The sequence below is a fragment of the Periplaneta americana genome, chromosome 2 (genome assembly GCF_040183065.1).
Source record: "Periplaneta americana isolate PAMFEO1 chromosome 2, P.americana_PAMFEO1_priV1, whole genome shotgun sequence".
Taxonomy (NCBI): domain Eukaryota; kingdom Metazoa; phylum Arthropoda; class Insecta; order Blattodea; family Blattidae; genus Periplaneta; species Periplaneta americana.
Genome location: NC_091118.1, coordinates 91,508,347 through 91,652,525, shown reverse-complemented (window position 1 = coordinate 91,652,525; position 144,179 = coordinate 91,508,347). Strand labels below are relative to the sequence as shown.

The following is a 144,179-nucleotide window of genomic DNA, read 5'->3' as shown; positions in this document are numbered from 1 at the left end:
TTAAATCTGGACACTATTACCCGTCTCTGGAATGTGGATCGAACCGACAGCCTCCCACGCCTAAATATTGTACAACGCCGCAAGGACAGTAATGGAAGTATCTTCAAACGGAACATCAAAGCGGCGATGGATAGTCTGTAGGTCAGAGATCAACTACAGAACCTCTTGTCTGTGGTTTTCTTTTAGAAGCAATCAACAGAAGCAGTGCTAAAACAGTGTAGGTGTTCCCACCACTTCAGAACAGTTTCTCAATGCCATGAGAAGTCCAACTCTCTATTTTTTTCTTGATAAACATTCTGAAGTTCAACTGTTCACTTAGTATGTGTGAGAAGAATCCTCTAATTTGAAAGATGAATTGCATAACTATACGTCTTATTCTACCATAATTATGTTTAAAAACATAGATAATTATCAATGAATTTAAGTTTTGAAGAAAGGATTTAAATATTCGAGGTCAAAAGTGCACAAGAATAATTTTGAAAGAATGTTAAAGGCCAATAAATTCAGTTAAGAGGTCATTCTCCTACTGTTTTTCACATTATTTATATAGACAATTATAGAGCGCGTAATATTAAATAAAGTACTCGATACGAAGAATACTTTCAATAAAATGTGAGAATTTATAACTGTTTCACTATTTTTAAATAAACTCTCAGCTTCACATACTTTCAACATTTTACAGCTGATAAGTAGTTTCCTAAATATGGCAAAATCATCGTCGTTGATCACCTTTTCGAATGGTTGGCCAAATGAATATTTGAAGAACTCCATACACTACTATTTTCTCTTAGTCACTTATTGTCCACACCTGTGGAGTAACGGTCAGGGCGTCTGGCCGCGAAACCAGGTGGCTCGGGTTCGCATCCCGGTCGGGGCAAGTTACCTGGTTGAGGTTTTTTCCGGGGTTTTCCCTCAACCCAATACGAGCAAATGCTGGGTAACTTTCGGTGCTGGACCCCGGACTCATTTCACCGGCATTATCACCTTCATCTCATTCAGACGCTAAATAACCTAGTTGTTGATACAGCGTCGTAAAATAACCCAATAAAATAAAAATAAATTAGTCACTTATTTTACATTTCAACATCTCGAACTGTGGAGTAGTAGAAGTTCGAGTTTCTTTAAATTTAAAAAGAAATAAAAGTATCATCACACTTTCAAAACTGTAATATTCTCTTGCATGAGGAATTTCGAAACTTTGCGGACTTCTGAAAAAAGAACTAAGGAAGAGACTAGTGAAATGCTTTGTGTGGTGTATGGCATTGTATGGGGCAGAAACATGGACATTACTACGAAGTGAAGAGAAACGCCTAGAAGCTTAAAAATGTGCATATGGAGAAGAAATTGTGTGTTTGAAATGGATAGACGTAATAAGAAATGAAACTGTGCAAGAAAGAGTGGGTGAAGAAAGAATAATGTTGAAACTGATCATGAAGATAAAATGGAATTGGCTGGTCACTGGTTGAGAAGAAACTGTCTAATGAAGGCTGTACCTACTGGAAGGAACAGTGGACAGTAGAAAAGTTCGGGACAGAAGATATCAGATGATAGACATTAAGATATATGGATCGTGTGCGGAGAGTAAGAGAAAGGAAGAAAATAGGAACGATTGAAGAATGCTAGGTTTGCAGTGAAAGACCTGCCTTTAGGCCGGAAATTATGAACTATGAATACCTATTTCATATTCCATACTAAATTCATAGTACTGTATGTCTGGAAATAGAATACAGAAAGGTGCAATTTAATACATGACAAGGCAATATCTCTTAAACAATTAAGATAATATGATAATATTACCAATACTAAATTCTCATGCTATGATAACTCAGGACACAAAACCGCATTTCATATTTCAGTACACAACGCACTGACACTGCAATTATTTGCGACGAAGGTTTTTAATATTTTATTATCCTCTTATTGCGAAAGTTAAGGTTCAGGTCTTTAATTTCTAGTAGGCAATGATATAACTAGAAAGGTTCCCACAACATGGCTAAATTGAAGGAAGTAGGCGACCAGGTAATTCAGCCAAGAGCTTAAAAATAATGATCCTACTACACACTTATATTACACACGCAGAAACTCTTTAATGGAGAATTCTCACCCTACCTAGAAAATGATATATCAACCAAAGAAGAGTCATGAAATATTCGACATCCCGAGCTAGCGGAATGGAATTTTTTGTTTCAACTTTCCACTTGAGCGTTCAATATAACTAAGCAAACATCTGCAGCGAATAAATTAGCCTCGTAGCGAACCATTTTGTTCGCTACATAAACGATTATAAATTATGAAAGAAAGCCATTTGCTTGCACGTATAGTCTTATCTAGGAATACTGAGAGAGAACGAAATCAGACAGTTAAAAGCTCAGATGAATAGACGAAGTGTAGTTCAGTATACCCGCCAATTTAAGCAAAACTATTTGACTTAACATTAAACAGTAACATCTTTTCTATGAATATACACAAAAAGGTGAACACGAAATACATAAATAAAATCTGATCGTAACATTCCAACATAATTATCAATATGTCATAAAAATTCTTCACACAGTAAAATAAAAAGTATGAATTATATGTCATATAAGTCCATATGCTGCAAATATTATTTGAAAACATAAAATATATTATTTAAACCAACCACATTGTAAAGAGATAAGCATTTCTATCGCAGTAACCATAAAAAGAAAATATATGTTACACATTATTTTCGTAACTGTTAGTATAGAAATAAAATGATTTCTTATAAAATTCAATAGGTAGAAGCAACGTATTGTTTTTACGGACCTACTGTGCCTTAAAATGGTGAAATTTGAACCATAACTTATTTTTATAATATCTTTAAAATTATGCTATATTCGCATACCTCTAATCCATGCAGTTTTTCTCATGCGCTACTGGACGAAATTTGTTCACACACAAAGCTTTCCAAACAATAAAATCCCAAAATTATGTGTACCCCTGCATGAAACAAAAATTCTTGTAAATTCAACATGATACAAATTTGAATACGAATTTATTTCAAAATTTTATGAAACGTCTTACTCTAAATTAGTTGTAATGTTGTTCGGAATTGCTGAGAAGGCCGTATGGCCTTAACTCTGCCAGATTAAATAAATTATTATTATTATTATTATTATTATTATTATTATAAATAAAAAATTACTGACATTCACACATAATAAAATTAAATTACTTTAAATACTAAATTGAAATAATGCTTAAAACAGTTCTGAACTCTAAAACAATGCCAATTAATAGGCTCAGAAACTATGGATTTAGGACGGAACAGCTATAAAATTATAAAAAAATGTCAGAATAAAAAGAGCAACTAATCATCTACAAAATTACGCAACTTCATTCCATACAGCTGTTAACTCTCCCGGCTTCTCAATAATTACCAAGCAAAAAAAGGGAAGCATGAAGTTCCGACATGATGATGACGTCATTTCTTGCAGTGTTTTTTTAGTTGGTTATTTAACGACGCTGTATCAACTACTGTTATTTAACGTCGATGAAATTAGTGATAGCGAGATGTACTTGGCGAGGTGAGGCGAGAATTCGTGTAACCAGCCCAAACGCAACTCCGGATCGTCAGGCAAGTGCCTCAGTCGACTGAGCTACGTCGGTGACTCTTCCAGTGTAAATGCTGTACGCCTACTCGTAACTATGTGGAGTATAAGCGAGTTAAAGTACAAATGGATAATTCTACAATTAGGGGACAGTTTCATGTCTCAACTTCGTAAAACTGTTTACTGTGCTGGCAGAGAAATGTCAAAAAATGTTTAATAAAGAAGGCCTACACTCCTTCAGTTTTCCCTAAGTTCTCTTGGAAAATTATTGAAAAATAGGAAGAAAAAATATTATAGGCCTAGGCCTACATGCAATTTACCATTAGCATGGATGACCCTAAAATGGCCTGTTGAAGATCAAATTAATTATTTTCCCAAATATGTTATTTTTCTACAGTAAACATTTGTTTACTTCAATATAGATATAATTAATATTTGTTATTTTTTTATTTTAGTATGTTATTTTACGACGCTTTATCAGCATCTCAGGTTATTTAGCGTCTGAATGAGATGAAGGTGATAATGCCGGCGAAATGAGACCAGGGTCCAGCACCGAAAGTTACCCAGCATTTGCTCATATTGGGTTGAGGGAAAACCCCGGAAAAAACCTCAACCAGGTAACTTGTCCCGACCGGGAATCGAACCCGGGCCACCTGGTTTCACGGCCAGATGCGCTAACCGTTACTCCACAGGTGTGGACGATATTTGTTATAAAGAATAATTTTTCCATTAATGAAAGAGCAATGAGAGACTATTAAGCTTTGTCCCCCAAGTTCTTTGTCATTAGCATGAATGAATTTAATTTGACCATAGAAAGGTAGGATTTTTTTCTTTCGTTTAATAGTGTGTGTGGTAGCACTGATCCAAGCTACAGTGAGTGGCAGTGTGTTGTGGATGAAAATTGTGAGACTGATATTCTACAAATATTTTTCTCCAGAAACTGAGGTTAGTAAGCAAATTGATTGTCATTAGCACGGACTACTCGTATGTATAATTCAGTGTAATAATAGTAAAATTATGATAACATAATACATTTACTTATTGAATGTTCAATGTCAAGAGACCCAACTTGAGAGCAGCCTTATAATAATGCGCCACATCGGACGGTCCGAGACAAAATCGTCCTGTCCGAGACAGAATGTCCGATACGGTATGCTGCCGGCCTAAGGGCGCTCTAGCGGGACTTAACCGGACCTTGAGCGAACATCGCTGAATCAACAGATGATACCACATAGCTAGTTCGACTAGTTCACGATATCTATGACAAAACGGTCGTTCCGACTCAGCCAATATCATACAAAGGAGTGCTAAGGTGTAATAAGTCTCGGAATACAGTGCTAGCCTTCGAAAATTTCTCCATATCAAGGAAAAACTTTTAAAATAGGATAAATTTCATTTCTTAAATTATCTAGTTTGTTATTTCTACTTTTCTACTGTCTTTTAACTCGTTGTAAGAGTTTCCATTCAGTAAATTTCATGTCCGTTTATTTCTTTTAGAATCTATGACAAACTCATATAGAAATATGTGGTATTGCTAAAGCTTTATATAATTTTGTAGTTAAATTCTTGTTTTACACATAGGCTATACTAAAACTTAGAAATTTCGTCGCCATTCCATTATGTTAAGCTACGAAAATTTCAAGATTAGCAAACGCTATAAAAAAGGAGCCACTACTTCCTTAGTCGAGCAATGCTGGTTTACTAAGGCCATCAGATGTGTTGCAAGAGCGACTGCTGTACCTGAGGATGTAACAATAATTACTGTTTATCGTATTTACAAAAAGAAAAAAAGAGGTCACTTGCGGTTGAGCGATCCTTGGCTTGTATAATTTCCGCTCATTTATTGGGAGTATGTCAAAGTTGAACTATTGTTTTCTGTTTGGCTGTATCCACGTGATTTAATTTTACATATACCTCCTCTCTCACATTAAGTCGTAGCCTCTCTCAGTCTCGACTGTATGCGAGAGACAAAAGAAAAAATAAATGTACAAATTATGTTTTATTTAACAACGCTCGCAACTGTCGAGGTTATATCAGCATCGCCCATGTGCCGGAATTTTGTCCCGTAGGAGTTCTTTTATATCCCAGTAAATTTACTGGCATGAGGCTGTCGCATTTAAGCACACTTAAATGCCATTGAATTGCGCCTGCATGAAAAGAACTTCAATACATTATTATTATTATTATTATTATTATTATTATTATTATTATTATTATTAGTAAGAGTTGGAATAAGCAATAGCAGTAGTCTTTTAGTATTGTCAATATGAATTTATCTTAACATTTCACCACAAAAGAAATTTTGGAATGCATAGTAGTGCTCACTACAGTTTTCTTTTTCTTATTAGCTTTAATTGCTTCTTTACTTGTAACTTTTTTATTCTGTAAACTGCCATTGCTTGTTTGTTTACTTGTTTACCTTTTTTCTTACTCTGCAATCTTTCATCATCCATTTGTTCTTGTATTGTTTTGTATGCTTCGTCTAATGGCAGCCTCTAATTTGAGGAAGCTCTAGTAAATAAATAAATTAACAGCCTAATAATAATAATAATAATAATAATAATAATAATAATAATAACAATAATATTACTTACAAATGGCTTTTAGAAAACCCAGAGGTTAATTTCCGCTCTCACATAAGCCCGCCTTCGGTCCCTATCCTAGGCAAGATTAATCCAGTCTGTACCATCATAACCTACCTCCTTCAAATCAATTTTAATATTATCGTCCCATCTACGTCTCGGCCTCCCCAAAGGTCCTTTTCCCTCTGGTTTCCCAAAAAACACTATGCACCCATACGTGCTACATGCCCTGCTCATCACAAACATCTGGATTTAATGTAACTAATTATGTCAGATGAATACAATGCAGTCCACACCTGTGGAGTAACGGTCAACGCGTCTGGCTGCGAAACCAGGTGGCCCGGATTCGAATCCCGGTTGGGGCAAGTTACCTGGTTGAGGTTTTTACCGGGGTTTCCCCTCAACCCAATACGAGCAAATGCTGGGTAACTTTCGGTGCTGGACCCCGGACTCATTTCACCGGCATTATCACCTTCATATCATTCCGACGCTAAATAACCTAGATGTTGATACAGCGTCGTAAAATAACCTAATAAAATAAAAAAATACAATGCGTGCAGTTTTGCTTTATCTAAGTTTCTTCTTTTTTCTGTAACTTCATCCTTCTTAGCCCCAAACATTTTCCTAAGCACTTTATCATCGAACTCACTTAGCCTCTGTTCCTCTCTCAAAGTGACAGTCCAAGTTTCACAATCATACAGAACAACCGGTAATATAAGTATATTACAAATTCTAACTTTCAGATTTTTGAGAGCAGACTGGATGACAAGAGCTTCTCAAGCGAATAATGACAGGCATTTCCCATATTTATTTTACGTTTAATTTCTTGCCGAGTGTCATTTATATTTGTTACTGTTGTTCAAAGATATTTGAATTTTTCCACCTCTTCAAAGGACCTCAATTTTTATATTTCCTTTTCGTAATAAGTTCTGGTCACGAAACAATAATATACTTTGTCTTTTCGGGATTTTAGTTCCAAACCTATCTCCTTACATGCTTCAGTAAAATTCCTGTGTTTTCCCTATTACTTTGTGGATATTCTTCTAACATATATTCTTATCATCCGCATAAACAAGCAGCTAATGTAACCCGTTGAATTCCAAACCCCCTCTCTGTTATCTTAGACTTTCCTAAATACATAAAAAATAAAGGTGATAGCGCAGCTCCTTGATTTAGCCCGCAGTGAAATGGAAAAGCATTGGACAGATACTGACCTATACGGACTCTGCTATACGTTTCATTGAGACACATTTTAATTAATCGAACTACTTGCTTGGGAATACCAAATTCAATAAGGATATTATATAAAACTTCTCCTTTAACCTAGTCACATTCTTTTTTTAAATCTATGAATAACTGATGTACTGTGCCCTCATACTGCCATATTTCTCCAATATCTGTCGAATACCGGTACAAAAAATTCTTATTAATAGTCGATCTATTACGCCTAAAACCACATTGATGATCCCCAGTAATTTTTTCTACATATGAAGTTAATCTTCTCAAAAGAATATTGGACAAAATTTTATACGACGTCAATAAAAGTGATATTCCTCTAAAGTTATTGCAGTTAATCTTTTTCCCCTTCTTAAAGATAGGTACAATTGTGAACTCCTTCCATTGTTCTGATACGATTTCCTTTTCCCAAATAGCAAGTACAAACTTTTAATTTCCCTAGATAGTGCGCTTCCACCCTCTTGTATTAATTCTGCTGGAATTTGATCGATACTTGGAGTACTGTACTTTTTCAAATTTTCTATCGCAATTTCGACTTCAGAAAGTATGAGTTATTATTATTATTATTATTATTATTATTATTATTATTATTATTATTATTATTATTATTATTATTATTATTATTATTATTATTTTCTTTTCACGTGAAAGGAACCAGATTATTACAAGGAATATGTATAGCAGATAGAATCTGAATTTGTTAATAAATGAAAGCATGGATGAAGGAATGAATTATTGGGCGATGTATTGTTGAATATTTGATGAGTGAGTTGATACTCGTAGATTCCTGGATAGTGAGTGTAAGTGTGATTTGACGGGTTGGTGGAATCAATCATGCAGACACCATGATTTCTATCCCCGATTACTCATGTGAGGCCCATAATGGATAAAATATATCTCAGGGACAAGTTTTCTCCGAAGTACTTCTGTTGCTTCTGCTATTCTCATTCCACTTTCCAGCTGGGTAACTATCGGTGCTGGACCCAGGACTCATTTCATCGGCATTATCACCTTCATCTCAATCTGACGCTAAATAACCTAAGATGTTGATAAAGCGTCGTAAAATAGCCTACTAAAATAAATAAAAATAATCCATCATCATCGGAACACCATCTCATTAGTTCAAAACTGATTATGAAGTTGATAACAGTTGTTTACGTCTTTCCTAGAAGTGATGAAGAGAATTACATTATGACGTTTCGTTTCTCAAGTCGCTACCCCGTGGTGCTTCTTATTGTTAGTAAATATCGCCTCCGCTCACAAATGTTTTGGTTAAAATAGAGGCTTTCATGCATGCTGTGTAATCAAGCTACTGTGATGAGAATAGGGCACCGTTCGCCACGTCAGTGATTCGCTTGTTCTACAGGACTTCAATTTCTTATCCGACTTCGATATAAGTTTCACTCTTTGCTCTAATGAAGAGAATGCAGTATAGAATCGTCAAAATTACAATCACATTTACCTGTCATACGTAAGAATGTATTTGTGCTGACAGCAATATTGTACAGTACTACTAAACAGTATTGTCTATATTTCCATCTCCAGATAAAGAGAATCTTTTACGGTTAAAATTGAAAGAACAAGGAATTATAATTTTAGTATAAAACTATGTTTTACTCAATATAGAATAAAGAATATTCTTAACTATTGTTGTTAAATTCGGTGAAATCCGGAGGGCCTAATTATTCAAATCCACTCTCCTCACCTCCACGTTGGGACCTCCTGGGATCTTTTAACATGAGAACGAGAGAGTGGTGCGTGGAAAACGGGAAGCTACCGCATTTACTTTTCCGAAAAAAAATGAGGCTGTGTTGGAAAGAGTGGGTGAAAAAAGAATGGTGCTGAAACTGACCAGAAAGAGGAAAAGGAATTGGTTGGGTCACTGGCTGAGAAGAAACTATCTACTGAAGGATGCACTGGAAGTAATGGTGAACGTGAGAAGAGTTCGGAGCAAAAAAAGGTATCAGATGATAGACGGTATTGAGATATAGGGATCATATGCGGAGATAAAGTGGAAGCCAGAAAATAGAAAAGATTGGAGAAAGCTGCGTTTTCAGTGAAAGATCTGTCCTTGGGCAGAACACTATGAATGAAGAATATTCTTTCACATTTTAAGTAATTAAGTTGAAATTATAAAGTGTCGTGCCTTTCAAATAATTGTTTTTAACAAATGTCAAGCGCAGAAAAATAATAATGATATACTGTATTATGAAAAATATGAGAAATATAAAATTTTGAATTGTGAATAATTCTGACCTGATACACGAAAACTAATTTCATTTTTGCAATCCGCATGAAATTTTGATTCAGAAACGCTATTTTCTTTTTCAAAACAACAAAATCTTTGCAGACCAGTGATCTATTGTATAATTTTATTATTTGTCCCTGTATTATGCCACTTACCAGAAAATAAGCGAGTTCGAAATAACACAACTGGGAATATACTTCTTAGTTCGAGAACTGAATATATTAAATTGTTAACTGCCTCCCATTAGAGGTAGCCCAGAAGGACTCAGTATTCTCTCCTAGATGAATTTCACAATATTAAATGTTTACATAAATTTTGTTGACAGAAAATTAAAATAAACATATATGAATTATAAAGTGAAGAAAAAATATATATCAGTCTGTTGAAGACATTAATTCCGCCCATAAATTTAACCCTTAAATTGGCAAAACTTCATTTCTCACACTAGTTTATTAAACCTTGTCGGACTGTAAAGAAAACAACTATCACAATATTCCATATTTGATATGTTGTACAACATTGTAGTATTGTGAAATTTTAATTTTCCTACCAACTTTTTTCTATTGTTCTATTAAAATTATAGCATATAGCCTATTTACCTGTAGTATCCTATAGTAAAGCAACAATAAAGACTAAAATATGACAAACAAAACAGTCATGCACTTTTGTATATCGATATGACGCAATATTAATTTATTATATCAGTATTTTTATTAATTTTGTATGAAATATTCACTTAAGACACCTATTAATCGCAGTATACGAATACTGTGACAAATTTTAGTACCCATCTAAAAATAGCATTAAATTTAACTACATATCACTCATTCATCTTTAGTTTCGACTATATCAAGTTTAGTATGCTTAGGGATCTGTTGTAATCCTACCTTATGGCACATTTGTTATCAGTTTTCGCTTTACTCAGGAGTTACTGTAATGATATACAGTCTATGTCCATCTTGGAGATCTAATCTTTCTAATGGTGAAAGAATTATTCATATCGATTAAGTAGTTTCTGAGATTACCTCATACAAAACCACAAACACTTTTCGTTTATATATTAGTATAGATAGAGGATACTGTAGATAAACATTTATATGTATATCTGATATTATAGAATACAATGGCATCCGTATAAAAAAGGATGTTACACGCGATATGATCACAAATTTTGAAGCATGTGTTAAATGCGTATCTTCCGATTAATGCACAAGCCCGCCTTAAATAAATGCAGTCATTTATTTTCATTTCATTGTATCAGTCTGACAGATGGTACTGACATAAAACACATTGTTATTTTTGAACACATATCTCGTTAAACATACTGCAAGTCCTATCAAAATTTTGTGCAGAATAAAACTTAACGAAAAAATATTTTGAAGCAACTTGATTTCCTAAAAATCAATGATAGACTAAGCGATGTATTTCGATTTATTTACTTCAAGTCCCCCTTATAATCCCCTTTTAAATAAAGTATTTTGGATGCCATATAGCCTAATATATATATAGCCTAAAATATAAGTAAAATATATGTAACTTTTATTACATACCCATTTTCATACACATCTGTTGAACCATTACAGAGTGAAAAGGTACCAAACATCAGACACATAAACAAAAATTAAAAAAAATGCGATTTTCGGTCACAGGACAGTTCATTATGCATGTTAACACCAATTCTTTTTTTAAAAGCAAAACTTAGCAGAAAAATTTGAGCTAGAGTTTTATTATTGATATTGAAGCAGTAATTAGGAGAGGGAGAGACCGATTTAATAGCAAAGTGATATCTCCATATTTTAGTTACTTGTATTCGCGGGGATGTTCTGGTGACTTGGTTATAATTAGTTTCCCACGCAGGTTTCACCTCCTTCAGTCACTTGTCAGAATCGGACAGATTTACGGCCACCTTGGGCAGGGTTTTGCATAGAGACTCGTTGAAGCATAAAATCCTAAAGTCGGACTGGACCCGTGGGAAAGCTATTGCAAAGCTCGGATTTTCCAAAAGGACGGGGATTCTCGAAAGATCTACTAACTAATTTGATGTTGTGGGAAGTCCAAAGTCTAAATTTAGAGATGACGTATTTCGCGCCCAATGAGAAGAGATCTTGGTTCAGCTTATGAGGTCACTGTGGACCAATAGAGAATAGATTTTAGGCCGGTTACATGACGTAGTTTTTAGCCAATAGGGTAGTTAGTTTTAGCGTAGGATAGGTTTTTATAAATAAGGGTGACGGGGCGCGGAGAGCATCACTACTCCTTTTCGTGTCGACGGCCCTACATACAGGGCATAACTACTTCTTTTCGTGTCGACGGCCCTACATACAGGGCATAACGACTTCTTATCGTGTCGACGGCCCTACATACGGAGCATATCTTTTTCGTGTCGACGGCCCCACACACTGAGCTTTTTGGTGTCGGCGGCCCAACTTAATAGTCTTTCTTCCGGCGAAGACTCGATAGGTAGAACTTTGTCATCGACGAGACTACTCATCAACGTTTAAGAGCTTCGATTGTAGTGTATTGAACAAAGGATTGAAGTTATAGCATTGGACAGAGCATATTCAGCGCTGCCGTAGAGTCGATACAGAAGTGCGACCAACGATTGAATTACAAGTTCAGCCGGGAATACATACTCAAGGGTTTACCAAGTGAAAACGACAAACTTATAGTTTTGGAATCAACACTGTCTTTTATATAAGTAGCCGGCTTGGTATTATTCCCGACATCATCCTACGCCACAACTGTACCTCGGCTACCCTGAGTGGACCTCACGCTACACCGAGCGTCAAAATAGGGTGGGCTGGCGCCCACTACTTAAAACAATAATAAATTCGCCTGCCCTATTTGCGCTTCTCGAAGTACGAGTGTTGACAGCCGTGGACCAGCAGGCTGATACGAGTGAGGGACGTCAGCCGTACCTCATCTCCGATTGAGGACCACAACCGAGACGAACCACCCACAAATGGTCTCCAACGTGGGGCAATAACAAACCACCCTCAAATGGCGCCCAACGGACGTGCCTCAATAACAAACCACCCTCAATATCTGCTTACAAGAAACACTCATGTTAGGAATAAATACAGCTTCGCTTTCACAAAGCAGCAGTAGCAGTATTATAACATTCTATATTTGCGTGGAAAAATAGCTTAGCTTGGTTTGGCTTGGCTCGGCTTTTCGAATGCTAGACCCGAAACAGGATCTTGTACTATGACATAAAAATCGGCTCCTATGTTGGCAGCAGTACAGTTGGTTCAAGAGAAATAACTCATTATGTAGAGTTCGATTATTATGTACGTAGCGTCGCGGTTAAGGTGTAACCACAGTCTACTATATACAGTCACGAAGTTTGAGTTTTGAGGGTGCTAGAAACAATAGACAGTGACGGTTCTATTTTGCATTGCCTGTAATGAGGCGATATTAGCGATCCTAGTGGTGAGCAACTATCTAATGTTTGCATATTTACTACGTATTGAGCTTCGCGACTGTATATACTAAGACTGTGGTATAACGCTGCAAGCTAAAGGGCGAGGATTCGATTCCTGATGGGATCATGGATTTTTCTATTGATCTAATCTTTCCAGCCGCGCTATAGCCCTGAGTTCTAATAAGTCTCAAACAGAAATTACTACCAGGGACATTTCCTTTGGGGTAAAGGCGACGGGCATATAGGGTAGATGTCCCTACTACCATTAAATGTCGATTGTAACCTCTCGCCACCTTCTGGGCAAATTTCGACTGTCATGACTCATGGGGTTGATTTTATTTTATTTTTTATTTTGTGTTGATTAGCTGTACTAATTGAAGTTATGTTTCTAAACTATGATTTAATTAATAAGGATTGTCAATTTACCTATTAGTTATTTTTATACAGTATAATGATAAGTTACAATAGGCTAAACAAACATAACCCTTCCCAAATTTGTGAAAGGAAAACTTTATTATCTGACATCATTGTTTCATACGTAAAAAAGATACTTTCCACATCTGATCATACAGAAAGAGCATATTTAACAGTATATTACGATACAAGATTTTGTAATACACTTTACAAACTTGTATTGCACCGTTTCTTTTTCTTTTGCATGATACTCTTAGTATATTCTGAAAATAATCTTTTTAGAAATCTTAGTATACAATACATACGTTACACTATGAATAGCTGACTGAAGGTTAGCAGTCTGGCAAACGTATAAAGTTCACCATCAACTTCAATGTGAAGGAGTAAAAATGATTCAGGTACTTGTAATATTTCGTGTTCAATTGGAATAATTTTTATTTATTTTTTGTTAAATGAAGTTTGAATTGTTTAAATAAATTTCACTATATTTGAAATGCAGTGATTTGTTTCGTATGTTGTATATTAATTAACACTATCTTTTGCGTATGAATTTTACATGCATTGCAGCATACATAGAAGGCAGTGGTTTCCATTTGAACCCTAGAGCAGTTATTTGTAGTATTTCAACATAATTATCTACGTTGGCAACTCTGAATTCAGTAAAATCAACTTTCGATCGTGGCGGACATTTGCTGTAAAGACGAGAGTACACACTTTTCATTCATTTACAGTGTTATGCCCAAGGGAAGGTCTTTCACTGCAAACCCAACATTCTCCGGTCTTTCCTATTTTCTGCTTTCCTCTTTGCCTCCGCATATGATCCATATGTCTTAATCTTATCATCTGATAACTTCTTCGTACAAAAAATAATATTACAACCAGTAATCAGGACTAATTTTAAGCAATGCTCTTCTGAGTCCTAATTATGAAATTTATGATTAATTATAGCCTACAAATTAATAAGCTTAAAACATTGATAAGAGCTCTACTTGCGAATATTCACTCTATCTCCTTTTCCATATTTGAAACAGATGTTGGACATAGTATGAAACAGTTCTCACTGAATAATTCTTTTGTGTACCTTGTAGTACATTTTGTTGAATTAGTGTCCATGTTGAGCAGCTAATACCTCTATCAGGGGTTAGATGTCTTCGGTCATAATAAATTTCAAACAAGAAGTCATTACTTCACCATAAGTTTAAGTTTAGTGTTATCTGATTTTATAAAATAGCTCAAAGTGCAAGGAAAGTATTTAAAAAATCAAAATGAAAATCTTTTTTGGAAAGTGGGGAAAAAATTAACTTCGATGAGATCTGCTCAGAATAGACATTTACACCTGCAAAAGTTGGTAAGTGGCAAACTTTATTTTTCACGTTAAATGGGAGCCAAAACGAGAGAAAAGTTGAGAAAGAATGGAAATTACTTTTAAAAATGGTCGCTACTCTAAATCTTTACTGGTTTCCGAGTAACGGCGAGTTAAACAAAGAAGACCTTTCACTTGGCGGAGTACTCCCTCCTGAACCTTTTGTCTGTTACAATCTCAACGAATAATTCTTTCCTGAGCTTTCCTGTACTTGGCCAGAATAATTTATCCATCTTGAACTGTTCTAAGTAGATGAATATCATGCACAGTGGTAAACCTCAAACGACGTGCCATGTTTTTAACACTGAATTAGGCCTACGGTAAACTTCATTCACTCCCACGTTATACGTATAGAGATAGCGGGTCCGCTATTGAAATAACGTAAGGTGAATGGCTCTGATTGGCTCTTTCATCAATTACGTCAACATAGCGTTAATCGTTTAGCGACCAGTCGGGTGCGAAAACTCTCTTTTGAATAGCCTCTCCGCTTATTTGGCCTACAATAGTGTGAAAATCTCGATTCTGATTGACTCTGCGATTAATGACGTCACGATAGCGTTAACGAATTGCGGACGGGTAGAATGCGAAATCTGTCTAATATCTGCAACTCTTTTTACCCCTCAATATTTATCCAATTCAGACATTTGTGCAAAAAATCTGTCCATATAATAATACATCTTGTTGCTTGCCTAATTATTTACAGTAATTTTCAACCTTGATGTTTCATGTTGCTTTGATGGATATGTAATAGAGATATCTTATGCGACGTCTTATCGGTAGATGTCAGGAGCGTTCCATGCGGCACATATTGTAGGGCTACGTTATGCCATATGCTACAGTTACTTTCATACTCTCGCTTATTGGTTTTCCGTGCGTGTCAAAATTATATTCATAATTATTTTGTATAACCTAGTAAATTTCAGTATTTTCTTACCTCAGAATTCTTTTGCAATAAATAATATAGTAAACGTGTATAATACTGAGCAATTCCCATTAAGAGATGAATGAAGAAATCTGTAGTATGCAGAATTGAAGGTTCAAAAACCTAAAGGAAAACTTTGAAAACGAGGTGCACGAATAAAAATATATAGAACTTTGTCGAAGGTGAATATTGCGTCTTTAATCATTCGTACTGTATGCGCCTTACGCGAAAAGCATGATGTGCAGCATCTACGGTACTTTTTGTGGGTGAGAGAGACTAATGTACTTTAGTTCCTCATATTTCTCTAGCTGCAGGAAGATCAAATGCAAGTTTTAATAGGATGAAATAATACGATGATCGCAGTAGTCTCACGATTATTCGAGCATTTTGTAGGTTAAGGACACACAATTTTGAATATGTAAGATGATTTTGAAAATTTTAAGGTGAAATATGGTTTTAATAATCAGTCTACATTAAAATCATTACTCACAAAATAAATTTTTAAATCAAGTTTCCCCTACTTTCTTATTTCATATATAGACTATATTATTTATAGGACTATATATTTTTTTTCCGCTACGAATCGTCCCGGATGATCAACATCCATGTTAATTGAGAGTTTACTGTACGCCTAGTATTATCCCATTATAATATGAAGGGGGTAAACTTCGGAAGCTCCTACAAGTATGGAATATAATCTAACATTGCTTGTAGAGGTTGCATATGTTTGTTACAATTTTTCGTTCTCTCTCCCAAAATGAAACTATAGCCAGCAACTCCTTATCTGAAATAATTATTTTTGTTTAAAAGCTAACACTTTTGAAGACCTATGTAATTAGTTGTATTTTTTAAGGTTGAAGCACATATTCAGACGGGAATAATGATGCATCACTCAATGGTTTCGGAGAAACCACAGGAGGCCAAGTCATTTCCTAATAATGATGGATGTTTCAAAATCTCTCTGCTTCATTTCAGCCATTTGTGAAACTACACACACAACCCCATGGACTATTGTGTGTTTAGGAAGTGTGAAATGATGGAATTTAATTACAAATTTACAACTCATTATACGATTCAGTGCATGCTTCAAATTTCTTGAAAAACTATTTGTTATACAGTATATATAAAATGTGTTTTTCCTACGGGTTATGATTTGTGCTGTCTACTGTGAATCAGAATAGTCGAAGAGCAAGCAATATCTTCAATGTTGTCGAAGTGACACTGAGCGACCACGGGATAGATGCAGCAGCACGGGAATGTGTGGCGGAACAGGTCAGAGCTAGCTGTAAGCATCTTTCGGAAACTGACTGAAGACAAAAAGCTTTCCTTGGTTTTTGAATAGAGGAACACAACAAAAACTTGGCATCTTAAGTCGTTTTTAAGAGTATTTATTATACTCATACGCTACGTAAATCTTTAATGATTGTATGCAGGAAAACAAATGCACACACAAAGCTCATCCCTCAAAGCACACGCGCGCTATCTGTTAGTGCTAGTTCAAGATATCCCTATTGTCTAGACTTTCCAGTTAGTTCCGAAGTAAATGTGTTACGTAACAAGTCTAGAAGAAGCTGCAAAAACAATTTATATTGCGAAATATTCGCAATGTTTACGCTATGTTGGTTGCGTGCTTAGTTTCCACATGTTTAATTTTGAAAAATATTTCCAAAGAGCAGAGAATTTAACATAGGCCTGAAGAGGCATCGGTAGAGAATTACCGTATTTACTCGCATTTAATGCGCACTTTTTTCAGCTGAATTTAGTCTCCAAAATCGAGGTGCGCATTACAATCGATGGCGCACTAGATTCATATGCAAACTCGAAAATTCTGCTTAGGTCCTGCGTGTGTTTGGTCTCTGTTCGGGTTACCTCGTTCCTTGCCGCTCCTCTGCGTTCCTCGCTTCGTGCGTTTCCGTATTTTTGTGGACATTATTAATGCCTGTAAAAACTTCAAAGTGAGTTGTACGTGATCAGGAGCTGGAAGACAAAAAACGAAGGGTGTCGTATGAAGCAAGCTTCAAACGAAAGGTTATACCTTATGCCAGCGGTGACCAAAACTCGAGCTGCAGTGACTACATACGACAGACATCCTATGAAGTAAAGAGACGGAGGAAAGGTACTTTGCATGAAAACTACAACCAGTGGTGGTTCCTGTACTAACATCTTGATCAATCCCGCGGCTAAAATCTCAAGCTTTGCTGTATCAGTAATGTCACTGCTGTCATCAAGAGCCAGTGAATAATATAGACCTACGATTTTTGTTGCTTCTTTTTTTAACCTTCCTCTTGAATGTAATCAGGAATTTTCTAAATTCTTCTCTCGATACTTTGTCGAGAAATTCGTAGTTTTTCAAAATTAAAAACTTATTATGGACAAGTTATTTAAGCTATTTTAATCATTACTCTTTTGAGAAATTCTGTTCTATTAAAAGGCTTTAGAGCACCCCATTAGGAAGCTGACTTCCTTACATTTATATATCTCATCTTTCTCTTCCTGGCTATGATTTAAGACATGTCAATTCCTGGCGTTTAACAGTTCGTTGGCACATAAAATTGAAAACTTTTTTCTACAATATGATTATTAAATCAATAACTAGTAAATAGTTACCCTCATCTAAAGATTAAGAAGATTAAAATTGAGATAAAACCTAATAATTTTATTCCTCTGGGAAGAAGACCTAAAAATATCAATATTCATGCACGTGCAGAAGAATTATAGAAACACATACTTAGTAGTCAGTAATAATAATAATAATAATAATAATAATAATAATAATACATTATTCAGCGTGGTAATTAATTTTTCTATATACTTCTAACTGAACTGTTGAGCAAAGTAAACATATTACATTTTGTCCGACAGAACTACAAAAAAAGTTTTCCTCCTCATTCTTTACGAAACCACCTCTTACTGCTTGTAGAGATAGAGTTTGTAGAGCAACACGATGTAATCACGACACCCTCTTTGGTCACCGCTGCCTTATGCTGAAAACCATGGAAACAGACAGGCTGCAAGAAAATTCTAGTAGCAGAGGGCAACATACGCTCATGGCGTCAACACAGAATGGTGATATTTGCTGCTAAAGCGATGAAGAAGTTCACCGGCCACGAAAAGAAAGACATCCTGAGGTAGACGTAGAGGTTTTCAAATTCATACAGGAAAGGAGGGAAAATGGACTGCTTGTGACTAGTGATATAATTAGAAGTAAAGCTACAACCTGTGATATATCAAGGCAAGTGTACATTGGTGGACAGGTAAAGTAAAATTAAATTTTGCACATGCTTTGCAGCTGCGCATTATATTCGCCGTAAACTTTTTTTTTTATTTTAAGCCTTTAAAAAATTAGATGCACATTACATTCGAATGAATATGGTATTTGGAAGGGATGAAAAGTATGTGCGATTGGAAGTTTAACGAGATCACCAAGGCTGTAGTAGAAGAACGAAATCGCCTTGGAAAGGAGATGGAGAGTCAGTATCAGAGCCAGAACAATAAGAATAAAACTAGAGGAAGAAGACCTCATATCTAAAATTAGTAAAATATCTCCAGTTGATATATGAACATTGGCAGATAAATTGTAAACTTTCATATTGTGAATGGTTACTGACCTAACTTAAATTATCTCCATTGCACTAATAGGAAAAAGCGCACCATCATATTAAATATCAACATAACCTATAGGCCTATAATATATCACATATATAACCGCTGTTGCAACATACTTTTCCGTTGAGAGCAATGTCTTCGTCATCATCACGACTTGTTTCATAAGTAAAGTATATCGAATTGCCCAATGTGTCAACAAAATGATACGTTTTTTATCTACGTTTTATACGTTTCGTAATATAATTCCGTTCATTTGTGAATAATGTTTCCGTTTCGGTTTATTTCCTTTAAGTATCATTCATTAGACATAAAATTATATCATTCAGTATTAACTCAAATAAGAAAAACTTTCGCTTTCTGAATTTTACACAAAAAAAATAAATATGTTTTATCATTCCGAAAATTAAGAGCTTTGATTGTTTATAATTGTACAGTTTGACTCTATGCGTGTAATTTTCTTTTTCACAAATTTATGTCAATTAAATGTTCATATATTGCAATTAGGTCTACTGACGATTAAAAGTAACACAATATTGAAATAATATGTTACTAGTTCATAACGAAATTCAGAATATGTTATAAAATAACCATCACTGCTATAAAATAAAATCGTTCAATGGAAGTTGGGAAACTAATTTATGTTTTGGAGATTCTCTCCTGCGTAATTTAAGCACATTTAGTGATGGCTAAATCCTTAAAAAAGGACTACTACAATTTTTTATGCCGTACTACTTGGCTTTTACACTCTTTATAGAAGATATTATGTATTTATCAGAGCAAAATGTTTCATTTTATGTATAAAAATAAACTTTCTGGGAAAGTAATACAATCCCTTTTCTTTTTTTGTATATCTATAATGTCTAGGATTACACTAATTTCAAGAAATAATAATAATTCGTATACATAACATCAAACGCAAAATTTTTCTCAAATGACTTTCAATTCCAGGCCTAATTCTGATGACAATTTATACAGTACATACATATATATATATATATATATATATATATATATATATATATATATATATATAGACACACACACACATGTAATTGAATACTAATAATTTGTCTGAAGAATTTTTTGGTTGGAAACCTAATTATGTAAACAATTTCTTTTAAAAGAATTCTTCAGAGACGTACCATATACCATTTCATTCATTATGCCTACATACTTTTATGCTGTTGTTTAGTCAGCTGTCCGAAGACAGGTCTGAACCTCAACAAGTGATACCAAGAAGGCATCACTTATGACGCAACTAGGCTAGAAGATAATGGGGTACGGTGGCCAGTTCCTTTCCCCCTTTTATTGCATACATCGCCGACTAGCTACAAATTACAGTACTCAGACTTCAGATGCACATAAACAATTGTTCTTCCTCTGACACATATCGTCAAGTGAGATGTACTGCCTGATAATAGATTTACTTATCAGATAAAACCTCAATCAGAAAAATACTTTTATGTGAGGATCAAAATTATAAAAAATTGTTGGAGCTTGCAGCCGGTTTTGCGTAAATTGCTATTTGTATTACAAAGCATTTTTAATAATAAATGCTAATTTCCTATTTAGTAATGCTTTACAATATTTCTTGTTCATAATTTTTAGGCTAGTCGACTCGAAGATTCTGAATATGAACAGATTGTATTCAATAATTTAAGAAAGAGAAATAATTGTTCATAGAGACAGCGGCGTGCCGAAAGCCAATTTTTCTGTCTACAATGCTGAAAATATGTCTCAAACTCTTAACGCAGACGTTTTATAGTAGCATAAAATATTTATATTTGTATTTCTTATAAGCGTATTGAAAAAGTAAAGTGGAAGAAAGATACACAGAATTCTGTGAAGTTATGAGTGCCCAATTTATATGATTGCTAGTCAAACTTGAATGCTAAAACCAGGACAAAAATAGATCAGGCAACAGAACCGTTAACAAGATTATTAAAAAAAATGTAAATACGAAAAAAAAAACTCAAATGTATATTCAATTATTAAAATCGGAATTACAAAAATTAAAAATGAATAAATTCAAGAGAGAATAAAAATGTTCATATTAAAGTAATGAGAAAATTTGCAGAACATACAAGCGGCGCGGCGGAGAGAACTTTCAGTTTGAAACATGAGAGTAATTTTCCAAACCAGAAGTAAAATTTAAAAAAAAACTCCATACCCTCCTCTGTAAAAGTACGTAAATACAGTTCTAATTTTTCAAAGTCATTCCGTACAAATAATAATAAGGTATAAGAAAGTAAGTGAAAATCCTGTCACTGAATTTAATTTTTCGGTTTGCGGATCCGAATTTAAAATAATTTCTCTGTGTAATTATGACTGGTATATCTGAATTCTCACTGGCATTTCACTGCGATTTTCTCTCGAATTACTTACAGCAGTACGATAACTTAATTGTTGGAAGGGTGGGTTTTTATTACCTTCTTCATATATTAGTGACCAGTCGATGAGTTTTCTCTTCCTGGATGTCCAACAAAGGCGGTGCCTTTTTCCCATCCTTTCAAGAAGCTTTTCACTTTTTAAATAATTACCGCGGTGTTTCTTGGCGTGTCTTGTGCCCTTCCCAGTCGTGTGGATTTATATTGTAGCAGGGGGACACTCCCAAATCACGAGACAAGTGGGATGTGTTCGCTTCAAGATATCCGCTATCCATCTCTGTGACCTAAGAGATGCTGCTGGAAGTTTCGTCTTGCGCAAGGGAGAGAAGAGGATGCAATGTGGCAAACACAAAGAAATAGGTACAAAATAAGTTACTTAGCGTCAAAGGAATAAAATTGATTACGCTCATCACTGAATCAAATGGCATGCGGTATACATTGCTATGTCGCTACGATGAATAGACCATCCATTGTCTTCCGTTGCTATTTTATTTCGTTGGTCGTTGTGTACGCAACATTGAGGAAACTTTAATACTGTGTGAAATATGATGGCGAATTCGAATCTTGCCTCGGTCAAGCATGTTCCTCCATTGTCACTGTGCTAAGTTTTGTTTCTTAAGACGACAGTATCATGCTTTCAATAATGGAAATTGTATCGCATCCCTCGTGTCATCATTATCGCCACAATTATCATCGTCATCATTATCATCATCATAATCATCATCGCTGGCAGTTTTCGACCAAAGTAGTGTTTTTAGGTTAGACATTGCCGGTATGTTGTTCTGACAACACACACAAGCAAAGTCGTGTTAAGTGGTTATGGAAATTATTCAAATCAACTTTACAGGGAGTTATACCTGAAATCTTAATTTGCATAATACACGTCATTGTTCGTTAACAGAAAACCACAATTTAAGTCACACGGAGTTAGTGTGCACTCGAAGTTGGTTGCTTGACGGTTGTCAGCCCACTTTGAGGTCTGTGGATATAGAGGGAACAATTGGATCGGTGTCGGGTAGAGTTCCCGAGTAGTTCAGTTGGTAGAACGTTGGTCCGTTAAACCAAAAGTCCCGGGTTCGATGTCCGGCCCCGGAACAATTTTTTCCTCGAAATTATTCAAATCAACTTTATAGGGAATTATACCTGAAATCTTGATATGCAACCCTAATCTTCACCACCATCATCACCACCACTAACACCACCATCAAAATAAACTACAAGACTTCGACTCACTAATGTGTTTAGAATTCACAAATCTTGAATTTGGTTGAAACTGGTCTCCTCGATATTCTTATGTCTCCTAACTCTCTTAATATTTATTTGTACCTCTGACTGAGGTTCTGGATGATATGTGACATGTACAGTCTGATCCGTTCGGGTATGGACAATATTAATTATTATAAAGCTATTATGATAGTAGGAAAAATTTCTTGCTGGTTATATTATGATTAAAAGATTGGAGTTTCCATATAAATGACAATCAATAATGCATAATCTGAAAGGACAAGTGAAAATCGTAGATTATTAAAATGGCTACTACAAATCAATAACGGGTACAAGTGTTCTATGGTATGCTAAATTTGAGTGTGTTAAAAGAATTCAAAGGGAATTTCGACGTAAATATGGTGTGCGTAATGTACCTAAATACGATTCCATAATGTTATGGTATCGAGCATTTGTAGAAACAGGTTCTGTGTTAAAAAAACATGGAGGAGGTCGCAGGCGAAACCGAGTACGAGAATCAACTATCTCTTGGCTTGGTCCCCAAACTCCCCAGATCTAACTCCTCCTGACTTCTTCGTGTAGGGTTTTGTTAAAGACATCGTCTATTCACAGAAACTCAGGAACATTGATGTTCTGAGAGTAAAAATTACTCAACCTTTTCAACAAATCACCCCTCTTATGTTACAACGGACATGGGCTGAATTGTATCACTGTTATGAGTTGTGCAGGGTGCGCAATGGGAGTCATGTTGAGCTCTGAGGAATCTCCCATCTTTCAGTGTTGAATGCACAAAGTTTCAACAAATAACGTTCATACCCAAACGGATCAGCCTGTATTATCAGGCAGTACATCTCACTTGACGATATGTGTCGGAGAAAGAACAATTTATTGTTTTTATACATCTGAGATCTGATTGGTGTAATATGTTACTAGTCAGCGATGTATGTAATGGAGGGGGGAAAGAAAGTGGCCACCCTACCCATTATCTCCTGGCTTTGTTTCCTCATAAACAATGTCTTATTGATGTCACGAAGTTTCAACTTGTCTTCGGACAGTTGACTAAACAATAATATTTAATTCAATTCATATTTCTCAATTCTTTTAACAATGCAGATAGTGCTTATCGTAGCAATAGTAAAGTATTCAGTAAACAGAATGGAATGAGACTTTATTCCTTTGTTTATAACGGTTTATAAAGCAAATCGTTACGATCAAAATAGCACAATAAAAATCTTTCTAGTAGCTATAATGTTGTGGATATTCTAATTTTATCGTAAAAATAAATTAATGCAGTACTGCCGAACAATGTCCTGTGCTTCACACATCTCAACATGAATTGACATTATCATCAAAACTTCGTACCTAACTACACTGTATACATTTTATCTTTCCACAGTGTGTATTTAGTGATGGTGGTGGTAGGGATGATGATGATGATGATGATGATGATGATGATTATGGTTTTCGACTCTGAACTCTTTCTGAAATGTTGCTACTTCTTTATCTATAAAAGATCTAGTCTAAGTTCATATTTTAATATACAGTAAATAACAGCCAACGCAAGAAAAACATGTTAGTCCTCATTTAAACCAAATATATATATATATATATATATATATATATATATATATATATATATACACACACACACACACAGTATAATCTTGCAATATGGATAAATAATGGAATATTCATAAACATGAAATGAAAAACGATTGTGTAAAATGAACTTCTAGAATAAATAATGACGCTGAATGTTAAAATACGGTTAAAAATTTCAGCAGTGCATAATTCATCAAAATAATTAAACGACTCCCAATAAATATAACACTCTACAGTATATCAACATTACGCAGTGAAAAGGCTTTATTGTAAGTGTTAAAATTGCTCTATGTACGCCCTGCAAAATGATTGAAATTGAGAAACCACCACCCATGTTCTCCCTTCCTGAAGGGCTTCATACAGGCACAGACTTACCTGGAGGAAAGTCTGTGCAAACCCAAATCTAGGGGCAAGTCTCCTCATATATTGGCGAAAAGTATCAAGGCTTTTTGCCTTGAGACAAGTCTCCAGACTTCTAGGACTGCTTGAAATTTTCCGACTGCAACGCTTTCCAAATTAAGCGGCAGAAAAAGTAAACACAGAAAGAAACTACACTGCAAGCATCTGGTCTAGATTTTGTTACGTTTTGCAGTTCTCTGTAGCAAAATGGCAGCAAGCTATGAAAGCTAAGATTCAAGAACTATTACCATGCATGTTAGTTAGAATTATCGTCGCTGCGCCTCCAAAATTCGCTATGTGTTTTTTAAAAGATTTTGCAGGACAAAGAAAGAAGCATTGCCACTTTTAATTCCCTTGATTTTCGAAGCTACTTTCGGCATAATTTCATAATTTTTCTTGTAATGATTGAAATTATACCGAAAGTAGCTTTGAAAATCAAGATAATTAATAGTGGAAATGGTTTTTTTATTTGTCCTCAAAAATATTTTTAAAACACACAGCAGATTTTGGAAGCGCACTGACAATATAGAATTGTATAACTTAAATCTTTTCCATGCTTATAGAAAATAATAAAAAAGTTATGACACTTATAAAGCCAAACTATAGATATACTGTTTAAAAATATCTTTAAGGAATCGCGAAGAAACGAACGCAGAACCATGGAAGAATTGTATTTCTCGAGTGATCGCATTTCTCCATGGGAAATAATTTACTTCAACGACGTCTTACGTCCTGCTGAAGAACTATGAGTCTAGGAGGTAATTCTGAGAATGTGTGGACAATCATCTAATTCAGACATATCCCCCCGGAGATAAGCCTGTACAGAATTCGTTTGGTACTTTGCATCGATAAGAACAAACACGTAGCTTAAAAGATATTTCATTTTATTCATTTCTGGCATAGATAACTCTCTTGAATAGCCCTGGAGTCTAACAAGCCGAAAAGGGAAGTAATTTCCTCCTTTCTTTGCTCTCATTTTCAGAGCAAAACACTGTCACGCATGGCGGATGTCTAAATTTAATAAATCACAATTTATGTCCATATTTCAAGGAAGAAAACCGTGACTACAAAATATACGTATGCTTTTCACGTTTTTTGTAACTAGGAGTACTTTATCTCCTCAGGTTGCGGATAGAGGAGACGGCCTCCAGATATGGAGGGTAGCTGCGAATATATTGAATAAGCAGTCGTGGACAGCCGATAAGGGGTGGTCCTCCAGTTTGGTGGTTGGGCGAAGGGCTAACAACCCATCACCGTAAAAAAACAGCTTGTTACGAAACCTAACAATAAGCCTCGGGATGGGACTGATTCTCCAGCACGACCACAGCAAAAGAATAAGGTTATGGATTAATCTTGCTCAGGATAGGGACCTATGGCGGGCTTATGTAAGGGCGGCAATGAACCTCCGGGTTCCTTAAAAGCCATAAGTAAGTAAGGAGTACTTTATCCCATTTTAATAAAAGCTAAACAAAATTAATAACAAAATTATTCTCTTAAGCTACAGATGGCAAACTCGAAAGTACTGAAACTGAAAATACTTCAGCTCTGATTAAATCTGTATTATTCAACGTTACTCAATCTGAAATGAAAATGGATGACATTTTCTGTTTGTTAAAAATTGATCCACTTGGTTCATGTCAGTGAAAGTCTGAGAAGTCAAACTAGATAAAAATCTGTCAGGTTTGAACGAATGTCACAAGATCGGACAGTTATTAATGGATGTTAAAATTATAATCAACTCCACTAATAAATACGATTAATTGTTGCGAAGTGTTGCTAATATCAGTGCTTTCATCTAATGCAAACAAAAACCACAAAGAAAAATTGTACTGTATATACGTTTCTAATTGACTCAATATCAAATTCCATTTCTTCTATTCTACTCGTCACTGTCGAGTTCCTATGTAGACCGGTCCCTCTCCAACCTCTGCCTAACAATCTGTTGTCGGGCGGTGAGCGATCGCACGCCGGTGTACGGACAGATCTAAGAACGCTTCCCTACGCAAACCAGTCCCACTCCACCCCTACCGCTTACAAGCAAACATTCCGATGGGGCAGATAGTTTTTTTTTTCTTCCACCATGTTAATAATGTCAAAAGAAGTGCTTATACAAATTTTGACCGCAATTATAAGGCCGTCCAGAAAGTTATTTTCCCTGGGGCCGTTTACAGAAAAAGAACAAATTGTATGGAAAGATTTATTGAAACAGATACAGCATTTTTGCGCTATTTGTCAACATATGCCCCACTTGAATTGAGACATTTATCATGCAATGGGATCAATTTTTGTATCCTTGTGCCGTAGAAGTCAGACTCCTGGGATCGGAACAAGCTTATGACAGCCTTCTGCACCACTCTGTCGATTCCATTAGATGACAAATGTCTCAATTCCAGTGAGGAATAAGTTGAAAAATAGCTCAACAATAATTGATATGTTTGTCCGAATAAATTTTTCCAATGAAATTGTGTTTTCTTTCTATTAACGGTGTCGATAAAGCGTCGTAAAATAACCTGCTAAAATTTAAAAAAAATCTATTAACGGCTCCTGGCAAACATAATTTTTACTACCCTCGTAATTGCGATCAAGTAGCTAAAATTTTTATAAGCACTTCTTTTAACATTATTAACATGGTGGAGGAAAAAAAATTAATTTCTTTTATCTGCCTCCATCAGAATGTTTGCTTCTTAGATTCCTCGGGCCAGGCGTTTCGAACTACTGTGGATAAGCCGACGGAACATTACTACTTGGGTCCAGTCTTCATTAGAACTCTGTGTCGAGAAATATTTTAAATGTTTAACAAATTGTCAGGGCGTATTTTGTGGCTGCTACAATGTTTTTTTTTTTTTTTTTTTTTTTTTAACAAAACCACCGCTAACATTAGGGCTTCATAATTGGTAGAATTTGCTGTAAAATTCGATAACTCTTACAATGTTTTTAATATTTACTATATATGTTTCAGCTCTTCTAACTTCGTTATTCTGGTCTTCCCTAAATAAAATCATGATAACATTATTGTACAATATTCATATGGGCAGCCTAAACTGTCCTCTTGTACTTAAATTTGTTAGAGATTTAGTTATAGATTTGTATATCGCATATCCGGCGCTACGGTGTCCTTCCTGAACCCAAAAATTATTGTAGTTCTTAATGCATTTTGGATACTGAAGCGCGATCAACTGGGAGCTTGCCTTAGCCTATATTATAGTCCGTCACTGACGAAGTGAAGTACCCACCATTAGCGATATATTATATTATGTATTAGTTTATTTTATTTATTGGCAACTGCACTGCTCTGCAGATTCAGATAACATTTTTCCCCTGAGGATTCCATACTGTTATTATTCACCTTGTACACAAACTTCCAAAACAAAATAACCAGGATTTTATCTTAATATCACTATACAAGTGAAAGCAATGGTAAAGGGTTCTATTTCATCGTTCTTACCATGTATTCGAATTCTCCTTGCTTTACGCACTGTCTGTTGGACCACATACAGTACGTTACGATGAGTCCATTACAAGATGAAGGGGAAGTGGTCACTCTACTGTTGCCGACGCAATGTTATGTTTAAGCACAATGTATCTACGAGTAACGGAATATGTTTCTACAGAGTTAAATTTCACAGCATAAATTTCACCATGGTGTAATTTATATAAAATATTCACTATTGTTCGAAGTTAATTTGTTTTATTTATTTTTACGGCAGTTAATTCAAATACAATCTTACTAAATATTTGGTCTATTATTATTCTGCTAGTGCTAACTGCTAGTAATATTAGGAACACATGGCAAATATGAGAATAGGAAACGATATCGCAAAGACTGGGAGAATTTTTCTGAATTTAGAAGTAATGTAAAAATATTCATGTATAATTATAGTGCGAGTGTTACCGATACAGGATAGTTTTATTGGAGTATTACCAATTGCGTTGCATTCAATTTCAAAACCGTAAAATTAAAGGCAATACAATTTATTCGTAAATATTGGTTACATCTATCAAGTAGCCTATATCTTCGAAATTTTTTCCTCTCATTTTTCCTAAGAGTTTTAATTTTCAGAGCAAAAATCGGTGTTTTGGGAATGTTTTTTGTCGAAAGGACAGAACTAGTACTTATAGAGATTTACCGTTTATTATTATTATTATTATTATTATTATTATTATTATTATTATTATTACTACTACTACTACTACTACTACTACTACTATTAGTTTGTTATTCAACTGCAATTAATCGGTAATTTGATAGAAGAAGGGCAAAATCCAAGATGGCGGACGAAAACTACAAAAACATATTGCCAACTATGAACCTTTAAATGACACCAAACAATTTAAAATCAAGGCGGACAAAATCCAAGATGGCGAACGAAAACTACCAAAAGAAATTCTACCACAATGAACCTTTAAAATACACCAAACAATCTAAAATCGAAGATAAAAATTATAAACACTGTCATTACTTACCTAGCCAAAGAAAATTCAATCGTCCCTGATGTCTTCAACAACACTCATTTCACTCTCAGTATATGATACAGGCTACAAACCAGTCTTCCCGTATCCAGGATAAACTTTTCCAATGTCCCGTAAAAACACTGGCAAAATAGCATTAGGAGTGGTATATCCTTCAGAGAATTCACATAAATAAATTGAAAAATGTACATTTCGTCCTTACACCCAGGTCTACCTTCTCGTTTAATACTGCTCTTCAATGATTTCCACAATCTTTCAACATTCTGAATGTGTACACTCTTATCATCTCCTCTCACAAATTCTAAAGAATGATTTACAACCTCGTGCACATAACCCTCCTTCATCAGTTCTCTGTAAGCCATCCAACCATCACTTACTATCTTCGTCCCTGGCAAAATGAAAGATTTTATCAGTGGAATCGAAGTATCTTTATGTCGATTACCTACTCTCGTGATGAAACCGTTCCTAGTCTCTCTCTTAATTCCTCCAAAAACCCATATCTGACGTACATTCAATTTCGCAAAACTGAATCACGTATTCACACAAAATGAAGTTCTTTTAGAGCACTTATGACATCTTAGTCTATAAGGGAAATTTACCAGAACATTCCTTGAAACCACACAGTTTTCTTCACCACAATCCACACAATCCTTATTCTCGAACGACGGAATTAAACCGAAATAAATACAAAACTTTACACTCTTTTCTATATTAACACATCTCTAAAAAATATCATAAAAAGACAGAGTTTCAAATCCTTCGGCCATCAGACACAACATACAACCTCTAACATCAAATCCCACAACGTACAACCTCTAACTTTAAACCCCAAAAAAAAAAAAAAAAAAAAAAAAAAAAAAAAAAAAAAAAAAAAAAAAAAAACATCACGGTGGCACCTAGTATAAAAACCTACAACTAACATACGAAAATCACTAAAAATCACTAACATTTAACTCTAACTATACAAAGTTGGTATTACTACATCCAACCAAGTGCCCGTCTTCTATCAAAATACCAATTAATCTATATAGGCCTACACTGAATTTGTGAGTTGAATAAAATACAAAATGCTTAAATTAACATAAAAGCCTTGTTTAATTCGTATTAAAATAAATTTACCGAAATATATATTATATATAATATTATATATAATAATATTACATTATAATATTTTATATAATATGTTTCCAAGATATCACATACTCAATCGCCTTCCCAGCCTGAGAAAAACATCCTGTGGAAACACCACTCACTGTCGTCCAATGTCTTTCACTTCTGTTAAAATGAGCGCACGCACACATACAACACACAACATATTATATACCTAAACGTAGTACATAACATACAGCGTAGCGATAAAACCGTACCAGAGTGTGCCCACAAAAGCAGCATCATGGGAAATATTGACTACTTTCTATTACAGCTGAAATTAAGAGGCATCAATCGTGTTAATCCGTTATAATAAATTAAATTTATTCAGCTGATAGCTAATATAAAATTGTGAAAACAGCAAAATCGCTATTAATATTACGCAAAGATCTCTAGTAGGGCAATAACGCTTAAAACGTGCTTGTTACCACAGAAGGTAATGGCTTCCCCTTCAGACGCCATGGAGATGCATGGGCGCATGCAGATAGAAATCTATGCTTTCACGACGAATGTGGTGGTGTGGCAGCTAATGTACCAGACCCGGCCGTAGTTTGTTCCATTCTATACTATATCTAAAACAATCAGCTCTTTACTAAAGGTTTCCCATTAAATTAAAATCACTGAATACTAATTCAGAAAATATTAATTCATAAGTAAGTTTATATACTGTAGCTTATCAAGTAGAGATCGATTTAATCGAAATAATTTTGTTCCTTGTGTATTATGTAGTGTCAACGTAAAGTAACGAATATATTTCGAACATTCAGTAGATAATTAAAACGATGTAACTTCATAATATATCACGCTGTAGTATATAAAACTCAAAAGCAATCAGAACAGCAAGTAAAATTAGTGAGTATAACCTACTACGTGTAACAATCTTATTCTCCATTATGTACACAAAATACTTTAGGTTTTACTTACAGAACTGGAAGACCTCAGGACATTTTCTTCAAAGCAGCGTTGTAAACCACAAATTCAACATTAAACAAATAACTTCACATCACTAAACAAGCCACCACACGAAATCAATCATATATAAATAACTACGGCGATCTTTCGCTAATTTCTTATGCTTCCTACATGTTCTTTGTCTTGGCAGAACTGGCCGTCTTCGCAACAGTTGACGGTCGATACAGTATATATCGAAATCAGTGATACCAATTCTTTTATGGTTGTCTAAAATAAAAGCGGTTATGACTTCAAAGAATAATAATAACTTCCATGCTGAAAATTTATAAGTTATGCATTGGATACTTAGGAGAAAAGACAGTAATTATCCACAAGACGTTGCTCGGTGCGCAACCCAGAACGTAATATTTGCTTTAGGTTAGCTTTAGTTTTGTTATATTTTTTAGCTTTTTAAAGACTTTTTTTACTTTAAGATAAGTTTGAGAATTAATGCGGCGAACGCAGTCTTTTGGATGTTTACAGCAAAACAGAGACAAAGAGAGAGATCAGGAAGATAAAATAAATCGGTTATTATTAATAAGATACTTAAACTCACAAAATCCTTAAAGAGTACTCGAATACAGTAAAAATGTATAATACTTTGGCTCTTTCGATATCAATATATGCATGTATGACAGCGAAGTCTGGACGTGGAAGTCAAGGATAAATGAAGAAGTAGACCATCTGAAATTAAATTTAAGACAAAATTGTACAGAATACTTGCGGAGATTATAAGATAAGTAATGGAATTCTAAATGAATTAAAACTCACCTCAGATTTAGACAAAATTCAGGAATACAAAAATAAAATATTTGTACATTTCCATTGGGGGATATGAGAAAGCTTCCCAAGAATAATGAGATGTTACGACTAAGTTTATTAATTTTTGTAAAGTAGTTTGTATAGATATCTGTTAAGTTCTGATTATGTTCTGACAAGTTTTGGATTGGATATGTAAATTTGAGTAAACAATTTTAATTTCTCCGACAGAAACAAATTCGGCAACATACTATATTTAGTATGAAATTGCTGTGTGTATTTTACTTTAAGTATATGATCGGTTGTAAAATAATGTTAAAAATCTCAACTCACTTTAATACAGAGGAGAGCTATAAGATTTTGACAAAGAATGGTATGCATTACAGATCGAAAAACTTTAGGTAATTTCTGGTCTGGACATAATTTTTCGTAAACACCTCACAGATTTATAATAATAATAATAATAATAATAATAATAATAATAATAATAATAATAATAATAATAATAAACCTCACATTTAAAGATAAAATCATGAGAATATCAATGAAATCACGAACATAATATAGACCTACCTTGGGTTTCATCCCTATTTCTTCCCTGTCGCCATAATACACCTTTGACTTCAGGCCTTTTTCTTCCATGTCGTCATCTGAAAACTCCTCTTTGTCTTCTGCGCGCACTTCTCAGTTGCGAGCGTCTGCAAAACCAATGCCGATTCATTTTCATTAAACTGTTTTTCAATATTACCGTTATCTAAAGTTACATAAGTCTCATCTCCATTTTTTTTTAATTTGTTCAATCGAAAACCGTTGAATTGACCATACATCAAATTTCTCAGGCATATATTTTACCATTCCTCGATCGCCATCATATTATCTCATCTTTTTCACCAGACATCGTCATTTGGCCACAGGCGGTAGCGAGATTTCCTACAGATCCGGAGCTGCGCTCGGTTGCAGGTTCGCTTCCCGCTTGGGTCGATTACTTGAATAGGATTATTCTAGAGCAGCGGTCGTCAGCACAGCAATCTGGGGATAGCGTCTCTTACCCGCGAAGAACACACTGCACGATGGTGCATTCGTAGCTGCTAGCGGTTATGCTCTCTATCTTTTCCTGCTGCACGAGGAGCACACGGGACGGCTCCGCTTATCCTCTGCCCATTTCAGCGAGTGCTGATAACCACTGTTCTAGTGTTTCCCCAATTGCAAGGCGCATATCAGGTAATCACATGACAAACGTCGGCCTTCATCTCTCCATATACAATTTCGTTATCACCAATTCTCTCGACGCTAAATAACCTAGTAGCACAGTCACGAAGCTTGAGTTGTTGAGGGTACTAGGAACAATAGACTGTGCCGGTACTATTTCGCATTATCTGTAATGAGGCGATAGTAGCGACCCTAGTGGTTAGCAACTAAATATGGATGCATATTTACTACGTATTGAGCTTCTTGACTGTATATACTATACTATGCTAGTAATTAATACAGCTCCCTAACAAAAGAAATCTTGTAGTTTAAAATGGACTTCACGTACACAATTTTAACTGTAATTAAGAGAGAGAGCAAAGCTGGAGAAAGGCCCCCGCTTTCCACTCATTACAATAAATATTAAAATATGCATGGATACACAGTAGGAGATTTTGAATTATGTGTAAGAGTGGTTTAGACTCATAGACGCACGTAAATAAATGTTTCTTTTCATTCCATTACTTAGATGAAATTGTGAGCTATCAAACCAACTAGCCACAAGATTTACTGGAGAGAAACGGTCGTTGAGAAGATGTACTCCATCTGAAATGGTAAATAACTGTTAAAGAGCTCTCGCAAGATCTTTCATCTTGGCCCATAGAGACTTGATGTCTTTAGCATATAATTTATTATCCTTCTTCATCGCTAAATTCACATGTACATTAGACTTATTCTACTTGAATGATTTTGTAACTGTATGAGTACACTACTGTTTCTTCATTACCAGTAAGCTTCTAAAGACTCTACTTGTGTAACCTGTTGTTTAAAAGAGAGTAACTACTGTGTGTGTTTTTTTTAGATACTAGTTGTTGCATGTTGTCCAGGTAGGCTATCTGTGTCATTTCTCCTCTAATAGTGGAACTTTCTCTACGACTGCAACATGATGTTCAATTGTGGCTAACTGTGAAATACATGTTTTCGCAAATCAACACCACCACCACCACCATCATCATCATCATCATCATCATCATCATCATCATCATCATCATCATCATCATCATCATCATCATCTTTTCACTTCACAGATTAGAAAACTTTCCTGATTCGATTTCAGTTTTCCGTCTGTGTCTCGGACGGCCGACATCTCTTCTTTCTTTTGATCTGCAAATCAATGACTGTTTTTAATTACTTTATTTCGTTTTCCATTCTTGAAATATGCACAACGATTTCTTTTATCTTGGATCTTATCTTCTATGGAAAATCGTAGTCGTGTTTTTATTTTTACATTTCTAATCTTGTTAAGTCTTGTGCATTTTTTCATTCTCCTGAGAGATTTCATTTCTGGTGACTGTATTTGAGACGCATATCTTCGGTTTGCTGTCCACAACTCGCAATCGTACAATAAAAAATGGGACTGCTGATGTTTTATAAAATTTAAGCTCTCTATTATCTTTTCTTCTTTAAATTCGTAGTTACTGCACCACAAATGTTTTTAAATCTATGCATTTTGTGGGAATATCATCATTTTAATCGTAGGTAACGTCGCAGCAAAGTTATTAAAATATTTGACTTCCTTTAAACATTTGTTTCATAATATAATCTTACTCCTTACTGGGAGTTGTCATTAACAAATTATCATTTTATTGAATTAAAATCCGTTCATCAGCAAATATCAGTGTATTAAGAGATGATTTGCAGTTTAACCTTAGTCCAAAATTACACAACATTTCACAATGTCTAAGAATGTCGTCCATATGCATATTAATCATAATTGGAGAATAAACTGCATTCTTGTCCTACACCACTATTTATTTTAAATTATTAACAACGTTTTTCATTAACATTTGAAACAATTGTGGTACTGCTATATATAGATTTAATTGCTCTTATTAAATGAAATTGATATGCCTGTTTATTTAAAATGTCCCAAAGTTTCTTCCGACTTAAATTGTCAAATAGTTTCTCATAATAATCGATAAAAGCGATATGTTTCTCCAAATGAAATTGTCTTCTTTGTTCTATTATTTTAATTTGAAAAACATATTATCTGTACAAGAGTTTCCTGGCTGCATCAATTTTGTTCTTCTAATACAAGTTTCTTTTACGATAGTAATCAAAGTAGTGGCTCTTTGTAATGTAATACTGTACACTTTTTTTCTTTTCTTTGACAGCTGCTGCAATTTCGTCATCCGATATTTTCAAACCCTTTCTTTCCTCTACATTTTTCTTTACCCTGTGAATTCATTGTTGCTATAACAAGGCATTGTTCAATATTAGCCCATTTCTTAACAACTTCTTTTTCCGGTAATTTTTTTATAATTCGAATAAGCTGTGTCTGATACATTTCTCTGATACTTTCTTATCCTAAAAGATTAATTTTGTATATTTCTTCTTGTTATACATGGTGGAAATGAAGTAATCCTGCATATTAAAAGGGACGATAGGATACACTTAAAGGAATAGTGAACCTATATTACGTTCCGTGATTAAATGCACGGTTAATTAGAAAACTAAGTTGAAGTTTCAGCAGTCTGGCAACATCGCCGCTAACACAGTCGTCTTTCTTCTCGTAATAAAGATATGAGAGGTCAAGGAACTCAGGTCTGTCTGTACGCGAGTTCCCCTCTGTCGCTACGATGTTGCAATCTGCTCTCATCGTTCAGTGGGTTGAAATGAGTGGTTTTTAAATTAAATTTACACGAAAACAGTCCACGCCATTGAAATATGTCAGAGGGATTATTAGATTTTCTGTTAACAAACGAGTATATTCAAAAATCACGATCCTACTCGCAATAGTTACCGAATAAGAAGGTGTTAAACATTTGGGGAAAAAAAAACTTTTTGTGATAATACCACGAATACTGTACTACACTTTTCTGTAACATACAACATGAGCTACTCGTTGTGAAAATCTGCAGGGTTATGTTACTTCCACCATGTACATTCCATCTCGCAAGTATTTATATTTTTGATATTACTAAATAGTGATCCGAATCAATATCGCTCCCCTATGAACGTAGTATCTTCAACTTTCGATGAAAGTCCTGTTTACGATTAAATCATAATTTGTTAGTGATTTCTTTCCTCGATCGCACAGCGTAAATTTATGTATTATTTTTCTTCCTAAAATATGTATTGGTTATCTTAAGATCGTTATAGTTATGTTTTGAATTCTCGTAATTCTTTACCTTTATTCAAACATACGATGATTTGAACCCGGGTTTTCAGCTCTACGTGCTGATGCTTTATCCATTAAGCCAAACCGGATACCCACCCCGGCGTCGGACAGAATCGTCTCAGATTAAGTTCCAACTCTAGGATTCCCTCTAGTGGCCGCCCTCTGCACTACGTCATAGATGTCTATGAACGTAGGACTGAAGTCCACACATGTGCTGAGGTGCACTCGTTATGAGTGATTAGTTGGCCGGGATCCGACGGAATAAGCGCCGTCTTAAATCACGAAGTGATTTACGCATATCATATATATTATTTTAATGTACTTCGGTACATTAAAATAATATATATTTATTCAAACAGCCTTCTCCAAATATGCCCACGTCATTAGAAATCGGTTGCTTCCTCACTCTAGGATTCCCGCAATAATTATGCTGTCATTTTGTTACATATTTTAATTTATTTTTTAATTAATTCATAGAATATTTCGGTTTCCTTCTTTCTGCTATCTTCGAGAGCATAAACTGCAATTATTACTTATATCCCCTCTCTATACAGAGTGTAACTAAACATGTGGGAAATCTCTGGGAAATTGACACAGGACATAAAAACAAAAAAAAAAAAATGTCCATATAAACATCTGGTCAATTTCCCTTATTTTCTGAGCTACAATCATTACTTTTGGTGTATATACAGATACCTGGAATACGGGAGACGCGAGGCAGTCGATGATGTGGAGCTTAGAAGCCTGTATTAGATATCACGGTGGCCATTTTGAGCACTTTTTGTAGAAGTTTCTATTTCGTAAACAAATAATTTATTCTTATTCCATTATTTTCACATCGTTAAGCCTATAACTTAATTATTAATGAGATAAATGTAAATATTATGTAAGTAGTATTTTTCATAAAGAAAACATTCGTGTAAATTGTCAGTTAAACTATCTGTACACCACAAACAACGGCTATTGCTAAGAAACAAAGGGAAATTGACCAGATGTTTATATGAACTTTTTGCTTGTTTTCATGTCCTCTATGAATTCCCCAGAGGTTCCCCACATGTTCAGATATAATCTGTATATTGAATCTAGTAATTAAAATCCAGTCAATTACAAATGTGTAACTTTGTACTTTGTTTTCCCATTTCTTATCTACAAATACAATAGAACCTGACATACGTAATCCTTATATATCTTGTTCTGGTTTGTACGTAGTTATGCATAGGTCCTGACAAAACTACATTTAATTACATATTAATCGATTATGTACTGTACATAATTGATTTGTACGTAATTATATTTTGTAAGTAGTACTTCCTTAAATCGAGATTGAATTGTACGTAAATTTGTTCACTTTGATATGTAATAATGTTTATTTTTTATCTTCCCATGATTTACCTTAGGACTTCATAATTATTCTTAACAATTTCCCACAATATCATCACGGTCAGCTGCGGTATAAGGGGAACATGTAAGCCATGTGACTGTGAAGAACACTGTTTTTTACATTAGTGATCCCAAGGTTACGGAACTCGTACAGGTAAGACAGCAAATTCACACAGCGCAGACGAATACATGCTCCGTCTTCAAGCTAACTTACCATTTTTATGTCGGAACGTCTTTTTTAATTGGTTATTTTACGACGTTTTATCAGTTGCTATAGTTATCTAGCGTCTGAATGAGATGAGGGTGATAATACCGGCGAAATGAGTCCAAGGTCTAGACTTAAGTTGTCCTTATGGATTCACTTTCAACGTTTTTATACTGTGAGTTTAAAAAGATCTGTCATTTGGATGATTAACGAGATACTAATGTATAACTGCTGTGGATTCTTAGAGAAGTATCAATATAGTCATCCGGTTTAGAACAAGTTACCTAGTTGAGGTTTCTTCCGGGGTTTTCCCTTCACCCATTAATAAAAAAAACTGGGTAACTATCGGCGCTGGAAACTGGATTCATCTCGTTAGGATTATCATCTTCATCTCACTCAGATGCCAAATAACCATAACAGTTGATAAAGCATCGTAAAATAATCAATTAAAACATCAATATAGTCCTGACACTATGTTATTTAGTACATAAATGTCACTATGAAGCATGTTTTAAGTGGACTGAAAACTGTGAAAAGGGATTTACATTGTTATCCTAGGCATCCCTTTAATAAACGAACTAATTTGTTAATATCTATCCATCTATATACATCTGTCTACGTTTTTCTTCTATAAGTATTTAAAAAAAGTTTATCATTTGAATGATAAACAAAATACTTATGTAAAAATGCTTTGAATACTTGCAGAAGTTTCAATATAGTTCTAACACTATCTTATTTAGTACTGTATAACAATGATCTGAATGAAGGGGGGAGGGAGAGCGACAGTGAATTGCTGAATGGTTGAGCTGTTTGGACTTCTTCCATTGCTAATTTTTTTAAATTGTAACACAATGTTTCGAAGAGTGGATCTCTATATTTCTCACCGATCTGATGGTCGTCGATCAGTCAGACAGGCTAGCTGTTTGTAACGATCCCCACAGTAGGTTTCCACCTGAAGACGAAGAGATATCTACTCTTCGAAACGTTGTGCTACAATTTTTTTAAAATTAGCAATGGAAAAAGTCCAAACAGCTCAACCATTGAACTGTATAACAATGTCAGTGTTTTACTGAAAAACGGTGAAAAGTGACACAATATTACTCTAGGCAGGCCTTACATTAATAAACTCTTTTTTTTTAATGTATATAACCTATATTTTCATTCAATTGTGCACAAATCTATTCATTACTCATCTGTGAAACAATACATCCATCTATCCACTCATGCACTGATTCGTCCATTCATCATTCATTCATTAACACTTCTATTCATCCAACCATTCATCCATGTATCATTTATCCTTGTGATCCTATCCATCCATACAAGCATACTCGATCAAGCATACACATGTCCATGCAACAATCCGCCAATTTATTCACTCTCGCACCCAAGCACCAATCTATTTCCATTTATATTAAACACTGGTAGAGAACAACTATGGTGGCTAGGATTCTCAGAGTTTTCCATTTTTCACATCATTTTCAACTCTTAAAATAAACATTAAAAATCACGGAGCAAGAAAAAAAACTAAAGCATTCACTACCAGTGTACAATAAAATTATTATATTACAGTAATATCGTCAAATCGCGAGGGCATTATGCCTGCAGAGTTTCTGAAATTTAAAGATAAGTTCAGTAAAGAATTCAAAATATGAAAATTTAGTTCAAATTTGCATGAACTAATTATTTCATTGTTACTGCTTAAAATATAAATAAGAATACAGTGAAACCTTGGATTACGAGTAACTTGGTTTGCGAGTGTTTTGCAAAACGAGTGAACAATGAGGAAACATTTTTGTTTGACTATTACACTTTTACTAAGTCATACAACTTTTGACCAATAAAACGGCACGAAAAGGCGTCTTTCAACCAATCATGGCTGCTTATCGCACAATTTTATCGCTTCCCTAGCATTTGTTTGTTTTTATTACTCTCCTAGCATTTGTTTCTCTGCCAACATTTCAAACTACAAATTCTTTACGGTACTATAAAACATGCTTTGCGATCGTAATTTGTTTCCCGCATAGATAGTCGACTGAAAATGGCGGCTCCGTTCAAACGGTTTGGTGAAGCTAACATTAATGAAATAGAATTTCAGTAAGTCAATTAATATTTTATTGTATTAGAGTACTTCATTTATTCTAATCTTTATACACATTCTTCTAATCGTGTAATAGTCAATTAAATCTCACTCGAGTTTTGATTTTCTCTAGATAAATCAAACCTCTGGTGAGATTACTGTTGATAAATGAGCGATGTCATGCAAAAGAGCAGCACGATTTGTACGTAACTTGCTTCGCTTGCGAGCAACACCAAGAGGAAGAAGAGGAGAAAAGAGCGGACGAATTTTTCGCTTCAAAAGGGATTAAAGAGGTGTGTAAAAAGTGGTGACCAGTACAAAATTGTGTTCAAATTCACCGCCCTGATAAGATTGTAGCAGTGCGTGCGATAAATCTGTTTAACGACAACGCAATGTCGCATTTCCGCAAAATCCTCAAAAAGAGGCAAATAGAGGTGTCATTGGACAGGTTCTTAGTCAAAGCAAAGGATTCCAGCCAGGCAAGCAGTCAGAAGCGATGCCGTTAGTGATAATGAAAATATTTTCTTTAAATGTTCAAGAAGTTCAATAAGCAGTAAAACCGGTGAAATACACTCAAAAACAAAATACAGTAAAGTATTTTGTGTTACACTATTGCATTGAATTTTACCTAAATTATACTGTTTTTATATTAATTGTGAAACGAATTAATCTGAGTTTGCATTTTTTCTATGGAGAAAGTCGCTTTGATATGCGAGTATTTTGGATTAAGAGCACGTTTTTGAAACGAATTATGATCGTAATCCAAGGTTTTACTATATTACGAGTATTATGGAATGGAATGGAATTTACGGGAGAGAGGCACTATGGTCCAGCATTGTGACCTGTTACGATCTACTGTATTTCATTAACCCTCTAGCTAGGCACATTTCCAAACCCACACCGACTGACTACACTAAGGTTCGCTGCTTACCCAGGTTTTTCGTCCCTAGGCAAGCCCTCTTCGTGCGTCGCCAGCCGGCGATCGGGAATGCTATGAAATAATGACGAAATGGAGAAATGATGACGGAATGATGTAGATGTCTAATATGGGAAAAACGGGAGAACACCGACAAAAACCCCAACTGCGACCATGTCCGCTACAAGTGTCACTATGGATTTTTCAAGACCTAACCCGGACTCGAACCCGGGCAGCCTGCGTGACAGGCTGGAGGTCACTCAGCCATCGCAGAGGTATATTAGAGTATTAACTTCGCATCTTCCATTTTTGTAGTCATTATTGAGGAATATTTATGCCGCAGGACGACTAATCAAGTCTGTCAAACATTTACTAATCGTCTCTTCAGGTATTCGTAATGACGAACCGCAAAAAGAATAAGAAAAAAGGAATTCAGTTGTATCTGGAGGTCACTTTTGTTTCAGACAACATGCACATAATATGATGGATAGACTGTAATATCGTGAAGAAATTGACCTTTATAACCATCAAACCGCAAGTAGCCATGTACGCTTCACACTGCTCTGAACAAAGCTTCGGGGCTAAGAATGGTCTCTTCCTACTCGCCCACGATCCGGCGAAACAAATGCGTCTCAAAGGGTATCACATCTACTCCGCCGCCCCTTACTTACCAGTTGGTCTGCAAAGGGGAAAAGTTGCCGTCCCTCAATCCCCACCGCATGCTGTAATATTTAGCAAGCCAACATCTGCACTCAAGTCAACACAAAACACCGGCAGAGTCAGAAACGCCTAACATAGGTTGGGCCTTCCCCTTCTTTGCTCTTCAGGCACAGGATGTTTCGAAAGAATGTACTTACAAATTTTCTAATCATTACGACCCCAGACACTATTTCTAGATATCTTATCCTCTTAAGAACTTCAACTTTTAAAATTAAAATATTGCAACTTAACAGTAAAGTAGGGCCAGCCGGAGTGATCTCCGACGCTTGTTAAGTGTATGGTTGTAACAGAAACTCTTCACTCTGTACTTTATTCATTTTCCACAGTTGACTTATTCTGCTGCCAAATTTAGGTTTTCAAATGTTAAAATATATAAATTGTAGGAGCAGTCAAAAGTATGAAGAATGATAGAGGCTGTGGTCCTGGCGGAGTGCCATTGGAGCTGTTATAGATTGGAATTTAAATCCCGAAAAGACAAAGTATATGATTATATCTCGGGACGAGAATATTGTACGAAACGGAAATATAAAAATTGGAAATTTATCTTTCGAAGAGGTGGAAAAATTCAAATACCTGGGAGCAACAGTAACAAATATAAATGATACTCGGGAGGAAATTAAACACAGAATAAATACCGGTATGGGAAATGTCTGTTATTATTCGACTGAGAAGCTTTTATCATCCAGTCTTCTGTCAAAAAATCTGAAAGTTATAATAATTTATAAAACAGTTATATTACCGGTTGTTCTTTATGGTTGTGAAACTTGGACTCTCACTTTGAGAGAAGAACATAGGTTAAGGGTGTTTGAGAATAAGGTGCTTAGGAAAATATTTGGGGTTAAGAGGGATGAAGTTACAGGAGAATGGAGAAAGTTAGTCAACACAGAATTGCACGCATTGTATTCTTCACCTGACATAATTAGGACCATAAAATCCAGACGTTTGAGATGGGCAGGGCATGTAGCACGTATGGTTGAATCCAGAAATGCATATAGAGTATTAGTTGGGAGGCCGGAGGGAAAAAGACCTTTGGGGAAGCCGAGACGTAGATGGGAAGATAATATTAAAATGGATTTGAGGGAGGTCGGATATGATGATAGAGACTGGATTAATCTTGCTCAGGATAGGGACCAATGGCGGACTTATGTAAGAGCGGCAATGAACCTCCGGGTTCCTTAAAAGCCAGTAAGTAAGTAAGAATGATTGGAATTAAACATTATTTAACACACTGACACTAATACTTCAGACTGATATTAATAGTGACATTAATATAAACCACAAAAATGGACGTTATCCTATAAAACACCCATTTATAAAAAGTGCGAAAAATGGCAAGGATAATTACTGTATAACAGGAATATCTGCAGAAAATATCTTCAGCAGAATTTATGGAGAAATAATAATAGGATTACAAATGAATGGTTTATAGAATTATGGAGATGAACGATTTGGATTTCGATCAGATGCTTACCTATGGACAATACATTTGGCCTTACTCAATTGATGAAAAAGAAAAATGCCACTAATGGAAGTTTACGGACTTAAGAAAGGCGTACAGTAGGTCGTCTTGGTGAAGTTATGAAATATCTTGCAACATATAAATATTAATACAATTTTAATAGATGCAATAAAGCGCTAATATAAAAATCCAACCATTCAGAACAGTGTTACTGGAATCTATTGGTCCACCTCTTTCAAGTAATGATTAACAGCCTGGCCGTTAAACGAAGGGGCCGAGCTCAAATTCTGGTTGGGACAAGTTACCTGGTTGAGGTTCTTTCCCGGGTTTTCCCTCAGTCCATGAAGAGATAATGTTGGGTAACTTTCGGCGCTGGACCCCGGACTCATTTCGCTGGCATTATCACCTTCATTTCATTCAGACGCTATATAATTGTAGAAGTTGATTAAGCGTAGTAAAATAACCAATTAAAATTGAAAAAAGGATTGAGGCAAGGATGTTGTATAAACCCAGTGTTGTATAACATACAGTCTACTTAAAAGGAGCCTTACATAACTGAAAACGTAAATGTGGAAGAATGGGTCTGTTAGTCGATGACAGCAATGTAATAACTCTATTCTTTGCAAGTGACCAAATAGTTAACGCTCAAGATAAAGACGACTTAGAATATGTTACACTCAAATTGAAAGAAGGAAATATAGAATGGAGATTATAAATCAGCATTGAGAAAACAAAATATGTATTTTTAGGGCAGAAAAAGCAATTTATAAATAAAAAATAGAGTTATCGAAGTGGTTCTGGAAATCAAGTATATGTATATAGGGGTAAAAATAAATTGCACTGGACAATTGGATAGTAAAAAAAAAGGACCAATAGAAGCAGAATTGATGGTTAACTCTCGGCGTTGAACCTCGGCCTCATTTCGTTATCATAATTATTACTCTTCCCCTCTTTCATCATCATCTCCGTTTCTTTCATAGGTTTCAGTCTTGCAAAGTCGGCTGCAAGGTGCTGCCGGACTTGGACCCCGTGGATATGAGTTCATCGTTATTGGTGGTACCGCTACGTACCATGGGCTCTCCACCGGGCTCATGGTATCTCGTGGGACCGGGGTTGAGGAACCACGGTGAGACCTACGCGGAATGTTAAGGGATTATATAGGCTGTATGGGAGTTTGTAGACGACGAGCAGCGGGATCTGCGCTATGGGGACCTTAGAGCATCCACACCATTCCAGCCCGGGTAGTACAATGGGCCCACCCGAGCGGCCTGCGAGCGAGGACAGTCCCAGTCCGTGTCCTCCCCTAAAAGTGGAGTAATAGATAGATGAAGCTTTGTGTTATTTCTTCAACTCGGCAGACTTGAATGTGTTATTAAATAAGGACACATTTCCTTATTTATCAGCATGGATATTAAAAGAAATCTCTCGTACGCCCAAAAAGAAACATCCTATTACATATCATCGTTGTCAGTTTCCATTCAACACCACTAGCAACAGTTTAATGAAATCACTTACATTCAGTATCTAAAGCTCGCACATTCTAATGTCAAAGGTTTCAAGTCATCTTTTGAGGACAATACGGGTCGTGACTTGAGAGAAATGGACCTGGTATTAGAGAAGTTGTCAGTCCACCAGGAACTGCAGATGACCACTTACATTTGCATTCCTTTTATTTCTATTGCTTCATAATTCACAGACTAGGTGCTAATGACGAATGTATTATAAGGAACAGATGCAGTTGTAGATGTAGAAATAAATTATTTTCAACAAAGGAGTGAAAATGCACCTCTTTTCAATAATTTTTATTGCTTTCCTCTTCTTGGTATTTCCTGATTGGTGGTTTAGCTTAATATTATTACATGATTTAAGGCTCGTTTGCATATACCATTTGATTTTACATCAGATATGAAATTAATTTCGGTTCAAGCTGAACTTTTAAATTATTGTTGCTTAAACGTTAATCGAAGATCAGTTCGTCTTAAACTGGGGTCAACTTTGACTGAAGAAATTTCTCCGATCAAGTTATTCGACAGGAATTCAACGAATAGTGTTCTGTTCGAAACATATGAGCAGCAGGCTTAAATTTAGGTTTGTAAAAAAAATAAACATTCTTTCGAAGGAAAATGTCAATATATAGACTAAATAAATATTTAATTGATAAACTTGGAATTATTTATTACATATCTTATTATAACGCTTGGTATATTTCATAACATAATTTGTGAATTGTTTTCCTATAGAATATTTTATCGTTTCATTGTGTTAATTGTAGAGATACGAGTATGCGAATAATGTGATGAATCTTACTGATGACAAGAACAAAGCATTTCATCGGGTTCCCTTCATGTTCCATGGAAGAGGAAACCTTTTCAGAGAAATGACCATTAAATGTTTAAATTTAGATTTCGTTTAGAGAAAAATACAGTGTAACAATTGAAAGAAAGATGGGGATAATTTCTAATAATCCCAATCTGGAGAAACAAATCATCAACTCTAACTTGTATGTTATTAACCTTTAGGTACTATGCCACGGGAAACTTTCAAATGGTTGTAGGCGATTTATTTAAAATAGATGTAACATCGGCCTGCACAAAGTATTGGGTCGAATTGCTACATTAAAATCCGAGTTTATTGAAATTCTCAGCAAAGAAAATTAAGTGAGGTATACCATGCGAGATTTCCTTGATGTAGGCCTAATGCCACTTTCATCTACAGTTAGCGTTTTGAATTTTCCGCCTCCTATTTTATATAGTTCAGCCTGAAATAGTAGGCTTTATTGTGACATTTATTTTTCGTTAAGGACATATATTTCCAAAAAATATTTGGCATTATACTTTACAACTTACCTTAATATGAGCAAATGCCTTTTATGTTCTCATCAAGTAATTTTTAACTTTTTCATTCTTCGCAAATAGTGTATATTAGAGTGCTGCAGATTGGGGTTTGGAACCGGTTTAGATTCAACTGGTAAGAGATCAACCGGCTAGGTTCAGCATCCGACCGAATATTCGACTTTCAAGCATACGTGAAACTGACATTTTCCGAGAACACAACTGGAGTAACAATAAATTGAAGGAAATTTATTTTGTCTTATTAAAAAAAAGTTTTGCAAGTAGCCAGTCCTACAGTTGATGCGACACTATAATACATTATATACTTACTTACTTACTTACTTACTTACTTACTGGCTTTTAAGGAACCCGGAGGTTCATTGCCGCCCTCACATAAGCCCGCCATTGGTCCCTATCCTGAGCAAAATTAATCCATTCTCTATCATCATATCCCACCTCCCTCAAATCCATTTTAATATTATCTTCCCATCTACGTCTCGGCCTCCCTAAAGGTCTTTTTCCCTCCGGCCTCCCAACTAACACTCTATATGCATTTCTGGATATAATACATTATATATATTTTTTTTTTTTGAACTTCCAGTAACTTCATAAATATCGTTTATATTTTAAACTTTTATAGTCTTACTAATAAAAGTTGCTTATAGATGTGTTAAAAAAATAGTATAGTTTTACACAGAACAAGATACCCATCAGCCATGTATATTTTTCTTACAAATAAACGCTTCATACCTGGCGTTTTACTATACCAGTATTAAACAGTATACGTCGTAACTTCGTCATCATTTTATTATGTCGTAACTCTTTCTCGTCACATATCGACCGAATCTCGTTCCATTTGTATTTATTTATTTTTTATTTATTTATTTATTCATTTGTTGATGAACATAACAGGCAATGCCCAATTAAAATGTTCACGACTAACAAATTAATTGATAAAACATAAACAAGGAAAAGGAAACATACACTTATTAAAAACTGAAACATAATAGAAAAAAGGGAAAGAAAAAAGAGAAATTGAAATAAGGTGTGAAAGTAGCTTCAAATTAACTAACAACAATATTCTGTAAAATATGATAACAAATAAGTCTGTATCTAGAGAAATTCATATTGAAAATATCAACATTCGGATGAGGATGTAATTTATTGTATAACTGTAACATTTGGAAAACTGGGGAATTTTTGTGGGATTCAGTATTTGTCCTTGGTATGTAAAACAAATTTCGAAATTTCGTTTTAAGCTTAGGTGCATATAATGTTATATAATAAAATAAACCAACACAGTCCAACTTATTGTTAATAATTTTATAAAGAAAGTTTAAAGATTGACAATTTCGTCGAATTTGCAAACTAGTAAAATGGAAATGTTGAAGCATTGTAGCATAACTCTCATAGGTAGGATAATCATTATAAAGTCTGTAATATAACCATTTTAGAAATTTATTTTGAATTTTTTCTAGTAACAGAATATATTTGTTAGTAACTGGGTTCCAGATAACAGCAGCATACTCTAATTTAGATCGAACAATGGAATTATACAAAATTATTATAGTTTTGACTTTGAATTTACAAGAATTTCTCATAACAAAACCTAAACTTTTATAGGACAAATTTATAATATTATTAATATGACTATAAAATGTAAAATTGCTGCTAAATAATATACCTAAATCTTTATGATCATTTTCTGCTGGTAAAACTTTTGCCTCTATTTTATATGAAAATTTAATTGTATTTTTCAATCTAGAAAAGGTCACATGTATACACTTATTTATATTAAATAACAATTTATTATTAATACTCCAAATATGTAAGTTTGTAATATCTGTTTGAAGTAGCTTACAATCTGATATAGTTTTGATTTCTTTATACAATTTAATATCATCCGCAAATAATAAAATTTTAGAATGTTGTACACAATTCACAATATCATTAACAAACAATAAAAACAATAATGGACCAAGATTGGAACCTTGAGGTACACCAGAATTTACCGTAAAAGGCTTAGAAGTATGTCCATGAAAGTTCACAACTTGTACTCTTCCTTTCAAGTATGATTTAATTAACGATAGCAATGAGAAAGAAAATCCATATTGTTTCAATTTTAATAAAAGAATATCATGGTCAACCTTATCAAATGCTTTCTGAAAATCTGTATAAATAACATCAACTTGTAATTTATTATCTAGTTGGGTGGAAACAAATTGAGTGAAATGTAGTAAATTTGTAACAGTTGATCTTCCAATCATAAACCCATGTTGATCATGTGAAATTGATTTTGCTACGTAAGTATAAATTTGTTTATATATTAATGATTCAAATATTTTAGCTGGTGTCGATAAAACTGCAATAGGTCTATAATTTTGAATTTCGTTAATTTTACCAGACTTGAATATTGGAGTAATTTTTGTACATTTCCATTCTTTAGGGAACAGTTGTGTTTTATAATGAGATTGAATATACTAGTTAGTGGTGATACTAAATTATCTGCACAAGCTTTAAATATATAAGGTGGTATACAGTCTGGTCCTGCAGATTTTTTGGGACGTGATTGTCTTATGGCACATTTTACATCTTCATGTGTAAAATACACTATGTTTAAGAGATTACAATCATTGACTATATCAGTGGATACATCACACATAGGGTCCACATTATAAGTGGGTTCAGTTGAAGAATAAACAGATTGAAAATAGTTGACAAAACCTTCACATATGTCATTCAACAATGACAATTTTTTCCCATTATATTCCATGCAAAGCAAATAATTTGTGTTTTTTCTTTTATTTTTAACAAAATTCCAGAAACTATTAGAATCAAATAAAATTGTACTGTCTATTTTATTGACATATTGATCATAAGCTTTTTTTCATTTCATTTTTCGTGAGACTCCGATAAAATTGATACATCAGTAAATAATATTCTGAAATACCGGTATGTTTTTTCTTTCTAAACTTTTCTTTAAGTTTTAAGTTTTTTATTACATTGTTATTAAACCATAAAGGATACTTATTTTTGTATGGTTTAATTCTGGGAACACATTGATCTATAATAAAATTCATTTTAGTATAGAATATATTAACAGCAAGATCAACATCCTCACAAAGATAAATACTTGTCCAGTCACATTGTTGTATAAGTCGATATAATTTCTCAAAGTCAGCTTTATGAAAATTATATTGTCCAGATTGACTGACTGACAGAGTTACTAATTTAACTAATTTAAATGTTACAGACAATGCAGGGTGGTTAATATCTATCTGTACTAAAGACGGAATTTCTTCTTCAACCTCTAAATATTCTATATTGCTTATTATGAGATCAAGAGTTCTATTGTTTATATTAGATATTTTATTACGCGATTTTAAATTGAATAAATTCATAAATCTCATTAACTCTCTTGCTTTAAGCGATCCTCTCGACAGATCATACGTTTCATTAATAATTTCAGGTATATTAAAGTCTCCCAAAATCAAAATTTTACTGTCTGAAAAAATTTTATAATTTTTATAAGCGAGTTCAAAAAAGTTATTATAAATTTCAATTGTTGAATTGGGTGGGAAATATACTACACAAATTAAATATTTCGTATGATTATAAAATAATGTAACCCAAATACATTCCAAAGTATTTTCTGTTTCGAAAATACGTTCAACTTCGAATGAGGATTTTATAGCTAATAGTACTCCCCCTCCATGTTTTTTCTTTGAAGTATTAGATCTGTCATTTCTAAAAACAATATACCTTTCATCAATTACTTCAGAATTATAAAATGAATTATTTAACCAAGTTTCAGTTAATGCTATTACAGTAAAATTATTACAAAGCACATTACTAAAAAAATCATTACTTTTTATCTTAAGACCTCTAACATTCTGATAATAAATAGTAAAATTAGTTACTGCACTCAATGAGATTCAATAAATTTAGTAATGTCGATTTCATTTCAAATTTGGAAAACAGGAGATTGATCATGAAGACGGAGAAATATATTTCCGTTCCTTGCCCACACATGCTTGACGTTTTTAAGTCTTCTTGCTTCACGAGCCTTGGCTAAGAGTTTCCTCGTGTCACTGCAGAGAGATTCATTGATGTAGACTGGATTATTGAAGTTGTAGCCTAAATCAAGGCTGTTGAGGTTACGCTTCACTCTTCGTTGCTTCAGAATATCTTCTTTAAACCGCCGATGAGTGCATTTAACTACAATAGCAGGGACTAGAGTGTCAGACCTGGACTTCAGACGGTGACAAGCATCAATAAATTCACCTTTAATTTCGAGACCGAGAACTCTTCCTATATCTTGCACAACAGTAGTAGGATTTTCTGCAGGTTTCACAGGCACTCCGTGTATTTCAACCATGTTCACTCTTGAGTACTGCTCAAGATCAATGATTTTCATTCTCAATTCAGTATTTTCTTCACGTAAATTATTATTTGCAATTTTTAATTGTTCCACTTCCTGCATACATGCATCAATAATATCGGCATGCTTTTGTAGTAATTCAATATTTGCATCAAGTTTTTCATGTGCAAGATCCAAAGACTTTGCTAATTCAATTTCCCTGTCTTTACCTAGTCTCTTTAGCTCTTTCACTTCCTCAGACAAAGAAAGAAGTAACTCATAAACATCCTTTACACTAGCTTCATGTTTCCCACACTCAGTAACATTTTTATCAGTGTCCGTTGTTTTACTGTTATTTTGCTCCTTACAGAATTTACATTCCCATGAATTTTCTTCGGATTCATATCGTTTAATATCCTCATCCTTCAAAACGACACAACTAATGTGAAATAACTGGTTGCATGTAACACAACGTATTGCCTTGTTCATATGTTGTTTTTTCATACCTTTATTACATATTTTGCAACTAATGATGATGAAGAAGGCAGTGGTACTCCTATATTTTGTAATAAAGTACGCCTTTCTTTTGTTTTAGCATTAAATTGAGTCAATCAATGTAGGTTACGACTTATGACTTTTCATTGTTGTCATTATACATTATACATAACCTCAAAGAGAATTCTGATTTGTAAATATTATAATTATAGACAAAATAAAATTTCCACCACAAGAATTAATATGTATGTTGAATCACTGATCATTCATACCTGTATTGTATAACTTTTCAGATTCAGATTATATCCCGATAATCGATATTGCGTAAGTGTTTACTGTTTATGTAAGATCGCGGATGGCTTAGAGCACAAATCTCTCAAAATGAGAAGGGAGAAGAAAACATTATCTCCAAATTGGGACAATACAGAAAAATTAAGTACCATATACTTGAATACGTTATTGTTGTCGTTTAGTAAACTGTCCGAAGACAGGTTTGAACCTCATAAGTGATGCCAAGCAGGCACCTCTTATGAGGAAATTAGGCAAGGAGATAATGGGGTAGGGTTGCCAGTTTCTTTCCCCCTCCATTGCATATATCGCCGACATATTACACTAGTCAGATTTCGGAACCATAGAAACAATTAGGGGAGAGTCGGGTAGTATCGGACAGTGCGTTTTTTTCATCTACCACCATATGGTAGTGCCTGAATGACATGGTTACGTTTCTCTATGCGACATCACAGAAACGTAACCATGTCAATCAGGTACTATCATCGTGTGATAGATGAAAGAAACTCACTGTCCGATATTACCCGCTGTCCGATACTACCCGACTCTCCCCTACTGTTCTTCCTCTGAACGTCAAGTGAGATGTACTGCCTGATAAATAGATGTAATACTGTATCAGGCAGAATCTCAATTAGAGGAAAATACGTCATTGTGTATATTAATAAATATATTTCATAATAAGTAAGCATTTTATTAACAAGCCATGAGAATACTCAGCTAATATTTTACAGTACCATAAACGTATGTTTTGATCATAAATAGGACGAGATATATGCGGTACTTATTCTGGCTATAAGGACAAAAAGGAGATATTGTACATTGTTGTTTAGTCAACTCTCCGAAGACAGGTATGGTCTCAACCTCACAATTGATACCAAGAAGGCATCACTTATAAGGCAACTAGGTGAGGAGATAATGGAGTAGGGTGACCAGTTCCTTTTACCCTCTATTGCATACATCGCCGACTAGCTACATATTACAAAAGTCAGATTTCATATATAAAGCTAAAAATGTCTAAATAATGGTTGCTGAAAGGGACAAGTTTTCTCTCATTAATTTATTTCAAATATAAAGTTTGTTTCCTTTATACTGAAGAAAACAACATTTAACCACTTCTAATTTTCAACTCCTAAATTTACAGTTATAATCACTTAGATTTCTACTCGCACTAGAACCCTGTTTTCTTATATTTATGAAAACTTGACACCATTTTGTGACTTCTTTGGTGTAGCTTTCCTAAAGAATTATAAAATTTTTGATCCAAAGAATCTGTGAACATTATTTTTAATTATTCAATTTAAGAGGCAAGTGCATTTAGTAACAAAAGTCAGGCGTGCTTTAATCCATTCACTACCCCAACAGGACAGTGAACGATATATGAAAAAAAAAAAAAAAAAAAAAAAAGGCAGGACTCTTTTATTTTCCCGAATTCGGACAGAGAATATATAATATATTCATAGATCTAGGTCTACTTAAAATTAAGTCAATACTTCATTTCTTCCCCATGTTCGAAGATTTCGACGTGCTATTAACATCTGCTCTTCAAAACTTATAGATCCACCTGCTGAAAATCTTCTTTTACAGTATCAGCAACTATTCGTATGTATCGATTGGTGAATCTACATTTTCCTTTAAAATTCTCGTCGTTAAATTTAAATTAATAAAAACGACTTTTATACTGCTTTAATTTTCCATTACCACATTTATTTATACCATCACAGTCCTCAATGCCTTCTGTACCGATTAAATAATCGTTTAAATCTACCATTTCGACAGTATAACTTTCTTTATAGGAGATATTTAGCTCAGTTTTCGAAAAAAATCAGGAAACAAACGATCAGCTCTTTACAGAGTCAGCCATCTTGTCCTTCTGTGCAAGGCTTATACTAGGGTGATAGGTTGTGTAACGATTATTATATGTAATTGTACACCTCTTAAATATAGAATAGCTTATACACTGTTTATTAGTTACGTTTTACGTTCCAGTCCTGTATAGGCTTTCCTTTATCTGTACATAGTTTATTAGTAAAATGAAAATGTATACCTAAAAAGAAGTTGTTATTCATAAATAAAGCTTTTTAACTACTGTAAGTACATATGCATTATTATTTCATTAAGAAGTCATTTCTAAGAAGATAGAATGTCAATTTTAAGAAAGAATATAATTTTAACAAAATAGGCTAATGTACTTTCAGGTTCCTGATGGATGTAGTTTAACGCTGTATGTTGTTGTTCTTGAAGATAGGTAATTGTAATATCTGGATGGCTTAATGACTTGATCTGCCTTTTATATCTAAAAGCCGCAGCCGTCCTCCCAAAAAGATAGCGAAACAAATCTAACCTTCGGTAAACCGAAGAGCTTTGCATACTCCCTACACCACCAAGCGCTCAGTATCTTGAATGCAGGCCTATGTGATATCTTTCCAAGCTTTGTCTTTGTTTGAAGATATCACAGCATCTGTTTTCTTGTTTTCGATCATATTTTTATATTTCCCCAAAACGAAGTCAATAAATGCATCCTTGTCCTGTTTTGGGAAATTCCAGGCACACTCTTTTTATGTTTATTTTCATCCATTCTTTATATTGAAACAAATTCCGACGTAACCATGAAATTGTAATACCAGTTCATTGGCGGTATAGCCAAACGCATTTCTTGTGGACTTAGATCAGCTCTGACCCAGATCATTTGATCGAAAGTTATTATTATACAACAGAACATGTGCCTGATCTCCGTTCATTTTCCGATCTTAGATCAAAGTTAATCTCTAGTCAGCGAGTTTTCTACAATCGGGCCTTAGAAAGTTCCAGTTCGTAACATAATTCACTCATAATTTTCTGCTATGATATTAAATACCTCTAATTGAGTTTCTCGCTGATATACTCGTACATCTACGTATTATCAGTCAGTACATCCCACTTGACAATATGTGTCAGAGGAAGAACAATTTGTTTGTATATATTTTAAGTCTGATTAATGACGTAATATGTTACTAGTCAGCGATGTATGCAATGGAAGTGGAAAGGAACTGGCCACCCTACCTCATTATGTCCTGGCCTAATTGCCTCATGAGTGATGCCTTATTGGTGTCACTTATGAGGTTCAAATCTGTCTTCAGACAGTTGACTAAACAATACAATGATATGAAATCAGTTGATTTTCACTATTTTTACATAGATAAATATTTTTTTTTGTCATATTATGAGAAGTATGTCCGAAAATCATGAAAGGTCAACATCTTAATTGTTTGGTGAATGTGTTTTCTTGTGTCCAGCGTTTGGAGTTTACAAAATACCATTGTGTACATAGGCGTCATATTAACGAACATCTCCCCTGTAATGCAAATAGAGTAAAGGCTGGTTCACAATAAACCGGGAACGAAATCGACAACGAGAACGTTAATGGAAATATTGTTAAAATAAATGTATTTAACAATATTTCCGTTAACGTTGTCGTTGTCGTTTCCGTTTCCGCTCCCGGTTTATTGTGAACCAGCCTTAAGTTATTTCCATATTTTATAACGTATATGAAATAACAGAAATAATTCTAAATAGTGCAACGTAGCATATCTTCAAATAAAAACTCTGCATATTACTTACAACTAGACTTATATGTTAGATTTTTGTATTTCCAATAAACGAATAAATGGAACAGAGTTACTTCTGTTATTTTCTATACGTAAATAGCTCCTAAATTTTATTACAAAAAGTGTGATATCGCTAAGAAAACATAAATTAACCCAATGGTATTTTCTAAAATCCGAATACTCTATAGTAAAGGAAGACTATATCTATAAAACAGTTAATATTATGCATTTTGAACTTTATTACTTTTATATTAACATTTGCTAATTATATAGCTCTTTCGAGAAGACTAGACCTACATGTGTTGATTCTTGCGGATAGTGTGAGAAGTATTCTAAAAACCTTTATTTAACGACGTTGTATCAGCTGCGCAGCTGCGCAGCTGTCTATCGTCAGTGAAATGAGTGATAGCAAATGGTATTTTAGATTTATGTGTCCTATAATTTGTCATGGAAATACCTAACATTTATCTTCTAATTTAATAAAACTTAAGAAAAATCCAACCAGAAAATCAGTGTAAGCGGAATTCGAACCCAGGGCCGAATGTGGCTTCGGAGTTCGAGTCCCGATCGTTACCCCTAGACAACTTCGAACAGACTTCTAGGCATATTCATGCAGATGTGGAGGCATGAAAAACAAAGAGTTAATTTTTTTAAGGATTGCATGTTTAGAAGAAAACTCTCTCAATTCTGTAAAGAATATTCTGAAAATTATTAAAAAAACCTAGAGCTGTAAGCATAAAATTAGAAACAATAGATGTACGCTAAAGTTTCTGTGACGTACTTGCTATAATATACATAATACATCCCTTAAAAGTGATACGTGAATAATAAATGTAGCATACTTCCAATTTGGCATATATTACAAATTTCAAAGTAATCCGAATAATATCAAAATAAATTCCAGTATCATACAACGACTAGCAGTCCCATATGTTAAGTCCCTACTTACACAAAATGACTGTTTCTCAGACACAACTTGTATGTACCGCATTTGGGATGAGCCCGTTTCTCTCCGTGCATGCAACACCTTTCCAAGTGAACAAAAATCTTGTAATGTTAACTTTACAAGAGCATAAATCAAGAGTCCACAGGACGATGATGCCATTTTGAATGCTCTTTCCTTGTAGTGAAAGCGTAGCTTATATGTCAGTTGTATTTGTCCATCTGTCTTCTTTTTAAGTCTTCAAATATTTAACTAATTTTTTTTTTCGAAAATTCCATAGCTAGAAACAAGAACATTACTGTTTTTTGTTCCATTTACGTATTTACATAAATGAAGGAAAAGTTATAATGAGAACAAAATACATATAGCCTAACTCATGACTTTACTTCATACTTTTACACAATATATAAATTAACATTTCATTACAAAAGTGAATACATTCTACATTGTACTTATGTTAGATATCGTTAAACAACTATGTATCTGATGATGCCGTACAGGCGAAAACTTTTATTCTTTTATTTTAGTAACATGTTGGGTAACAAATGTTAATTTGCAATAAAAATGATGTCATATGATTGTGAAAATTTTAAATGAATATATTTCATAACCTTATAATTGACTTATCTGAAAAACAAAAATTAATTGTGCTGGTGCTCTATTTCTTGGTTCTTCATTCTATTTCTTCATATCAATCCTATCACGGATCATAAAAATGGCATCTCCGCTGCGTGAATTTTATCTTGTGTTCTTATTTTCAAATTCTAAACTTCTTTATTCGGTTATTGAACGGCACTGTACTAACTACTAGGTTATTTAGCGGCGATAGAATTGGTGAGATTGAATTGGAATTTGGAGAGATGAAGCAGGGGATTCGCCATTAATTATCGTCTTGCAGTTGGGAAAAACCTAGCGGAAATTGAACCCACTCTCGAATGAAACTACAGAACAGCAGGCAAATGCATTACTACCGCGTGAGCTACACAGCGTTGGTATGTAATTCCACAGTTCGCTGCCATTAATCAGCTGGCTAACAGTGATATATTTTACGAAGTTTAATAGAAAAACAATATTTCCTAATTTATTTTACTTTTGGCATCTAATTTTCTTTTAGAAGAGCGCGGAGGAATCGCGGTTAATACGTAACGCTGCAAGCCGAAATGTCGCGAGTTCGATTTCCGATGGGGTCATGGATATTTTTTCCATTGATCTAATCCTTACTGCCGCATTATATTCCTGGGATTTAATCAGTCCCTAACAGGAATGAATATCAAGAGACTTCCTTGAGGGCAAAGACGGGAGACAAGTACGATTGACATCCCTACTGTCATTATGCCGATTGTCTGTAAAGGTGGGAGCCTTAACCTTTCGCCACCATCTGGGTCAATTTGGCCTGTAATGGGGTCGACTTGGTCTTTACCCGTGTCTATGTATTTGAAAAATTCAGGTAGCCCAAATTTTGTTTCTGGGTCTTTATATGTTCTTCTGTATTTAGATTAAATACAGCGATCTCTATCATTCATTACTTCCCAAAGTTTCTTTTACTAACTTTAATGAAAGATAGTTTGTAAGCTAGAAACAAAATATGTTTTATTATTCAATTTGTTCATGAAAACATCTCCGATCACAGAGGCATCGATCCAAATTTCTTCCTGGTAAAATTATTTCAGATATCTTCTTCTAGGACATATAGTGTACGACAGCATACAGAATGCAGAAAAATCTGTACTGGAGTAACTTTTATGTGATATATTGGATCAAAAAATGCACATTTTGTTAAGTAACCAAAGGGAGGCAATGTTTCCCAATCTATCCTATAGTGATTAGTATAATTGGGTTAGGTCAATTTGCATCTCGGTATATGAGGTCGCCAAATCTGACAGTGTATGAATCCTGTTTATGTTGATACACAGATAATAATTTACGAAACACCAGTGGGGAACGAAATAAATCTCGTTAGTATCATCAGCGTAAGGAAATACCTCATTGTTTCAGTTTTAGAATAAGTTTGTATCTGTGCTTCCCCAAATGTAGAACTAATTATCAGGAACTTTTATTATTATTATTATTATTATTATTATTATTATTATTATTATTATTATTGGGGATAAATATGTAGGACTTATACCCCTACTTCATTAGTGACGATTGTCTGTTAGACAATTCGGGAGGTTCGTGGTTCGATTCCCGGACCGACCAACCTGACTATGATTTTTCCGTGGTTTTCCACAGTTACTTAGGCAAATGCGGAGTTGGAATTTTCATTGGCAAGTTCCATTTCCCTTCCCCTCCCGCGTAGAAAAATAATTTAGATATCATATCATTCATCTTCTTCGTCTCATTTAATAGACATATTCAGGTCAAGACGCATGTCTTCATCCACTTACGGGAGGGGGTGTCCTCTCCGCAACCCTTCCTGTGTTCCCGGCCTTCCGCAATAACTCTGCCTGGATCCATTTCTTAAGAGCACTTCTAAGGCGCTTCGACATCTTGGAAGGGCCGTTGGAATAGATCCTGTGCTGCTTGGTTACCTTGGCGGTATGAACTTAGAGCGGAGCTCCCATTGGGTAAGCGAGTGAGGGGTTACATGCGGCCGGTGAGCTGGTACATCCACATCCTCATTCATCCCATAAATTCGGGGTGCACAATATTTCTCAGTATGGCCGACGTGCAAAGGGTCGTCTTAAACCGCCCGTAGCGACCGTGACCTAACCTGACCTGACCTAACCTAACCTAACCTAATCTAGAAGTCTGTACGTGCTCGGGCAAGCCCGCGGGCCTAGGTCCGGATTGAAATTTATTTATGGTTGTCGGGTATTGGCCTTAAAGAAACGCAAATAATTTTTTTTTTCGCAAAATATACACTAATTAAAAATAATACGAAAATTTAATGCACGCACGATTAGATGGTCACCAGGCACTCCCAGAACAGCAGACTACTGGTATCGTAACTTATTGTTTAGTTTGATTTCGTATTTCGTAACGGCAATTGTCTCGTCTCTGCTCAGTCTTGGCACAGAGAACTGTTTATTTGTTTTGCCTGACAGACTGGGAGATTACTCTTCCTCATGCTCCTACTGAGAGATATCTCTCGCAGCTGATCCTGATCCCTATGGCTTCTGTTTTATCTGCCAATCTTCGAATTTCATACCGGGTTAGGGTGATAATTATGAGCTAATCTCGTTTTCGGGTTGGGTTCGGGTCTGATTCAGATCGGGCCGGACCGGGCCGGTCCTAAGAATTTCGGCCCGTGTCTATTGTCTGTACAGGAGGGGACCTTAGCTTCCAGCCAACCTAAGGCCCCCCTCTAAGCCTGTGATGAAGATGATCTTATCTTTACCTACCCCAATTGTATCATAAATTAATATAACATTATTAACAGGCTTAGGATCCGAGACACTTTAGTCCACACCTGTGGAGTAACGGTTAGCGCATCTGACAGCGAAACCAGGTGGCCCGGGTTCGATTCCCGGTCGGGTCAAGTTACCTGGTTGAGGTTTTTTCCGGGGTTTTCCCTCAACCCAATATGAGCAAATGCTGAGTAACTTTCGGTGCTGGACCCCGGACTCATTTCACCGGCATTATCACCTTCATTCAGACGCTACATAACCTTAGATGTTGATAAAGCGTCGTAAAATAACCTACTAAAATAAAAAAATAAATAAAAAAGAGACACTTTAGCAATCAATATACGCACAACTTGACTGTAGAGTTCCTTGAACATAGTAGACAGACATACCTAATGTGAATGTAAACAACGACGTCAATGTGCTTCGTTATGTTCTGCTGTTAGACTAATCGTACAATCTAGTGACGGTGGAAAATGAAGTAGGATACATACCTCACAAGTTTTCATGTCCCTCGGCGACGTTGAAGGCGTTAGCGTTATAATGAACAACCATGTAGTACATGCTTGCAACTAGTTCGAAAAAACTATTCACTATGAATTGAAAATGCACTGTGATGGCCTGAGTTCGTTTCGCAGGGAGAGACTGAAGAATACTGTACCTCTGATCACGAACCGTATGATACACTAACGCACAGGTAAACAAACCTCAACGCGCCATTTCATTCCATCTGTACTCCGTTGCACTGTTAACTTCACTTCATTCTTAAGTTGTCTCGGATCCTAAGCCTGATTATTAGCATCGCTTTCGTGGATATTGTCATTATAAATTACAACGTAATGATTAAACAATTCACCAGTCCGTATTGTCAAAAGGAAGCATTTTTATTTCATGGTTATTTGACAAATACTGTTCAGATAATTTTTTATACACCTTATGTATTTATATATCTTAACAAGGAAGCGTTCCAGACTTTAAAAAGCATATTATGAATTCACTTAAAAAAAGTTGATAAAATTAACCGACTCCATGACTGCAGCAATATCTTCTGCCTTCATAACGAGACACGCTTGTCGCAAAATTATCTTAGTCCATTAATTACAGCTATATACTAGTATAAAAATTCAACGGAATAAATGAAGCTTAAGAGGTTACAAGCGATTTATCTCCGAATACAGAACCGCTAAGTAGTGTCCAGGCATTAAAAACTTTCTATTTCACTTAAAAAGTAACATTCAAAAGTTACATCAAACTCTAATCATAATGAAATACTCAAATTTCAATAAATTATAATCTATGTTTTCTCTCTTGTTCTCTCTTCAATTTAAATAGCTGGTCACGTATGAGACCCCTACTATGTACCACGGAATATGCTACAGCCATCCATTTGGACTCTGATCCCATCACAGAAAGCAGATGCCATAACTGTTAAGTTGTATTTAACCCAATAAAATTATTCATCATTATCACTACCATTATCATCATCACCATTATCATCATCATCCTTGTCTTCGTCGTCAACTTTCAGGTTATTTCCTAATCCGACTGCAGATATATGAATCTTCCCATTAATGTTCACGCCGTGTCAGTTTTATCTCATTTTATGGTTTAAATGAAGTAAGCCTATAACATAGGAAAGACTTTCTTCTCTCATTTGTTCCGTATAATTGCACCATTGTAGAGGATGACTTTATCTTTTTATCTTTATTTTACTTTCCGACTGTACCGGTATGCATCCTACAGAATAAGGAATAACGCAATGATATAAGGAATCTATTTAGAGATTTCACGAAATTCACATTTTCAGCACCCTGGTACTGACAACTGAGTATGGCAGTTCTCTGTCTCTGTCCCTGTATAGAGGTTTTCCTTGAAATATTGAACGGATTTTGTCCATAGTTAATATCTACCTAAGAACTCAACCTATAATGATACGCGTGAAATAATTGTTTTACTCATATGTAATGAGTATTTATTAAAAATATCAAAATGAAATAGCGATTTATTTCAAATCCGATCAAAATTTGTTCTTAATTTTTTCTTGCATGTTACGAATGAAATTAAGCGTGCGGTCGAACAACGGAACAAGCACCACTGAGCAAAATGTGCAGGAGAGGCAATTTTAAAACACTTCAGCTCACTCTGCACCCACTGCATAAAAGGAACGAGCCTCCCGTGAATTTGCGATGAAACAGACCATACGTCACGATAGAAGAGACCTCAATCTGGATGTTCCTCTGAAAATTGTAGCTTTGCTCAAGTTGGCGCTTCTACCGTTGTTCGGTCGCGCGCTTCAAATTAGTTCTAAAAGCGTGTAGATAAATAATTAACTTAATATTGAGAAAATTATAGCTCCAATGCAGAACGTTATGTGGTAAAATTTAAGGCTTAAAAATATCTATGAGAGTAAGATTACAAAATAAGCGTAACAAAGTTCGAGTATAAGTAGAAGAAACAAAATATTAGTTTAGTAATTTCGTAAATCAATTGTTTTCACATGTATTTTGTACCATCCCATCATTACAAATATTACGCTAGATGTCAGTAGTGTACTATGTACTCTTGTTACCAGTTGTGGCAACTATACAATCTTCATTGAACTCTATACACGACTACTAGTCAAGAAGGCTTTGTTGATTCAGTTTCATATTATTTTACGAATTAAAACAGTTGCATTCCACTTCAATTATCAATTATTTTAAACAATCTCTGAAACCTGACTATCCATAATCTCATAAAGCAGAAGCTGTAACATAACATAAATAATATAAACAAGGTAAATGATAGAAAATTTTTAATTAAGGATGATGAAATAAACATGAATCATTTTAAAAGGTACAATTATTGAAAGTATAATGTTGGCAAACAAAGAAACAAATGCTAAAGAGGTGATAAAACAAACAAATGCTAGGGAGGTAATAAAAACAAATGCTATGGAGACGATAAATATTGTAGAATAAGCAGCTAGGATTGGTTGAAACACGGCGTTCCGTACCGTTTTATTGGTCAAAAGTAGCATAACGTAGTAAAAGTGTAAGTTAATAGTCTACAAAATTTTCAAGCAATAGAAATATTTGTCAGAGGCTATTATGCAATTTGAATATACCTACGCGAATTGCTCTAAACGTTAACGTAAAATAATTGAAATAAATATTACTTTTTTTTTTTTTTTTTGTAAAAATTTACCCCACTTTCCAGTATAATTTGTAGATATACTTTCAGAAGTAACTTATCTTCGAGTAGAACCTTAGGACAATTCGGGATCACTATACAGTTTGCATCCATTTTACACCCCACATGATTCAGATGATATCTTTGTTCATGGGAGTAAATGTAAGTTGCATATTAGTCTATTCATTTTGCAATGTCCCTTCAATGTGTTCACAGTACATGATCCAAAAGTACGTAATATATTGAAGAGTACAGGGGAAAATCAGTCAAAGTCACAATTCTCTTAAGGGTGACGTCATCTTCTAATTCAATATTCTATTACTGCAAAATTTAATGCTGTTCCCAATGAAAAAGTAGGAAAGAATGAACGCATTCCTTGTAATAATTCTCCTTTACCAGTTTTGATAAAAAGATACTAAGTGACGACACCACCATTTTGAGAACTGTGACTTTCATTGTTTATCTCCTGTACCCTCCAATTACAATCTCATTATATGCAACTAATAACATTAAATGTTTATACAATTTTTAAAAGCCGATTTTCATAAATAAAAATATTTTAACAAAAGCGACTGCAATATAATATAGAAAGAACTATTGTAGATTAACGTCTAACAATTAATTACGTACTTGTACTTAAAATTGTACAATAAAGGCATACAGTGCATTTATTTTGCTAGTTCCCGCTCGTGGAAGCTCATTGTATTCGGTACTGAACAGCGCAACTGCCCACACGCGGCCAGCAGATCTGTCGGTTGAGAGTCAAGAACACGCGAGATAAACCGTAGAACGGACATCTTTTTGCAGTATTATAAATTATACAAAAAAACTTATCTGACGATGTTGAAAATGCTCCCCATTTGCTACGACGCAGGCGTTGTAATGTCCAAACACATTTTGATTCACATAATGCAGCTCTGCCTTGAAAATGTGTCTATCTTCTCGTATGTTGATTTGTGACGTCTTCGGTTTCATTTCTTGCCCAATACTGATCATATAGTTTTGAATTTGGTTTATGAAATGTTCTCCTATTAGGTACATTACGCCCCAGAAAATCGTTCCTGAAATTCTCTACGGCAGTAGGCAGGTTATTGGTTTTTTATAAAGTTACAAAAAATGAAAAGTTTTTGTTTATAGTAAATCTTAAAACTACGTCACAGACAGTAGACACAAACAGAGAACTTAAACCGTACTGCACACGTCTCTCAAAACAGCTGACTCATGCGTCATGCCGCCACATCGCTGCTTCCCTACTCGGTTTTTGCTTACGTAATTGTCGCTTCCTCATTCCGTATAGTAGCGAGCCCAAGCAAAATAAACGCGCTGTATAAATGAAGCCAGATAGTTCTTTTAGGATTACAAAAACCTGTTTCGTATACAATGCACATGATAGTTTGTCTTCTTGATTGGATTCACTATAAATGATATTATATATGGATTGAAAGATAAAACTAAAAAAAGAACATCATTCGTATCGGATAAAATAATTGCATTCTATGAAAAATTATTAAAACGTGTAATTAGAAAGCATCTGTTTTTTTATGATACCGATTTTCCTTTCATTGGCGGATATTTTGATTCTCATTGATTGTCCTCAGACATTCTTCTCTAGGAGAAGTTGGATCCACGTTACGCACTGTTGATAATTGTGCTTAGTCAAGAGTAATGAATTCTTGAGTGGAAAACGGGACTATTTCGCGAAAACTACCCCAGTCACCGACTTTATAAACACAAGTTTTAATTGGATTCGCTGGAACTTCTATCCATGTTTCTGGTGTGAGGATTCGGACCTCCAGCTTGGGCTAACGATGCGCTGCTACTCGTACACTGGATTCCATTAATGCCGTTTCGTTCTTTTGTCATACTGAAAACGAAACTCAGTATTCTATCCCTATCTCTACCGTGCACGTGCCGCTCGACTCGCCTGTATTATGTATTCCTGTTTTCAGAGGTGTTCATGCTAGAGTAGCAGTTATGCTGTAATCACAAATTAGAACTCTTTTACGATGTATGCAAAAATTCAGAGATGCAACGGCACGCCACTGCAAGTAGAAATGGCTACCTTGTATGTCTGTTACATGCATACTTACTAGCATAGCAGTGGGAGAGTAATGAAGTACCAACTGTAAACACAACGTGACGGGATTAATGGAATATATTGTACCATTGAGAATCGTTTCATTGTTGCTACTTATAATTTATTAAAGTTAAAAATATTTAGAGTAATTGTTTTCGTATACCGTATAAGCATTCCTTCAATCGAACAGAAGAGCAAATCCAGCTACTGGATGCACGGATACAAAATTCTACTGATTACTTCTTCTTCATAAAAATAATAATCATAAACAGAAAAGGTTTCATGACTATCCTGTCGCATTCCATACAACTCAAGTTTTCATTTACCCTTCATTTCGCTTTGAATCTTCCGCGATCTCGTTTCGTAGAGCAATTTTGAGTAGCCGATCATCGTTCACTCTACCAGCATTGAGTAAAAATTCTTGTGGTATTTCTAAATAGTCCACACCTGGGGAGTAACGGTTAGCGCGTCTAGCCGCGAAACCAGGTGGCTCGGGTTCGATTCCCGGTCGAGGCAAGTTACCTGGTTGAGGTTTTTTCCGGGGTTTTATCTCAACCCAATATGAGCAAATGCTGGATAACTTTCGGTGCTGGACCCTGGACTCATTTCACTGGCATTATCACCTTCATCTCATTCAGACGCTAAATAACCTAAGCTTTTGATAAAGCGTCGTAAAATAACCTACTAAAATAAAAAAAATCTAAATATCTTCTACCATGTATCCAACTGTTAGTGTTCTCGTATGTCGATGTCTCTTTAATGATTCAAATGTGGAAATGTTATGAGTGGCTTCAAGAAGTAAATATGAGCAATTTCCAGTTACTGGCTTTTTAAAGTTACTTTGAATAAATTATTATGAAACTTTAATTTTTTGTACTGACCGGCATTTCTCTAAACTTTCGTTTCATACTTCCACTTATTTTGCCATCCGTATTAGAATTATATTCTAAAAATAGTTTTCTTTGCTATGTGGAAGTTCTTCATCGATTTAAATTTTTACATTTATACCTTTTTCAGAAATAGCCAACAGTTAATTTTGTCTCGGAGGTAGACTTATTCTCATAATGTTCTATCTTGGAACAATTTTGTTTCGTCTTTTTGTTGCTTTCTGTAATTTATTTTCTGTTAATTTTACATGTATTTCTGAATAATAATTTGTCTATGTCCTGGAACAGTAGTTTTTCATTTGCATGTTAAAGAGTTTAAATTCCATTCAACTTATAAACAGACACTAAAACTGTTTGTTCGGGAGTATGGACAACATTTAGAGAAATGTCAAAGAAGATACAAGCGGGAAAACATCTGAAAGGAAAGTAACATTTTATTACGCCACAGGCCTATACAAGTAGTAAGCTAATTTCTTGTTGTAAAATTAACAAATATCTATAAATTCACATACGCACAGTCTGACCTGAGGGTTAAAGTGCAGCTGCTGATGTAAATAAAACAGATCGCTAACAAGTTGAACAGGTGTAATCTTGCACATCGCATGTGTTTCACTTTTATATATGATATTTATAGTCAATATAACTCAGTCCTGTTAAACATGTTTCCACAACGAAAGTACTCTTACAACATTGCCGTGTGTGCGCGAAGGTGACGATTCTAGAAAATACAGAATCGTATATTTGGTTTACCTTAAATGGGTGTTACAATATAAAATGCACTACTCATGTTTGCACATTATCATTCGTTCAAGCAATATGATTGTATGATTTATTTTAAGAACAATTCTGCTTCATAGTAATTTCTATAGGCCTATAATAAACATCTTTGTTACAGGTTCCATGGCTATCAAATTGTGGCATCTCTGGTGGTGGTCAATTGACAGAGTGACTATTGGGCTTACAAATATATAAAGGGATAATAATAATAATAATAATAATAATAATAATAATAATAATAATAATAATTGGCGCCACAGCACTTGAAGGACCTAGACCGACTAGCCGGCTGCTGGCCTCACGTTCATATGCCGAAGCAGAGGTGGACGATCATCCAACCAGAATGGAGGTATCGTGTGGTTAGCACGATGATTCCCTCAGTCGTTTTAGCTGGCTTTCATAACCGGATTTCGCTACCTATCGTAGCTCCCAAAGTGCATCACGATGCTGGGTGGGTACTGGTCCCATACACTGGCCGAAATTTCATGAGAAAATTTCTTCCCCCATTCCGTAAACCGAGTCCCAGGCAAGATGCCTTAGACCACGAAGCCACGGCGCGGGACAATAAAAGGATACAGGGTAATTTAAAATGTTGTGCTAAAACTGAAGAACCTTAAAAGGGGTTAGAGTGTAACAATTCCATAATAAAATCTCATGATCTAAGAAGTAGCCTAATCCTGAATCAGTATAAGCCTGTTAATAACAGGAACCACATGATGGACAACATACCAATTCAGAACAATGTGTTGTGCAAAAATTTAAGTATAGCCTATTAGGAACAGGAACTTAATTTTGCATTACATCAAAAGTTGTAAGAACTGGCGACCACCACACACTGTACAGATATTGCATGTCAAAGGAAATCTGATATAATCTCCTAAATGGCACAGGCATCTCCCAAACAACATCAAATGCTGCATGTATTCTTGCTAAAAGTATTCTGGTCTTCCACGGGAACCTCGTGAACAAGGTTTTTGATAATATGTCTCCTAAAAAATAATCTACGGCATTAATGAATTACATATTACACCAGAAATCTCAAAACTAGTAAATACCGGAAACTACATTGGATAGGACATGTGGTGCGCATGGATTATAGCGGAAGTGTAAAAAAGATAGAAGCTTATCCAAACACTTTCATATGAAAAAGAACTCCGGGAAGACCAAGGAGTAGGTTCAAGGGTGAGACCACGAAAGAACGTCTAGAGTTGGGATTGACAACTGAGATAGTAGACCAAGGACAGAACACAGTGGAAATGCTTTTGAAATCAGTACATAGTCGATAAGTTACGTAAAGCCTAAATGATTTATTTATTTTTTAATTGATTCATTCATTTCTTGATCGATTAACTGATTGATTTACTTATCTACCTACCTATCTACTTATTCACTCATACATGCATGTATGTATGTAATTTATTCATATTCTTATTACTATTGTGACCAAATGAATATATTACATTTTCTTCTTAAGGAAATATGTATCGCAGATAAATTGAGCCAAAGCCTTGGTAGGCGTTTCAGAATGGATCTAACACACTGCAGAATTTTTGTACAACATAGCCTGTGTTGAATACAGCACCATCGATTTTTCCGATAATGCTCCTTCCAACCTCGTTCAGCAGCTGAAAACCTATGCTTTGGAATTTATGCGTTTCCAATTGCTATAATAATCGATATGATTAAGACCACCCATTTTCCAATTTTATTTCTTGTGATATTTCTATGTCTTATCAAATATTTTCACCACGATATTTTTAATATTGTGTTTAGTGCTGCAATATCAATTTATACTGTAGGCTATATGTAGTCTTGTAAAGGACTGTAACATGATGTCCATTATAGTCGTAGGCCTAATATCTTTGTAGTATTCTAATTTTTCATCTTAATACACCTACAGAATCGGTAGGCCTACATCGGAAATGAGGGCAAACGACTCATCGACTAATAATGATCACTTTTAGTTTGAAACTTGCATAAAACGATAGCTATCCGTTCATATCAAATTTCAGGTCTGAATCGCGAATATCATCATTAAGCTTGCAACACTTCCTTCATTAAAAATCCAACACTCTTCCATAAGTCATATTACAGTTCACGTCTTCTTTGACCTTAGCATCTGGTAAAAATGTTGTTGAAACAACTAAAAGCATTTCAGTAATAAGATAACTTGCACTTAACCTCACGGCCTTGAACTAAAACGAGAGACAAAGAGAGAGAGAAAGGGAGGAAAGAAAGGTGTGCAAAAATTCTAAACAAACGTAATATCATATCGCGCAGCTGATTGAACGGATGGATGGATGGATGGATGGGGTGGATGGATCCATGGATGAATTACGTAATTAATCTTTCAATCAATTGATAGATGCTTGGTTCGATTTATCATTATGAATCAATGAATGAACGAAGATATAAATAGACGAATCAGCTTATCAACTAGCCAATCAGGTAACAAATTAATCAACTTAACATAGGCCAACAACGTAACTTAGAGGTCAGCGGGCTCTATTCGTGCTCTGGGACTGGCCTCGGTTCGAATCTCACTTGGATTAGTTATTTGGTTAAGTTTTTTTCCCAAGGTTTTTCCAACGCTAAGACAAGTGTCAGGTAATCTCATGGCAAATTCTCCGAATCTTCTCTCCAAACACCTCAATATCAACAATTCCACTGACCCAAGATAAACGCGCAATTGATACAGATTTATTAAACAGCCTATTAAAAAATGTATTAGGCATATACGTCAATCAACTAACCTACTGACCACATGACGAACCATCTACTCAATGAAATAATTGATCTTAAACACAACTTTCAGCTAATCGGTGAACTAGTCGACCAATCAATCAATCAATCAATCAATCAGTCAATCAATCAATCAATTAATCAACCGACTAACATATGTACAAATCATTAATAAATAATGATTACAGTTTTCCTCGGTCCTAACGAGAGATAACTTTAAATTAAAAAAAGATGGAATAGTTTAAAATCATTATTAATTGCCTAAATAAAAATAAACAATTAAATATACTTACAGATGTATCAATAGCAGCATATAGGCTACCTATCGCGAGAACTCTATTGAATTTCTGACCCCGGAAAAGAAACTTTGACATCCACTAATCCGGCCTCCATGTAATTGACACTATCTCCTGGGAAGATTAGGAAAATCATGAAAAATCAACTCGGGATAGCCAACCACTGAGATCGAAATCCGGTTCTCCCAAATACAAGGCCAGCGTGTTAATCATTACACCTCCGATTTCGGTTGTAGGAAAAAGAAATAAATAATAATAATAACAATAATAATGATAATAATAATAATAATAATAATAATAATAAAATAATAATAATAATAATAATAATAATAATAATAATAATAATAATATAAAATGTTGATTTCGCTCAAATTGTGTACTTGCATAAAATTTTGACAATTATGAGATAAATACAAACCAGCAGGACATACAATATGATATGATAATATGATATATATTTAACTTACGTACGTCAACAGCATTTCTTTACAAGTAATAGTGTACCTCATATTCCTCATATACGGTGCACTATTAACACACTAGCCTGTTACATTAACATATTCTTTGCAGTATACGTCTACACAAATACTCCAATTTACATTAACTATGTCTTCTTATTACTCGGTCTAACATCCCATTCGATATTAATTAATTCTAAATTTCGTTTTCTATTCTCTATTTGTTCACTGATCCTAATATTATTTCCTTTCTCAGTGTCATATGTAATATTATAAACCACTTCGAACCTTTTTTAATTCTTCCTAACTAATACTCACTCAAATCTCAATTTCATTTTTTCCTATACATTACCATATTTTATTATTTACCCTAGTTTTATAATTGACGTTTTCTCCTATCTTTCTTCTTATATCGTTTACGGTTCCAATGTTTGTACTACTTTCTTGTTATCACTTATTCCATTCTCTTTAAATTTTTCTCTATTATTATTCACTTTTCCTATTTGCACTCACTTTCACTTTCAACACTACTCCATTTACCCCAGTTTCTTCCTCACAATTCTCACTCACTGTAATTAATTTTATTCTTTCTCTTCTCATTTGTTTATTCTCTTCTTCTCTCCCTTATACTTCCCGATACTTTTCTAATTTCACTTTAGTTACCCTTCTTGATCGCACTCTGCATTTTTCAGTCGCATCTAATATAATTATCTAAAATTTTAATTTCTAAATCCTTAGCTGTCGCAGGTTCTGACCGTTCTTTACTTCGATCTCAGCCTTATTTCTGTCTCTATCTTTCGTCTTATTTATTTCTTCTTTCCTTTCAGTTTCATTATCTCCAACACTCACTGAATCTGTAAATAGGTTATCTATGCTGGTACTATTTTGAATGGTCTCTTCTCTTCAACTTGTATTTCTCCCTCCCCCCACGCTTTCACTTGCATATCCTACTACTGTCTGAGCACCAGCTCTGAAACCGTGCGGTATGAGAAAGTAGGGAGCGAGGGTACGTGACTCAGCACGGCCAGCTAGGAAATGTGTGTGGGTGTTCACTCCGTAGTACAAACATTAGCTCTTGAGTCTTATGCCATTACCCCTTATTGCTTCCATGCCGCATTTTTGCCGCAGTGTATATTTTTAGCCTAGTGTAGCACAGTCTTACGTCATCACCCCCTTAACGGTTCCACACCGCATTCTTATTGTGGTTTCAGAGCTCGCGCTCGCGCTCAGATGGTAAATTTATCCTCTCGCTTCCTACATTCCTATCATAGGATATACAATAAGATACGTAATGCACTGATCATAGGAAAATACAGTACCTATTTATTCTTATATGACGTAGAAAAGAAAACCAGCAAATTGCATGTTGACCATTCACCACCTGCTATTACTCGTCCACACGACCATAGAATTTTTCCATCGCTAGTAAAATACTCATTATATGATTAAACAGTTGATAATGCGAAGATCTAGGACTATATTGGATCGTCAAAAGAAAGTGTAATAGAGTAGTGCCACATTCAAAAGGGAACTGATTTTGACATTTACTGTATATCCAAATGTAAGCTGATAATGTCATGGACTAGGAAAACATAAAATTGTGAGCCGATATCACAGACCAGAAATATATAAAAATGTGAACCAATAGTATTTCAAGCTAGAAGAAATATGCTTACATTTGATTTGAGTTCCATGATTTAGGACCATATCCAAATGGTAGCTGATAATGTTATGGACTGGAGAAAATAAAAATAAAGTATGAGTCAGTACTGACAGAGTCTAGAAATATATTTACATGTGAGTTGATAGTGTCATGGTTTAGGACCACGTGCAAATATGAGGTGATAGTGTCATGGACTAGGAAAATATAAAACTGTGCATCGATAGTGTTACAGGCAAGAAATATGTACATTCACATATTATGAGTTGATAGTATCTTGGTTTAGTATCGCATCCAAATGTGAGCTGATAGTGTCATTGACTAGGAAAGCATAAAAATGTGAATCGATAGTGTTACAGGTTATAAATATGTATATTCACATGTTATGAGTTGATAGTATCATGGTTTAGGATCGCATCCAAATGTGAGCTGATAGTGTCATTGACTAGGAAAGCATAAAAATGTGAATCGATAGTTATAAATATGTATATTCACATGTTATGAGTTGATAGTATCATGGTTTAGGACCTCATCAAAATGTGAGCTGATAGTGTCATGGACTAGGAAAGCACAACAATGTGAGCCAATAGCGTATATACAGGGTGTTTCAAAAATACGGGGCATAATTTCAGGTATGTATTTCCCACATGTAGACAATCAAAATAGTTCATTACAACATGTGTCCGGAAATGCTTCATTTCCGAGTTATGGCCTTCACAACATTGAAATTCACCCGAACGTTTTTCTTTCCGCAGGTCGTTGTCGTTACAGAAGATGTTCAAAATGTCCACCTCCTGCTTGAATACAAACCTCACATCGATGTCTCACTGACCTGCGAACACGACCCCAAACTCCACGAGTATTGCGTATGTCCTCAGAACATGCCACAATTCGATCCCAAAGGGATTCCAAATCAGGCACCGGAGACGAATAAACCAATGATTTTAAATGGCCCCACAAGTAGAAATCGAGAGAGTTCAGATCAGGTGAGCGTGGAGGCCAAGCAATTGGGCCACTTCTACCTATCCATCGATCAGGAAACCTTCGATCCAAGTACCGGAGAGCCGTACGACTGAAGTGTGCAGGAGCGCCATCATGCAAGAAGTGAATGTGTTGACGATTGATCAGTGGAGTGTCTTCTAAAACATGAGCTATGGAGTTTTCCAGGAAGTTTGTGTACGTCTGTTTACAAGTACATGGGGTCCAACTAATCGATCACCAATGATACTGGCCCACATGTTGAGGGAGGACCGCACCTGGTGATGAGATGGAACAGTTGCACGTGGGTTTTCATACGCCCATACATGCTGATTGTGGAAATCTGTTATGCCATCTCGTGTGAATTGTGCTTCATCTGTAAATAATACTAAGGCAGGAAAGTTCGGATTTACACCACACTGCTGCAAGAACCACTGACAGAACCTAACTCGTGCAGGGTAATCTGCTGGTGACAGGGCCTGTACACGTTGCAAATGATAAGGATACAATTGATACTCTTTCAACAGTCTCCAGACAGTCGTATGAGGAACATTGACTTGCAACGCTACCCTTCGTGTGCTGATAGAAGGAGTCATGTTCACAGCCTCCAGAATCTCCTCCTGTACTTCTGGAGTTGTAGATCCTGGTCGTCCCCTTCCCAAACCAGGAGAGTTAAATTTTCCATACTCGCACAGACGGTAATGGAGACGTACAAATGTCTTCCGATCTGGACATTGTCGCTGTGGGTACCTCTCCTGGTACAAACGACGAACAGTGCAGCATTGCCGTCCGCCTTACCGCACATGAAGTGTATCTCTGCCAGCTCTTGATTTGAATACATGTCGCATAGTCTAACGCCTACACAACACTGAATGTAACCTTCGCCTCGGAATGAACTGTCAGAGTGCCCTTTTAATGTCTCCTTTGACGGCAACGACCTGCGGAAAGAAAAACGTTCCGGTGAATTTCAATGTTGTGAAGGCCATAACTCGGAAATAAAGCATTTCCGGACACATGTTGCAATGAACTATTTTGATTGTCTACATGTGGGAAATACATACCTGAAATTATGCCCCGTATTTTTTAAACACCCTGTATATATATGTATACGCTATATATATGTAAACCTATATTGATGTGTGAATTTATAGTATTATGGTTCAGCACCACGTCCAAATGTGAGTGATAGTATCAAATGCTTAGAAAATATAAAAATATGAGCCTATAGTGCCACAGGCTAGAAATACGTAAGCCTATATTAATATGCGAGTTGACAGTATCATGATTTTGGACCACGTCCAAATGTGAATGACAGTATCATACCTTAGACAGGCTTAGAAAGTATAAAAATGTGAGCCGATAGTGTCACAGGCTAGAAATGTATTGACATTTGAGTTGATAGTGTGATGGTTAGGACGAGTTCCAAATGTGAGGTGATATTGTTGTAGATTAGGGTCATTTGAACTGAAACCACATCGAAATATAAGTTTATGTTATCGTGAACTACACTTAGGATCTTATCGAAGTATTGTAGTCTCTTGAACTCGAACTATATAGAAATGAGAGCTGATAGTGCCATGGACTATGACCACATCAAAATGTGTATGTAGCTTTCTTGAGAATTTTGTGTGTGAATTAGCAAGTTGACATTGCTAGAAACTACGACAACGGACAACTTTAATGGAAATATCTTGGAAATAAATAAATAAATAAATCATTGCATTTTTTACATTTTTTTATGAATAGATGACAAAAATGTGGTTTGACCTGCGGTTCAGAACGCTGTGCTTCGTGGACAAGTGCTTAGTGACAGGCTTTCTGCTTCCTATTCTAGTACAGGGTATTCAACCGGGGCTACGCGTGGGGTACGTAAAATTTAAAATAAGCATGTACGTTTCATGAAAGAAAAAATTCATGAATGATCAGAGCTAATGAAAACTATATCTGCCAGACCAAATTTGTATTGCCTTCTATTTTTCTACTCAACAATGAAATCTTGCAACTCCGCTTGTTATGCTAATCGCAGTATTACGATAAATTAATCCTATAAATGTTTAGTTTAATTTATTTCAGATATAGTTAGGCATAATTTGAATTAAGTATAAAAATTCTGGGAGTACAGGCATGAGTAGAAAAGTATCCCTAGGGGTATAGGGAGAAAAAAGGTTGAATACCACTGTTGTAGTAGGTTATGGTCTCGTATCGCCTCTCGGTTTGAGAGGACCAGCGAACGGTGTAATGAGGCAAGTCACGGACAGGTTTGGAGGTCACACAGATACTTCATGAGTCCTATAAACTTTTGAAAATACACGAAATATCCTTCCTGATATTTCTTCTTCTCATTTACATTGCCCTTGACATTGGTAAGGAATATCATTATGGTTAAACACAGTTAACAGAATATGACATGGAAAATTCCCTTGTCCACCGCTGTGGAGTAACTATTAGCACGTCTGACCATGAAACTAGAGGGCCTGGGTTCAAATCCTGGTTAGAACAAGTTGAGGTTTTTCAGGGGTTTTCCCTCAACCCATTAGGAGCAAATTCTGGGTAACTTTCGGCGCTGGACCCTGGACTCATCATTATCACCTTCATCTCACTCAAACGCTAGATAACCATAGCAGTTGATAAAGCTTCGTAAAACAACCACTAAATAAAACATTTCTTTGCGTATCGCCTCAAAAAATATTGGTCCTACGTACGAAATAGAAACATTTCGTGGATAGTACAAGTTCCACAGTCGCAACATTTGTTTTTGCTGTACTGTGTTATATTTCTTGATAATAATGAGTAATATTACTTTCACTAACAATGGAACATATATACATTTCTTCAAGATGGTAATCTGAAAAAAGAAATACTATCCTAATGCATTATGATTCACAATAAGAGTGTTATTTTCTTGCGAGGAAGCCACTGTTCGTTGCCATTGCTATTACAGATACTGATGAGTCATTGAAGAGTAAGTGAGATGTATGCTGTCAGTTAACTATTCTATAGACAGCCATCGACATTTATAAAACGAACAATACCTATTCATAAACAAATCTGTGGTACTGTTAACATATCCATAGAGTCAAAGGGAGATATGGAGAAAAGTTGCGTGTAACAAATGGCTAAAAGTAAAAGTTCGTGTTTTGTTAAAACATCAACAAAATTCCTTAGATATAATTTCTTAAAATCAAACGTAATGGAACATTAGACTAATATGCTAAAAGAAGTAGGGAGGGACTCGGCTAAATCCACAGTAGTAAAGAAAAATTGGAATTTCAACACATTTTGGGAAAGATTACCTAAAATAAATTAATTGTGCTTAAAGGACCTATACTTAAACTATATTAATTTTACATCTTACTTACTTACAAATGGCTTCTAAGGACCCGGAGGTTCATTGACGCCCTCACATAAGTCCCCCATCAGTCCCTATCTTGAGCAAGATCAATTAGTCTCTACAATTATATCCCACTTCCCTCAAATCCATTTTAATATTACTCTCCCACCTACGTCTCGGCCTCCCCAAAGAACTTTTTCTCTCCGGCCTCTCAACTAACACTCTATATGCATTTCTGGATTCGTCCATACGTGCTACAAGCCCTACAGCAGTATAATAATTAACTTCACAAACATAATCCACTTAATTTCAATTGTGACACTCAGGCTAAATCCCGCAATAGTCCGGGTAAATCCGCAGTACGGTACGGCTAATTTCGTACTAATTAGTGTCTTCAACTTCTAATTATTTTGTTACATAAACAAAGATTTATACATTGAAATTATTGTAATAACACAAATACTATAAAATCATCACATATAACTATGATAATTGATATTGAATTAATTAAATACTATTTAATAGGTAATGAACAGGAGATACTTAATCAGAGTCTTGTTCACAAGCAAAACACAAAAAATTAGGTTGATAACACAGGCCAACAAAGAAAAACTTTTTTCTTGGTGCCTTGGTTTTTAGTCCTGTTCTTGGGGTTATTTGATGCGCTGATTCAGAAAATGACATTGGTTAGACCATATCAGCTCTAGTTTCTTAGAAATTGTTGAATTTGTATAATTATGTAGTATATATCATAATAAATTCTCGGTCCCGGAACAATTTTTCCCTCAAAATTATTCAAATTCTCTTTTGTTACAAAATTATCTGTAATGACGTCTAAGTGGTTTTCATAGAACCAAAAAATCATTTTGATGACTTATTTTTTATTGCTAATATCACAGAAATAAATTGAAAGAATCATATTCTGATCTATGAGCTATGAAATCTGTGCCGTACTCGCATCTTTTACTATTCCACCCTTCCACGAGTTAGCACAGCTTTCAGAGGATGGATCTTATAATATGTCTAATATAGCACAAAGTAAAGAAAGTGGTGACAGTTACAGTGATTTTCAAACAGCTTCACATGTGAACGCTTTGACGAGAACGAGTTGAATGACCTGATTAGGGGCTAAATATTTCTAAGGATTCTTCTGAATTGCTGGCCTCCAGACTAAAGGTAAAGAGCATATTTCAGCCTGGAATGAAAATTATATTTTATCGAAGGAGAGAAAGAGATTTGCTATCTTTTTTCTTTTTTACTGAAGACTGAAACATAGTATTCGGAGGCCTTCTTAAGAAAATGGGTCTATTAGAATATACCCCAAGTGAATGGCTCCTTTTAATCGACAGTTCAAAACGTAGTTTGAAAAGTGCTTTTTTAAACAATGGCAACAAATACGCCTCCATTCCAATCGGTCACTCCACCACGATGAAAGAAGGGTGTTGGAAAATATGAATTACCGCGAGCATCTGTGCAGACTTGAAGATGGTTAATTTTCTTCTTAGTCAGCAAAGTGGCTAGTCAGAATATTCTTACTTTCTATGCATTTGGGATAGAAGGACCAAACATGTGTATTGGATAAAAAAGGATTGTCCTCCAAGGGAAGAAATTGTGGTTGGAGAGTACATTGTTGTAAATGCACCTTTGATAGCGCGAGACAGAATCATTGTCACCATTACACATAAAATATAAATTAAAGACTGTGAATAAAAAAGGTTCGTGTTTTGAATACATAGCACATAAATTGCCTGGATTTATCACGGAAAAGATGAAGTAGAAATTTTCGGTGATCCACGATCAGGCAGCTCATAAATGACCGCAATCACTACAGATGCTCATCCATGAAGTTGCTTGAAACTATCACGAGAGGGATGCACCTGTATATCTGCTATCCTTTTCCTTCGGAAAACAAGTATACATATGAAGAAATTAGCTGGTCAAATCCTCTCCCACACTGAGTTAAAGCGGCAGTAAAGAAAGGTTTCAGTTATTGCGGACTTAGCCGTACTACGGATTTAGCAGAGTCTCCGAAAGAATTTGAACGCCCTAAATAATATATGCTTATGGTAGGTAATTTAAAATCGTAAATGAGAGTATGGTTGCCAAATATTTAACTTGACTTAGAAGATTTCTGTGCTTTGGAAATGTTATTCTAAAATAAAAACACTTTGACCATATATAGTATTATAACTTAGGTCTATAATATTATCGTTTGAGAACGGTTCGGGAAATCATAGTGCTAAACACACGATACTTCAGTTCTAGTTGGATGATCGTTCACCTCTGCTGAGACACGTGGACGTGAGGCGAGCACCTGGCTGGTCGGTCATAGCCCTTTGTGGCTGTCTCGACTTAGATTTATTTTATTTATTATTCGTATTTCTGATTAAAGTTTCTTAAATAAAATGTTATATTGTTGTCCATCCTAAGGAGAATGTCAGGTTATCTATGGTGAACCCTTGGCCTCATCTCTGAAAAAGCCATCAGAAATATATGTCATAGATGTAGCCTATGAACGTAGACAATGTCCTAGGCCATTAGAGGGAACCTAAGAGGTGGAACTTAAACTGAGAGGAATCGATCCGACACCGGGATGTGAATCTGGTGTGGCTTAGTGGATAAAGATCAGCACGTAGAGCTGAAAACACGGGTTCAAATCCCGGTGCCGGAGAGAATTTTTCTCCGTTCCACTCATCTTTCATCTATTGTACTTACGTTAATGAAATCAGCCCAGAACAAATGAGAAACTCAAACAATTTGCGTGTGTAATATGTTTTATTAAGACAAAGTTCGCATTCTGCCGCTAGGCCGTCACTCACATTGTTTTGTTCAGCGCCTAATGCTGTGGTCCCAAGATCACCGAAACTCACAGCGTGTGACTCTCTTTGTGGGGTTACATGAAAGATAGGCTATTCGTCCCACTGATGCCGCGTGATATCGCAGATCTAAGGGAGCGTATCATTGCAGATCTAAGAGAGCCTATCTTCGCAGCGGTTGACACTATCGACTGGTCCAAGTTGATCTGAGTGTTGCAAGGACTAGACTACAGTATCATGTAGATACGTGTTTTGTGACCCCTCAAAACTTTATGAAATATGACATATATATATATACACACAGGAGGTCCTACAGCCTTCGCCGTATCCCGCATTTCAACAGTCGCTCGTTCTTATCCTGCCTGTCTTCAGGGCCTATATCTCTGGTGTTCATAGCATCCTCAATTCCATATTTCCATGATGTTCTGGGTCTTCCTCTCCCTTTTCTATATGGTGGTGTGTATTGAAGAATTCTTTTTTGGCTATCGTTCTTCCCTCATTCTCATCACATGACCGTACCATGTCGCCGTTTAATGCGGTCAATCACTGTACTTTCTATGTTAACTAGTTGTCTTATCTTTTCGTTTCGTACGTGTTCAAACCGCGAGATTCTGCATGACCGTCGCAAGTAAGTTGCCAATATTCAGCTCCATATGTTAAAATCGGCTGTACAATAGTTCAGTAGATAATGTTTATTGTATATAATCTGCTAAAATATCTGATCTTTGCTCTTTTTCTTCGTTTCTGTGGGCACACATTATATCCACTTCAGCTTCCGCTAGTTCTTGAAAGACCTTTTTATGTTTACCTCGTAAGCCCTGGACATTCCAAGTCGCTAAAGTCATTGTCCATTTCCTTTGCCAGTGTCATTTACCATTAAATCCGTCCTTTATCCGAGGCAAGCGACTGAAATTTTTAACAATAATATTATTTATACTTTAACTAGATAATGGGTTGTTGACCCATTGATACAACCCCCAACCTGGAGGACCAGGTTTTTCTGCCAGGGTTCCATCCCTTAGCTGGTTTTGGTCTGCTCCGGGTATTTCATTTTTCCGGTACTACCAATAGGCTTTCACCTATCCGCTACCTAGGGATCAGAAACAGAATTGAGTTTTGTTTTTGTTTTAGAGATCAGACCCATGACAGTAAAATAAAACATATTACATTTAATTTGGAAACTGACAGTAAACTCTTGTTTTATATTTTGTTTTGGAAACACAAATGAAGACCTCCTCGGAAAAATGATGGAACATAAAATTACTGAAATGTGTGATTTAGGTAGAAATAGTAGGCTAGAATTTGAGATACATAGCATCAAAACTTCAAATCTCAAATAACAACATTGTACAGAAAAACATTCGAATGATCTAGAGGGAACTGTGTTCAAGGGAAATAATATTTTCTCAGGAAGGAGATATGTTTTTTTACTTGTTTATTTAACGACACTGTATTAACTACTGGGTTATTTAGTGGTGATAGCGAGATGGTATTTGACGAGATGGGGACGAGAATTCCCCATAAATTACTTGACATTCGCCTTACTGTTGGGAAAAATCTCGGAAAACGTCCAAACAGGCAATCAGCCCAAGCGGGAATCGAACCCCACACCCGAATACTACTCTGGAGCGCAAGTGCGCTACACCTGAACTATACCGGTGTTTGAAATGTGGTATTAAGGTTTCAATATAGCCTATGTTGTAAACGGAAAAACGATGTAACATACGTATAGTTGTTATTTCAGGGAACGCCTCAATTTTAAATTACATCAGCAAAGGGGGTTTCAGCAGAAAAAGGTTCCAACATTTTCATCTGACACAAATTCGTAGAATAACATGGATTTGAACTAGAATCTGCGGGCGTGAAAAATTCTTAAGTCTTATAAAATATAAATATAATGATTCTAATAATAATTACGTTTCGGAAATAAGCTATTGCCTGGCTTCGATTTGTCTTTGTACTGTATATTAAGATAACAGTGAAATTTTAAGACACTGCAAAACTTCAAAGCAGATACAGAAATTATGAAATATACAAACGTATATGACAAGCCTATATTTTAGAGGCAATTTAATTTAGGTTTTGTATCGGATTAACCAATCATACGGAACACGTGATGAGTGAACGCACGTACATACAAAATGGATAATCTACGTTCGCTTTATGATTTATATAGATTTTTAGCCAGTCCGGAATGGAAATAGCAAGTAAGATGGACCTTTTTAAAGGTCACTAGACCATTATAGCAAGCGGTTTTGCATTAATTATCTGTATATTTTCAAACATGTTAACAGGGTCAAACATACTACGAAGTAATCCAATGTGGACACATTGAAAATATATGCAGCCGTTAAAAACATGCCATCATCGTAAGGTTATGACATATAGTGTGTTTCAGATAAAGGTGTATTCAAACGTGCTGAAGGGCACGAAAAAAAATGTTTCAATGACCGGCTTCCCCTTCCCCAAACTGACCATGTGGGAGGCGAGGAGAGGGGCAAGTCCTGGCCAAGCCTGTCCGCTAGTCCAGAACCTGACACAGGATAGTATAAATACGCCGGGACTGTCCCACTCAGCCACACTTTTCTGTTGTGGACCTGTCACGAGGAATTCGTCACTCTTCGCCGCTATTTCGACAATGAACGCTGTGGTAAGTCCGAAGTTCTAATTCTTCCGCTGGTGGCGGCACTGTTTGCAGGTGGGAAAGGGGAGTTCCTTTCACGTAAATCAAAATTCGTGAGTCTGTAATTAGTAAGTTTTATTACGGCTGTCTAATTTCTATTATAAATTGAAATGACAATACCTATATTATTCTTTTAAAGCTGTGATTATCAAATTGCATTAAGCCAAGTGCGCCTCTTTTCTGCAAATGAAATTTCTATTACAAAATTATGTCCTATATGACGTTGCATTTCATTACTTAAAAATAATTACAGTTACTATCACTATTTTAAACTCTAATCAGTTGCTTAGAGAATATTTATTTTTAATGAATGTAAAATGTAGAAGCTTTGATAAGTAATACCATTTCTTTCGCATTGTCTTATTTTTTTAAGAACTTATGATACTTCGTACTAAATAAAAATGTATTTAACCGATTCCAGTGTTTTTCAAACGTGACTTAGATAGAACATTTTCACTAGTGGTTTCAACGATACTATTAATGAAGCCCTCTTGGCATAATATCCATGTTATTGTTCTTTTTCATGAATCATACGGCCCAAATTACCCTAGCATATAAATAATGAATGAAAAATGTACAAGCTTTGATAAGTAATACCATTTCTTTCGCAATGTCTTATTTTTTGAACAACTTATGATACTTCGTACTAAAATAAAAAATATAAAATGTACAAGCTTTGATAAGTAACACCATTTCTTTTGCACTGCCTTATTTTTTGAAGAACTTATGATACTTCATACTAAAATAAAAATGTATTTAACTGATTCCAATTTTTTTCAACGTGACTTGGTTAGAACATTTTCACTAGTGGTTTCAACAATACTATTACTGAAGCGCTCTTGGCTTCTTTTTTTCATGAATCATAAGATCCAAATTACCCTAGTATGTAAATATAAGAATCGATATTTTTATCTTTCTTTATATCGCAACAGAAAAAAAAACTTAATCCCATTTTAGAAATTACATATCACAAAGAACATACCAGAAATAACGACTTTTTTTTATCAACATACATTCTCATTCGCATCTCAACAAGCTGCTAGTATCTCATCAACGTGGAGTTATGGATCGATGCTAGACTTGGTGTGATATTTGTAATAGCCAAAGCGACTGTTACGTATATTTTCTCTGAGTTCTTTGACTTACCTCTTCGTATTCTATTATTTTTTATTATCATCACTGTTTGTGTTATTGAAAAATTAACATTACCAATACAATTTTTAATAAATACGACACACGCTATAGAACTCCCTTTTAAATTTCGATGGATATATAAATATTCAGCGCATTGATACCAAAACGATTATTATAATTAAAATTGTTGCTATCTCTGTGTCAAAAGTTCAAGACTCTAGCTTATTTTCGAAACACAATTACGATGATTTTATTATTTTTTTACACATAAATCTTCTAAACGAATATGCATCATTGCTATAAACATAAAGGATTATTAGGATCTAAAAATATGATTTCTCGCAATTGCTGTATTTCTTTCCTATAGCAGTAATCTGAAATTGGAAACTAATGCCTTGTTCTAATGTCTTCACTTTAAACATTATAAAAGTAAGAAACATTAACGCAATATTGAAGTTACATTTATTCGAGGCCAAGATAAAAGGAAAACTGAAATTTTGGCTCAGATTCGTCGTTATTTCATTCATTCATAGTGTTGTACCCAAGGGCAGGTCTTTCACTGCAAACCCAGCATTCTCCATTCTTTTATATTTTCTGCCTTCCTCTTTGTCTCCTCATATAATCCATATATCTTAATGTCGTCTATCATCTGATATCTTTTTCTGCCCCGAACTCTTCTCCCGTTTACCATTCCTTCCAGTGCATCCTTCAGAAGGCAGTTTCTTCTCAACTAGTGACCCAGCCAATATAAATCAATATATTCCGGTATTCATGAAACAGTTTAATTATGGTGTCCAATATATATTTATATGCAGTTATTCTACGGTCGACATTTAGAAAATGAAATTTTTAGAGACGATTTTTAGGATAACTATATTTGTTGTGGATTATTAGTTTAAAAGAAAGATGTATCATTAATTGGTAAAAATTATTAATTTCATGTTTAACGCTTCCAGACTAGTAGGAAAAGAATGCGAATAAATAGTCTTGTCCTTCGTATCGCGTACTTTAGCGGTATGTCTGGAGAATAATTCAGCATAAGATAGATGCTAAAACAACATATGTTTTTCATAAATTTTCCAAATAATTTAATAACTTATTTTTTCGTCTTCATACTTCGTGTACTAAGATAGTAAAATATACGGGAACATGAATTCAGCCATTCAAGAATGAATGAATTAATTAATCAATCAATATTTATTAACTATAAATGGGTTTTGACTCGGTGGCAGTTACAGTTAATATAAGAATAAGGGACACTACAAACCTAAAAATATGAATTTTGTGAGTACAAATCTAAATATTTACACAATGTGTACAAATGTAAATAGACTACTTAACAGTGGAATTTTAGCCAATGTTCAAATGCCAGGATATGATCTAATGCGAGAATAGAAAACTTTGCTGTCATGGTCCATAAATTAATGATCAACCGCAACATACACCTGATGTGACTGAGGGAGACCACGGAAAACTTCTGTTAGAATTGCCTGTCTCGTGGGATCGAACCCCGGATCTCCAAGGTACTGTGATGTTAAAATTATTCAGAATTACGAAGTAGTAATGCCATAGAATGATGATAATTGTGATAATAATAATAATAATAATAATAATAATAATAATAATAATAATAATAATAATAATAATAATTAGAAAATGCATTGGGTGAAGTCGGTCCTCATTTGTTTGGAGGTGTCAATAGAAAATAAGCCTTGAAGTAATTTAGCTCATACTCGTATCTTCTGGTCATAGTTTCCGAGATAATTTTCCGGCAAATTTCCTTGGATTTATTGTGGATGAAAGAATTTCATTAGTAGGCGTTTGCGTGGTGTGACTGAAGGAGGCCACAAAAAACTTAAGTCAGGATTGCACGTCGGGGGATCGAATCCAGAAGCCCAGGGATAAATCGATTCTGATCTGTTTGGAACTATTAGTTACGACTTTCCCTAGTGTAAACGTAAAATAAATCTGAAAGTGGTTCACCTGACTGCTTCTGGTTATAGAATCCGAGATCGATTTTAGGTACATTTCCAGGGATTTAGTGTGGATGACACTATTACGAGGCTTTTTCTGAATAGTTTCAGTTTCCCAACTATTACCATTCAGCCAAAGTAATGTCATCTGTCACGTGGTGTTCTCAGTTTAAGAAGGGTTCGATAAATGAAGAAAATCTTGTGGAAATCTTAATTCACTTATATGGCCTAATGATTGACGTGACTGTTAGGTTCGTTGTTCAAGGACTCAACACCAATCAAGGATGAGAGATATTTTAAGGAACGCGAAAAGTTCTTACTATATTTAAATGTCGGTAGATTCCTTTAGTTTAAATTTTTCTAGTCATTTAGGGCCATATTCATAGACATTCTTAGCGCGGGCTTCCGGTGGATGTTCAGCGAATTAACGTTTTTCGTATTCATATACCAGTGTTAGCGATATGATATGGTATGAATCCTGTACAAGTAATCAGTCGATAGCCGGGGCTAGTTTAGCACGCTCGTAGCGCGGGCTAGCGAAATGTCTATGCATAGCATTATTAATATTTTAGGGTACATTCTTTCCTCTAGACTCTTATTTATTTGTTACATATTTAGGTTATCCATTGCTTAATAAATTTCCGTATTCTGATTTGTCACAGTGGATTAGTTTTTCACTAGATTTATACTATTCTCATCATTATTGAACAATGCAGACCGCGCGGCGCTGGTGCTTTTCATCAGTGGAGGTGAATGGGCTTGTTATTACTGGTAGGGTTATCTATTTTAAAATGCAGTATACGATTTTCTTTATGTGGAGGTCTCGCTGTGATTGAACTAACAGTACGATCTGCAATCTTTGGTACAGCAATACCTTCTGCAAATCAAGCTTTCAGGCATAACTCCCTGTAAAGCTAATTTGAGTAATTTTGAGGGAAAAATTGTTCCGGGGTCGGGTATCGAACCCGGGACCTTTGGTTAAACGTACCAACGCTCTACCAACTGAGCTACCCGGGAACTCTACCCGACACCGATACAACCTTTCCCTCTATATCCACAGACCTCAAAGTGGGCTGACAACCGTCAAGCAACATGTTGGTTTCAATAATATACATGAAATACAAATTTATGTGATAGATTACAAAACAACACAAAAGAAGATACCTTAGATATAGTAGAAAATTACAAATAGTCAAGATCAGTTACATAATATAAGGAGAATATAAAATATAGTAGAAAATTACATATCATCAAAATCAGTTACATAACATAAGGGGAATATATACAATATATAAGACATAAACTGCTCGAGTAATTCGACGATTAATTTACTTGAGATATAATATACAGTTAATATACTAATAGGAGAATATATGTAGGTTACAAGACATAAAAAGTTGAATAGAAAAATCGTACTATATAGCATACATATAGCAGAAACGAATAAGTAATATATCAAGATGATAAAAAAAGAAAAAAAAATGAAGGAGAGAGAGAGAGAGAGAGAGAGAGAGAGAGAGAGAGAGAGAGAGGAGAAAAAAATAATAAATTGATGATTTAAGACTATTTAGAAACTTCCGCAAGAGTCTAGTTCTGTTCAATAAAAACATTTCTAAGTAGAATATATTAAAAGATTTTAGACTCCGACTGCTCCTGATTTCGTGTGAGAAGGAATTCCAGGAACGGGCTGTGTGTATTGTGAAGGATGAAAGAATGTTAAAGTGGTGTTGTCTCGTTAACATAGTTTAGAAAGCAAATCGATTTCATTTTCAATATTTTAACTCCACCTCTTTCTGTCTGTCTCTCTCTTTTCAACAATTTCTCGAAGCCATTGTAACGTCACTAACATTTTGAATACCTTACGTGTACTCTCCTAATACTACATGTACAGCAGCCTTTTTTCTTACATCAATCGGCTAAGTAAATACTAAGACCGGAGAAGGTAACATTCCGGGTGAAATTTATAGTCATCCTCCTCAACATTTATATACAACTCTGTAACGTGGCTCAAGAAATGATATGAGTATTGCGAAGCACAGGAGCAATGTAAGAGTGAAATGGTCTGTGAAAGCAAGAGCTTTACGAGCACATTCATGTTGTCCTGATGAGTACACTATCTAATTCAGGCAATAATTTAAGGAATTCTAATTCCTTAGTTGTTCAGTAACAAATTGCTTCACAGCAGGAATCACACAGAGACAGCTTCCTCCGGAGATAACTTAGCATAATAGTTTCCAATTACTTGGTGCATTAAAATGTGGATGAATTGTGGGAAAATGATGTAGGCCTAACTATGGCAAAGGAAAAAGATGAAACAGTGTACTTCACCAGACTTTGTATTTCATAAATCCTATTAACCACAACTCAGTTAGCACGCTTAGCGAAAGGACTTTAAATTACGAGTGGATTTAACCTACAATATAATATTAGCTGGCTATTTAACAACGCTATATCAACTATTAGGTTATTTAGTGTCGATGTAATTTTCGATAGTGAGATGATGCCAAGGATTCGCTACAGATTATCTGATATTCGCCTTACGATTAGGGAAACATTAAAAAAAAAACAACCGAGTAAACAGACCACGCAGGAATCGAAAACACGTTTGAGCGCAGCTCTTGACCAGCGGCAAACGTGCCTGCCGTCTGAACTAGGCCGGTGGCTAATATACATCGAAGGCTTTCTCTAAATCAAGATATAATAATAATAATAATAATAATAATAATAATAATAATAATAATAATAATAATAATAATGTATTTGTTGTAAAAATGAGGGTATGGAATGAGAAGGTTTTCCTCGTACATTCGATTTCTTTTGCCAATCTTTTCCCTTCCACTATCACCATGCTATCATTCTATCGCCTCCCTAAAGAACGTTAAATGTAGGACTACGAGTGGTAAACAACACTTGTAATTTTAATTATTACAACTCAGATCTTCGATGTAGGTAGGCAATAATATAGGCGTTCTGGCAGATATAAAAAGCTCTATAAAACATATTAGGAAGATCGTTTCAAAATAAGTTTTCTCCATCTCAGTGTTTTTTTAGTGAAGTGAAAATATTCGGTCTGCTCCGGCCAACACATCCTTTTTAACAATAGTGGAAAACTGTTTTGTTACGTTATCGTTGCAGATTTGAATTCTGTGTTCATAGAATTGAGAAGGATGCTACATGTTCAACTTTTTAAGAATGGAGAAATACGTTTTGAAACGATGCTCCTCATATGCTTAACTGTAAACGAGAACCGTATGCATCCACACTTAGAAAAAATATTATGAAAATAGCCTACATACTTTCAAATTAACTTCACAGTTATGTAACTTACTAGACGAAAATTTACCGATAGAACGATCAGTTTGTGACTGCTGTTTTATGCCAAAAGTCTATTGTTAACACTTAAAAACAAATGGAAAAGTAATGTTACAACATTGAATTGAATCTCTTATATTTCGAGATAATTTAGCTGTGAATACCAAACGTTAATTCATCTCGTGTGTTTTTGATAGTAATTTTCTAGTTGTCTTAACCGTACTGTGAAAGTTTTGATTATGTAAAAATATCGATTTTCTGGAATATGACTTAAAAAGACGTTAAAATTCGGGCTCATTACTAAATGACATCTGTAAAGTGTGAAGAAGAAGACGATAATGCATATATCTTCCGAAAAGCATCACCTGCCTTGAACGTACATTGCATATGAATAATTAGTTCTGGTTATATTTCCACAGCTGTTCTACTTCTTAAACAATGAATAAAAATTAAAAATAAGAATACATCTGAGTGACCTACTTTTTCCCAGGGTGATTATGCAAATGGCAATATCATTAGGCATATCGTTTGAGAAGTGCTAGTGCATCGGCTTCTGAAGCCGAACATCCGGTTTCCAATCTAAGAGTATTTCACCGGAATGTCTTCATAGGTATAGTCCCGTTTCAACTATCGCATTAAGAAATTCTCCATTATTATCTCATATTGATTTCATATTTTGGTAGTAGTAAGCTATGAGATTGAGACAGAGGGAAAGGGACAAATGCAAACAGTTCACATCACCTAAGAGGTAAATACATGATTCATTCATTCATAATGTTCTGTCCAAGGGCAGGTCTTTTGCTGCAAACCCAACATTCTCCAATCTTTCCTATTTTCCGCCTTCCTCTTAGTCTTCGTATATGATCCATATATCTTAATGTCGTCTATCATTATTGTCCCTAAATGATCTAAAAACTTCCATACCCCATTTACCACGTGACTTCGCGACACGCTTGCGGCCGTAAGCGTTGTTCTCGGTGCATCATGGAAGAAAAATCGTATAGCATCGAATGATGATCTGCCGATATGAAGTCTTGGTAAGATATGTCCTTGAAACTCTACAGTTCTGGGTTCAGTCCTCTACTAAGTTAACTGTGGTTCTTCTCAACGGTCGAGCCCTTCTGGCAAATACTCATTGGAGGGTCAAGGACTCTGGCCGCGTCACGTTCTGTGAATAATTTGATGGGCCAACAGTTGTGTGTTGTACTTTCTCCATGTCATTCCGTTTCCCGGTCATGTTAATTGTACCATTGTCTGATGCTAGCATAACTAACATGTCATGATAGGCTACACCGCTACAGGTTGTTGCAGTATATGGGTTTCTTCAGTGTAACTGTATTAGGACGCGTAAGTGTATATATAGGATGAGCGTAATGAATATCCTCTTACGAAAGGCGAGGCAGCTGATGAATGCCAAGGTTACTGGGATTACATAGTTCGTTTAAATTGACTCGCTGTTCCTGGAATTATTGGAGGGCGGGAAAGTAAGCGGTTATGCCAATCAAATTAGGAGGAGTCAACATTGAAACAATGCAGTAATGTGATAATGATCATGGTTCAAAGAGCCTAGAGATCCTGTGCTGTATGGTGTTATTCGAAAGATTATAATAAATATAACATTAATTATGCAATATATTATTATTATTATTATTATTATTATTATTATTATTATTATTATTTCTTCTTTTTAAAGTGTTATGGCTTTAAGCAATGAACGCTACAACATTCCTCTACCATTCGTTGAACCTCTTTTTCTTTTGTAGTCGGCCAATTTTAACGACACAAACTATAAAATGGAAATCTCCTCTTTCAGTACAGAGTGAGATGTTTGGTACGGACTTTCCAAAGATGAAATACCACAAATTATGTGTGCTTAGATTTGTTTACATTACACATTAACAAGTTCCTTCACTCGGGATAGTTAAACATTCCAGCTCTACGTGGGAAAGTCGTGATTTGTACAGAATTATGTATTTACATTACATCGCCAACAACCAAAATTTCTGTAAGAGTATCAGAGAGAGATCTTGCTGGATACATACATGTGATTTTAAAATATATTACATAAGTTTAAATTATTATGGCTCAATTCAATTTTAGGGGAAAATAATAATAATAATAATAATAATAATAATAATAGTTGTAAACGTAAGAAACATTTAGTCTATGGTCTTTAGTTGCCTAGGTCGCTGAAGTCATAACAATACTTCAACGGAATTTTAAATGAAAGCATTGATCCAACATTAACAAAACTCAAATAGAATGCTGTTTTGTCAGTATTTAAGTCCTCAATACTTATAATAAGAAACACTTGTATGGTGTACATAGCACATAAGTTGTTAAGCATATTTTATTTATATATTTTTAACTTCAAAAAATGTTACTTGTTATCCTGTGTGTTTACACAAACCTGTACCTTTGGTCAGATAAATAAATTCCATTCAAAGAAATTATTCAACTTTAAATTCCTCATATAATAACATAATTTACTAAAAAAAATATGATATGCGTCAAGTACGTAAAAACTTTAGTGGACTCATCCTACATTCTGGATTCGGCTGTGTCTCGGCCGGAAATACTGAAATCGTCCGCTAAATTTTCGCTTTTCGTACTTGATACTTGATATACTATTATGAGGAATCTAATAGACCATATTGAATATGAAGTAGGCCTAACACTTGGGAATTAGCACATTCTGTTTTCAAGTTCTTGAATGCAGGTGAAATGTAATGGGTCCACTGTCCATCCACTGAAAAAACTATGAATGATAATCTCAACAAATCCGTTGCACGATAGCCCATGGAGATCCAAGGTCTACTAGTCAACTTAGCTCTCATGTCTATATGCCTCAGTAAACATGAACGATCACCCAACCTGTGCAGGAATAACGTATGGTTAGCATGATTATCCCTTACAACCGGCACAGTTAACTTTCGAAACCGGATTTCGCTACTCAGTGTAACTCACCAAATACATCATGATACTGCATGGATAGATTACCAGTCCCATACACTGGCCGAAATTTCATGAGAAAATTTCTTCCCTCATAAAGACTCGAACCTGCGATCATTCCGTACCCCTAATCAACGGCATGTCGCTTTAAACCACTGACCTACGGCGCAGGACAATAATAATAATAATAATAATAATAATAATAATAATAATAATAATAATAATAATTTTTCTATAAGCTGGGTACTTGACTTTTCGTCATTCGCCCATAAGACGTCAGCTGTGTGGACGAATTTACGACAGAGTCCTTGCCCATGGTAAGCCACAGGAGGCTGGTCTACGCTACATCTGCAGTGAGATGAGATGATGATGGAGATTTGTTGTGATGCCACACGGGAACCGGAATAATAATAATAATAATAATAATAATAATAATAATAATAATAATAATAATAATATTGTGCTTAGAAAAATATTTGGGGCTAAGAGGGATGAAGTTACAGGAGAATGGAGAAATTTACATAACACAGAACTGCACGCATTGTATTCTTCACCTGACATAATTAGGAACATTAAATCCAGACGTTTGAGATGGGCAGGGCATGTAGCACGTATGGGCGAATTCAGAAATGCATATAGAGTGTTAGTTGGGAGGCCTGAGAGAAAAAGACCTTTGGAGAGACCGAGACGTAGATGGGAAGATGGGCCTAATATTAAAATGGATTTGAGGGAGGTGGGATATGATTATAGAGATTGAATTAATCTTGCTCAGGATTGGGACCGATGGCGGGCTTATGTGAGGGCGACAATGAACCTCCGGGTTCCTTAAAAGCCAGTAAGTAAGTAAGTAGTAGTAATAATAATAATAATAATAATAATAATAATAATAATAATAATAATAATAATAATAATAATAATAATAATAATGTGAGTATTCATTTTAATGCACATGCGAGTATATTTGACTCAAATGAGAAAAATAAATTGGTCGTGACAGAAGGTAAAACAGATGTTGCATTATATCTCTGCCGTTCAATAACCGTTAAATTTCACTGTGGCTTATCTTGGTCGCGGGCGTCACAGTACTAAAAGTACAGCTATAATACTTTGCTATCTCTCTTCCCCCTCACCGCAAATTGTAAAGTTGCACAGAGGCAGAGATAAAGTAAAAGATCTTAACCTAATTGAAGAATAATTAAAATACCCTTCTACATAGTCTTTCATATTAATCCCGTCATCTTAAAATACTTTCATTGTATAAGTGTAACAGGTACCCGTGTTGTTGCATTCCCTTTTACAGAAAATATATGCATAAATTAATCCATCCATCAATAACTGTACAACCCCTGTCTTCTTCATAACAAGTTTTTATAACTTGACATTAATTATACACAGAAACAATGGGAGTTCCGTGATGTGAGGTCGTCACGGCGCCGGGCCTCCGACTAAATCACTCATTAAGACGACACATAACAATATACAGTATTTACAACGGACAAATACCCATTTCTTGCACGGGATTCGAACACACGATTGTACATACTCTTCTCGCAGGATCAAAGCTGCGTGCACCAACTGCCGTGGCTATCGGTAATGTCATAATTTCATAAATACGTCATTAAAATTCTTGAGTAAATGATCAACATGGCTAATTTTATGGCAGTGTCATCACAGTCTAGTATATAGGTAGTCACGAAGCTTGAGTTGTGAGGGTACTTCGCATTGTCTGTGATGAGATTATAGTAGCGATCCTAGTGGTTAGCAACTATCTATGGATGCTTATTTCCTACGTATTGAGCTCCGTGACTGGATATACTAGACTGTAGCGTCGTTCAATCCATGGCCTTTGACGATCTATTACCTCCCACTTTGTTAATTATTTTCTACTTTATCCATCGAAGACCTCTACGGTCTCACGAAATTGGTCCTTAGAAACATTGTCATAGTGTCGTTCATAGAAAGGACGGATGTTCCTACACGGTTACGGGATAAACCAACTTGGATGCGTAAGTTCCCACACAGGTCAAAGTTCTTATAAAAGGTAATGTGTAAGTTTCTACACAACCAGAAGAAAGTAGAATCTGCACGGTAAATTTTCGTTGAACAAGTTGGTAACATGGTTCTCCGCTGATCTGAGAGAACAGAAATCAACAACAAACAATTATACAAGAAACATTTGGTAACTCGGTTAAATGCCCGTTAGTCTGGGAAAACAATTTCCCACAACAACAAACAGTTATCTGATCATCAGAGTCTAGCTAGGTAACACAGCGGTCACCAACATTATGATAAGTTAAAAAAAAAATAAACAATTAGGTACTTTTAGTGAACAATTTTCAATTCTTTCGACATGATATAGCCAAGTCTAATATTATTCATACGTGGCGCTGTGTATATGTAAAACATGTCGAGTTAAAGTTTATACAGAAGTTGAAACATTGAAAATAAGTAAGTATAACCATAACCACAATGAAGAAAGCACAGTCAACCGACAAATAGTAAGTAATGCGTGGAAACGAAAGGCTTTGGAAAATTTATGTGAATGACCTTAAAAAACCTTACGTTTAGAGGTTAGCAAATACGAAAATGAAAATGAAATTACAACGATGGATGTTATACGCATTAGACGTAGTATACAAATAGGAATTCAGCCCAGAAGAGACAAACACTCACAAAATAAACTGAAATACACCCAGAACAATGTAGTTATAAAGACTACTCAGAGGGCCGAATATCCCGATTTCATTATGTAAAAGCAGTTTCATATAAGAACAGAATTTCTTATTGAGTGGCGACGCGACAGTGACAAAAGTGGATGAATGCAAATGCAGGAAATCACTTCATGACAAAATTTTTAACCACACCAAACAGATTACTTTGTTGGCAGTCCCCAATCTGCATAAAGTAGGAGGGAAAATTTGTCTGCTGATTTTTTTTGTTGTCGTGGAGGAACTTACACATCACCTTTTAGGTCAATCCTGAACTGTGTAGGAATTTACACATCCAATAAGGGTTATATCACAGTCTAGTCTAGTATATACAGTCGCGAAACTTGAGTTGTGAGGGTGCTAGGAACAATTAGACTGTGCAGGTACTATTTCGCATTGTCTGTAATGAGGCGATAGTAGCGATCCTAGTGGTTAGCAACTATCTATGGATGCATATTTACTACGTATTGAGCTTCGTGACTGTATATACTAGACTGTGGTTATACACTGACGTATAGGAACTTACAAACTCTGCATAGAAGGCCCTATTTGCGTTTCATGTTTGCCGAGTATGAGTAGAACCGAAGTTCGCTTGCAGAATATTTGTTCAAGCTTGTCCCTCATATTCGGTGCCTTTCTCCCCTCCTGCTCCTTCATCATTCAGCTGCATAAGGACGTTAGGCACATATCTGCAGTGCATAAGAAATAAAGTTGTGATTGACATTACCTGCTGCCTCGTGGCGCGAGACCACAATCACATCTCTTCGTACTTCGCCGTCGGCTTCAAACTAACTTAGTTGATTAATGTGTTACGAAGCTAAACTATATTTATTGCGTATAATTGCTATTCGTGTACCTACATTGTAATTTATTAAGTTTATGTACTTTTTGTGAATCATTATTAATAAATATCAATATCCATAATGCGTTACGATGCTAAACTGTGAATAAAATGGAACACAATGCACTGCACTGGGAACTGGACGTGGAATGTAGGCATATTATGATCCAATATGAACTGTGACAACGCTGAGTGCTTGTTCCCTTATGTCAGCCCTGGATAATGAATTATGATTGGGCAAGGTGACGCCGACATCCACATATACACGTTCACCCTAGCAATGTCAATCACAACCTTATTTCTCATGCACTGTAGCGATGTTATGCGCAGTTATAACTAGACCACGGAACTTCATGCAATTGCTTCTTTTTATTGATTAGGCATATTGAAAAAGTAAAAATGGATCTTTGAACAACCCTACTTCGGATTATAAATAAACACTGTAACCACTAGAACGTATAAGACAACACAGAAGACATGATTTAATGGTATGGAGAAACGGTAGAAAAAGAATAGTAGAGAAACCTGCGGGACTCATTAAACACTATTTGCTACCACAAATCTTATAGGATTTCTGAGAAATCAAACCTCGGTCTCTCTTCCGATAATCTCTTAAAAGACGAACTCCGAATCATGCGAATTATAACCGTATTATATGTAAATTCAGACATTGTTGTTGTTTAGTCAACTGACCGAAGACAGAGCTGGACCCCAGAAGTGACACCAATAAGGCATCACTCATGAAACAAGTAGGGCAGGAGATAATGGGGTAGGGTGACCAGTTCCTTTCCCCCTCCATGGCATACATCGCCGACTAGCTACATATTACACTAATCAGACTTCAGATATATACAAACAATTGTTCTTCCTCTGACACACATCAAGTGAGATGTACTACTTGATAATAGATGTAGGACTACAGTAGAGCGTCTCCTTTAGGCACAGTGAAAACGTAAAAAAAAATGCAGGTGTGGGGGAGGACGAGCCGTACGATAAACTCGGGGGATGCACAAGGTTTTAGTTACAACATTTATGGCGGAGAATTAATTGAAATTATATTTTACAAAAACACACAAAAGAAAAGAATACAAATTGCATAATGTTATCGTATATACATTTTAACAAATAAGTAATTGTAACGTTGAAACAATTCAATATAACAAATCAAAATTTTCCACTTATGATGTTGCTTTCAAGCAGTATTTTTTACGGTCATTAATTTCATTCTCTGTGTGACTAACATAACAATACCGTCTTCTGTGGCCGAATTAACAAAACTACAGCATATTGGTCTGAAGTGGCAACACTATTTCCTAAACATAATAATTATCCCTTCTTAAAGTTCAATTTCTTCAGGTACAGTAGCAAAATTTGATTTGTTATATTGAATTATTTCAACGTTACAATTGCTTATAATATATTCATATAATATGAGGCCTCACCATCCTCATTGAATAATCAAAACTATATTATGTAGTCAACTTGTAGATACCTATTATTATACCTATTACAATTGCTTGTTTGTTAAAATGTGCATATGATAACGTTATGCAATATGTATTCTCTTGTTTTGTGTGTTTTTGGAAAATATAATTTCAATTAATGCTCCGCCATAAATGTTGTAACTAAAATCTTGTGCATCCCTCGTGTTTATCGTACGGCTCGATCTCCCCCCATACGTTACCTGCACTTTGTTTACGTTTTCACTGTGCCTAAACGAGATGCTGTACTGTACATATCAGCGAGAAACTCAATCAGAGGTGATTCTTTTAAACTGAAACACTATTCCGTATTTCTTTATTTAAACATTGAAGGAGAAGACTGTTCGTGATGTTGGGCTTAAGGAACAAATAAAGAGAGCAGAGCTCGATAAATCGTTACTAAGAGAATACATTAGTAGGCCATGATTGTAGAGATTTCCTCCCCCCCCCCCAAGTATCCATACGTCGAAGGAAATGTTCGTCAGTACAAAAAATCTCATTTGTCAAGCTTAAAAACTTACAGAAGTTATTTTTATTAGCTGCTGTCTGTGTTTATTAGGGCTGTAATTCTTAGCTGTGATTAAAATACCTCTCAGCTATTTGTTACAAATGTTAAAGCCTTCTTAATACTCACGCTGTTGGATATCAGACTAAAATCATGTGTGAAACAATCAAACCGTTAATAATAAATATAAAATAAAAGAAGAGTTTGTAATCAAGTACCAAATTTCTGTTTTAATATAAATAACACGTTAAGCTTTCCAGTGATAAACAGCCCTTTTAAAGCACAGATGTAATACATTGTTGATGAGTAAGTAAAATGGAGCATTTTTAGAATGGGAATGACAGAAAATAAATCCGTCCCACATCAGAACAGAAGTCCAGAATATTCCGAAATAGAATCCGGTTTCCTAATGCAGAGTCATCAGCGGACTGAGCCTAAGTGTTCCTAATGTGTCATGCAGAGAACAAATACTTCAACGCTCTACATAAATTCTGTAGTATCACACACTTGCACATATCATTAAATGAAATGCAAAGAAAACGTTGTGAAGCCATAAGAAAATTCAATCTCGAAGTTTTTAAAATAATATACATTTAATTTGTCCAGCGATGGGAATGTAATATAATTTAACAAATAAGGGAATATAAAATTATATACAAACTTTCCTCTACATTTAATGGCATAGTTTAATTTTCATTTTTATATAGCCTATATTAGAACCTAGTAGTCTCTTGATGTCTGATTATACCTCTAATTAAAGTTTGACATTTAGAAATCGAAGTTATCGCTAATATGGTAGACAACACGATCACCAACGATCGTTAAATGAACAGGTCTCTAGAAGAAGAAGAAGAAGAAGAAGAAGAAGAAGAAGAAGAAGAAGAAGAAGAAGACGAAGAAGAATATGACGATGATGAAGAAGAAGAAAAAGAAGAAGAAGAAGAAGAAGAGGAGGTCCTAATGAACTCTTAATAAAACTAAAAATTAGAATTCGAGGAGCGTTATTTTTATTATTCAAATGTATATTAAAAAAGTGAGGTGAATTCCTTGAGAATATCTACATTTCTTCTATTAGTCAAAAAATAGTTGTGCTTACGACGCTGTGTAAATTCAGTATACATGCGGACAGGACACCGGAATCAGAACCCAGACCTCTTGCGTATTAGCCAGACAAGTTATCCCTCAACTTTGTGAAAAGAGTTCAACTTCACCGACTTTCTCCTGGAAAATATTTCCGAACTAACGGAATGACTTTAAAGTTGTTATTTTTAGTGGGTTGTTTAACGACGCTGTATCAACTACCAGACTGTTTAGCTTTGATTAAATTTGTGATAGTGAGATGGAATTTGGCTAGATAAGACCGAGAATTCGTCAAGAAAATACCTGACATTCGCCCTACAATTGGGAAAATCTCGGAAACCTAATCAGGTAACTATTCCAAGCGGGCATCGAACCCACGCCCGAGCACAGATCCGGATCAGAAAGCAAACGCGCCTACAGTCTGAACTAAACCGGTGGCCGTGTTATTTTGTTAACCGAATTCCCAATCAAACAACTACAGAAATAGGCCTACTTGAGGTCTCAGAGATATCATTAAATCATTCTTTGATTATAACTGAACACATACCCTGCTGTTTTCCTGAAGAATTTCAAGTCATTTCGTGAGTAACATAGACTACAATAATGAGAGGTTTTGTGCGTCGCGACGCCTTGTTGCATCACCGGTCTTTGTTTGGGAAATCGCAGCTGTAGGGGGAAACTAAAATGTATCGTCTAGTGAAACGCAACATGCAAATTTTCAGTATGTGTACGTATTTGCTTTATTCTAGTTTTGTATTTTTACATTCAAAAGAATATAACCTAGTAATGGAAATGACTATTTTAAAAGTACTACAAAATCGAATTTGGGAATTTTTTTATTTTGAGTACAGGGACGTCGCACAGAAAATATGACGTATAGCGAGGAGCTGTCTCAAAAAGTTTGAGGACTCCTGTGCTGTATGATCCAAGTCTCAATTTTGTATGTTAAAATACGTCAATGCCCTTCAGGAGTTGCGCTCGGCCGCAGGTTCGATTGCAGCTTCTGATTACCTGGTTGAGTTTTTCCAAGATTTTTTTCCAACCGTAAGGCAAATGTCAGATAATCTATGGCGAATCCTCGGTCTCATCTCGGCCAAATATCATCTCATTATCACCAATTAACGACGCTAAATAGCCTCGTAGTTGACAAAGTGTCGTTAAATAAGTAAGTAAAAACACATATGTCAAGCCAGTGTTCTTGAAATTTTCATTTCAATACGTTTCTTTTGACAAAGTTTCGTTTTAGGACTTGGCGTTTCTAATCAGTAAGTATTGTATTACACTTGGCGTTTTTAAATGCTGATGGGTTATTTCTTCTGAATAAAAATTCATTACTACATAATAATGTTTTTCTTACTTTCTTATTATAAGAGTATAAAAAGTACTCTGATTCTGCAATCAAATTTTTAGATGGACACTATGGTGAAATAATGCTGAAAAATTAAGGAAATCCACTTTTATATTTATCGTCATAATTACATTTGAGACTGTTTTAAAATATGATCTAGCCATATAATCAAATGTGGCCAAACATACGGTGTGTGTGTATGTGAGTTGAGAGAAATGCTTTTTTTAATGCTATTTTCTCGACTTTTAAAATTTTAAGCAGTTTATTGAATAAAAAAAGATCCTTGCACAACAGCTATTGTCATATTGATCTAAAACTTCTCACAGAGGTCAATGAAATGTTGATAAATAAAATTTAGTTATCATTTGTATAGTTTCCTTCGGGGCATATTCATATTTCACTTAGACATTAAAATATCTGTAATGACAATTAAACATTTATTTGTTAGTCAACTGTTTGTGACTCTGTATTTAGACTGATCTCAAAAAGCTAATTAATTTTTATTCCCATGACTATTTTCAATTTTGGAACAAATAAGAACTAAACATTTTGAAAAACTTGACGCAAAAAGCCTTTTTAGTGACGTCAATATAAAATATGTTTAAAAAAAAAATTTAAAAACTATTAGCACAAATGGCACCAAATTTTGTACAGATGATAGTATTGTACGCCTCTTTAACTAGTTTAAATTTCACAAATTTTAGATGAAAATTGTGGAAGTTTTAAAATTCATATTTAAGTGTTCCCTTAAGGTTGTCATGAAGTTACACATTTTAGCATTCTTGAAGGAGAGATAGGTGGCTTCCGTCATACAATCTTCCTGTCTGCATACAGTGACTTCTCGTATACAATTGGATGGGTTTTGTACAGTAGTGACAAAAAAACCGGACCGAACCTTGTAGCTGATACAAAAGAATCCTGTGCTGCGTATTGTGTCAAACTGTGGTAATTTCAATATGAATAGTGAAGCCACAGGTATGTACTGCTACTTAATGTAAAAATACACAGTTATCTTTGCCGAATAGAGGTAGAAATGTAATATTGATGCCACATGAAAATAAAACTGTCAAAGTATTTTCGTCTGTAAGTTTGAGGCTCTGAAGGAAACAAAAGACGGTAAGAATGGAACAAATGCAATAAATTTCATTGTTACAATTAATTATACAAGATGGATGTGTTTTGTGACTAGCAAAATTTGAATCTGTGACTCTGAAATCAGCTACAAGGTTCGGTCCGGTTTTTTTTTTTTGCCACTACTGTACATAATCTTTATTTACGAGCCTCTTTATCCGGTAATGACTTACTGTGATGGTCCTTCTGTTTTCTACTTTCTTTGCAGGTTTGTTTGTCAGACATGAAAGCGGTCCTTCAGACAAATCTAAAGTACCAAACGAAATAGCTTACAGTCAAACGTATGCAAAGCAGAAATTTTGATAGGGTCACTCAATCAGAAACAAGATTCTTTTACGTTCTGACTGGACCTCCAGCATTACTTTCCTTCGAAAGACGACCAGGATAAGGAATTTTACCGCTTATTAAAATAAAAATCCTCTTCTCTCCATTGGAAACTTCGGATATAACTTAAGGCAAATAGGGCTAATATCACATAGCACGATTGCATAACAGCAAATATTACATTGGACCAAAGCGTGCCTGCAGGGCCAAAAACACACACATATTACATCAGTTTTATCGCAAGCAAATCAACAGGATTGGAAATTACATGACTGGTCAGTAAAATTGCGTGAAATCTGCGATATGACATGCTATTATCAATTTCAAGGAAACATTTTCAAGGTTTCTACGTTATTGAGGAATGAAGTATTTCATCAAAATTTATTCCGCAGCCAGCGAAATCGTTCATTATCACTCTACGGTTTATTTCTTCGGGGCTTCAGTTCTCCATATCCTTCGTTAATTCCTTCCGAGGTCAGAGGTACGCGCGATTCCAACGCCCACAAAGGTATGACGCTCAGGCATGTAGTAATTTAAACATCATTTATCCCTGCTAACCATCTTTTGATATACGACTCCATGTTACATAAATACACACGCTGTGAATTTCGCAATATGAATTTTTAGTTTGTTTGGACATGCTCGTTTAAGTATGTTATCTTCATCCATATCTTCCTACAGTAAAGTTATTATACGTCATAGATTTATAATCAAGGAAGACATACTGATTTAAAGATACGACATTGGTCACTTGGAATGGATTTACACACATGGTGTCTATACTACATGAAAGAAAATATATTTCCTGAGAATTAAAGTCTGCTTCAAGCTAGTATTATGTATGTATGTATGTATGTATGTATTTATTCACACTGCAATGGGTATATACCCGGTGGCAGTGGTAACTAATTACACTCAATAATGACAATAATAAACTTATTAATTAAAAATACAATTAATGATAATACTAATAATTAATACTAATAATAATAATAATAATAATAATAATAATAATAACAACAACAACAGGGAATATACTAAATTAAATGAAACGATCACTTAAAATAACATTTGAAATATTCTAATTTGTATCTTAAAACTAAGATCGAACTAAAACCCACGAGTATATGTTCATATCTGCACAAGTACCTTTCAACATTACACTCATTTCGCTGTCAACTCACTCACTGCACTGGAACTACGACAATTTCACTGATTCTATCCTGATTTCACTAACACTTCAAAAACATTTCACTGTTCAAATACTTTGCACTGCCACTATAACCTATACAGCTTCACTGACAGGAACACGTTTCACTTACACAGCACACTTCACTGACACGACATACTTCTTCACTGATGCAACACACTTCACTGACACAACATAATTCTTCACTGATACAACACTTCAATAACAACATATCATTTACACCCTTTAAGTACTGTGTATAATTACCGTCTATTAGTAAGGTCCTTAAGCCTATTTTTAAATACATTTTTGGTTGTTGGTAAAGCCTTTAGTAAGTCTGCAGGTAAAGCATTCCAGTCCCTGATAGTACGATTGAGAAAAGAAAACTTTCCAGTGTCCGTCCTCTGCCTTCTTTCCCTCAATTTATATGAGTGGTCGTTCCTTGAAGAGTAATTTGGCGGCTGCAACCTATTTTTTATTTCTTTCCAGGCAGGCTCACCTCTGTATGTTTTGAACAGTGCGCATACTCGAATTCGCGTTCTTCTGTCCGTGAGTGTGTCCCATTTTAATGGTGAATTTTTCCGACAGCACTTAAGAGCCCGTTTTTGAATCTTTTCCAGTGTCTTAATATGTTCTAATCTGTAAGGATCCCAACATGCAGCACCATATTCCATTACTGGACGTACTAGTGATTTATATGCAATCTCTTTGGATTTATCAGAACCTTTTCTTAGTACCCTCATCACAAAGTGTAACGCTCTCCATGCTTTTCCCGCTGTGTCTGTAACGTGTTCCCCCCAGCCGAGATCGCTGCTAAATGTTATTCCGAGGTATTTACATTTGTTAACTTCCGGAATGGTTTCACCCCCTAACGTATACGATGCGACTATTTTATTTCTTTTCCTTGTAAAGCTGATGGCTTTGCTCTTTAGAGAATTTATTTTCATTTTGTTGGCTATTGCCCAATCATTTATTCTATTGAGGTCATTCTGGAGAAGAGTAGTATCTTCATGACTTTTTATTTCCCTGTATAACATACAATCATCCGCGAATAAGCGAACCCTAGATAAGATATTAACTGGCAGATCATTTACAAAAGCCAAGAATAGAAGAGGCCCCAAGACACTCCCCTGCGGGACCCCGGAAGTAATTTCAATTGGGTTCGATAATTCCTCCCCTACACGTACTCTCTGAGTGCGACAAGTTAAAAATTCCTTGATCCACTGGAGCACTCTGAAGTCAATCCCCGTTGATTGTAGTTTAACCAACAATATATCGTGAGGGACTACATCGAGTGCGCGTGAAAAGTCAATAATCACTGCATCTACTTGGCTATTGGAATCTATTCCGTCTTCTAAATCCTGACATACCGTTACTAATTGACTCTCACATGAATATCCCCCCCGAAATCCATGCTGACAGTTATGTAACCAATTTGAGTCTTCCCAATGCTGCCTTAGATAAGCTGAAATCAAGTGTTCCATCTGTTTGCAAACCACAGAGGTAAGGCTGACCGGTCTGTAATTTTTTGTATCTGAGCGAGACCCTGACTTATAAATTGGCACCACTATTGCATCTTTCCAATCTCGCGGGACAGTACCATTGTTAATTGATATTTCAAATATACGCACTAGATAGGGAATCATGGCTTCCCCTCCCAATTTTAGTACGTCTCCGGCGATACCATCAGGTCCTACTGATTTATGAGTTTTCAATTTAGAGATCCTTCTCCTTATGTCCCTAGGCTTGATAGAAAACTGACCCGTATTTTTCACAGAACCGTATTTTCCACAGTCGAAACCTCTCCAGAAGGAACATTAATTTGGTAAATATTTCATGGATGCTCTATTAAATGGTAGTGAGACACGAGCGCTAAGAGAACTGATGAAAAGAAGATAGAAACGTCTGAAATTAGGTTTTATGCTCCTTACCAGAAGTTACATTAAGAGACAACACTGTAAGCAGTAACTTTTAAGAAAGAAATAAAATAAAATAAAAATGATAGATAGACATGGCTTTATTAAAAAATTACACATATATATTACAGTACAGAATTTACCCTTAAATACAGTGCACGGGTCTTTTAACCGTACGTGCTTTACAAAACAGACCTTATTAAACATAACATAACAATAAGTATACTGAAAGACACCCCCGGCGAGGCTGAGTGGTCAGACATCCAGTCTTTCACGTAAACGGGCCTAGTTCGAGTCCCGGTCAGATTTGAGACTTTTCATTGAAAAATCCATAGTGACACTTCTGGCGGACAAGGTCGCAGTTGGCGTTTATCTCGGGTTCTCCCGTTTTCCCCATATTAGACATCTACATCATTCCGTCACTTTCTCCATTTCGTCATCATTTCGTAGCATTCTCCGATCTCTGGCTGGCGACGCACGGAGGTGGCTGCCTATAGACGAGGGAGGCTTGCCTGCTCGAAACCTGGGCATGCAACGAACCCTTTCCTTTTTTTTTTTTTTTTTGTCTTTACGAATGAGGGACCTGAGGGCTTGCACTGCAGCTTGAGGTTTAGTGTGCTTACCACTCCTATTCTGTGAATGATTTGGTAGCTGAACTGCCGCGGTCTTGTACAAATACAACAAGCCGCACCATGTAATTAACCCTGGCTATGGTATGAATGATGATGATATGTGAATTAATGATGACGAAATGAGTCCGAGGCCCAACGCCGAAAGTTACCCAGCAATTCTGCTTCAATTGGTTGAGGCAAAGCCACGAAAAATCCCCAACCAGTTAACTTGTCTCAACCAGGATTTGGATCCGGGCCCGTTCGTTTCACGGTCAGACGCGCGAACTATTACTTCACAGCGGTGAACCAGCGAACCTTAATGTAGTCAGTCGTGAGATTAAGAGTGCGCCTAGCTTGAGGGTTGGCGCAATAGATCGAAACAGGACGCAATGCTGGGTCATCGTGCACCCCTCCCGTAAATTCAATTCCATTCCAATTCCATCCCATAATGAGAGACATAAAAACTTACAATGCTAATTAATGTTACAACCATACAAGATCTCTTCTGTTCCACCGCTGGAGTAATGGTTAGCATGCCTGACCGTGGACGAGCGAGCTCGGTTCAAATTTTAGTTGGGACAAGTTACTTGGTTCAGGTTTTTCCGGGATTTTCCCTCAACCCATAAAGAGCAAATACTGAGTAACTTTCGGCGCTGGATCCTGGACTCATTTAGTCGTAATTATCACATTCGAACAGAAAAAGGAAGGAGTATGCTACGAATGGGATATATTAACGTGATAGAAGTATTCGACTTTAATTCTTAACTAGGTTTTCTGAAATGTTCTAAATATTTGTTGCACTGTAAATTTCCTAACGATTCGTCATTGGAAATTAGAAACAAGTGCAAACATTGCATAGCGTTCTAGTAAAGATGGTTGTCAGGAGTTTCTTTTGCTTAACATTCATTCCCAACTGCAGTGACTTTTCAGAGACGAGGCAGTAATACTTTGTGCTGTAGAATATGTTACACTGCTAGCTGATAAATACCAAGTAATTCTTCATAAGACTATAGTATTGACTAATGACGAAAGTACTCGTAGAATAATAGTATGATAAAACCTACGCTAACTCTGATTTTATCCATTACAAACTTCATTTCAATTCGTCGGGGGTGGAGTGGAGTCTCAGGAGTGGAATGATAACGCTCTACAGTGTACCTCAAACAAGAACTGCCTTTGAAGTAAACACTGACCAATGTCCTTTTCACTTACACTGCCTTATGAACAAACACACAGTAGTCAGTGTGTATTATTGATGAATTTCAGGCGACCAGCGTGAGCCGAAAGTTCATGAAAGCCTTATACAATCCGTCACTAGCTTGTGTGCTAATCTCAGCCAGGAAAGTTAGAGTGACCAGTTAAGGGGAAATCTGTAGTGCCTCTATTGAGTTAATAATGCCCATGCCTGGTATGGGTCATCCGTTACCTCGTGAAACCAAATGCTTGCGTGCGCCATAGCACATAACAAGAACCTTACGGTAGGGGTAAGTGATCTCACTAGCTACGAGTAGAAGCGTAGCGAGGAAGGGAAGCTACTCAGTCCATTTTCTTCATCCCCTGACATACAGGTAGTTTTCACGAGATAACGAATGGCCTATACTCAGGGCGAAAAAGAAGAAAGAGTTATTTCCTTTAATTTTTTGGGGTGGGGGTATAGGAATTGTTATTTCATAATTTGTAGCAAAGACATGACGTATCCTTATTGTATCTTACAATAACAACACACAACAATACCTCATATAATGCGAAATTGAATGGGTGTTGGCAAAAACGGGCTTATTTGCTAATAATAATTGAATAAAACTGACTTTAGAATCTATGTGAAAACAAAAGCATTAATCCAAAGGAAATAATATTTTCTTTATTTATTAACAAAAATATTAATGCAAAGAAAATACTATCTTTATTTATTAACAAAAATTTTAATGCTAAGAGATTACTATCTCCTTCATTTAGTAGCAAAAATACTAATGCAATATTAATACTATTTAATGAATCAAAAGTTAATTTTGAATCATACATCCAAATGATGTTAGCCCATTTTTTGTGAACACCCATTCAATTATCCATAAAAGTGATGTCATATTGACAAATGAAAGTTTGTTATAGCAACGCATAATAAATATGGTGGCGAATAGTATTGTGCTTATCGAATAAATTGACAGTTGCAGAAATGTATAAAATATGTTGTGTAATATGTGTCTATTTTTATTTTGATGTAACATTTCATATCATGAACAGAGACAATTTAAGAACAAAAAATATATTTTAAATCAATAAGCTGTAATATAAGAACAGGTTGAAGTAGAGTTAGTCGAACACGTGAGGGGAGTAATTTTTTTAGTGTGTTAAGCGAAGGTTTTACGTTGGATGTAGTACAGTGAATCAGCTTTAGGTTAATTGTTTGAAATTATGAAGAAAGAAGATAAAATATCCTGTGCAAACTAAGATCAAAGTAATGATAAAGAAGTAAGTTAGGTATCGCATTTGAAATATCTGTGATGTGAAAGAAACAACGCAAAACTAAACAAAAAAATTAAAAAAATATATCCGAAAAGAGGAAACAGACCAATTAGAATTTTAGAAAACAATAAAATTAAAATGTAAGACAGTTTAATTTATGGTAATGAAATGTAATAATAAAAGAAAGGAGAATAAGAAGTAACGTTTAAAAAATTGAATCTGACGCAAAAAAAAAACGCAAGTGCAAATATTGAACTAAAAATTAAAACGTACGATCGCAACTTAGAAACAGTGGGCCGTATTCATAGATATTCTTAGCGCTGGCTTCTGGTGGATGATCAGCGAACTAACGTTTTTCATATTCATAAATCAATGTTAGCGATATGATATGATATGAATCCTGTATAAGTAACCAGTCGATAGCCGGGGCTAGTTTAGTACGCTCGTAGCGCGGGCTAGCGAAATGTCTAGGAATAGCACCCAGTAATTTTAAAGTAAAATTAAGAACAAAGAGATTGACCTCTCACTGTACATGGTCCACAACAGACCCAAAGGAAACCGGATAATACACATATGAATGGCTAGGAAGAGGTTATGAAAAAGGAACGTTAAAAATGTGTTGCTTTAACAGAAAAAACACTAGACCTATCACTCCAGAGGAAGTAAAAATCAGACGAAAAATTTACTTATGGCTTTTACTTGCAGTTGCAAATAATTTCTTACAGAAATTTGCTTTCAGAACAATAAATTATGAATTCAACGGCAGTTTCCTCCTTTGCAAATTAACAATTTCCAGTCAATCTAATCACCATCAAATCTTGATATATTGTGTCGTTAGATCTCTAGTACACAGTTAAGGCTTCTCCATTTTGTTAAAGAGACTCGTAAGTCACGATTGCGGACAATAATTGAATCTTGTTCATTGTCGATAAATTGAACCTCAAGTTATCAGACACGATCTGCAGAACGCGCAGTCGCTATATTTTACGAGTTTGACTTTCAGAATTTATCACATAACTTGGTTTTATATGGTCACCTTGAATTAATGAGCTACCAACAATGTTTCACACAAACTTAAAAATAAACGTACTAGTATAACAGAAACGGGAGACATTTTAATTTCTTCACTCATTTTAGAATAATATGCTCCAATAGAGAAATAAAAGAAATATGGGAAATAAACTATGTGAGTGAGCTTAAAATACCTACGTGTTTACTTACATTCATAAAGTTTATTTCATGTTCTCAGTATTTATTGCCATAAATTTCAAGCCGCGACAATAATGGGCTCCATTATGTTATTACGACTTAATAGCTATGTAACTATTATAGGAACTAAGATAAATGGCTAAGTAATAAAGAAATATAAAGGCTAGAATGGAAGGTTTTGGGATGAACAGAATACATGAGATGGGACAGTAAGATACGATCCGATGGAACAGCGCAGAATTGATAAATTAGGATGGACATTACAGAATAGAATAATATACAGTATGATAGACTAAGATGGATAGGATGGAACAGATAAAATACAAAATGCTGGATAGGATACAACAGGTTAGTACAGAGTGAACCAGCCAGAGCTAGATTCCTAACCGCACTCACGGCGGCTGATTCATACGTAACAACGCTACCATATGCGGAGGATTCGTTCCGCGCTTTTGCGGTTAGTAATGCGTAATGATGTACTTACCTAATTCACAATTCATGTTCGAAATGACATCCTTGTGATATCTGGCAGGCTGCATATCTCGTGAAGACATGTCCAGCAACTCGCCGCAGTTTATTCTCCGAAATGGCTCGAATTTCGTGCCAGATATTTTGTTTGAATTCCTACAGTGAATATGAGTTATTCGTGTAAACTTTACTTTTCAGTATGCTCCATAAATAAAAATCGTAGGGATTTAAATCTGGCGATCGAGCTGGCCATAATCCACGACGTAACCACCCTGTCATCAAACACTTCCTGAATAGCGGTCAATGACACATGAGCAGTGTGAGCTGTGCCATTATCCTGCATGAAATAACCGTACAACTTTTCGACCTCACTCAGATCATTAAAAATGGACGGAGTATGAACTATCTATATCTTTGTGCATTGACTGTTTCCTCAAAGAAAATGGGGCCAATCAGTCTTCGTCCGCTCATTGCACACCATACTCTATATTTATGTCATGTAGCGATTGTAAGTGAAAAAGGTGTGGATTTTCACTGTTCCAGTAACGACTGTTATGAGTGTTCACGTAACCACTGACGTGGAACCATGCCTTGTCACTATAAAAAATTAAGATGGGATCAAGTAGTCCTTCATACACTGATTGTTGGACCACATGCAAAACCTAAGTCTGCTCTGATAATCGGGTTCCGTTAGCCTCTGAAACATACAAATTTTGTAAGGTTTTATCACTGAAGAATATGGTATCCTTTCCTGCTGAGCTACACGGCGGAATGATGTTGTATGACTTCTCTCTAGTGACTAGTCGGTGGCCAATTTCATTTAACATCTCCTCAGTAATAACACGCTTCACACATGTTCGTTTCTTATCCAATATTGATCTAGTTGTTGAAATTTATTCACTAAATTGTAAATAATTACTTTAGAAGGCTCTGGTGAATCAGAGAATGATTCACGGAAGTTTGTTACAACTGTTCTCCAAGAATTGTATTTCACAAAGTTGTCGTAAATAAACACTCGTTGTTCAAGGCTATATTTCATAACGGACACACTACTGCACTCTAAATGTACGGTATACAGCTGCACCCTTAATATGTAAACATGTTTACGTAATTAAACACGAAACGTACGCGAGCAAGAAGTCTGATCATTGCTATGGTGCAGCAGATACTACCCATACGACTTTTCTCTGACGCCGGTCTAGCCTTGGTTGACTCACTCTGTATATAACAGAGTAGCATGAGTATGTAGAATAGGATAGAATATTATTGTGTAGAATAATAGAGGACAGGATAATGTAGAGTATGATAGGCAGGATTGGTTAGGACAATTTTTTGTAGAACAGGACAGGAAAACTGGAGTATATGAAATAGGTGGGTAGGATAGGACGGTATTATGCCGAATTGTGTATGACAAGATAGTGCAAAATAGAATATGTAAGATAGAACAAGTAAGATAAGATAGCATACCGTAGAGTAGGTAGGTAGGATAGGATGCAATGGAACAAAACACGAGAGAGTAGATAAGCAGAATATGATAGTATACAATTCATTTTATATTTTCAGCTATGTCTAGTAGTATAATAGAATAAGTGTATATAAATTTCAATCATTCATATAGCAAATAAACATTTGCAAATATATGTGTCTTATGATTGAAATTTATATATACTTATTCTATTAGAATATGATAGGGTAATATTGAATAGGATTGGATAGGTAGGCCTATGACAAAATAGAATAGGATAAGACAGGACATTATAGAATAGAGCAGTTGAAATGGGTCATATAATAGTACAAAATTGAGTTCTACAAAGCATGTCGGGATGAGTGTGGATCGAAAGGTATAAAAGACAGGACAGAACTGGACAGGACATGTCAGGATAAGACAGGACAGATCCAGATTGTTGAAGTTTAGGCAAGTCTTGCAGTGTCCTTTGGAATGATAGGATATGACTTTAATTGTACTGTATGTGTTAAAACATAACTGTGTAAATCAGCATATCACGCGGGCGGTCCGGGTTACAGTCCCGATCAGGCCTGTGATTATTCATTGGAAATTCCTTGGTGAACACTTGTAGCGTACTAGATCGAAGTTGGATGCTTTCTCTAGATTCTTCCGTTCTCCGTTACGCACCAACATAATTCGTCCTATCTCCACTCCATTATCACTTCACAGCATCCAAAATCGCTGGTTGGCGAGGACAAGCTGGGTTGCTGCTCGAAACCTTAGCTCAGAAAACTGTTGTGGGACAGAAATGCGTATAGTTAGGGGTTTGCACAATAGGTCATCAATGATCGCAATGCTGGATTATAATTACCCCTTAATACACAAAAACACAATATAGTGAAACCTCTCCTTACGGACACTCCCAAGATACGGACACTCCTCAAATACGGACAGATTTTTATGTCCCAACTGAAATAGTATAGAAATAATGATAAATTTAACTCTCGTTTACGGATACTCTCAGACACGGACATGGACAGCTGTTTCACAGTCCTAAAGCTTGCTTTACCTCCTGACTGCGGATAGAACTTGGTTTTCAAGACCTAATGTGTTAAAAAAATGGAAAATTTAGTTTTGAGAGCTGTACAGAAATTCCATAACATGAAAGAAGACACTAAGGTTCTCATAGGCTACCACTAGCACAGCCGGCTACCCCTTGTTAGCTGGAAGCGGCTGGATAAACAGAGTCATAAAATTTAACCTGTCTGATGGGTCCAAGGTTTCCGCGATCGTGAAATTGTATTACACACATGATAGGGTTAGTAGGATTATTCCCTTCACTTCAATCAGTTGTTCTGTTTCGAGAGACATGGCAGTAAATTACTGTAACTACTGGATAACTGTAGACCTAGAATGAAATTGCATGGCACAGTACTGTATTTTGCTTTTTCGGTCTTATCTACTGTAGTTCAAAGTTGTAAAGAATTTACTGCAGTATACTGTGTTTAGAATTAAACTACAGTAATACATTTCATTTAAAGCATGAAAGGATAAATAAATGCATATTATAAATTTACTGTTAGATTATGGAGCCTCCCTCCCAATAAAGGACACCTCCTAGATGCGGACAGATTGTTACGTCCCTTCGATGTCCGTAAACAAGAGGTTTCACTGTAAATGTAATATATGTTACGAAACAACACGTGATAAATAATTAATTGATTGAAGCTTGTTTGTGGTCAACATTTTCCTAGAAATAATCTTTCATATGCTGAATATTAAAAGATGAGACGTAATTCCCGGTATTGAGCCGAGCACTATATAATTGAAAGACTGAGAAAGCTGCGCTATTAATATTGCAGTCGCGTGAGAATTAATGTTTTATTTTGTTATAATACAGCAACAAAATTGCTGGATTAAGTCTTCGGTGACCTTATCGACCTTTACAGCAGGACGCGGTCTATAGCATTACGAAAGTGGCTAATTACAAAGCCTCTGCATCAGATAATCCTAAACGTTTTTCTTCATGAGCAATGTTCCCACAAATTCTGATGCCTTTGATGCACGTAGTTGCATTGTGATGTGATTACCTGCACCACAGAAAAATAATTACATCCATATAGAGATCTCAGTTCACATGGAAACTTAAATAATAATATATCACGAAGCCCCAGTACTTCCTCATTATTTATTCCAATTCATAATACACTTCTTAATTTATTCATCATCATTATCATCATTACTGGCAACATCATTACCAGATTTTCTTCCTTCTGTAAATAAATATTACGTCTTTCGAACTGCTGGCTGTTGCCACTTTTTAATGGCTCGCCTATATGAATTGTCTATTGTTTTGTTATCGGTTATACAGCGATGTAACCTGTTATCGTCCATTACAGGTATCAAATCTGCTCTTAATAATACTAATCCTTACATACTTACAAAAAGCTTTTAAGGAACCCGGAGGCTCATTGCCGCCCTCACATAAGCCCGCCATCGGTCCCTATCCTGTGCAAGATTAAGTCAGTCTCTATCATCATATTCCATCTCCCTCAAATCCATTTTAATATTATCCTTTCATCTACATCTCGGCCTTCCCAAAGTCTTTTTCCCTCTGGTCTCCCAACGAGGGGCAGAGAAGGCCTGACGGCCTTATCTCTACCAGGTTAAATAAATAAATAAATAAATAAATAAATAAATAAATAAATAAATAAATAAATAAATAAATATTAATATTAAAATAGCACTCTATATGCATTTCTGGATTCGCCCATACGTGCTACATATCCTGCCCATCTCAAACGTCTGGATTTGCTGTTTCTAATTATGTCAGGTGAAGAATACAATGTGTGCAGTTCTGCGTTGTATAACGTTCTCCATTCTTCTGTAACTTCATCCCTCTTAGCCCCAAATATTTCTCTAAGAACCTTATTCTCAAACACCCTCAATCTCTGTTCCATTCTCAAAGTGAGAGTCCATGTTTCACAGCCATACAGAACAATCGGTAATGTAACTGTTTTATAAATTCCAACTTTCATATTTTTTGACAGGAGACCAGATGACAAAATCTTCTCAACCGAATAAAACACGCATTTCCCATATTTATTCTGCGTTTAATTTCCTCCCGAGTGCCATTTATATTTGTTACTCTTGCTCCAAGATATTTGAATTTTTCTACCTCTTCGAAGGATAAATCTCCAGTTTTTATATTTCCATTTCTTACAATATTCTGGTCACGAGACATAAACATATATTTTGTCTTTTCGGGATTTACTTTCAAACCTATCGCTTTACTTGCTTCAAGTAAAATTTCCGTGTTTTTCCTAATCGTTTATGGATTTTCTCCTAACATATTCACGTCATCCGCATGGACAAGAAGCTGATGTAACCCGTTCAATTCCAAACCCACTCTATTATCTTGAACATTCCTAATGACATATTCTAGAACTAAGTTAAAAAGTAAAGGTGATAGTAATAATACTAATAGTAATCATAGTCGAAAATACTACCATCTTCATGTCTTAGGGCCTGTGCGCTCTATTTGGTTCTACTGATTTCTCGGTTTTACGAAATGTCTCTTCTAATGACTGATATCTTCATATTACTTTATACAAGGTGTTTCAAAAATACGGGGCATAATTTCAGGTATATATTTCCCACTTGTAGACAATCAAAATAGTTCATTACAACATGTGTCCGGAAATGCTTTATTTCCGAGTTATGGCCTTCACAACATTGAAATTCACCGGAACGTTTTTCTTTCCGCAGGTCGTTGCCGTCAAAGGAGACATTAAAAGGGCACTCTGACAGTTCATTCCGAGGCGAAGGTTACATTCAGTGTTGTGTAGGCGTTAGACTGTGCGACATGTATTCAAATCAAGAGCTGGCAGAGATACACTTCATGTACGGTAAGGCGGACGGCAATGCTGCGCTGGCTCGTCGTTTGTACCAGGAGAGGTACCCACAGCGACAATGTCCAGATCGGAAGACATTTGTACGTCTCCATTACCGTCTGTGCGAGTATGGAAAATTTAACTCTCCTGCTTTGGGAAGGGGACGACCAAGATCTACAACTCCAGAAGTACAGGAGGAGATTCTGGAGGCTGTGAACATGACTCCTTCTATCAGCACACGAAGGGTAGCGTTGCAAGTCAATGTTCCTCATACGACTGTCTGGAGACTGTTGAAAGAGTATCAATCCTTATCATTTGCAACATGTACAGGCCCTGTCACCAGCAGATTACCCTGCACGAGTTAGGTTCTGTCAGTGGTTCTTGCAGCAGTGTGGTGTAAATCGAACTTTCCTGCCTTAGTATTATTTACAGATGAAGCACAATTCACACGAGATGGCATAACAAATTTCCATAATCAGCATGTATGGGCGTATGAAAACCCACGTGCAACTGTTCTATCTCATCACCAGGTGTAGTTCTCCCTCAACATGTGGGCCGGTATCATTGGTGATCGATTAGTTGGACCTCATGTACTTGTAAACAGACTTACGGGGCAGGCGTACACAAACTTCCTGGAAAACACCATACCTCATGTTTTAGAAGACACTCCACTGATCAATCGTCAACACATTCACTTCTTGCATCATGGCGCTCCTGCACACTTCAGTCGTACGGCTCGCCGGTACTTGGATCGAAGGTTTCCTGATCGATGGATAGGTAGAGGTGGCCCAATTGCTTGGCCTCCACGCTCACCTGATCTGAACCCTCTCGATTTCTACTTGTGGGGCCATTTAAAATCATTGGTTTATTCGTCTCCGGTGCCTGATTTGGAATCCCTTCAGAATCGAATTGTGGCATGTTCTGAGGACATACGCAATACTCGTGGAGTTTGGGATCGTGTTCGCAGGTCAATGAGACATCGATGTGAGGTCTGTATTCAAGCAGGAGGTGGACATTTTGAACATCTTCTGTAATGACAACGACCTGCGGAAAGAAAAACGTTCGGGTGAATTTCAATGTTGTGAAGGCCATAACTCGGAAATGAAGCATTTCCGGACACATGTTGTAATGAACTATTTTGATTGTCTACATGTGGGAAATACATACTTGAAATTATGCCCCGTATTTTTTAAACACTCTGTATACATTGTATCTGGGAATGAACCCATTCAAATGTTAGGAACCGTATTTCTGTATGTGAATACGAATTGAAACTTGGAAACAGAGATAGAATTATTAATATGTGTTATATAGGTAAATATAACCACCCTGTAACAGTCTACTTCCTACTTTGTCCGAATTTCTTCTTGAAATTTCTAGGAAAGTAAGTTCTGCAATAGTATATTTTTAAGTTTATATATCAACATTGTTTACTGTTAGCCAAGATCGTGCACAGTATGTCACATTATTGTACTAGTGCCTAATAAGATATTATAACGATATTACCGTGTCAACTAAAACGTAATGACTTTTATTATGACGGCATAACTTGTGTCATCAAATTAATTTTATTAAACGATTTTCCTTGCAATAATATTTCAATACGTCGCTGCTGTCGTCACAGTAGCTCCTTCATAGATCATGTTTTCAAACTACCCATTTGATAAATTTGATGTGTTACTTCTTTATTATTGTTTATAATGCTATCATACAAAACTACCGTACGAAACACGTTTATATTGTCATAAAATTTATTTAATTCATAAAATTTACCAAAATCACTTCGTTCGCTTGGTAAATTTTTACTCATGCAACAAAGTATAACATTACAAACTAGTTTCATATTTGAAGAAAATCTGAACTGACAAACATCCAAAATCCAAAATTTACAGAAGATGACTTTTTACCTGACATATGTTATGTTTTTCATCAGCTACCATCCCGTAAAAAGAAATATCCCAAGTCTGATTCTAAGCCTGAGTTTTAAAATCGTATGCAGTTTTCTTGCTCTCCTGAACTATGTACTCCAATGGAGTTAGAATGTTTGTCAATCAGATCTTCAATTTACTTCCGTAGCATCTAAGGACATTATGTTGAATGCTTAACAAATTACGTATTTGAAGTACGTAATTAAGCTGAACCAAGTAATATAGGAACTTGTGAAAATGTCAGATATTCTCAAATTTCTAAAGAACACGTCATGTCCCCAAGTGCACTAGAATAAATTATTCTCAAGCACGAGATACAATGCTAAGAGATGAATCGTTATAGTTCAATATTAGCATCCCGTTAGAATTATAAAGGGATGACCTTCGTTTTTTTCCGTTACTCTGATATGTATGAGTAAACAATAAAAGGAAAGAGATTTGACGTCTTGTCACTTAAGTTTAAACTGACATGCTTGAAATTCCAAACGAATTTTGAAAGTCACCATTCTTGTTTCGGTATGCTACAAGCAACAGTTAAAGGCAAGGTGATTCTTTGTTTGTCCATCGTGTTAAAAGAAGAGTAGATGTGTAAGTATATAGAATAAGGAGAGGGAAAGGGAATTGATGGACATTACATTCACTACGAGCCTCTGGAATCAAGAAGGATGATTAATTTGTAACTTTTTCTTCTTTTACCTACAGGTTGCAAAAGATTGCAACGCGTATTTTAAGTAAAAATTTGACATTACAAGCACGATTAAACCATAATTTGATTCCATTAAGTATAACATGATGCAAATATGTTAAGGTTCATTCGATAGTTCACAAGAAAAATCTTTGCGCAGAGATGCGAAAAAGAAGGAAAAAGAAAGGAAAACGAGACAATAAAAAATAAGAAGAGAAGGACTAAATAAGTAAAAAAAAAGTGTATAGACTGTAGATCATCATCCATTAAGAAGGCCTTAGGTGTTGGGAAAAAAATATATTCATTATCTTACAATTACATGAAATGAGACAGGTAAGATATGCAAAGAAAAAAGTACTGTATTTCGTTCCAAATTGCCGTATGTTAAGAAAATGCAATGTATTATCAGAAGAACATAGTAGTTAAGAGTATTATACATGAGTTCAGTTTCTTTCATATGTAAGTCTTAAGATACAAGTAGATTAACTGCAGCAAAAATCGACATTTTACCCCGATTTAAATGTTAGCCTATACAAAGAAATGCAAAATTATAATACAAAAATCTGAAGTGACTAAGAAACATTCACAACACAAGAGAAAATGTACACATATCAACGAAACTGGAAAGATAGGATGCGCATAATAGACGAACTCAAAGTAAATAAACGAGGACAAATACAAAGAGATGACGCTGAATATGAAACACATGCATTAATATAATTCGTAGAAACATACAATTGTGACACAATAGTACCTAGTATATTATAAATGTATTCCATACGTTATTTTTACATGAAGAATTATAAATAAATAAATAAATAAATAAATAAATAAATAAATAAATAAATAAATAAATAAATAAATAAATAAATATCTAATTTGTAGTGATGGGTGTCTAGTTTTATATCATGGTCTATGAAGAGAGGGGTTGCTATGATAATAATGTATTCAATATTATTGTATGTCACAAATTGTATCATCATAATAGAAGTCATGATATTTTACTTGGCGTAGTAATATTTTGCGGCACTGGTACAAGAATGTGGCATATTATGAACGATTTTCACTAACGATAAAGTCTGTTTATTCACTTTGATTATGTAATGTGGACTTTACATCATTAATAAAAATGTTGTAAACACATTCATTACACAACTAGTTAGGTAACGATACTCCTATTACCTAACTGGTTGTGTAAATTAAACCATACATAAAATAAAATAAAATTGAATTGATTTTATTTATTATAAACATTAACAACAATATGTTCACTAGTACTGCTGTTCTTATATTATAAACAAAAACCCATCATCTTCAAAACTAATAAAACAAGCATACTAATGCAATCGCCTATCCACAAAAGACATGTCCAAAACTTAAAAAAAAACATACAATTACCATTATTAAAAAAAATAATTTTTATCAAAGTGGATAAAACGTTGTACGATATATTTTTCGTACCTACTTCATATTACAATACTCGACTGGTTATCAAACTCGTACTGTAATATGAATCGTTACGATACTCATATCGTAAATGACTTAATAATGCTGGTATTCAAAAAAGTAAACTGACAGTCGAAAGATTTGGTTTGGTTCCAGGTGGAGGTGGGACATTTTCTCTCTCCATGAGTTCCAAAAAGGCTCTGGAGTACGCTGACCTTCGAAGAAATAAGAGCACAGTACTCGGTCACATACACACAGACACAGAACGCATGCATGCATACATACATACATACATACATACGATATATACAGAAATCTTTGCTTTGTCTATTTCATAATAGTAAATCCATATTTTGTCATTTATTATAGTGCCAAAGCATGTAACCAGCCTTGATTAATTTTTTTTAATTATTGCATTCTAATGCACTCATACCTAACCCCAGTGATTCCTTAATCTCGGTGTAAGTTATTCGATTATCTTCCGTAATCATTTCGCGCACAGCGTCGATATTTCTGTTAATGATGCATATAGCAGGTCGCTGATATCGTGGCTGATGTAAGTAGCCTACGTCCACTTTTGAATCCCGCAAATCAATTATTTATTATTTATCTATTTATTCTGGTGTAGTTAAGGCCATCAGGCCTTCTCTTCCACAACACCAGGAATACAAATACAATAATAGAAATAAACAGAGAAAAAAATACACTATTTACAAAATAAAGCTACACAAAAAATAAAGAGAGAGAGAAAAAAACACTATAAACAAAGTAAAGTCACACAAAATATACACAGGTTGCAGTCACACAAACTTTAAATGAGTGATTATCATAATTAATTGTATCCTAACTAATTAAGTAACATAAACAAGAAACTTACAATTTTAATCTAGATTAAAAAAGAAAAAGAAAGAAAAAAACACAAATCAATACTTCTAGCAATACCTAAAAACATTAACTAAGACAAAATTTTCCAATTTAATTTTGAATTGTGATAAAGTCCAGCAGTCCCTGACGTCATTAGGTAACCTTGCTGATGGTACTAATCTACAAAAATAATTTGAAGTCTTTTCTTTTGGCGTCAGTGATGATGTAAAATCACAAGAAATTACAGCCCAAAAGTTTTGATTTAATTATCTAGGAAATATTTTTTCTAAGGAAGTGAGGAATGACAGGTTTCCTGGCAACAGAACTGACATTGGAAGTACGATTTCTTACATTCAATGCGGAATAGTAATATGCGTTATAAGAGGGTATGTTGAAGTTTTCATGTTCGAGGAAAAGTTTGAAAAAGTGTAACGTAGTTGAGCTTTTTTAATTTCCGAGAATTGAAAGAAAACATACCGCTCGTGTATCATACATTATTTTGTGCGAGATCGTGCGTATTTGCTTGTTTTCCGCACAGAACCAATACGCGGTAAGTGTGAAATACCACATTCAATATTCCCAACGTAACACACATAACAATTTCCCTCTTCTTACCGCTTAAGCGCGACATTCATTTTACTGCTTTAGGCTTTTAACATATTATTTTGAGATACGTTTAATATTGTAATAATTATACATTGGAAACTTACCACTGCAATTTCACCTAAATTATTGCGTTCCTGATACAAGTAACATTAAGGAAGCCGTGAAAAAATCAACAAGTTTCCAGATGCCGATGTTATTACTGTAATATGTTATATAAATAATATTGTTAAAATATTAAAATAAAAAATAAATCATTACATAACCTTACCGTTTGTTTTAAGTTCGCATTTATAGACTGGGGGGGGGGAAACAGACGTATATCACGGCCTGCTGGAGTATAGTAAACACAGAAAACATTTTATAGCAACAATGTTGAAGAAAGATATTTTGGTTTTCCGAAGTTGCCGTCATTAAACAGAAACCAACATGAAGATTTCATTGCAACTAATTAGAAATTCGTCTTTCAGGTATGTAATAAACGATCTTCGCACAAAATAATGTACGATACACGAGCGGTATGTTTGTTTTCATGTTCTCGGAAATTAAAAAAGCTCAACTACGTTTCGCTTTTTCAATCTTTTCCTCGACCATGAAAACAAAAACATACCGCTCTTGTAACGTATATTACTATTGTGCGAAGATCGTTTATTACATACCTGAAAGAGGAATTTCTAATTAGTTGCAATGAAATCTCCATCTTGGTTTCTGTTCAATGACGGCAAATTTGCAAAACAAAAATATCTATCTTCAACATTGTTGCTTTAAAATGTTTTCTGTGTTTGCTATACTCCAGCAGGCCGTGATATACAGTACGTCTGTCTTTTTTTTTCCCCCTCAGTCTATGACGAGTCTGGAATCTTGTTGATTTTTTCACGGCTTCCTTAATGTTACTTGCATCACGAATGCAGTAACTTTAGTGGAGTTGTAGAGTTTACTTAATTTTTGCAAATATTTAAAAACAATAATTAACAGTGCAATTTAGGTGAAATTGCAGTGGTAAGTTTCCAATTTATAATTATTACTATATTGAACGTCTCTAAAAATAATATGTTAAAAGCATAAAGCAGTAAAATCAATATGTCACTTAAGCGGTAAGAAGAGGGAAATTGTTATGTGTGTTAGATTGGGAATACGGAATGTGGAATTTTAGACTTTCCGCGGATTGATTTTGTGCGAAAACCAAGCAAATACGCACGATCTCGCACAAAACATTTTCCGTACGCACTTTCCGAACATACAGTGTTCTCTCCTAAATTAAATATGAAACTCTTCACATTTATATGAAGGACTGAGAATTATAATAGATTATCCACCAATTTAAATAAAATGAGAAAACACGTAATAATTTCAAACCTTTCTTTTCCTCTTCAAAATCCGTAATTCAGAACGACTTAAATATTGAAACGTTAAACATACAAAATGTCGTCTAAATTGAATCTCACTAGTGTCTTGGCACCTGATGACGTAGATGAAAACTCGTCTTAACGTTTTAAAAATATTTTCAATTGTAATTAATAAATTAACTACATTTAATTATAATATTTTCGTAGAAAAACAGTGTATAACACACTTGCGGGAAGAGCCAGTGTAAAACTAGTATGATTGGAGCACTCGCTTGCTCATGCGCTCCAAATTTCATACTCGTTTTGAAATGAAGGCCTTCCCGCAATAGTATTACAATATACTCGTACCAGTACTATTTTATTTGTAAACATCAGCTGCCTTGTAAACTGAATTGCATTTATTATGGAACAAGAGACAATCTAATTTATTGCTATATCTTACATAAGCCCACCAGTTTGCAGAAACTTTCAGTGTGATCCCCGTATATCATCAGAGTATTCCCAGTTCTGTTATTATTAGTTACCGTACGTGTTAATACGATGTTGTTTGGAGAAGAGAATAGGAGCTTTAAATCGGATAAATTTGATATGAGACATCTGTAGTACTAAGCAATTTTTATGACACTAGCAGGTACTAATTATTGTTTGACATATGCACTGAGAAAGTACGTGTAACTTTTTTTTTTATATTTGCTGTGGTATGATTTTCCATAACTCACTTTCACTACTGAAAACCCCCTCATTGCGAGAATTCTAAGAAATTCTCAAGCGCATTTGCTGAGAATCTGTCACGACGCGGCCCCACCCACGCGGCATCCTGTCTCAACAATGCACCAGCCCAGCAGAGCCGGTCACGATGGCCGAGACTCCCGACTGGATTTATGCAAATGGGGAGGAGCCCGCATCTTCACAGGGAACGTCAGTAATAGCACAGAAATCACAGAGGCGGGCAACTCATGCACTTCAGCTTATGTAACAACCCCGTGTACAGTCACATCTCTAGTCCAATCGCATACTCAACACGTCCTTTCCCAACTCCTTGATTTATGTACTACAATGATTCATCATCGTGTAACAAACGTAGGTGACATCTGAGAATTTCTTTGCACAGGCTTTCAGTTTTTATCCTCCATTCGCCATCGGTGGTCTAGTGGTTAGCATGCGTACCATTAGGATCCAGGTTCTCGAAGTACCCGGCCAGAACGACTGAATTTTCTTGGCCGTGGATTTAGCTTAGTTTTCCTTTCAAGGTAAGCAAACTGGGAATCCTACACAATCCTATTTTCTGCAATTAAAATGAAACTCTTGTCAGTGAATGACGGGTATGCAGGAAATATTTAGCGCCCATTTCAATCCGATGTTAAAATTCAATTATTTTAGTCATTATCTTCGCTTATTATTCTATCATGGGGGATAAAAATTTCTGTACTATACATGTACCGATCTCAGAAATGTAATTCTTCCCATTGCCAGAGCGATAGAGCCTGAGAAGGTTCAAAAGGAAGACTCAGCAACCAACTAGTTCTCATATTTCTGAGACAGAACTTCCAATTTTGTACTGAAATCATCCAGTTTTAAGGATGTTGCCATTTTTCTCAATAGCCATTCCATCCTGTCTGTCCACTTATGTTTCTCACTACTCATTCACTTTTCATCGCCTCAGGATTACTTGAGCTTATTTTCTTCAATTATTTTGGTACATTAAATTCATAATTATTGTCTTCACAGGCCTTTTACTGACTTTCAACATAACTATACCATCACAATCTCTTTTCAATATCATTAGCAACAACATGTCGCTTATGTCCCATATTAATAATCCCTGTTGTTCTTCTTTACGAGGTCCAAAAGCCTCTGCAGCATCTGATGGGCTAGGTATATTATTACTGTTTTTTTTTTTTTGACGTAGAGAGACGTCTTCGTATTCGGCAGGGTAGGTCGCTAACTGATCGGTAACTATGTCTAAAAAAAAGTGTTACATTAGAATCGCTTATAATTTTTTAACGAATAAACACAGCAAAACTAAAAGTATACCATGGTGTAGTATTAATATATTCTTCCACAAATGATTCATTTAATCGTAAATATACGCGCCACCATATAGCGATAGCAACCAAGATCGCCGTTTTGTTATCAGTAAACACTCCATGCTAATCACTATTGTTGATATAAGAGATGTCACCGGTATATCAATTCAATTCGCAGAAGAATGATAAACATAAACATATGTCGGATCGTGATGACTGATGAGAAACATGGGTATTCCCCGTGTTTTTTTTTTTTTCCAGAGATAATCAGATGATAGTCGGATCGTGATGACTGATGAGAAACATGGGTATTCCCCGTGTTTTTTTTTCCAGAGATAATCAGATGATAGTAATATTATTGAGTTTTAGACGACTTGGAAATTTACAATCTACAATCTATTATCTATTAGCGACTTTTACGAAGCTTGACAGTAAAACGCTGTCACACCTCACATCTAGTCCTCCCTAGACCCAATAATAATTTATTAATAATTATTATTTATTTATTTAATCTGGCAGAGCTAAGGCCAGTAGGCCTTCTCTTCCGCCCAGCCAGACTCTAATTCTAATTGAATACAATTGCTTACATAGTTATTACATTAATATCTAGACCATAAAACAACCAGAAAGTAAATAATGAAAGTTGGATAAGTAATGTTAGTGTGACAATAAACATTGGTAAGAAATAGTTAGGTCTGATGCTTTTCCAATTCACTGCGGGCTAAAGCAGGGAGATGCACTATCAGCTTTACTTTTTAACTTTGCTCTAGAATATGCCATTAGGAAAGTTCAGGATAACAGGCAGGGTTTGGAATTGAACGGGTTACATCAGCTTCTTGTCTATGCGGATGACGTGAATATGTTAGGAGAAAATCCACAAACGATTAGGGAAAACACGGAAATTCTACTTGAAGCAAGTAAAGAGATAGGGTTGGAAGTAAATCCCGAAAAGACTAAGTATATGATTATGTCTCGTGATCAGAATATTGTACGAAATGGAACTATAAAAGTTGGAGATTTATCCTTCGAAGAGGTGGAAAAATTCAAATATCTTGGAGCAGCAGTAACAAATGTAAATGACACTCGGGAGGAAATTAAACGCAGAATAAATATGGGAAATGCCAGTTATTATTCGGTTGAGAAGCTTTTGTCATCTAGTCTGCTGTCAAAAAATCTGAAAGTTAGAATTTATAAAACAGTTATATTGCCGGTTGTTCTGTATGGCTGTGAAACTTGGACTCTCACTCTGAGAGAGGAACAGAGATTGAGGGTTTTTGAGAATAAGGTTCTTAGGAAAATATTTGGGGCTAAGAGGGATGAAGTTACAGGAGAATGGAGAAAGTTACACAACGCAGAGCTGCACGCATTGTATCCTTCACCTGACATAATTAGGAACATTAAATCCAGACGTCTGAGATGGGGGCATGTGGCACGTATGGGGGAATCCAGAAATGCATATAGAGTATTAGTTGGGAGGCCAGAGGGGAAAAGGCCTTTGGGGAGGCCGAGACGTAGATGGAAAGATAATATTAAAATGGATTTGAGGGAGGTGGGATATGATGATAGGGACTGGATTAATCTTGCTCAGGATAGGGACAAATGGCGGGCTTATGTAAGGGCGGCAATGAACCTCCGGGTTCCTTAAAAGCCAGTAAGTAAGAAATAGTTAGGCCTGCATATAAATTGGTCGTATATATTGAGCATCACTGAGGCTCGTTCACCTTACCCTAAAACCATATTACAGTATATGATGACATAAAATGAAGAGGAAAGCATAACGAAATGGCAGCTGTAGAAGGAATTAAATTTGTAATGTTGAGGGGGGGGGGGAGAAATTTGGACGCTTATAATTCATTGTGAAATTTCTAATAAGTCTGTTACTAATATCAATAATCTGGGTGTCCACGGAATGGCGACCTATAGGAATAGAATCTAAAAGGACGAGGAGAAGATATTTAAATTGGCGCTTCGGTATTTCAATGCTACAGCACTGACATACCGTTTCACAAAATTTGTTTTCCATAAGCTTCCTCATTCCCAATGTCAATAATCTTTTTATTTAATGATATGGTCCATATGACTTACCATACAATTGTAATTACCATTTTACATCATGCTATTTACATTACATACATTAATTTGGTAGGCCTAGTAATCGTTTTTGCCAGATCGGCATAAGCAGAGTGCATTATTATGTTATTTTGTAGTCTGATGATGCCGATCTGGCGGAAATAGTTACTACGAAATTAATATAATGTAAATAGTATGACATAGAATGGTAATTACAATTATAAGATAAGTCATATGGACTGTGACATTGGGAATGAGGAATCTTATGGAAAACCCCTTAGCCCACGATCTTGTCAGAGCCAGGGATCGAACCAAAGTTTATGAAATGGTAAGTCCATGCTGTTGCGTTGAAATACCGAAGCGCTAATTTAAATACCTTGTCATCGTCCTTTTAGATTCTATTTCTATAGATCGCCATTCCGTGGACATCCAGAAATGCGACGGGAAGAACGGTCTAAAGAGGTAGGGCTGGTCCACAATAAACCGGGAACGGAAACGACGACGACAACGAGAACGGAAATATTGTTAAGATAAATGTACAGTATTTAAATGTGAGCATTCACAATTAACTTTCACGTCCCGTTCCCGGTCTCCGGCAAGCTTCTCGTTAATTGTGAATGCTCACGTTTAAATATATTCATTTTAACATTATTTCCGTTCTTGCTCTTGTTGTTTCCGTTCCCGGTTTATTGTGGACCAGCCTTTACCTGTCCTTTTTTCGAAGATCAGGAAGGAATGGAATGTCTGGATTAATCTCTGTTGTAGTTGTCGTCGTCGTTGTTATTCATATCCATCACCATTATTGTGTTTTAATTTAGTTATATGCTTTCCTATTGCGAGTTGTACTTAACAATGCGTAAACGGTTTGTGTTGCAGGTTTTGGTCCTGGCGCTGGCGGCTGCAGTGTTCGCAGCTCCCCAGAGAGGTGGAGTGCCCCAGCCTTCTGGCCGAGCAGCGCAGACCGCTGCCATCTTGCGGCAGGCAAATGATATAGAGGACAATGGCTCATACAAGTTCAGGTGACAGGCTTCGATGACTCAGTTTTCTTTTTTATCCCCTCTCTCCCTCCAACCCACCCTTACCCATACTCTAGCTCTGCAACACTTGGGTCGTTCTTCCTCGATTCATTTGAGATGAGCACAATCGACACCTAAGAATGAAAACCTCGTATGTCTGATTTTCTAAATTTTACAGGAGAGCAAAAAATCGATATACAAGGTTTTCACATTTAAATAGATGGCTCGTAAGTCGGAAATTCTATATGATTTGGACATACAAGGTTTTCACATACAAATAGATGGCTCGTAAGTCGGATTTTATATAATGACTAGAGATACGCGCTTTTCATTTTAAAATTAAACCATAAAGAGATAGGCCTACGTGGTTTTCAATTTTTCACTTTTTTCATGAAAAAAAAATTAAAATGAAAAATTTGCAGTTGTAGACCATAAGAACACGGGCTTTCCTATAAATTTGAGTGAAAATCGCATTTTCGAAAAAAAAGTCGACTTACGAGGTTTTCATTCTCAGATGTCGGGGTATGAAATAATAATAATAATAATAATAATAATAATAATAATAATAATAATAATATTTTTTATTTTTATTTCACTTGGTTATTTAACGACGCTGTATCAACTACGAGGTTACTTAGCGTCGATGGAATTGGTGATAGCGAAATTATATTTGGTGAGATGAGGCTGAAGATTCGCCATAGAGTATCTGACATTTGCCTTATGATTGGTGAAAACCTCGGTAAAACCCAACTAGGTAATCAGCCCAAGCGGGAATCGAACCCGCGCCCGAACGCAACTCCGGACCGGCAGGCAAGTGCCTTAGTCGACTGAGCTACGCCGGTGGCTTAATAATAATAATAATAATAATAATAATAATAATAATAATAATAATAATAATAATAAACTGACAAAAATAGAAGCAAATAAATCACAATTATCATACTTCGGTACAATTAAGCCAAGTTTTGATATTCATGTAAATATTCCTGTTGATAGAAACATATTGGAATGTAAAAATGAAAATCTGCAGAATTATATAGAACTGAAAATATTTAAATACAACACATGTGTAACATACAAGAACCTATAGGAAATGCTAAATGAACATCTTTCTAGAATTCTCACAGAGTTATACTTCAATGAATAAATAATAATAATAATAATAATAATAATAATAATAATAATAATAATAACAATAACAATAACAATAATAATAATAATAATAATAATAATAATAATAATAATAATAATAATAATAATAATAATTCCAATTGAACACAATTGGTTACATAGTTATTACATTATTATCTAGACCGTAAAACAACATGAAAGTGAATAATGAAAGTAAAAGTAAATAATGAAAGTTTGATAAATAATGTTAGTGAGCTAATAATAATAAAAAACAATGGTAAGAAATAATAATAATAATAATAATAATAATAATAATAATAATAATAATAATAATAATAATAATAATAACAATGAGATAATTTAAATAATATGTATTCTGTGATATACATAATCCTTAAACATTGAGAAACTTGAAACAGCTATTATTGTTAACGAGATTTGCAAATATTTCCTTAGTTTGTTCTTAAATTGGTTTGATGTCTGACAGTCTCTGACATTACACGGTAGGGAATTCCAAAATCGAGGAACAGACACAGTGAAAGAAGACGAGTATGAGGATGTTCGGTGGGAGGGAATGGATAATATTGAGGAGTGTTGTGATCGTGTGTCTATATTATGGTGGGTACGCAAGATAGACAAGAGTGGAGAAATGCAATATGTGAAAGAAGAGAGAATGACAGTGGATTTTCCTACGATCTTCTAGACGGAGCCATGGCAACATTTCGAGGGATGGTGTTACGTGATCAAACCGGCGAATATTGCAGACGAAACGGACGCACAAATTATGGACACGTTGCAGTCTCTGCGCCGAAGTAACTGGCGTAATACATAGAATAATTTTGGACATAGCGCAAATTCTAAGTAAATCTCTTGGCTGGCATCACCATTTTCGTAGGCCCATAACACACTACAACGAGAAATGTGTAATGCGCCCGTCAAGCTATGGAAGATGCTTTCGTTCAGCAAGGAATAACGCTCGAAATAAGACATGTACATAGTTGATACGGGACGGCTAGCGATTTTTTGTAAACATAGCATCTGTAGTTTCCGCTCCAACGGCTAACATTACCGTATTGTACTGTAGGCCTGTAAGATATATGTGTTAGGTACATTAAATGAGACCATTAATAGAAAGTCAGCTATTCAAATTTATATTACTTTATTTCGAACAGCTGATATCAAAACTCTTTCCGTTTGACGTAATAAAATTCGTCTTTTAATCATCACGTCCTTCACATGTTAGACCCTAGTGCAGTCATGTAAACTGATGTGCATAGGAGCATGCGCGCGCTTTAGAGCACTTTACAACAGAAAGGAAAGAGACAGACGAAAGAGGTAGTATATGCCGCTTGGTCGAACTATATACAGGGATGGCCAGCACTGATTAAATGGATAAAGGGAAAAGAACTTATTAAAATCTGAATCCATATTAATTTTTATATTTTTCTGAGAAGTATAAGTGCATTATAAGAATGTAAGTATTTATTTTAATGCTCATTTTTCACAAGTTTCCATTTTTATTCAAAATGAATATTTTCTCAACTATTTTACAAAAAAGTGAAATTTTCAGATATGTTTATTTAGGTACTGAAACAAAGTTTTCGTAAATTTAATATATATCGTAAATACGTAATATTGAAGATAGTGTACTGAAAATTTTGAAAATATTCGCATTGAAAATGTTTGTAAGGAAATGAATTAACAAAGCAACTACTGTTACATCTTAAACAAACAATATGTGCCTATGTGTTGTAAAAACATCAGCTCTATAGCTTCAGCAGATTTCGAGAAAATAATTTAATATTCTGATGATAGGAAGTTGCGCACCAATATCACCTTACAATCATAATGCTATAAGAGTTTTGTTATATAATATTAATTACAGTTAAAACATATACCTAGGTAACTTTGCTTTGTACTATAATATTGTTTTGATTAGTTTATTGATTACTTTTTTAAGGCTAACGGTACCATCAATATGAATTCCAACTCATCATGTCATACTCAATCTCTTTCTGCGGAATATCACTTTCTTTATGAATTATGTGTTTCATTCACTGAATATAGTATAATTGTACTACTATGAAATTTATGTGAATATTCCTCCTTAACTCTTTATTATGTTATTAACATTTAAAACACAAGTGCAATATTAAGAAATTGGTGTCAATACTTTTGTTTTACAGACAATAAATAAAATATCAAACGGAAAGAAATCATATAAAAATAACGACATAAAATTTCACGTTCCGTTCGAAGATTGTGCACTACTATTTTCTTAATCCAACAGGCTGCTTATTCATATACATAATTCTTCCTCCTTGCATACCTAGCGCTTGATCCCCGCGCACCACGTCAAGGTCAGAAAAATGCGCTGCCCTAGTGGATCCATTATGGTCTCATGCCAGCGTTTGCGTGGTCTTCCCAAATTTCTCCTTCCTCTTCGTACATAGGCATGAATTTATCTAGCCTTCTCGTGCGATTTATCCTTTCGACATGCCTCTTCCACTGAAGTCTATATTGTTGAGCAAAATGAACTATAGAATCTAGTTTTAGTTATTTCAATATGTCTTCATTTCTACTAATGTTAGAGGAAAGAGAATTCCGCTGTCCGACGCATAAATCTCATTTAAGCTCGATTAGCCTTTTTTTTTTTAGAATGAGATACTTAATTAAGAATAAGTGAATTTTATTTAATTCTAATATATTTTAGTCTTCGGAGAATCTATGCAGGATGAAATGATGGGAAGTAAAAGGAAGATCAGAAATATATAAATATAAAACTACTGAACTACACAAATATTGTTATACTGAAATGGGGTAGGCCTACATTTTTTTAAGGAATCCATATAAATTTAAGCGGAAAGTTATCATGCATTTAAATTTAATTTTACTTAATATTTTATGTTTATTCGTTCATTTTCATTTACTTCCCTAAAGAGTGGTCTTTCAATTCTAACTCAGCATTATCCAATCTTTCCGATTTTCCGCCTTCCTCTTAGTCTCCATTATCTTAATGTTGTCTGTCATCTGATATCTTCTTCTGCTCTTAACTTTTCTGCCGTTCACAATTCCTTCTAGTGCATCCTTCATTCAGCAGGCAGTTTCTTCTTAGCCAGTGACTCAATCATTGTTTATATTATCATGTAATTAAATAAATGTAAGCATCGTAAATTAATTTAACATAATTATCCAAGCCATTTTATTCTACTGTAACAGCACGGAAGGATACTAGGTCGTCTGATGTAGTTACGTGCTTGTGCACAGATTTTTAATTGCTGAACTTTCGACTCTACAGTTTTTTCTTTACACTGGTCGTATTGTGTAATCGGGAATAAGTTGCACGTAATTTGTAGTGACCATCTCATTCTATAACCAGTTTTGTCTTCCATTCACTCTTCCCATCGTTATAAACTTATTATATATCATCAGTGATGCAAACCAGCCTTTACGAAATGCTTAAATTCTTACGTAAACATAATTTATTAAATAATTCTAAATTTTATGTAACTTGAACCAAACATCTCTCATTATATTTTAAGAAAACTCACTTCTATGTACATTTGTATAATAACTCGCCTTACATCGATGCATATTAAAAACGTATTTCGAGAAACATTCAACAGATGGCCCTGCATTCAACAGATGGCCCTGCTTGACAAAGGAGCGGCCGTTGTGTCGTGATTCATGGCCTACTCTGAAATGATGCACCTGCAATTTAGGTGCAGCAACCTTGTGTGTGCAAAATGTCAGGGGTTAGAGATCAAGCTGTTGATACAAGATGAGACGTGCCCACATCTGCGAAGAGGGACTAGATACTAAAGAACATATTGTGTGTTTTGTCACAGACAAGCTAGAATTTTGAATTCTGTAATTCCTGTAAAAAAATTCAAATATCACTCCATTTTATTGTATATATGGTCCGGATTCAATCTTATCAGCTGAGAAATTCTCATTAAACGTACTACAATTCAGTCCCCAGCACATCCTCCGATATTTGACAAAAAAAATTGTTTCAATAAATTGTTCTTGTATTTCTATTTCATTACTGCTCATCAACGTAAGGCCTCCTTAAAGTGCCTTTAGTTTAAAATAATGGTTAAATATATAAATTATCATTTTCACTTTTAACTTTTAGCTATCTGTATATATTTCGCAAAAACTAATTTTAAATTCAATTATTTCAATGTTAAATTTATGCGACACATATCATTAGTACTATGTAAATTGTCGACTGAGATGATGTTCCAGGACACTCCTAATATTGTTAATATTTTTGTTAAAGCGTCCAGGCTATTCTTTTTCCTTTGTTAGTTCCAAAGGTTTCATTAACTACATTTTTTTTTTAATTTTAAATTTACTTCATGAGAACGAGTCTGAAATTGATATGTAACTGTTTGCCAGCCTTTATTTTCGATACTGGTACAAATTGATACTACGTTTAGAAAAACTCTCAGATAATTCAATTTTACCCACTCACAACACTGTTTTCCAAGGTGGTAGAACTTTCATGCATATATATTGTACAGACAAAAAAAATTGTTTCCTTTTGAGCTATCAAGTAATATGAACTATGAAAAATAGTAATAAAACAGTCTTAGCTCGGGTAAGCGGGATACTATCATCGTTCGATAGTGTGCTGAAATAATTCACATTAAACAAAATAATTTCCAGTACATTTATGCCTAAACAAAAGTACACTTTCAAAGTTACTGTATATTTTAACGTATTGTATTTGAGACTTCACACTCAAACCGAAAAATAGATCTCTTTTCATTGTAACTTATAGAAAATTTTCAAGAAAACCATTTTCAACAGATAAAGAGCTGAATTGACAACACCTGAATAAAAGATGCTTATAAATAATAGATAGTGTGCAAATGAAACGAATTTTAAGACAGAAAAGTAGTCTGGTGCACTTTGGAAAAACTGCATTAAATACTAATATTGTGAGGGCTCCTACAGTTAAAAACGAAGCTGATTATACATTTCGTAGTATTGCCTAGCGTCCTATATAGGCCTATCTTCATCACCAAAAATAATTTTATTCTTAAGCGCCAAATAAACAATTGTTTCGGACTAAAGTTTTTCATGTAATGAGGAATTAATACTATGGACATATATTTATTTTGTTTATTGATAAAATACGAGTAGTAATAACTTCAGTTTTAAATGACACCATGAAGAGTTTGAGAAAAAAGAAATAGCCAGCTTGAATAATCTTAAGTTTTATACATCACATATTCATTATATGAGGTCTCGCCACCATCATTGAATATTATCATGACTACCGTACTATGAAGTAGTCAATGTGTTTTATATTTAAGCATTGCGCAAGCTTAGTGTTCCAAAGCAATGATACACAAGAGATCGCTTTGGTAATTGTTGAAACTCATTTCATGTCGATTGGTGTAGTAATACGAAAGGAATTTGAAAAATGTGATCTATTCTTAATATTAGGTGAATATTTATAAATCGTGCAGTAAAATAGAATGATGGTAAACGAAATTAACCTGCATAATTAATTAAAAAACTTTTATCTCAACAGTGTTCGAACCCTGAACTTTATAGTCTGCAAGCAAGCACGCTAACACAGAACTATCGGGATGCTTGAGACGAATTGTCATAATCAGGGTTATCGTACTGTATCATATTTGTTTTAATAATGACTATTTGACATTAACTTGATCTTATTCCTGATTTATTTCGTACTTTTTGCATTAGTACTTTAATACTATTCAAACAATACTGGGTTGAAACCGTTGTTAAATCGTGGTGATCTGAATAGTGCTGTGTAAGGAAATTTGAGAGTCGGGTCATTTTTTGTTTCTTGTACTGTACATTTTATTCACTCGAACAATATATCTTTTTAACCCTTAAATTGGCAAAACTTCATTTCTCACACTAGTTTATTAAACCTTGGTGGACACTAAAGAAAACAACTATCGCAATGTCCATATTTTATATGTTGTAGGTACTACTAAGATTTATTACAAATCATCCGTCCTCAAGTGAGGTTGACCACTGCGATCCGGAATTAACAAACATAAAAGATAAAAGGAAATGAAACGAGCAAAATAATGATTCCATTTGTATATTAAAACAAAAATTTACGTGTTAACATAGATGATAGTGTAGAATTTGAAGAGAGGCCTTAAGAATTTCTATTACAATCTTCTGAACCTCATAAAAGGGAATCTGAAAGGATTTAAGAATATTAGATGTAAATTTTGGTAAACAACCCCTCGCTCCAAATAGTAAGCCTGTAACATCCCAGTTGTAAAGCGAAATGCCATATTTTTCACTGAGGTATGGAAGACAAGGTACATATTTAGCTCGCTTGTCATCATTAATCTGCAATGCTTGATTTGTGTCTCTTTCAAAGCAAATCGTAGGGTCTAAGACCATCGCTTTCTGGGTTTTTCTATTGATGGCAATTATATCGACTCTTCTATGAGAATCATCTTCAGACACACAATGAATCTCCTGATGTACTTCCCATCCTCTGTTTCTTAGCAGGTTGCAATTGCTGTACGGGCACGATGGTGTCTGTTGTTATGCAGTAACTCTCCCTTCTTACAGTACCCCAGTGTGAAATTTTAATTTTCCTACCATTTTTTCTATTGTTCTATTAAAATTATAGCATATAGCCTATTAATATGTTGTATCCTATAGGATACTTTGTCAATTTAAGGGTTAAAGTCTGTTAAAAATGTATCACAATGCACAATTTCAATAAACAAAACATTGCAGGGTGCAAAAGAATATGAAACTCAATGTGTACGTATCTACTGAAATTTCGAAATAAAATGACACTTTGGAGCACACTACCATTATTGCCTATAATTTTATAAATGGTACCCTAAATGTCAGACGATGTGCCATATTCTTAAGAACAATTCTTGTTGACCTTTTGGAAGTTATATGTACCTTTGAGGAACAAAATGGTTATGTGTCACCGAAATAATAGACACATAACGCGTTAAGAGCTCGTCGTGTTCTGAACCGACAATATCCTGGTAGGTGAACTGGACATGGTGCACCAGTTAGTTGGCCCTCTCCTCGTCCTGATTTTTTTCTTTGGGGAGCGACCAAGGACGCTGTCTATCGAAATGTTTCAACAGCAGCAGAAAACATGCGATATAATTTTAGATGTTTGTACATCCATTCAGCAGGCAACACTATGACGATCTCGAGCGCCATTCATTCAAAGATTGGTATGCATTAATTCAATTGGTCACCAATTTGAGCAGGACATATAAATGTTTTAGTAGGAGTACCAAAGTGCTACAAGTGTCATTTTACTTCGGATTTGCAATAAACACATACACTATGATTCACATATTCTTTTGTACCACTCAATGTTTTGTTTGCTTCAATGATACATTGTGATGTATTTTTAACAGGCCTTGAAGAGGTTTCATTGAATAAAATGTACACGGTGCCATTTAAAGAAATGAGGTCATTACTCGTATCTCCTTAATGAACAAGTTTACAAGAAAGATATATCCATAGTATAAATTACCCTTGTACTTAACTATTGTTTGAAACATTTTTTTCATTTGGTGCCGAAGAAAAAACATATTTTGGGTGAGAAAGATAAATGGGACATCTACTGTAGGCCTATATACATACACAATAATTCAACATACATATACATAATAATACTAAGAACAACGTTTTTCAGCACTAAATGTCCCAAAACATAGATTTTCGCAACAACATCAAAATAGATTTTATATCATCATAGTGATGGTAATAAAATAAAATAAAATAAACTCTAATTACCATAATCTTCGCTAAGAACTAGATTTATTAGTCGTGGTGACTCACATCATTTTGTTTTTCAAATTATATCTCAAAGGTTGTTGTCACTTCTGTACTCTTTCATGCCGTGACTGAGCTTTCTTTTTCCTGTTAAAGATTTATCATTTATTTCTAATCCTGTAGTTACTCATTTATTCATCTTTTTTAAGTCCAACAACATGTCTTGAAATATTTATTTCTAAGGTACCGGTTTTCTTAGTTTAATTTAAGTTCCACATCTCAGTACCAAACTGAAATCATTGTTGTGATCATCTTTTCTTCTTCTTCTTCTTCTTCTTCTTCTTCTTCTTCTCCTTCTTCTTCTTCTTCTTCCTGATGTCTTTTACAGTTTACAGTCACATTCTGTCTCTCATTCGTTTCTTTTAGTCCGTTTCCTACATTATTTTAGAATTTGGTATGGGATTCTAGGACATATTTTTCATTCAGTTCTGTACTTTTTATATGTTTAAAAACGGTTTTTTTTATTCCCGCTTTATTATTTATTGCCGAGCTTGGTATACTGTTTCCCCTTTTTAAAAATTTAATTTCATCGGTGACATCTTTGCCTGTAATGAAGGTAAATATTTTAAACCCTCACCGCCATACCTTAGTTAATAAAGGTTCAACTAATTTTTATAGACTCAAATTTTAAAGTTTTAAAGCACATTCTATTTGTATATTTGTTAATGAGGTCATTATTTGTTATAATTTAATTTGGATACTTTTCATAGTTCCGTATTAATTTTAAAATGTTTGAATGTTGAAGTGTTTTACGACTCTTAACTGATACGCAATCATCATTACCGACACACTAATGAAAATTAAATAAACTTCACTTGGACAGTTGTTTAAAGAGCCTTCAAATCGGTCATCACTGAGCCATTCCTGTAAATGAGATTTTCATAATTTTGCAGCGTCATACTCAAATCTAATGGCGATTGGCCTTATTCCCTCGAGACACACAAAAAAGAAGATCGTATCTTTGTCTAGAACCGCGGTGCATTGTCCGAATATAACCTTGACATCAAACGAGTTCCTAAATGGTGAAAAGCTTCTTGGAATTTGTAGATGGCGGCACGTTCCAACATCATATACGAGTAGAGACATCTGCTGGGCAACATTATGACTTCAAAGAAACTGTGGCGAAAGCATATCCAAACTGTTACATTTAACCATCTGAGGAAACTAACTGCATTATAGTAAAATTTATTTTATGAATTCGGTGAAACAGGCTCGATTCAAGACAAGATATTGAAAATAATGTTTTCCTTATCGCACAGTTTTAAAAAATAATTCATTCATTCGTTCGTAGTTTTCTGCCCAAGGGCAAGTCTTTCACTGCAAACACAACATTCTCCTATCTATTTTATTGTCTGCCTTCCTCTTTGTCTCTGTGTATGATCCATATATCTTAATGTTGTCTATCATCTGATATCTTCTCCTGTTTACCATTCCTTCCAGTGTATCCTTCAGTAGGCAGTTTCTTCTCAGCTAGTGATCCAATCAATTCCTTTTTCTCTTTCTGATCAGTTTCAGCATCTTTCTTCACCCATTCTTTCCAACACATCTTCATTTCTTATTCTGTCCGTCCATTTCACACGCTCCATTCTTCTCCATTACACATTTCAAATGCTTCTAGTCGCTTCTCTTCACTTCATCGTAATTCCTATGTTTCTGCCCCCATACAATGATACTCGACACAAAGCACTTCACTAATCTCTTCTTTAGTTCTTTTTCCATAGGTCCGCAGTAGATGTTCCTTTTTCTATTAAAAAGCTTCCTTTGCCATTGCTATTCTCCTTTTGACTTCATGGCTTATAGTACATCCCAAACATTTGAAGTTGTTCACTTGCTTCACTGCCTCATTTAGAATTCACACATTTACCTTTTTACTATTCTTCCGATACCATGGTCTTCGTCTTATTTGCATTTACCTTCATACCATACTGCTCACAGCTGTTATTTAGCTCCAGTAGCATGTCGCTTAGTATCGTCTCCTCTTCTGCCAATGAATGTGTAATATTGGTTCAAAATTCTCACAGGAATGAAAGTAAAGGTGTCAAACATTTGAACCATGAGGTTATTAATGTTGACGGTAATAACAATTATTATTATTATTATTATTATTATTATTATTATTATTATTATTATATCATTATCATCACATCGTCATCCATTTATTCATTAGTGGAACAAAATATCCGGAAGACTTAATGTTGTGTTAGTCTTTCGTTTTATGTTATTCAGCATTCCCCATTACAGCAGATGTAATATTACATTGAAAGTACATAACACTATAAATATGTTCGACTCCTCATGGGGTAAGAAATTTTATCATGAAATTTCGGCCAGTGTATGGGACCGGTGCCCACTCAGCATCGTGATGCACTTGGGGTGCTACGATAGGTAGCGAAATCCGGTTGCAAAAGCCAGTTATATCGGCTGGGGCGATCATCGTGCTAACCACACGATACCTTCATTCTGATGATCGTCCACTCTGCTTGGGCATGTGGACGTGAGGCCAGCAGCCGGCTGGTTGGTCTAGCCCCTTCATGGGCTGTAGCGCCACGAATTATTTATTTATTTATTTTAATAACTAATAATGACATATCTATACAGTGTGTGTCTATATATATATATATATATATATATATATATATATATATACACACACACACACATATACACACATTATGCTAAATTTTTTGTATTTACGATATTTCGTAGTCAGTATATTTATTATTTATTTATTTATTTATTTATTTATTTATTTATTTATTTATATAACCTGATAGAGATAAGGCCATTAGGCCTTCTCTTCCCCTCTACCAGGGGATTACAACTACAATATAAAGAATACAATTATAATTATAATTACAATTAATATTGAATTTACAAATACAATAAAAATCAAATTACTAAAAGACTTAACAGACTAATAAAAGCTAGACAGTTCATTGTAAAAATTAAGAAGAGAGAAATATGTATAGCTAGTGAATATGATAAGCTGTTTTGACATGTAGATGAAGGTACCTGTTGTGACACAGGATATTTACCTTTCTTTAGTTCAATTTTTTCTCTCAGTTTATCACTCCGACGTTTCAGTTTGATGCATTTGTATAATAAGTGCTCCATTGTTTACGCCTCTTGAAGATATGTGTAAGTAGGGTCATATATTATACCAAATCCATAGGTATGGTTTTGTTTTTCCGTGCAACATTTGTTAGCCATTTCTCATCCTCGTTGAAATTCGACTGTGAATAATCTCTACAACTAAAAGCATCATTGAATAAAATAGGCCTATTCCTACTATCACCAAATCCTCATGTACCGGCACTGGGTCACGTGACATGCAAGATAAGCTTGTGCACTCAACGTACTTAGCCAACAGAGCTAGCATTACCTACTTAAAGCCTGGAGTTAGGCCTAGTAATTTTTTAATATCTTTCAATCAAGTTTTAATTTCGTGACCTAGTAGTAAGAATGGACAGATATTTTTTTGTGTTTATCTACTTTTGAGGTGTAACAGTGTGTTTTATTTGAGGGACGGTTCAGCATGAACTACTTATTACTTTATTAGCTAAATTTTGGAGGTTTCTTATTTCACTAGAAAACATTGAAATTGGAACCATTCTAAACAATAAGACATACAATACGATATGAATATGTCTATCTGAGTCAATTTGTGCCATTTAACCATAAACCGGATAAAGAATTAAAAAAGAAGATCGGCTCAAGCTTGGAAGGCTTTCTGGTCACTGAAATTCATACTCCTAGACGAAGACCTAGACTGGAAACTGAGAATAGACACACTCAACATGTTCTTTGAATAAAATTAATCATTTTCGTTTGAATTCTGCTGTAAGCTGTTTCAGAATTACTCTTCCACTAATAATATAAAAGAATTTGCCCGAGCACTAAACTCTTGTTTTCTGGTAGAGAAAACATAACCTGCTGCTTTGGGAATTGTACGATTGTAGGTTTTAGTTAAGTTTCACGTCATTTCTTCATGTATTTGTTTATTAATTTATTTTGCTAATAATTGTAATATAAAATATAGCAGGCCTATACAGAAATACAATTTTAGCACACCCCTAAAAGAGTAGAACTCATACTCAGGGGCAGATTACAGAATTTAAATTAAGAAGTATATAATAGAATTTGTTTTATGTGTACTACACAATAAGAATATATATATTTAAAATTTAAAATTTATAATAATGTACTAATGTATGTTACAGTTACGAGACAGAGAACGGAATAGCGGTGCAGGAAGAGGGTACTATCAAAAGCTTGGGGCAGCAGGGTGAGGCTGCAGTGGTGCAGGGCGCCTTCGCATTTACATCGCCTGAGGGCTATCCTGTCAAGGTAACCTACATCGCCGATGAGAACGGATTCAGGGCCGAGGGCGCTCATCTGCCCACATCTCCTCCCATACCAGACTACATCCTCAGGGCCTTGGACTACATCAGGGCTCACCCAGAGGAGAACGACGGTGACCAGCCCTTGAATAGGGGTAGTCCCAACAGGGGAGTACCCAACAGGAGGTTCTAAAACATCGTCGAACACTACACTCAGACACGAAACACAACGACCGCAGTATTCACAACGGCAATCAAGAAATCTAGTTCAAAATATCAGTATATAGTCAAGTATACAGATATTTACCCATGTACAATTATCGTATTAATCCCTTGCATAAAAATAGCTTGAGAGAACATGGCAACAAAATCAACTAACTCAAGTACAGCTGTCTTGTACACTCAACTGCCATTAGTTTTACACTATCCTCAAAATCAGGGGTCGTCAGCACAGAGAACCCTGGGGCTAGCGTCTCTTACCCGCGGAAAACGCAGTGCACCATGGTGCACTAGTAGCTGCTAGCGGGTATGCTCTCTATCTCTTTCTGCTGCATGACGGTGCATACGGGACGGCACCGCGTACCCTTTGCTCATTTCAGCGAGTGCTGACGACCACTGCTCAAAATGTTGTATAATACATTTCACATCTGTTGTTATGAATGAAATCAGCGAATGTCATGAAATTTATTCATACACTAGCACAGATTTACTGTATAAATAGAAAAGCAAAGGGTTAATATATAGCCTATATTATGAATTTTCTCGATAAGAATTTTTATCTAATGTTTAAGCATGAGGAATAATTATGTCTTCCTTCTAAATATAATGTTCACTGAAATTCATTATTGAATCAAGTAACTAAGAATCCTCAGTACCTATGTTTCACTGATCTGGTGTATATTTTAGGCACATGTTGTAACCCTACTTAATTTCTATTTTTCTTTAAGTTATGGAGTTAATTAGTACATGACTAAAGTGTTCTTGTAGAGCAGGGGTTCTCAACCTTTTGAAGATGGTGAGCACCGACCACGTGCAATACTAAGTGAGCGAGCATCATGAAATCGAATAGGTTTAATAGGCCCATATGAATACATAAAATAAAATAAATTTTAAAACACCAGGATAATGGTATCCTTGAACTTGAAAGCTCCTAAGAATTTCAGTTGTGTCCGAAGAGAAGTCGCCTGTAGCTGCATATAAAAAGTCCTGCAGATGTGAATTAGTTAATTGTGATCTTGCTTTGTTCTTGAGGTATTCCATAAGTGTGAATGTTTTTTTCGCATAGGTAGATTGTCCTGTACATAGTCTGACATGAGACACTCCGCAGTATTTGGAGTCTTTTTGTATCTTCTGCCCCCAAAGGCTATGAATTTCTCCATATAAAACTAATATTTCAGGTCGGCCTAGGTAGCGCAGACGGCCTTCTGTACTCGAGGTTGCGGGTTCGATCCCGGCCCAGGTTGATAGCATTTAAGTGTGCTTAAATGCGACAGGCTCATGTCAGTAGATTTACTGGCATGTAGGCATGTAAAAGAACTCCTGCGGGACAAAATTCCGGGACACCAGCGACGTTGATATAACGTCGGCAGTTGCGAGCGTCGTTTGTTTAATATTCCAGTGCTAAGGAAGACTGGAAATCTCTCAATACAAGTTCCTCACGAGCAGCCATATTATTCTCTTGAATAATCTTGATCTTTCTGATTAAGTCCACATTGAATAATTGTAAAAGGTTAGGCTATACACTATGAAGTACGAGAAGGCATATCAAATCTGTAATCTATTATAAATGGATGGTTAGAAACACTATTTGTTATGTCTCGTATAACAAAGTTTGAATTGAAAAAAGGACCTAGGATCATTCATGCTCGCGAGCAATTTCTTACTTGCATGACGAGAGCACTAAATGTCATTAAAAATCCACCAGATTGAACACCAGGTTGAGAACGCCTGTTGTAGAGTAAAAGGTCAAATTTAGAAGATCAAAGGATTTCTTCTCTGCTTTTGTAAACGAATTAAATCACTTTATAAAAAGATAGTTTAGTATGTACACGAAGGCTGAAATATTGAAAATTAACATACAAGCCTAATTTGGACAAATAAAATTATTACGTGCTGTTACTCCATCAGCTAATGTAAATAAATAACAATACAATATTGTTACAGATAGAATAAGAAAGTCTTCTAGACGTACTTTTTTTCCTTAATAAAGCCTCATGTTCTTTTCTTTAAGAATTGATTTCTAACTTTCTAATGCAAGTTGGACGACAGCTGCATAGTACGATAGTGTATTATTTTTGTAACTTTGTATGTAATCTTTTTGTATATAATAAAGCAATATGTGGCTAGTCCTGATAATCTTGTAACTTAATATTTTTTACATTTGTATATGACAGAATTTTAACCTTAATTTTTCACTTGCAGTTTTTCTTGGACACTGCCCCCTCATTATTTTATACAACAACAACAACAATAATAATAATAATAATAATAATAATAATAATAATAATAATAATAATAATAATAATAATAATAATGCTAAATCCGGTATATTAATATTACGTAAAGAAACTATCTGAAATTACAATAAAATTCAGTAAATACAGAAATTATAAGAAAATAAAGTACTACGTAAATATACAAACATTTCAACTATATGATTCACAAAAATTTGTGAAAATATAAATCCGTACAAGTGCAAAAAATATTATTCTTTAATATACATATATGTACCTGGTTAAGTGCTAGAGAAGGCTCTATGGCCTTAACATTGTCAGGTTAATTAAAACCATTATTATTATTATTATTATTATTATTATTATTATTATTATTATTATTATTATTATAAACGTCTGAAAGGCACGGGACCACCAAAACAATATCTATGCCAACCTACTGGTGTATAGGCCTACGTAGTTGCATCACGTGTGCGGTACTTTCAGCAGATTAATGAAGCGAATTTCATCTTATGTGACTAATATAATATTGAAGACTTTACTCAAGTTGAAATAATAATAATAGTAATAATAATAATAATAATAATAATAATAATAATAATAATAATAATCACTAACATTAATATACTGGCTGGGTTTTAGCTTCTCGGACAACAGCTTTCCATTTTGTTCCATCTACAGCCATATGTTTCCATTATCTTATTTCCATGATTTTCGAATCCGATATCATGTCATACATCAACCCCTTCTTAGATCTTCCGTTTCACCTTCTGTTGTGTTACTCTTTCTTTTAATATTTTTGGGGATGTGTGTTTATCACATAATTTCTATATGTCCCAACTACCTTATGCATTAACATTTCTCAGCTTTAAAATGAAATAGCAATAATAACAGCTTTTATTATTTAGTATCATCTTCACAATTATAATAATTGTAATCGTTTCTTACATTTATTATGCCAGACAATATTTCTTAGTATTTAACACAAAGCCACACGGGATAGGTATGTACAAATTCCTGCAAAGAGACATTGCAACTTGAAATTTGTGAATAGCTAAATTAGAGAATGGTGTATATTTTCCTCATATAGGTTAACCGTCACCACTTTCACTTACAAGGGTGTACTGTCATGAGATTAGGTGTTTTCATGGTTGAATAGTTTTAAGTATAACAATCAAAATGCTGAAAAAATATTCATTTGATGTGAAACGTTTTTACTAACTACGTTTTCAAGAAAATACATAACTGAAGCAAGTGCACTTATCAGGGCTATCAACATACCGTAAATATTAAATATGTAGTCGTTAGTGGTATAGCGGTCACTATTCTAGTCGTTGGATACGTGGTTCGCGGTTTCAAACTTGTCCAAGGACCATGGAATTTAAAGGGCGATAAAATCCATACTTGTGGAAAGAAAGTAAAGCTAGGCAGCCTGTGTCGTACATATACGGCACGTACCTATAAAAGTATGTCTCTGTGAAGGTCTCCTGACAAAGTTTCTCGACGCTAAATAAACCCTGCAACTGATAGCGTCGTTAAAATAAAACATTGATATATTGAGGACTTCATATTCAACCACGAATTTTGAACATGAAGCTATACCGTACGTACTAAATGCTATATTTCACAGGCTAAGGTAGACACTAAAATTCGAAAGTCCTTCATATTGGAGTCATTCCACGTCAAATCGCACAAAATTATACAAATTTTGACCTTCATATTCCTGATTGCGTTTATATTTTTTTTACCAACTCTATGGGTCTAATAAACCAACAAGTGTATTTTTATTTCCTCCCAAGTCCACACGTTTTTAAAATATTACATGTTAAAATTCGTTAAAAATGTCGCACAACGCAACATTTAAAGCGTCATATTTCTGACGATATTGATGTTAAAAATTTTTTGAAAAATGCATTTAAAAGCTTAAAGTGCTGTCGTTTATTAAATATTTACTAACTAATTTTAATATAATTATTACAAATATTTTTTTATAATTCAATTTTTAAAACATATTAAAAATCTAAAAAAAAAAAAAAAATGCCTACTAGGCGCATTGAAGTATTCTTAATAATTCCAGAAAAAATCAGAATGGGATCTCCAATAGTTTAATGGAAATTTAATTACTTACGACACAATGTGTACCGGTCGGCGCAGCAGCATTGAACGGGAAGCGTTAAAGCTCGCTGGGAGGTTTATCGGCGCTGGATGATTGACTGAACGTTGCAACATTACACCCAGTACGGATCAAGTCACTCGAGGAAACGCTGCTAATTTACTTATTATGATATCTTCAAATATTTGTACATTATGCTTTTTAAATGTTTCTTTTCATTCACACTTTAAATTTTCATTCGCCTACCTTCTTTCTTGAAAGAAAATTGTTTTACTAAATCTTCAGTTTTTGACAACGGAATGAAAGAATGTAATTTTAATGTACCAGTTATTGGTTTTAGATTATGGTATCTGGCCTGCAAATTTTCAGTGTGGTTTTTGTGCTTATTCAATGGACAAAATATAAATGACACGTTAGAAATGTTTTTTGTGACCAATCAGTTTTCTTTTTTGATGTTGTTATAGGATCTTGTGGCAAGTCTTGAACAGTTTCTTCAATGCCATCACATGGACCTTTACCATGCGACGTTGCAAAGAAGTGTCATTCAGCACTAATTCCATAATCGTCTTCATGTAAGCAATTATTTTTAAAATTCTTTTTTGCTTTGTATTGTGAACTTGATCCAATGGAAAAGTAGATGATTTTTTTCATATCGTTGAATTCTTACTTTAAGAAATTGATTGCTTCGGATTGAAAAAAGTGAAAGGGATCGGTGTCACATTTCATGGTTTCAGACATGACAATACTTTTGTAACGAATTTCTGTATCTCCTTTGAAATATACTATGAAAGGATTTATTTATTTATTTATTTAAATATACAGAATAAAGAATATAATTACAAACAAGAGAAATAGAAATAAAATAATACAATCAATATAAAAAACAAAATTTGAGACCGAATGAGCAGTGCTCGTGTTCGGTCGCAGTTCAGATATAATATTAATAGGCCTATAAGAGAATATAAAATAAAATAAAAGAGGAAGTAAAATTAAAATTGTATGCATTGTGGCTTGGCATATGTTCCAATGCACACCTTGTATTGAATCTTGTATTACAAATGAATAATTTTCAGAAAAGTCTGCAATAACTATGTAATTTTCAGGTTGTACATTTATTTGCATTCCGTCAAAAATAAAATATGGCTGACTTTTGAAGGGATGACGATGCATCTTCTACATGAAAA

The 144,179-nt window shown here is 35.1% G+C and overlaps 1 protein-coding gene across 1 annotated transcript; it reads left to right on the top strand.

Annotated features, from left to right (window-relative positions):
• The first annotated feature begins 81,000 nt into the window (after window positions 1–81,000).
• On the top strand, window positions 81,001–140,784 carry LOC138694424 (endocuticle structural glycoprotein SgAbd-2-like). The gene is made up of 3 exons (XM_069818122.1): window positions 81,001–81,128; window positions 124,992–125,134; window positions 138,310–140,784. Exons 1-3 carry the CDS (start codon window positions 81,117–81,119, stop codon window positions 138,620–138,622), a joined length of 468 nt encoding a protein of 155 aa, XP_069674223.1. The 5' UTR covers window positions 81,001–81,116; the 3' UTR covers window positions 138,623–140,784.
• The last annotated feature ends 3,395 nt before the right edge of the window (window positions 140,785–144,179 follow it).

What these genes read in the sequence shown, in the direction of transcription:
- LOC138694424 (XM_069818122.1), top strand. An exon ending in AATGGCTCATACAAGTTCAG is followed by an intron (nt 125,135 to 138,309) that starts GTGACAGGCTTC and finishes TGTATGTTACAG; the next exon opens with TTACGAGACAGAGAACGGAA.